Source organism: Diceros bicornis, chromosome 13 (assembly GCF_020826845.1).
Source record: "Diceros bicornis minor isolate mBicDic1 chromosome 13, mDicBic1.mat.cur, whole genome shotgun sequence".
Classification (NCBI taxonomy): Eukaryota; Metazoa; Chordata; class Mammalia; order Perissodactyla; family Rhinocerotidae; genus Diceros; species Diceros bicornis.
Window position 1 is genome coordinate 43,093,298 of NC_080752.1, and position 139,723 is coordinate 43,233,020.

Consider the following 139,723-nt stretch of genomic DNA (forward strand, 5'->3'; position numbering starts at 1 on the left):
ATAAATTAAAAATTAAAAAAAAAAGCCTGTTTTTAAAAAATAAAAAAAAAATGACTTTAATCGTGTATCTATTGATCTGTATTTTGTTTATAGCATGTCTTCCTCACTAGATCGGAAGTTCCACGAGGGCAAGGATCTTTTTGTTTTATTGACCACATGCACCTGGCAGGTTCCCTCACACATAGTAGGTGCTGAAAAAAAGATTTGTTGTATGAACAAGTAAATGAATGAATGAATGAACGAACGAATGAATGAATGAAGGCCTTGAATGCCATGAAAGGAATTGGACACTTAGCCTCCAGGGAATGGGGAGCCATGGAAAGTTCTTAAGGAAGGCAGTGTCAGAATTCAGCTTGTGTTAGAAAGCACACCCTGGGGGCTGTGTGGAAGATGGATTGGGGAGGGAAGTCAGGAGCCACTGGGGGAGATAAAGATACAGCATCTGGGGCCGAGCTTGGGAGCCCCCCTGCCTGCAGGGGCCTCGAGCCCCCTCCCTGTCCTTCCCCACCCCCGCCCAGGCCTGTTGTCTCCAAGCCCAGCGGCAGGCGGTGGGAAGAGCAGGGCTGGCAAAGCTGACACTCACTAATCACGGCCCTCACCCTGGAGCCGCACTGACTGTCTGGTCTCCATGGAGACACGGCAACCTCCGGCCACTTGTTAATGGCAGCTCAACAAGGCTGCAGCAATGGGGACGGGCCTGACCAGCGTGTCCCAGCCCTGCACCACCTGTCCCAGCCTGGGCCTCTGCAGCAAACCCCAGCGGCGCCTGAGTTGGGGGACAGGACTGGAGGTCTGGTGGCTGGGAGGCTCCCCCACCCCTCCGTGGCCCCGCCTCCCTTGGCACTGCCAAGCAGTGAGAGGGCAGAGGCAGCCTCTGCCCTGGCTGACTCCTCCACAGGGCTGCTGGGAAGCTGAGCTCACCCAGGCAGGGCCAAAGGGCTGGAGGGGGATGGTGAGAAGAGTGTGGGGGGAACCTGCCTGCATCCCACACACAAGAGGAATAGAGGAGAGGGCGCTTCGCCTGCCCTGACAACCCTCTGCTCTGCTAGCCTGAGGCAGGGACCCAATTGGGAACCATCTGTCCAGAACTTTTTCCCTAGTTCGCTGTCACTACATCTGAAATTTGAAATGCCACCATTAGCAATTAACTCCTTCGGGAGGCAGCATGGCATAGCACAAAAAACACTGGCTTTGCAGTCAGGCAGACCTGGGTATAAGGCCTGGCTCTGTCTCTCTACCTCTGAGTATTGATTTACCCATCTGTAAAATGGGATAGTAATTGCACCTGCAGACGGAGACACACATTCAAGCATGCATACTTCACCAGGCTTACTCTGACTTATTCTAGAAGCCTGAGCTCAATACTTGTGACTCCTCCTCTCAGAGGCCTCTCCTCACCCCCACAGGTGAGCTGGGTGCCTCCTCCATAGTCCCCAGGGCTGATCCCACAGCATTTAACACCCTCCGGTAACTGTCTGTCCCACATTTGTCCTCCCCACAGCCTGCCCTGTAGGGCAGGGCAGAGGGAGCATCAGGAGAGGTTTGTCAAATAAACAAAGGAGGTGGGTCCAGGAGAGCCTCCCTCTGCCTTTTGTCCTCCTTCCTCCTCACGGGGCTTTAGGCCCTAGAGCACTGGTTGAGGGCCTCTCTTCCCTTCTCTCCTTCATACCTTTGTTTGTCCATCTGTCTGTCCATTCATCCATCCTGCCAAAACTTTCTGAGTGGGACCTCAGAGAGGGCCCAGATGTGACCCCAGCCTACGGGTGAGGCAGGAGCCAGATTCCCCTGTTCCAGACACCTGAGGCACACCCACGGCCGGCCAGGGGCCTTGGTACAACTGCCTCCCCTCATCATGTTTCTTTTTGGTCACTCCCTAGGCAGCTGTCCAAGTTGAAAGGGCCCTTGGAAATCGTCTAGTCCAATCCACTGCAGCCAGATGAAGAAACCAAGGCCCAGAGAGGACTGAGGCTTGCCCAAGATCCCACAGCAGCTCTGTTTTTGAGCTGACAATGTACCAATTATGTGGGCCTGCCTGGGAGGCGGCGTTTGGCTCTCTTGGCCCTGCTGACAGCTGTGTTCCCAGTGGCAGCTGGAATGCTAGTGGGAGGCCTGTCTAGCCTTTGCACTGTGACTCCCCAGGGCAGAACCAGGTGGCTCTGGTGGGGCCCAGGCTAGGGGCTGGGGGGTCCTCAGAGGGACAGTCGAGATACCAGAGGGGGCATGGGATGGGATGACTAGAAGATGAGAGAGTCCACATTGATTTTAGAGACTAAATCAGAAGCCCTGAACTCCTGTCCCAGCTCTGCCACTCACTTGCTGGGTAACCTTGGGTACATCATTTAACCTATCTGAACCTTAGTTTTCTTATCTGTAAAATGGTGCTACTTCTGTAGAATGAAAACATTTTGTCAGTGGTGACAGCTGCACAGAGGTGAGGAATTTTCACTGTTGGACTGAAAGGCTAAGTCTCAAAGAGGGGAAGGGACTAGCCCCAGGCCACAGAGTGGACCCACGTCTCCCTCCTATGAGTTCTCTGCACTGAATTGGATAGAAGGTTTTAGAGCTGGAAGAAGCGTCCTTTCCAGACTGTTTACTTGCTGAAGGAGGAAACAGGACCAGAGAGGGGGAGCAAGTTGCCCAAGGTCACCCAGTGAGTCTGGGGCCAATGTGGGCCCAGAGCCCAGGCTGGGCACGAGGTCCCCTGCCCAGCTGCCTCGCTTGCTCATCCAGCCCCCTTGGTTTTGTCTCCCTCAGTGAGTGGGCGCAGAATGGGCCCAGCTTCCTTCCTGCCGCCCTGCCCGCCGTCTGCCACGTTGGCAGCCGCCCGCAGCCTTCTCGCCCCTACTGCTGCTGCTGCTGCTGATGCGGCATCAGCCGAGACAAACCCGTCGAGAGTTTGCCCAGAACAGCCAGGGCTGCGGGAGCCCAGGCTGGGCTGGCTGACTCTGCCAGACAGGAGGGAGCGAGCCAGCAGGTGGAGGGAGGGAACAAGGGCTGAGCCAGCCCCTAACCTTCCCAGCCCTTCCCCACCCTCCCTAGCCAAAGGAGGAAGGCAGGAGGCTGGGGTTAGGGGCCAGGGGGCTGGAGCATCTCTGTGTGAGGTTCAGACAGCTGGGTCTGTCTGCGGGGGGTGTGCACACTTATGTGTGCAGGGAAGAGCCTGTCGGGGGCGATTTGTGAGTCTGTGTTTGCCTCAGTGTGCACAGGTGATGCTGTGTGTGTGAGTTTGTGCTGGTTTGTGCATACACAGGGGGCCACTGTGTGTTTGTGTAGGCACAAGGGGAAGCTGTGTGTGTCCTGAGGTTTGAACACATGCCTGTTCAGAGAGATGCTGTGTCTAGCAGTGTGTGCACATGGAAACCGACTGTTAGTGACAAGGAATCTGTGTGTGCCCTAAAGGGTCAGTACGTGTGCCTGAGTTTGTGTATGTCGTGTCTGGGTGTGTTGGGGGCCCCTGTGAATTTGTTGTTGTGTACAAGACGATAACGACATAATTGTGAGTTTGAGCTCGGCTGTGATTGTGTGTGCAGCTGTGATTTTATGCATGTCTCCCTGCCCAGGAAGATACTGTATAACTGTGTGGGCTAGTCCAAATGTCCAGGGCGTGAGCACATAGTGTCTCTGTGCCCAGTGGACTTTGTAAGTTTAGTTATCTATGGGGGTGCAGGGGATCACCGTGTGTGACTATATATGTTTGGCTTTGTGTACAACGGAACAGGCGGCACAGGCGTTGTGTTCCTGTGGTTGCACCCGCACAGGGCAGTGGCGGCGGCGGCGGCGGTGGCGGTGGTGGTGGTGATGGCGGTGGTTGTGCTGTGCAGGCAGACAATATGCTAGGGGTTTTCACTTGTTTCTCTGCACAGCAAGGCCCTGCGTGTGACTACGTTTGTGCGTGTCTGTGAGCACTGTGTGCTGGAAACTGTGTGTGCTTCTGAGTATGTGGTAAGCTGAGTGTAGGAAGGGGGCCGTACATGGCTGTGTTTGTACTTGTCTGTGAGCCCGGGGTCAGACGCGCTCCATGCGCTACCTCCTGTGTGCACAGGTGGCTGCTGTGTCCAACCGTGTCTTTGTGTGTTTCGGATCATCTGAATGTGCACAGGAGGAGGATACGGAGGGGGGATTTGAGTGCGTGCCTGTGCAGGCCCCTTTAACGTGGCAAGTCTAAGAAATGTCGGCCTTCTTGGCAGCAAATCTGGGCTTGGTTCCACTGGGGGTGTCTGCAGAGAGGGGCTCTCAGAAGGGACGTGCTTGAGCGAGAGAGACAGGAAGGGAGGGGGGGCCAGCCCCAGCTTGGGGTTTCCAGGAGGGAAAGCCAGACATTGGAACTTGTCAACGCTACCTCCTTCCCCACCCCCACTTCCCTGACTGCTGCCTCCCCTCCTGGCGCCTGAAGGCTGCTGGCAACCAGACAGACAGACAGACAGTGCACACATAGACTGGCTCACCGGCACAGAGCCCGAATGTGAGCCCCCAAATACACAAGCCTGGATGCCAAAGGTCCAGAGAGGGCAAAGGACGTGGCTAATGCTTCAGGGAGCACACGTGTTTATATGTGTTGGGGGGCAGGGGGTGCTGTTGGCCTCTTGTGCTTCAATCTCGACTAGAACCCAGGCCTAGAAGGAGGAGGAGGGTGCAGGGGTGGTGGGGGGAGCTTGTCGGGAGGGGGCTCTGATTGCTCTAACCAGACTCCCAAGGCTCCCAGGCCTTCCCCCTGTTTAGACAACTGCTTCAATGTCTTTGAGAATCTCATTGCCTCAGAAATCACTGCCTGCAACACCCTCTTTGTACAGAAGCAGAAGAGAGACCCAGAGAGGGGCAGCAACTGATCCAGGGTAACACAGCAGAGCCAGGACTGGAAACCAGGGCTGCTTCTCCCTGCTGTGTCTGCTGTGCACACTGGCCAGTGGGCCAGTCAGTCCTATCCCTCCCTTGGTCCATTTAGGTCTCTCTCTCCCCAGTCTTCAGGATATGACAATGACCTCTTGCTTTTTGGTTTTTTTTTGGTCCCAAGTGATGTGTCTGTCTACTTGTTAGTCTGGCTGTTTGTCACAAGGGCTCCAATACCCTTTAGGGCAGCATAATCTGGAGGAGAAGAGAGTTTGGTTGCGGGCCAAGGGCTTACTGGGTAGGTAGCATGGGGAGATGGAGAGATAGAAGGAAAGGAACTCAGGAAGAGAGGAAACAGGAGGAGGAGAGCGAAGGGAGGAGGCTGGGAGGATCTGAGAAGCATGGACTCTCCTTTGCCTCCTCCTCCAGCCTGGGTACCCGGGGCAAACTGAGCTTAGAGGGCGTCCTGCTCCTTGGGGGCTGGGATGGGGACTCCAGGGTTTCTCTAAGGCCCGGACTCAACCCCCAAACCCTGGGGCATCAGGGTTGGAATCTTGGGGGCAGCTTTCTGGGTGCAGGTGTGGTGTGCAGTGACCACACTCAGCTCAGAAGAAAAGGAAGGAGGGGGCTGTGGGTGTAAACCTGGGTATGAATTGACTCAGGGTGAGTGTTCTCTTTGGAGCATGGGAGTTGAGTGTGTATGCAAAGTTGTGAGTGTGCTAGGGCCCTGTGTATACACCTGTGAGCCAACAGGCTTGGACTTCATTGGGAGGCGGGGAGGATTGCAGGAATGTGTGTATGTGTGTGTCTGTGATAGGCAGAGAGAGAAATTTCACCCTGAGGGAACAGGTGTGTGTGTGTGTGTGTGTGTGTGTGTGTGTGTGTAGGACTGTGTGAACCTGCTCTTGTGGAGGCTGTATTTTGTGTATGTAGGTAGGTAAATTGTATAGCTATGTACAGTGGGTGTGTGTATCATGTGTTCGAATTGAATGAGTACATGTGTAGTGTCTAACTGTCTATGTGTGCAGCTGTGTACACACATCTGATTGTTTTGAGGTACATGGTGGAATCTTCTGTATGAGTCTTGACTATAGGTTGCGTGTGCAGTTGTGTGTATTCGTGGGGCAGAGAATGTTAGGGAGCAGTTCACATGTGTGGTTGTATATTTTGGGGGATTGGGTTATATGTGTTGTTCTTGAAGCAATAGTATATTTATTTTTTGTTTATTGTTGATCTTCCCTACCAGAATGTAAACTTGATGAGGGCTGAAATTTTTGTCTGTTTGGCTCATGGTGTCCCTAGTGTTTAGAATAGCACCCAACACACAGTAGGCACTGACTCACATTTCTTGAATGAATGATAAATGAGTGTGTTCATGCTTGGCTAGGTGTGGGAAGTGTGTTATGTGTATGAATTGTGTGTGTCTGAGTGGATACATTTTGTGTGTGTTCAGGTGTGTGAGGTTTTAGGCATAAGCGGCATGTGAACCAAGTGTGTGCACAGGTGCGTGTGTGTGTCTAGGTGTGTGACTGTGTATCTGAAGCTGTGCCACTTATGTGAGCATTGGGAGTGTTGGGGGACGAGGCTGTGTGCGTGCACAGTTGTGTGTGCATGTGCACGGGGGCGGGAAGGCGCTGTCGGCTTCTCCCAGCCTTCAGCACTCACTCAGCTTCACCCCAGGTCGCCTGCTGCGAAATGTCAGTGGCAGAGAAGCTAAAAATATCCACTCTCCTCCTCCTGCTCACTGCTTGGGCTGATGGGGCTGTGGGGCCCCAGCAGGCCCTTTGGGCCCTGGGGGGAGGAGGAACTGCTGGATGAGGGGCGGAGTATGGGGTAAGAAAGGGAGGCCCTCCTCAGCACACTCCCTCCCCGCTTCCTCTTGGTCTCCAAAGCCAGGCACCAGGCTCACCTCTGCCGGGAAGCCCTTAAGAACCCCCGGGAGCTGCCACATGCTAGTGTGTGTATTTGTGTCTCTGTCTGTGGTGCCTGGGAGGGAGATATGGCCTCCATCAGACTGGGGCTCGTGTGGGCAGCACAATGCCTCTTATGTCAGTCCAGGCACTCCAGAGGACAGAGCTTCAAACAGGGGGCTCCTGGGGATGGGCTGTATCTTTCCCCTCAGTCTGAGGGCTCCCAGGGAAAGTCGGTGCTGTTTCCTCCCTAGAGCTCAGGGTCAGGGGTGCAGCCCAGGCCATGTGGGTTCATCTGATGCTGGAACCGGGGCCACTAGGGCCCTCTGACCCCAAGGCATATCTGCTGCTACTCAGGGTTTGTGGGCAGAGGAGTCTCAGCTCTGCCCACACCCTAGGCCGGCATGCATTTGTGCTACGGGTATTTGTGTGGGTGCGGGTAGGACATGTCAGGGCCCGTGGTCCTTCAGGGACCTGTGCCTCTTCACATGTTGGGCTCCTGGGTGTGTCCCTGCCTTGTCAGTGGTGTCAGCAACTACCTGGCCTTGAGCATTATGGGCAATCAATAAAAGTTTGGGGAGTTGTGTGTTTCTCTGTGTGCATGTGGGAGACTCCGTATGCGGGTCCCGGTTTCTCCCTTTCATAATGCAGACCTGCAAACTCTAGCTGGAATGAACCGTGTTCTTGTGAGAGTTGCTGGTGTTAACACGTGGGGGTTTCTGTGTGTCAGTGTGTTTGCATGTGTGTTTCTGTCAGATGGTCAGTGCCTGTTTGTCCTCTGTATCAAGAGGTCTGTGGGTGTTTCTGTGTGTCAGGATTTCAATCGCTTGAATATCGTGTTTCTGGGTGTTCGTTTGTCTGTCTGCCTGGATGTCATTATGTCAGTGGGCATCCCCGTGCCTGGGTGTGTGTGTCTATGTCAGTTTGATATTGTGGGTCTCCGTATGTCCATGTGTCCCTGGAAATGTTGGTGTTCTCTGTGTGGGTTGAAATCTGTGCACAAACTGGGCACCACCTTCCCCCAGCCCTTTCTCAGTCTCTCACCATTTCCGTGTTGAAAGCCTCAGGTTGTGTGTGAGCGTGTGTGTACATCAACTTTCCTCAGCCCCCAAGCTTCCAGCTCTGAGATCTGCCCTCCCACTCTCTCTCCTGCTGGACCGGAGGTGGGACCTGAAGCAAAGAGGGCAGGCAGGCACAGAGCCCACCACAGCCGGGGGCCGGGGCCTGGCTGCCACAAGAGCCCTGCCTCAGCTTTCCTCCAAGCAAGCGGTAAGCCAGAGCCTCGGTTACATGTAAACACCAGCTGTGTCAAGACGGCGCAGCTTCTTCTAGGTCAACAGACAGCTGTGGGGTTGCTAGGCAACCGCCTGGCTCCCCCCCGCCATTAGTTCTCCCTCCCACTGCCTCTACCTGAAAACCCTCTGCTGGCTCCCTCAACCCCAGGGTACTGCCACGCCCCTCCATGCCAATTAAAACACCCGGGCTGAGGGGGTAGGGGGTCAAGGCTGCGTGAAAGGGGGGCTCTGGGACTGGAATCAGGGTATTGGGAGGTGTTAACCCTTCCGGTGTCCGGCCCCCCCTGCCCCCAGTCCTCAGTGCATCTTCACACCCCCACCTCACCAGTCAGATTAGGGCAGAAGTGGAGTGAGGGTAACTGCTGCCCTCCTCCTCCGTAGGTCAAACCAGAACTGGAGAGGTGCTGGAAGCAGATGAAGGGAGAGCTAGTGGACTGTACTAGCAACTGGTCAAGTCCCCTCCTCCTCCCCAGCCAAGCCTCGGGAAAACAGACTGGAGGCCCCTCTGGCAACAAAAGGGTTAAGTTCCCCCTTAATTACCACCCCCCCCCCCGCCCCCAGGTTACCACCCCCATTTCTATGGCAGCACCTGCGCTCCCAGCTGCGGTGCCTGTTTGGTGTCCGTGCCCAGGCCAGGCCGCCCCCGCCGAGCCCCAGCCCCTCATCCCCGCCCGGCCCCAGCGCCGCCTTTTCCTGGCGTGGAAGGCCTTCTCTGGGACAGTGGGGGAGGCGAGGCTCCTGCAGCCCCGGGCCTCCCGACCGCCCTCCAGGCCCGAGGCAAGGGGCGCAGGCCCTCTGAGTGGGGTGCGCGGGCCAGGCCGCGGGCCGGGGGACTTCAGAGGAACTGGAGAAAGGAGTGGGAGGAGGGAGCCGGGCCGGCAGGGGGGCAGCGCCCGTGGCCACCCAATTAGTATGCGGCCGCGCTCGGCGTGCCATGGCAACCGCTCCCCTCGCGCCGCGCCAACCGGGCAGCCCCGGGCGCAGTGCGCACCTCTCCTCCCACAGGTGGCGGCGCGCACCGGCGGGCACGCACGCACAGGCACGCACACTCGGGGCGCCTGGGGGCGAGCCGTGGGCACCAGGTGCGCTGGGGCCGCCCTGGCCCCTCGCCTCCCGCCGCCCACAGGTGCTCCAGAGTGAGCCCCGAGGAGGGGCGTGTACCTGAGGATGTTCTGCCTGTGCTTGTGCGTGTCCCTCAGTGTGCCTGTTGTGCTTCTGTCTCTGGTTGTCCTTGAGGGTATTTGTCTGTGCTCATTTGCCTCCTTATTCCTGAATGTATGTGGCTCTGAGTGTGATTGCCACGGTGTAACTGAGTGTACCTGTGCCTTTGTATATCTGAGTGTGTGATTGTGTGTCTGTATGTGCCTGAAGCTGTGTGTAAGTTTGTGTCCCTTGTGTGCCCAAGGCCCTGGGTTTTCCTCTGGAAGAATGCCCCAGGTATGCCTGGATGAGTATTTGTCAGTGTGTGTGTGTGATCCCTTGGTACTGCATGTGCCCCTCTGTGTCTGGCATCCTTGTGTTTCTGGGCGCAGGTGTGTGTTGAATTGTATACCCGTGTGTATGGCCCCAAGAATGTCCCTGAGAACCCATCTCTTCATTTATGTCATGTATGTTCCTGTGAGCGCCCTGAATGTGTTCCTGGAGTGTGGCTGTGTGTCCAGGGGCTGCTGGCTCTGTGCCCTCCTCGGCTTCATTCCCTGCTGCCTGAGTGAGCTGACACCTGCTCCCTGAGCACTGGGCACCCTCCTCCCACCTGGCAAGGACAAGGAAGGACACGAAGACAGAGGCAGACATGGAGGCAGAGACAGAGACTTGGAAGGGGACACAGAGAGCCGAGTAGGTTGGAGAGGTGGCAACCCAGAGTCATGTGATCAGCCTCGGCGCCCAAGGCCCAGAGGAGAGAAACAGATGCCAAGATCCCAAGATCCGGACATTAGAGAGAGGGAGACCCAGAGTCACACAGAGACCCAGAGCACCAAGTCCGGAACTACTGAAACAGACCAGAGATCAAGGATGCGGCTCCCCAGCCGCCCTCCCTCTCCTCCCTCCCTTCCTCCCACTCTAGAATTTCCAGCCCCAGCTGTGCCTCCTCCACATACCCAAAGCAGAATTCTCCTGGCCCTGGGAGTCTGTGCCCTGGGACTGGAACGCAGCCTCCTCCTCACAGCAGCTGGCTGTGTGTGTGTGTGTGTGTGCATGACCATATGTATGATGTTCTGGGCTAGTGCCTACCTTGCACACAGCCCTCCCCCCTACACACACTGTTGCCCACATTTTCACAGGCCCAGATCATGCACACCTTTACACACATGCCACACAGCCAAGCACACTCATTCAAACCCAGAAACATGCCCTGGGTCTCCCTCTCTCAAACTCATCTGGACATAGGGCCAGAGGATCCACCATGCACACAGCCAACCAGCAAGTCTCACCTTCCTAAGCTTGTCCAGCCAGCCATTCACCCCTCAGCAAACCCCAAGGGGTTTCAAACCCATCACCCACAGGGAAAGACCTAAGACCAAATTTGTCAGTTCTATCAGACTATACACTCAAAGGCAGGGATTCCATCTGTCTTGTCACTCTTGTATCCCCAGGTGCCTGAGACAGTGCCTGGAATTTTGTAGGTGCTTAAGAAATATTTATTGAATGAATGTGTTCACACAGTGTCTATAACAGTCACTGAGAGAACCCATAGTAATTTACAGCCACTCAGAGTGAAAAACACTAATGGCTACCACAGTGTACACACAAGAAGGCATCTTAACCACACCTAGGACAACACATTAAATACAGCTGTGTGCACAAAGGTGTGTGCAAATGTGCTGCACAATAGCTAGATTAGAGGTTCTCAACTTTGGCTGCACATCAGAACCACCTGGGGGGCTTTTAAAAATCCCGATGGTGCCCAGGCCCTGCCCAGACCAATAAAATTAGAATCTCTGGGTTGAGAACCACTGATCTAGATGAATGGACTTGAAAATGTTGACATGGGGGTTATTACCATGGATGAGGGTAGAGTGGGTTTTCCCTTTTAACAGTACAATGAAGCAGACTCTTAGACAAGACTGCTTGGGTTTGAACCCTGGTGTCACTATATACTCATTGAATGGGCTTTGTAAATTACCTCTCTGCGCTTGAATTTTCTGTAAAATGGGCGTAATAATTGTTACAATAAAGCCTCACAGGATAGTTGTCGAGGCAGAATGAGTTTATACATATATATGTAAAGTGTTTAGAACGGTTATGTAATTATTTCCTTTTTTTATTTCTTTTAAAAATTTATTATAGAATGGATTAATTTTTAGATGAATTTTATAAGCAGGATTTTTTTCCCTTTAAGTTATTATGAACAAGCAAGGGCACAGAGGCAGACTCTGGACCAACCTACTCCTGCCACTTCCCATATGGTCTTGGACAAGTCACTTACTCCATGTCTCTGAACCTGTCTTATCTGTAAATGAGGTGAATATCTTTCACTACCTCAAGGATTCTTTTGAGGAATCAATACCTCAGGGAACTGTTTAATAAATAGTGGCAAAGCCCACTTATCTAGGAGCCACGTTGCCTTGATGCATTCTGGGATCAGGTGTGGAACTGTGGCTGTGGTAAAGCCCTGATTTCTGAAAAGAACAGATCAAAATAGGGTGGCCCCCATCCCTGCCCCACCCACCTGGGCAGGGGCTCTGCTGTCCTTCCCTCAAGAGGCCCCAGGGCCCAGAGAACCTTCCATCCCAAAGGCTGGGCCCTTGGCCCTGGCAGATCTCTTCTGAGTTTGCTCTTCAAAATACACCTCGGCCCTCCTCACCCCTTACTCAGCCACAGAACCCTAGGCTGAGACCCCTCGCCTCCCTGAGCTCCCACTCTCCATGAGCCCTCCCTTCACCTTTCAAGGAGCCCCAGTTCTCCTCACCATGCCTCCCTCCCATCCCGGAAACCACAAGGCCTTCTCTGGGTCCTCACCCCTCTTCTGGTGCCCCTCTTTGCAGTGAATCCCCATCCCTCCTATAAAGCCCTCTTCAAGTTAATGAGCCCCCTTGCTGGGCTATAATCACCTCCCTAAAGCCCCATTTCCTTCATGGCCCCCCCCCCCCAATTCCTAGGCACACAACCCTTCACTGCCCTTCCTCTCCACCTCCAGACCCTTCTCATGTAGAGCCCTAATCCTTTCCACTGAATAATCCCCCCACTGCCCCCTTCCCTCACGGAAACCTCCTCTGCACCCCATCCCCACTGAGCCCTCAGCCCCCTCACCGGGCCCCACCTGGATAGCCTCCCTGTCTCTTCCGCTTCCTCAGCAGCCGCTGAAGATACTCATTTTCTCCCTGCAGGCGATTCTTGGGGCTGCAAACAAGCTTCTCTGGGCATCCCCCACTGGTTCCTTCATGCCACCCACCGCCTCCAACCAGCCTCCACCCTGCCCCAGAGAGACCTTGCCAAAGCCCTCTCCCCTCTCCAAAAATACATAGCGTCTACTCCAAACAGACCTCGCTACGTGTGGCTTCCACCCTGTTACCCTCTTGTACACCAGACCTCTGCACAAGCTCTTTCCTCCTCTGGGAACCCCTCATTTTTCTGCCTAGCACTCCAGCCTTGGCTCTGTAAATGTTTTCTCCTCTGGGAAACTCTCCGGAGTCATACTGCTCCCTGGCCCCACTTGCAGTGCCACAGGGAATCTGGCTTGAGCACAGGGTTGATGCCTTTGCCCCACCATGCAGGAAGGCAGGGAGTGTCTTCATCTGGTCTTGGGCTGCATTGGAGGGGGCTTGGTAGGTGGATGAACCTGCACATCCAGCACAGATGCTGCAGTTCTAGGGACTGTTAGGGACTGTCTGAATCCTCCAGCCTCCTCTTTTGGACAGGGGTGCCCAGAAGGCAGGGGTCTATCTCTCCCTCAGATGGAGGGTTCCTCTGACTCTCCCAAAGCTGGGCCTTGCTGGTTGGGTCAGGGAGGGCAGGCCACATGGAGCTGTCTCCCTGAGCTTCAGCAGGGAGGGACACAGAGAAGCCACATTGGGCAGAGCTTTAACATAAAATGGGTCTATGGGAACAGCTGCTTGCTAAAGGTCAGGCAGCCCAAAGTGGGCATTACTTGGTCAAGGGCAGCCAAGAACTTCCCAAGGTCAGGGAGTGGGAAATAGCTCAGCCCTTCCAGGTCCATCCATCAGAATTAGGCACAGGATTAGGAGTTTTCTTTTTCTAAAGTTTACAAAAGCTAACAGGAAACACAAACCCAGCATTTGGGGTTCAGAGTGGAAAGAAAGGGGAAGCCAGAAATATTGGAGTTACTGGCAGTTTGCAAAGGCAGATGCAGGTGTGTTGGGGCAAAATGGGGGGCCTGGAGACAGAGGCGATCCAGGCCCTGGAGCAAATGGGAGACACACAGACAGGGGGTACTCCAGTCCTTGTGGGAAAGGGGGGTGTCCCACAAGGGTCTTAGGCCTTAGGATGGAATGAGTGTCTCAGAGAAGGTGTCTGTGAACTAGAGTAGAACTATGGGGCCCAAAGGCTAGGGAGACAGGACAAATGAAGGGGCAAGAGTCAGGGACCTGGGACCTAAGATAGAATGAGGGGGTCTAGAAGCAGGGGAGACCCAAGACCTGACTCATAATGGGGGTCCTTAGGGAGAGGAAACCTAGGACTTGGGGGAGTATAAGGGTCCTGGAGGCAGGCATCCACGCACTTTGGAAAGAATGTGTGATCCAGGGGCAGGGAGACCTGGGACTTGGGACAGAATAGAGGTCTCAGAACCAGGGGAGACCCAGGACCTAGGGCAAAATAAGACCTAAAAGGCAGAATCCCTGGACCTGGGACAGAACGCATGGAACATGGGCCAGGAAGCCCTATGGGGCAGACTGGGGAGCCCAGAGGCAGGGGGGACCCAGGGCCTAGGGTGTAAGTGGGGGGAGCCCAGATGCAAAGGTGACTCAGATCTCAGAGGCAGAGGACACGTGTGTATTTCAGCTCCTCTGGGGAACCAGTGGCTGGTGACAAAATTCAGATATGCTCCTTCCATTCCAGCCACCCTCACTCACCCCCTTTCACAAGACACGAGGTTTTTTTGTTTTGTTTTGTTTTTTTTTTTTTGCTTTTTTTTCATTTCTTTTTAATACAAACTTGGATCTTTGGGTGTGTCCTGCCAACAGAAAACAACAACAACAACAGAAGAGAAAACCCAAAAGAGTGAAAAATAAGAAAGAAAAAAAAAGCTCCCGCAAGAGGTTCTTCTCCCTCCCCCCCACCATGCGAATTTGCACACCACGGGACCACAGCAGGTTTACAGAATGCAATATACAATCCACGATTTATAATAAAACAGTATATACAATAAATAGGATATTGTTCATTTTTGTCAAACGACCTGTAGATAAATTTCTCAGTGCATACTTGCAGGGGCTCTGGACACCTTGGGGCCCCGCTTGCAACCTCTTGCACACGCTCTCTCTCTCTCTCTCTCTTTTTTGTCTTTTTCTAAAACTGTGTTTTGTTTTTAACTTTTGTACATTTTTAAAAAGTATTTACAATTGCTGGTTTTGTGCAGAAAGGGCTCACCTTCGGCTTCTGCGTGGAGGAGATGGGCAAGGGGGGGTGGGGGGAGATGGGGCCGCAGGGGGTGCAGGGGGAGGGGGACGAGAGGCAGAGGGGCAGGCGCTCCTGCCAGAGGACGATGTGGACGCTGGGAGGGGTCTTGGCGTTGGTTTTCTGAAAGCTACAAAGAAACAGAAGAGAAGAGGCAGAAGTCAGCAACAGGCACAGACACTGAGCTCTGAGAACAGGGAGGCTAAAAGCCGGACCCCCACCCAGTTCCTATCAGGATTCTGGGAGAAGCTAACCGCATTGTTCCTTCTCCCAGAAAACTCCAAATAGCCCCTCATGAGACTTTGGACTGCTTCTGGCCTTCTCTGAGCTCAGTTTCCCCATATGTAAAATAGGTGTGTGTTCAAGGCCCACAACATTGAGAGGTAAAAGAACATAAAGGGCAAGGAGTCGGGGTTTCAGGCAGTGCAATTTGTTAAAAACTTGGGCTCTCAAGTCAGACACGGCTGAGTTCAAATGCCACCGCCACCATTTAATAGCTCTATGACTTTGGGCAAGCTGGTGAATCTCTACGAGATTTTACTTTTTTACTTTACTCATCTGTAAAATGGAGATAACAGAACTATCCCATAGGTTTGTTGGGAGGATTCAGCAGTTTAAGGCAGAGTAAGCCTGGTACATAAATGAATAATCAATGATACTAATTACTCGTTATTATTTTCCTGGGGCCTGGGCTCTCCAGGTCTCAGTTTCCTCACGTAACAATGAGTTGAGAAATTCCTCCAACCTGAGCTGTTCTGAGGAATGACATAATGGAGAAGAAAGGCCTTAGCACAGCACAGGTGTGAAGCACTGCTTTAATTTCTTCTAAATCCAACCCTCCCTCAAGTCCCCACCAATGCCATTCTGTTCCTTCGAGAGGTGAGATGATGAGGAAGTCCGTCTGAATAAAGGAATAGAGAAACTGCCCAACACAATACCATCTGTGTTGGGCTGCACCCCTTGCCTTCCTGAAGATCAGAAACTCCCAAGTCCTGAAGTACCCCCTTTCCCTAGACAGTCCTAATCATGTTTGCAGGGCCCTGACTCCCCTATCCAGACCCCCAGCTTTGCTGGGGTGAGCAGTAAGGTGCCCAGAGGGACAGGGATGGGCTTGGTCATTCTTAAGACTTCCAGTCATTAGCCTGGCCCTTTTGGAGGTCTGTTCTCTTTTTTTTTTTTGTGAGGAAGATCAGCTCTGAGCTAACATCCGTGCCCGTCTTCCTCCACTTTATATGGGACACCGCCACAGCATGGCCTGACAAGTGGTGCGTCGGTGCGCGCCCAGGATCTGAACCAGGCCGCCAGCAGTGGAGCGCGTGCACCTAACCACTATGCCACGGGGCCGGTCCTTGTTCTCTTCTCTTTTTTTTTGGTGAGGGAGACCGGCCCTGAGCTAACATCTATTGCCAATCGTCCTCCTTTTTTTTTTTTTTTCTTTTTCCACTTTTTCTCCCCAAAGTCCCAGTAGATAGTTGTATGTCATAGTTGCACATTCTTCTAGTTGCTGTATGTGGGATGCGGCCTCAGCATGGCTGGACAAGTGATGCGTCGGTGCGCGCCCGGGATCCGAACTCGGGCCGCCAGTAGCGGAGAGCGCGCACTTAACCGCTACGCCACGGGGCCGGCCCCCCTGTTCTTAAGAGCCCTAAAATTCACTTCTCCCACTCCTGGCGTGAGACCATCCCTTCAGAATCAAGGGACAGGGATGGGGGTGCTGAAACCACCTTCTAAGACTCCTCAGCAGGTCCTTCCCCACCCCCGCAGGAACCAGGCAGCGACAGAAATGAAAGCCTTTTCCTCCCTTGTCCTCTTTCTTGGCTTCTCTTCCCAACAGGGCCACATTTAAATTCTGCTCAGCCTTGGCTGCTGTCTGCTGGGCAGTCAGCCCTGGGGAAGACTTTTGTCCTAAGGCTGGACTTGCCAGGACTCCCTCAAGAGCCAGGGGAACCAGGTGGGCTCCTGTAAGGCAGGGGCAGCACTCCATCCCAGCATCTCAGCCCAGGTGGCAGGCAGAGGCACGAGGGGGTGGGGAGGAGCTGCATCTTTGTTAAGCTGTCAGGTCTCCTGCAGGTGAGGGGAGGATGGAATATTAGCCGTAGGGCTAAGAGGTGTGCTTGTTAGGGAGACAGCTGTATTACAAGTGGGGTGATTGGCAGAAAAGCAGCTCTTGGGGTAAGGGGTGCTGCTGGGATGGATTCAGTTCTCCACAGTTAGGGTGATCAACAGGAACAGCTGTAGAGATAAGCGGGGTATCTATCAAGGGCCAGGACTATTGTATCTGGGGGGACAGGTTCAGCTGGAGGGCTGGGGGCATCTATCTGTAGGACAGCTTTATTGCAGTTGAAGAGCAGCTGCCAAGCTAAGAAACCTCTGTTGGGGTGACAGGTATGGTGTGTTGGGGTGACAAGTGAGGGGGAGATTTAGGACGGGCTGCCCCAAACCACTTAGCAAGCTGATTGTACCGAACCCCAGCCTCCCCTGCTACCCCTAAAGGCCTCAGGGCAGGCTGGGAGTCTCTGCACAAATCTCTGCCGCCCCCGCCCCCTCCAGCCCTTAGCCACTGCCAATGACCCTGTCCAAGCCAGGTCTCCATGGTGATCTCAGCCCAGCAGGCAGCTCCTGCCAGAACCATTCCCGTGGTGCCGGCGGCCAGGCAGCAGGGAGGATTTCTCACCCTCTGCTAAGCCATAGCTGTCTCACCTTCCTCCTCCCACCACCCTCCCCAGCTTTCATGACTTGGCCAGAATCTGGGGGATGGTGGGGGCTGGGGGATGGGGAGAGAATCAAGACCAGAGATTCCTGAGCTAGGGAGAAGGGAGCATGCTGGGGCCCTGTAGAACCCTGACCTCACTAGGTTCAACTCTCTGTGAAACAGAACTGATGCTGATCTGCCGGGGGGCCCAGTGCTGGGCACTGGAGACAAAGCAGGGACCAAGACAGATCTGGTCCCTGCCCTTGAGGGGCTCACAGAGCAGAAAGGGAAGCAAAGCAGAACCCAAACCAGGCAATTACCATGCAGAGAGGTGGGGGCTGTGCCAAGGGAAGCCCTAGGGGGCTCAGGGAGCACCTCACTCAGCCTTGGCGGGAGGAACCGTGGCTCTTCACCTCACTGCCGAGCATGGTGCCCAGCACACGCTGGGGTCAAGAACGCATGCTGACTGAATAACAGAGCAAAGACCGGTCTAAGTCCAATCAGCGTGTCAAGGTCCAGCTCAGGTCTTACACACCTCCGGGACGCCTCCTTAGACCACCCTGTTACCATAGCTACCAGTGCACTTGTCATTCCCTTCCATGCTCCTCCAGGGCAGAGACCTGTGTGCGGTACCTCTGTATCCCCAATGCCAGCATGTGCCTGGCGCCCCAGGACACCAGCCATTGTTCATGAGACTTAACCTTTTAGTGCCTCCATAATGAGTGACTGCAGAGCCACGTTCCACTGAGTCCTTGATCTCTAGCAGTTTTCCCGTCTGAGGTGCTCGGGCATTAAGTGGACTGCGCCTGTCAGTGGGGGCTGGCACTGGGGGCACTGAGGGATACCTGAGCAGGGATTCAAAGTGCTGCAGATCATGTATAAATCAGGTTGTCCAGAGAGACATGTTCTCCCCACAAAAGGAGCACACACATTCCTGCATTCATTTAAGCAACCAGCAGACATATATTCACACCCACTAATTGCCAGGCCATGAGCTAAGGTCTAACTCCCACCTTCCAGCCTCTGCCCTCCAGTCAAACAAGGCAGCGGAGCAGAAGGCAAAGAGAGTGCATGAGAACTGACAGACCTATTTGCTGTGTGGCCTAAAGCAAGTGCTTTCCTTCTCTGGGCTTTAGTTTCTATGTAAAATAAGGGGATTTGAACAGGTAATGGGAGAGCTCTTTGGGCACTGAGATAGTGTACCAAAGACAAGGGGTCAGAGGCAAACCACAGCTCCCCAGACGCTGATTCGCCCCCTCCAATATCTTCAGGCAAAGTCAGGCCTGCAAGTCCCTTCAATGTGGAGAGAACACTGCTTCTCTGAGGCCCAGACCACCCATGACAGATGGAGATACTCTCAGGTAGGCTGGATCTGGGGTGCACTGAGGGATGAAGCTTCCAGTTGGGGATGGGCAGGCTGTGGGGGTGTGTGTGTGCGTGTGTCTGTGTGGCTCTCCTCCCCACTCCAGAGTTTTTCAAAACCTGTGTCCACCAGTGACCAGAGGCATTCCTTAAACCCCAGCTCTGCCAGTCATTCCCTCCTTAGGGATCTTCCCCCACCTCCTCCATTGCTGGGCATAGAGGGGGTGCTAGTGGGACCAAAGGGGGTTCACATCCATCGTTGCCCACCAAGCTTGTGTGACCTTGTGCATGTCTCCCACCTCTCAGAGCCTCGCACTCCTTACCTGTCGTAGGAGGAGGCTATACACGCCCCCCAACACCCACACACTCTCCATCCTCCTGGTCAGAGATGGCTGTGTCAAGTCAGGTGCCACCGATGGGTATGTTTTGGGCATGTGACTAAAGTGGAGGCTGAGGGGGGCCAGCCCGGTGGCTCCAGCAGTTAAGTGTGCGCGCTCTGCCAAGGTGGCCCGGGGTTCGCTGGTTCAAATCCCGGGCGCACACCGACACACCCCTTGTCAGGCCATGCTGTGGTGGCATCCCATATAAAGTGGAGGAAGATGGGCGTGGATGTTAGCCCAGGGCCAGTCTTCCCCAGCAAAAAAAAAAAAAAAAGAGGAGGATTGGCAGATGTTAGCTCAGGGCCGATCTTCCTCACACACAAAAAAAATAAAGTGGAGGCTGAGGAAAGGGCAGGAACAGTGGAACTGGGTGATCCCCAAGGGCCCTTCCTGGCTCTACTAGTCTGTGCTTCCCTGCTTGGGTGGCTGTGTGTCTTTGGGCAAGTCCTTCGCCCTCTCTGTAAACTGGGAGGGGTTGTACTTGGAGAAGGCCAAAAGCCCAGTTAGCCTGGAGAGTCTGAATGGGTTTATTTACATACCCCTCCCCTGCCCCATTTTTAGGAGCATATCTGATGACAGTGGGGGTGAGAGAAATCTAATCATCCCCGCTCCCCAATGCTTAACTCTTCCTCTCACAATTCTCCGTAGTCCACATGCTCTTCTTTGACGCCAGGAAAAAAAAAAAAACCCTGACCCCTGAAACGTCCCAGGCATGATGAGACACTGGGGAGGGAGACGGGGACAGTGCACAGAGATGAGTAACCGGCCTAAAGGAGCTGACGGCGTGGTGAGGAGGACATTCCCAGGAAGGGCTGTCATGGACGCATAAAGGGCTGGAGATTAATTGCGCCTGGGAAGGATCCTAGAACGCTTCTTGGAGGAGGCGATGTCTGAGTGAAAGATAGGAACTGACAGGTGGGAGACGGATGGTGGGTAGGAAAGGACACCCAGGCCAGAGCAGCTAGAGCAAGGGCTCAGGGCACACTGGGGAAAGGGCCCCCGGAAAGCTCCCTCCTGATTCCTGAGTCCACAGTCTAGGGCTAGAAAGGGAGGGGGTGTGAGAAGGAGGTCAGGGCTCAAAAAGAAGCCTTGAATACCTGAATACCAGGGTAGGAAGCTGGGCCTTGATTTTGTAGGCAAGGAGGCTGAAGAGGGGAGGATGCAATCCAAAGTTGTTAAGCAATGGAGTCATGGGAGCAGATGTGTTTCAATTAATTCATCCAGTAAATATTTTGGGGGCTCCACACACCATGCATCCCCAAATGCTGAAGAATAAGCACTTGGGCGGCCACAGTTGGGGGAACGGACTCAGGGAAGGGGGGCAACTATTGGGGCAGAGACCTGGAAGGCCTGGTAACTGAGCTAGGGCTACAGCTTCTGAAGCCTCCAATTTGTTCAAGACCCATTTCCTGCCTCCAGGAAGCTCTTGCTGCCTGCCCTGCTCATGGTTCAAGAGGGTGGTCCCTGGTATTTCTGGTGGGAGCGTTTCAGTACCTTCCCTAGAGAGTGATGCCCTTAATGAACACCTGTTATAGGCTGCCAACTCTATAAGGACAGGACACTGTTTGTCTTGTTCAGTGGTACCCTCAGCACCAGATGCAATGCCTGGCCCAGGGCAGGTGGCTGGTTCATGTGCATTGAACACAGAATTAACCTATTTTCCCCTGCCCTCCAGCACAAACAGTGGGCACGATGGCAGCAAAAGTTACGATGACAAAGATGGCAAATCTGCCAGGGGAAAAATCATGACGTATTACAAAGATATAAGGAAATCTTTTTCAGATTATCTGTACCAAGAGGATTGGTGTGGATAACTGTGAACAGGGTTTCTAGCTGACTTGTCATTTAGGAGTCGGGGTCCCGTTGCCCTTCAGGCTTCAGGCCCCTTGGAGTAGGGCTTGTGACTTACCTTGTCTCTGGGCCCCCAGGGAGTACTCAGCCCAGCTGCTAAGGCAAAGAACTAGGTGGTATTTCACAGCCTCCTGCCAAAGGCCCCAGACCTACGCTAGAATACAAGATCCTTCCTAGGAGGGAAGCAGGGAGAGCAGGGAAGGAGGGCTGGCTATGGAGTCCTGAGCAAGGAAGAAAGCATCAGAGGCCCCAGAATTCAGTGTGAAGAGGTATTCATCCACTCATTTACCAACCACCGATTACGTGCTTACTATGTGGCAGTGACTGGACTAAGTGCTTTATAGGTAATGTCATTTAATTCTCACAAGAGACAGCGAGGTGATGTGACTCACCAGGTCACATAGCTGCTAAGGGATGGAATTGAGCTCCACACAGAGGCCTGCCTGCACCCACAGGCATGCTCCTCGCCACCAACCTCCAGTTTCAGGAGGGTGAACCCTCCCCTGGGTTCTTCTGGGTCCACAGGGATGTGGAAGACGGGAACGGCGGAGCGTGAAAGGGCATGCTCACGCAGAGATTATATTTCTAGGAAATGAGGGCTCAGAACAAGAAGGCCTGGCCTGAAAATGGCTGCAGGAGAGGCAAGAGATAGGACTGGAGGGAGGACAGCCTCAGAGAGTGGGAAGAGGCAGGGCAGGACTGGCTGACCCCTGATGTGAGGGCCTCTTGCTTAGAGCCAGAGGCAAGAGCAAGTGACCTCTTGAGGTTTCAAGACACAGAGAGACAAAGCCCAGAGCAGCCGGGCCTGGCCCAGGTCTGGGCATGCCTGCTGACCTTGGCTGGACGGTGGCCTTGGAAACTGCTTCCTGCTCTGGTCAGGCCCCAGCTGGTGTAACCTTGGAGGACCTGTGACATTTCTCTCGGCCTCAGGGCCAGGCCGGAGGGGGAATAGGGAGGAGAAGGGGACTCGAGATTCCTAAACACCCTGGAGGGTCTTTCCTATCCTCCTACCCTGTCCCCAGAGTCTGGTAGGGCAGATCTTCAGCCATAGGGGCCTGATGCGGAGCCAGTCTGTCTGGCTCTGCTTTCTATCTGAGAGACTAGAGAAGAGGTCTGCCTGGGCCCAAGTGCCCCCTGCCCCCCGCCCCCCGCCCCTTCCCTCTCTGTCCCATCAGCTCAGTTCTCAGACCAGCCAGGTCCTGCATTCCCCACTCTGGCTCCCCTGAGCTTTCCTCCTCTAATTCACACTGGGGTGTGACCTGCCCTTGCCCACAGTTCCCTCCGCCTGGAAGGAATGCCCAGTCTCCACGTGTCCAAATCTCGCCTATTCTTCAAGGTCAAACTCAAATGCAACTTCTTCCACAGACCCTCAAAATCCACTTAAAATGTCAGACCCAGAAAGAGTTGTAGGGAGCATCCGACCAATATGTCATCTTGTGGATGGGGAATCAGGGGTGCTAGGTGGAAGAGCAGTATGGCAGAGTACCAGGCTCGGGGGGGCCAGTGCTGGGCTCGAATCTTGGCTCCACCATTTACTAACTGTGGATCCCCTGGGCAAGGTTCACAGCTGCACCTGTTTCCTCAACTCCCTGATGGGGGAAGGGGGAGGCTGGGAAGGGTCAGTGAGGCAGTGTTGCACAAAGGGCCCAGGACAAATACGTGTCCCTTTTCTCACCAATGGGGTAGGGAGATGACTTCCGACCCCAACGCACACCTTCCTGGTACACAAGCTTTGTTTCTCCCTGCCTCTGGGCACCTGCCACTTCCCACCAGGTGTTTTCAGGTTCTTTGTGTACTTGTTTTAGCTTCCCGGGGTGGATGCTGAACTCCGAGGACTGGGGCCATGTCTCTGTCTCCCCTGTGCCTGGCACTGGGACGGGCATGGAGGGGCTCAAGATGTGAGGTCGAGCTGAATGACTGCTTCTCCAGTGCCTGATGTCCAAAGTGCTCATGGCCTGTTGGTGAATGAGCATGTCACTGTCCTCTCTGTGTAAGCCCTCTGTTGACAGTGACCCTCCCTCTCTCTCTCTCTTTTTTTTTTTTGGTGAGGAAGATTGGCCTGAGCTAACATCTATTGCCAATCTTCCTCTTTTTGCTGAGGAAGACTGGCTCTGAGCTAACATCTGTGCCCATCTGTCTCCATTTTGTATGTGGGACGCCTGCTATAGCATGGCTTGATGAGCAGTGCGTCGATCTGTACCTGGAATTCGAACCTGCAAACCTCAGGCTGCCAAAGCAGAGCACGCGAACTTAACCACTATGCCACCAGGCTGGCCCCCACCCTCCCTCTCTTAACTCTTCTTCCTCACCGTTCTCCTCTCTATACTTCCAACTCTTCCTCACTCTCACAATGATTCCCATCAGTCCCTGGCACAGAGGGTTGTCCCAGGTGAGGGAGGGAGCTGGTGTGTGCCATCTTAGATAAAGAAGGAAGACAGCCTACCACCGCCTGGGTCCACGCCACCAGCAATGCTTGCTTGGACTCCTGCAGCTGGTCTCCTTCCTGAAACACCTGCCTTGCTCTACTGTGACACACGGCATTCCAGCTGAGAACTCCTCAGTGGTTCCCCATTTGTCTTGGAATAAAGTTCAAACCTCCCAATGCCCTGCATGATCTGGCCCTGCCTGCCTTGCCCCTCACTCAGTGTTACTGTCTTCTTATCAACTCCTCAGGGCTGAGCTCCTGCCTGCCTCAGGGCTTTACTCGCTGCTGTTCTCTCTGCCCAGAATGCTCTTCCCACTCCCTGTCTGGCTGACGTCCCCCTCTTTTTTTGGCATTGGCTTCAGGATCTGGTCAGCTTGCTACAGGCTCTCATGGCCTCCCAGCTTTTCTTCTCTTGCACAGTCCTTTCTATGGTGATAATTACCAAATGCTCTGTGTCATTCTGTTTACTGTCTTTCTCTCTAAACTGGAATCCCCCTGAGGACTAGGACCTCTTCTGTGGTGTCCACTACGGTGCCCCCAATGCCTGGCATATAGTGGGTGCTGGACAGATGTCTCTGGAACAACCAAATGCATCGGTTTGAGGATAGTGCTGTCAACTCCCAGCTCTGAGTGGGGAGCGGGGCCAGAATGTGGGGCTGGATGGCATCCCAGTTCCTCCTGTGTTCAGGCCTCACTGGGTGGGTCCATTATGTATCTCACTGAGCTGTGACCTGCCCAAACACCCAGCCCCCACACCGGTTTATTTACCCACCCAGAGCCTGGGAGGAAAGGCTTTTGGATTATTTCACATTTCTGGATTATCCATGAGACATCTCCCCTCGAGTGAGAAGGATCAAGAGTTTGACATTTTAAACTCTAAGCAGCTTCTCCCTGGTCTGTCTCAGATCTACGGCTCTGCTGCTTGCAATGAGACGCATGGGGAATGGAAGGCCATTTTAATCTTGGCCTGGCTTCATTAGGAGGGAAAATATGCTGCCAAAAAAAAAAAAAGTTGGGCCCATTGTCTATGCCATACAGAGTTGCAAGAGCCTAAAATATTATCAAAGTCAATTTCCTTGAACAGATGGGGAAACAGAGGCGGGAGGGAGTAGGGGGCAAAAGCTTGGTCAAGGGCGTGTAGCAAGTTGATGGCCAACTGGGGAATGGTCCTCCCTCAGGCCTCCTGACTCCGATGTGTTGCCCTTTGCCACCTTCAGGCACCAAGGGAGCTGAGGTCACGCAGAGAGGGGTAATAAGTTTCCACTGACACGACTTCAGGACCCTGAGTCACCCTGGCCTTGAATGGCCTTCCCAGAGCAGGGACGGGGCTTTCCAGGAGCCCTGATATTCCTTCTCCAGGAAGAGCACTCCCAGGAGGCTGCAGTGGCAGCAGAGGTGGAGGGTGACAGGCTCAGCCAGGCCCCCGGCCCACTCCACTGCCAGCCACCACATCTGGGCCAATTTTGTGACAGGTCTGTTGTCCAAAAGTGGGATCTGATGGGCCAGCTGTGGCCATATTTCCGGAGCAGGTTGTTCGTCAAGAAAATGACTCCTCCAACCCTGTCTCCTTTTACCATTTTGGGGGCATTTTCTCCCTTTTATTTTCCTTTTCTTAAACACAAAACCTTGAGAATAACACTAAAACTGTGACTCCAACTAATGAGATCACAGTGCCTAATAAAAATAATATCTAAATATCTAGCAATATTTAACTGAACTCTTGGAAAAGCATTTGGCTTCAGGAAAAGGACTGGCTTTTTCTAGGCAGGAAACATCTTGCCTGAGGACAGACTCACCAGCTGCAGGTTCCCAGGTACAGTGGGATCCCAGCACCCCTCGCTACTCTGGATCCCTACCCCACGTGCCCCTGACCACTCTGAGCCTACCTCAGGCCAAAGATGTTGAAAAATAGCCTTTGGGGGTACCCTGGGGGTACCCTTGCAGATTGTGTGGCCAAGATATACCGGCCACCCTCTGCCTGGCCCTGCCCAGACTGCATCTTGGATTAAATGAAGCTCCTAGGGAAAACCAGAAGCCAGTGGAGTCAGTACCCTGGATGGGCCCCAGTGGATAATTACCCAACCTGCTTCTCCCTTTACTTGTCTCAGACACGGTGATGTGAATGCTTCCCTCACAAGAGGTAAAGTAACGAGTCTTTCCTGGGACCCAGGTGGTGCCTGCCCAAGACCTAGCATGGATGAGGGAAATAAATGCTTGATGAACCAAACTAGATGGCCCTATCCAATCTATGGTTCTTCAGCCATTTCAGTAATAGGGCCCCCTGAATGTCCAAGCCCCATGCTCGTCTCCCCACCCAAGCAATCCATCTCCTTCCTAAGACTGTTCCCAACGTCTAACCCCAGACTCGTTCCTGAATCCCAACTCCCTGTTGTCGGGTCCCCAGTCTTGTCCTTACATCCTTCCTGCTCATCACTATACCTTTTCCCCTTGCCCAAGCTTTAATGTCCTCATCCCTCCCACCTCCAGGCCTCTGCCCACTGCACCCACATCCCCAGACTCACCCAGGAACAAAACCTCGAGGTCCAGTCGGCACTTCAGTTGGCACTACAGGGAGGTGACGGTGAATGTGTCCTCAGGGTGAGGTTCCGCCATGGGCCCCAGGAAGCCGCTCTTGGGGCCCCCACCCAGGCCAGGATGCGCTTGTGGCATAAAGCCTGGATACCTGTAGGCAGTATCCTGCAGGGGCAGCAGCGAGTCCCTCGGCACGGGGGACAGGGTCAAGTCACTAAGGAGCGGGCAGCCATAGCCAGCAGTGGCTGCAGTGGGGCCACGAGGTGGGCCAGGTGGCCGGGCCATCTCCAATGGCTCCTTATCGGCCTTGGGCGTGGCCGGTGGGCTAGCCAGGTGTGGGGCACTGAGGCACGCGACCTCCGTCCTGCCCAGGAAGTCAGCCAGCAGCCCTGTACCCACCTTGCCTTCGTAGGGTGGGCTGCGGGCAGCTGAGCCTGGCGGGTACCAATATGCTGTGCCCTTGCAGCTGGGAGAGTCGTAGTGGGGCTGGCCCAGCGGCAGGTCCCGGCAGCTCAGGTGTGCCTGGGCTGCAGCCGCGTGGCCCAGGCTGGCCCCCTGGAGCCCATGCTTGAGGGGGTCACAGGCAGCCAGCTTTGTGGGTGGCGGCCGCAGCTCTTCCTTGAAGCCCAGTGTGGGTGAGCAAGTGGGTGAGTATGCCTTCTGCAGGCCAGCATCAAACACGGTGGGCGGGTGGGCCAGTGGCGGGAAATGCTTGCTGTCCAGTTCAGGGGCACCTAGGCTGGGCGAGTCGCAGTGGAAACCTTGGCCGAAGGTGCCGTCGGATGGCGTGGATGGGTTCATGGAGTAGGGTCCCATGAAGTCACAGGGGTCTCGCTCGCCCACACTGAAGGCCCTAGACTGTGAGGGCAGTGGTGACATGCTGCTGTCTCCGCTATAGTAGTCCAGGCCAAGGTCTGGGCTGTCCTGGAACAGCGGGTTGACCGGCTGTGGCTTGGGGATGAACTTGGCTTTGGCTGCCGCACCGCCCCGCTCCTTCTTGGCTGAGCAGGCCCCGCCGCCCCGTCCACCCCGTGGCTGCCGGGGCCCAGTGCTCCGTTTGGATGGGTAGCCTGAGGCAGTAGCCGAGGCGGATGATGGGAAGCCCAGATGAGAGGCCTCGAACAGGTCCACCTTCTTCCGCCGTCCACGGCCTGGCTTGGAGCTGCTCTGGAAGAGGACGCTCTGGTTCCAGTTGTAGCCGGGGGCGGAGGATGCCTCGTTCCAGTCCATCATCAGTTTCTCCAGGCTGGACAGGCTCGACTGGCCCTCACTGCTCGAGGCCTCGCTGTTGGCACGCCGGAAACCACCGCCAACTGGCTGATTGAACTGGGTGCTGTCGGAGGACGACTCGGAGAAGGTCTCAGACACGGCTGTCTGCTGCTTCACCTTCTGTGGTGTATAGTTGGAGATGTCCAGGATCACGTTGGGCTCGCTGACGTGGCAGTCAAAACCGGGATTGTAGAGCTGACTGAAGGCCTCTGAGGCCCAGTCCAGGCCTCCGTAGCCCTGCCGGAAAGGCCACTGAGAAGCCCCCACAAACTGCCGACAGTTCTCAGGCGAGGGCTGGAAGGAGGAGGAGGAGGAAGAGGCGGCAGAGGCAGCAGAGGTGGCAGAGGCTGTGGTGCCCTTGGGCACCATGTAGCCACCGGGCGAGACGGTGCTGGCCCGGCTGTCACAGCGCAGGGGTGTAGGGGCTGAACCAGAGAAGGTGGCCCCCTCAGAGCTGTTGAAGAAGGACGCCTTGCTTGGTGGCAGGCAGGGGCCACCAGTAGGTGGTGGGGCATAGCCAGCACTGTGGGCGCTGCTGGGCGAGGCAGGCAGGCTATTGCCACTGCCATAGGCGAAGCTGCAGTCCTTGCTATTAGCACAGTCCTGGCCTGTAAAGGGCTTAGCTGGCGCGAATACGCTTTGTCCAGCCCCATAGCCGCCATACTGGGGGGGGTAGGTGTTGGTGGGTGGGTGGGTGGTAGGTGAGCGGGCCACAGCTGAAGGCGGGGGAGCCAGCTTCGGGAAGGTCTCAGCTGCCCGGCAATCTGAAGTGTTTGGGGTTATCCCATAGCTTGCTGCACGGCCTGGTGGGAAGGTCTGGCGAGCGGGCAGGACAGGCTGGAAGGAGGGGTCTGCCCCAGTCCCACTGCTGCCCACTGCCACTGGGCTGGCCTTGGCTCCCCGGCTGGGGAAGGTGGCCAGGCCCCGCTGGGCAGGTAGGGCACTGGTGGGGGGTCCTGCATAGGTGCCTGATGCCTTCCGGGACTCAGGGCGAGAGGCTGAGAGGGCAAAGTCCAAGAGGTCGGAGGAGTCATCCGAATCCAGCAGTGAGCGAAAATAGCCAGTGAAGAGGTTCTGGCGCTCCTGGCTGAGCTCGGTCTGGCCTGCAGGCACGCCCGTGCTGTAGTAGCTGCCTCGGCCTGAAGCCCCACTCTCTAGCCCAGTGGAGGCAAAGGCCCGGGCCTCGGTCCCCTGGAACCCACAGTTTCGGCCAGTTTGCCCACCTGGGTGCCCATGGTGAGGGGCCCAGCCACCACCTTTGTCCCCAGCCCACTCAGCACCTGCCTCCCCAAAGCCTGGGCCACTGGGCACCTGCTCTGGGAACAGAGTCCCGTTCTTCCGGGACCGCCTCTTGCGCTTGGGCTTCCCAGTCACGGCGTCCACCTCCCCCCGGCCCCGTTTGCGTGGATGCCCCAACTCAGTGAGGCCGGGGCCCCCAACCCCAGCAGGTGCCACTGCTACCACCTTCTTTTTCTTGCCAATGCCCTCAAAGAAGTCACTGAAGGAGCAACGCGCTGCCTTGGCTGCATGGCCCCCACCCCGGCCACCAAAACCGCCTGCTTTGCCACCACGCCTTCGGAAGCCCTGCACACGATGCAGGAAGTGCGAGATGCTCTGGGTGTCAGGAGCCTGGTGCACTGACTCGGGCTCACTGGGTGTCCAGCAGCGGGGCGGTGAGCACCGCCCGGCGCACTGGCTCTGGCGGTTCAGGAAGGCTAGCTTGGCGAGGACGTCTGAGTACTCGGCTTTGCTGTCGTTGGCGTCTGCTGCGTAGGATGGCTGGGGAGATGCCAGCTTCTGCTTCCGCCGCCGCCGTTTCTTCACCTCCGGCATGGCCATGGTGGCTGCTGTCACGGTGGCTGCCTCGGCTGCCACCACTGCTGGCTCCTTGGGCTTGCCAGGACCCAGCAGCAGGTTCTTAGGAGGGCGGCCACGCTTACGCTTGAGAATAATGGGCATCTCGCCGGGTGGGAAGACCACCACCACGTTGCGTCCATTGTTCTTCATCTTTAGCAGTGGGGTGGGCTCTGCCGATACACGCAGGCCCAGTTCCTTCCCCTCCACACTTAGGCTGCTGCTCAAGGACGACACCTTGTACGTGGTCTTGTTCCGCCTCCCCAGTGATACAGGGATCTTGGCCATCTTCACCACCATGCGCCGCACGCCCCGGCACTTGCCTTTGCGGGTAGTGACCACCGGAGTCTGGGAAGATTCCAGCTCCAGCTCTGGGACTGGACCTGGGCCTGGCAGGGCAGGAGGTGGCGGAGGTGGTGGTGGCGGGGGCTCAGCCAGGGCAGCCACCAGCCCTGTGGGCATAGGCAGGGGCAGCAGGCGGCCCTCGGGCCCAGCATCTGCCTTGCGCCCCCGTCCAGCTTTCCGCCGGCGACACAGAATCTTTGGCCTATCAGTGCGCCGTAAGGCGTACTTGGGGTGACCCTCAGGCCCAGGGGGGCCGTGGGGTGAGCACAAATCCAGGCGCAAGGGCTCAGCCAGTGGGCAGGGCCCCAGGGGCTGCTGGGGCTCCAGGCGGTGGCCAGGGACATCAAGCAACTTGGGCAGGGGGTCAAGCGCCTGAGGGTCAAGCAGCTGTGACTCCAGGGAGTCGGGCAGGGTATCCAGGGCCTGTAGAGCCAGGCCTGGCAGCCCCAGAGGGTCAGCAAGAGGTTGCAGGGGCGGCAGCTCCAAAGCTTCCCCGAGTGGCTCTAGTGCCTGCGGGTCCAGGAAGCGGGGCTGGGGGTCCAAGAGTTGAGGCTCTGGCTCAGGCGATGGTGGCTCAAGGGCCTGGGCCTCCAGCAGCTGGGCCTCGGGGCAAGTAAGGGAGGCCAGCTCACTAAGGATGTCGGCATCAGCCAGTTCTGAGTAATCAGGGCCGTCGGGCTCAGGCTCCGGGGGCAGACCAGTGGCCGCAGCTGTGGCGCTGGGACTATGGCCTTGGCCGGGCTGGGGGCTGTCTCTAGGCTCAGTCTCAGGTTCGTAGAGGGGGTGGCTGGGCCGTTCGGACTTGGCATGGGGAGTGGCCCGCTCCTCAGGGCTGCGGATGCTGTTGGCCAGGCTGGGTGAGGAGAAGAAGCTATACTGAAGGTCACCAGGCGGTGGGGCGGGCGGGCGGCTGAGCCGGAGCCCACCGCAGTCCAGGTGCACACCGCTGTGCTGCAGGTCCTGGGAGAGCCGCGTCAGATCCTTCATGATGTCAATCAGCTGCACCACTGGATGCAGGTTCACCCGCCCGTTGTCCCAGCGACGTCGGGAGCTGCTGGCGTCTCCCGCGGGTGTAGGGCAGCGAGCCTGTGAGATGGGCCGAGCCGCCCTCGGGGGCAGCGGGTCGTCCCCTTTGGCAAGGACTGGTGGGCGCCGGGTGCTGGGGTCCCGGCGTGGGGGTGGGCGCGGGTTCTCGGAGAAGGTGTGGGCGAAGGCCTTGTCGGGCGGGCTGGCAGGGGGCCGGGTGGGAAGCAAGGGCCGGGGGGTGGGGGGGCCGCCGGGGTAGTACTTGGGCTCCCGGAGGTAGTCAGGAGAGCTGCACACGGCACTGGAAGTCACCACCAGGCCCTGGGGCTTCACACGCATCCTGACCTTGTCCTCCGCGGGCCGCCAGGCGGGGCCGGGGCTGACATGAGGGTGCGAGAAGCCGGGACCAGGACCTGCTGAGCAGGACAGGCAGGAGGTCCCTCACTGAAGATCCAAGTCCTCATCAGCTTTCCATATCTTCAGTGAGCCACCACACCCCGCCCTAAGTCCCCTCCCCAAGCCCAATCCCCTTGTTGACCCCCAATCTTTCCCAAACCACCACATGCACCTTGAACCCCTCACGGGCCCCAGTTCCACTTATTGACAGCTCACCCACTTCTAGACCCTGGCTATGGGCTCAGGGAGAACAGGACATCTGCCTTTGAGAGGGAAGCCTATCAGAAGGGTGGGGTGACCACACTAGATCAAACTTAAGGAGAGGGTCAGGCCCCTGCCAGAAGGCCAGGAAGTCCTATCGAGGGCATGGCCTCTTCTTTTTTTTTTTTAATAATTTTATTTTTTATTTAATCCCCCCCCACAAAGCCCCAGTAGACAGTTGTATGTCATAGTTGCACATCCTTCTAGTTGTTGTATGTGGGACGCGGCCTCAGCATGGCCGGAGAAGCAGTGCGTCGGTGCGCGCCCGGGATCCAAACCCGGGCCGCCAGCAGTGGAGTGCGCGCACTTAGCCACTAAGCCACGGGGCCGGCCCGGCATGGCCTCTTCCTTCTTGCCCCCACCCCAGGGCTCCAGGAGAACCCCAGACACTCACCCTCGGCTCTGCCGCCTGGGCTGTCACACTGGAGACCTCTGTGGGCAAAGACAGGCAACAGGAGATCTGAACAGTCTGGTGGCCACAGCCCAAACACTGCCCACCTGCCCACTGGCCCAGTCTCCTCCACATACCACCCCAGCTCCCTTGCTGCTCCCTGCAGTGCACACACCCTGCTGACCTGGTAGAGAGAGGGCCCCCGTGCCTGGGGGCTCTGCCAGTCGCTGGCTGTCAGCTGGGGGGTGCTGTGGAGCAACTTCGGCCTGAGCCCAGGCCTCGGGGTGTGGACAGCGCCTGGAAAGGACCATCGCAGCTCAGGTTTAGTGAGCACCTACTGCGCGTCAGGCACTGGGCTGGAAGCTGTCCAGGCATCGTTTCATTTAATTCTTCATACCAATCCTGTGAGGTAGGGGCTATTAATAACCCCATTTTGCACAAGAAGAAATGGAGGCTAAGAGATGAAGTAACATCATTCATTCAAATACTCGTTATTTATGGAGAGCCTACTTTGCACAAGGACTGCATAGACAAACAGTGATCAGATAATCATAAGTGATTTAATTATTAGTGGGATAAGAGCTGCAAAGAAAAAGTGACAAGTGCCTGAGGTCAGAGGTTTAACAATCACACCGGGAAATCGACAACAATAAAATACTTTGGGCACACTTTCTCTGTTGCCAAACACTGGGCTGAGCACATTATGTGGATTATCTCATCTAACCCCCCTGTAGACCCGAGATTCCCATTCTTACAGATGAGGAAACCATCCACTGGAAGGTGGCAAGCACCATGGAGGCAAGGGGTTCTGTCCTGTTCACTTCTGTGTGTATCTCCTAACACCCTGATCAGCATGTGGCCCACAAGTGTGCTTCAAAAAATATTTACTGAACTAATGAATGAAAGAATGAATGGGAGGCATTCAGAGCAACAAGCCCCACCTTTTCACATGAGGCTCTCTCTTTCCTCTTTAGGCACAAAAGTGGGACCCAAGAAGGATGCGGAGGGTGAGAGAAAGACAAGAGTGTGGAAAGGGACATTCTCTGAACCCTCTCCCACCTTTATCAGAAAGGCCCTCTCTGACCCCCCCATCCTACCTCTGGCCTAGGTCTGGCCCCTGCTACACACGCTCAGAGCTCTCTCTATTTCACCTTCACAGTATTTATCACGACTGCAATCAATTACTAGTATGACTGGCTATTCAGTGTGTCTCCCGCCTGAGTGTGGGCTCTTCAGGGGCAGGGACTGCGTTTGTCTTGTTTACTACTGTATCCCCTGACCCCAGGGCCTGGGCTATGGATGCTACATAAATATTTACCGACTGACTCCCTGAGCTGGTCAGGGCAGAGCTGGGATTTAGATCTAGGCAAATCTGACTCCCAAGGGAGCCTGCGGACTTGGGGCCCTGGCTGATCCCCAGGAGCTGGGATTTTGGGGCACAGGAGCTAAATGGGTCCTGACCATTGTGAGGATCTTAAAGCCAGACCCTGATCACTGACTAGTGTTTGGCCCTGACCTGATTCCCAAGGCCACGCCCACAGACACATGTAGACTCTCACCAGCTGCCATACTGCCCAGTGCTGTCACCCCACAGGAAGACCACAGAGCTGACTTGGGGAGAGTGTGGAAAGGGACACTCCTCTACTCCCCTTTGGTGGGCAGTGATTTGCAATCTACGAAGCACTTCCACATACATGACCCACTGAATCCTCACCCAGGAAGCCTGGCTTATTATCCCCATGTTACAGAGGAACAGGCTCAGAGCGGTTGTGTAACTTGCCAGAAGTCACATAGCTGCTAAGTGGCAGGATTCCTAATTCTGTCCTAAGTCCAAAGCTGCCTTCCACTCCCAGCTCCTGCAACTCTACTCAGCCACTCCTGAAAGTGCTCCTTCTAGAGCTGTGGTCTAATTTAAGGCTGGGAGGAACCTTAAAATCACCTCACCCGTTGGCTTCCAAACCCTGGGCCTGGGGGAGCCGTGTAACATTCCAGATACCCAGGCCCTAGTCCAGGGGAGTCTGACTCATAGATCTGAAGGGATATCTGGGAATCTGTATTTTTAATTGGCTTCCCCAGAGGGTACATGGTTCTAGTGCCACCTCATGTCCCTCCCATTTTACAGATGAGAAAGCTGAGACCCAAAGAGGAAAAGAGCCCAAGCCCACAAAATGTCATGGGAGGGCCCTTCTGTTACTCATCCAGGCAGAACATCCCTCTGTCTATTGTCCCTTCCTCTCTGCAGGTCCCAGGCCTCAGCTGTTCCTCATTGTCCTGCCTACTCGATCACTCAGGGTTCTGCTCTCTTCTGCGCCTGGCTGTAGACTGTGGACTGGCCCCTCCCAGGCTAGGCTCTCTCTGCTTCAAGAATCTCACCGTTGCTCTTGCAGGAAGGACTGTGGGTAACACCCTCACAAAGGAGGGAAGGGGCTCAGACTCTGGAATCTCCAAGTCCGATTTCCAACAGTATGGTTGACCCATGGCTCCTGATGCCCTCTTTGAGATGCCTACCAGAAGCCACCACCCTCCCTCACTGAGGGTGGGGCTCACCAACTCTCCCTGCTCTGCAGACCTCCCACTTGGGCCTGAGGGTGTGATCTTGGCAGAAGAGAAAAACCTCCTCTGCAGTGGTTGCTTCTGTTCCACCCACCCGTGAAGACCTCTGGGCACGTCCTCCCGCCAGACCTCCTGACTCTGTCCACTGCTCTCTTTTGCAGCCTCCAGGATCTGAGGGAAGCAGCTGGCTCCCCTCCCCACCACACCCAGGCAGCCATTTTCTTGGACCCCTCCCAAGGGCACCACCTATCCCATGTCTGTGAACAAAGTCGAAAGGGTCCCTCTGTCCGTCTGTCTGCTTCTGGGTCAGTGTGTCTGAGCCTGCCCATGGGGACACCAGCCGGCTGGGAGGGGGCTGGGGGCCCCAACCTGCTGTGCACAGTGCCGGGAAGCGCCAGCCCACATCCTTGAGTCCCCAGCCCCACCCTCCCCCGCTGCGGCTGTGACCACCCCACCCCTTCCCCAGCCCGCCTCCCCCTCCCCCACCCACAGCCTCCCCAGGGGAGCCAGGCTGCCAGCCCCAGCTCTCACTTCCGGCCTCATGACCCTCTCTCCAGCCTGCACACTCCTCCCCCCACACCATTTCCCTCCCAGCCTGGACTGAAGGCCCAGGGATGTCCTCGAATGGAAAATACCGCATCAAAGGGGCTATTACTGCTGCTGCAAGACCTCCCCCATCACCTCCCTTTGAGGCCTTTATCTCCCAGGACCTGCCGCTTCAGGAACTACACACCACCCCTCTCCATCTCCTTCTCTTCAGCCCCCTCCCACCTACCCAAGTGTACCTGAAGATCTTCCAACCTGACTTCTGCCCAAAATCATAACAAAAATAACGATGATGAAAATAATGATGGCAGCTGTCACTTCTTTGGCATTTAAATGGAGGCACAGAGAGGTTAAGTTATGCCCTTAAGGACAAACAGCCACGACACGGAAGAGCTGAAGTCTGAATTTAGGTTTGTTGGGCTTCTTTAAACCAAACTTCTTCACTGTCTAGAGAGTCAGCCCCCCTCCCCCGCATCCCCCCACAGCCTCCTCCAACTGTCCCAGTCCCAATCACCAGTTCTAATTTTTGACTTCTAATCTACCCCCTCCCACCTCAGTCACCCAGATGCACTACCCTCCCTCACCACTAGGTGTCCCCTTAGAGCCACTGATGCCCCCAAGGGGAACAAGCCCCGCCCCACCCCCTGGAGCCATCAGGGCCCCCCCACAGCACAGCACAGCACACCCCACCCTACTCTCAGCCACAGAGAGCTCCTTTGTGCAGCCCTCGCCCACCCCCCTTCCTGCCCGGAGCGGGGCACCTGGCAAGCAGGTCTGCCCTAGACCCGCCCCCTGCCAGCCCCCTGCCCTGGGTGCCAGGTGTGCAGGCACCACTGCCAGCTCTGGCTGAACCTGAGGGTCACCCTGCCCGGTGGCCCTCCCTTCCTCCCTCCGAGGTCACCCAGGGACTGTGATTCCCGCCCTGCTCCGCCCCCATCCCCTTCTGCCCTTGGCCCTTCCAGACTCCTGTCCTTGTCTTTCCTTCTGTCTCCAGGAGGACTCCCCTCCTCCAGCCCCACCAGGCCCTCCCCACAGCCTCTCACCCCCGCCCACCTCCTTCCCCTGAGAGCTCCTTGTTCCGCACCCCCTCCCCGCCCAGGTCTGATGAACTCCTCCTCCTGGAAAGTTGCTGCTGGAAAGGAAGTGACTTCAGCGATTTGGCCACAAGGCTGGGCACTGCTGAGCCCAGCTCAACCGAAGGCTTGCCCAGCCCACCTCCAAAGCACAAATGGAGCCACGTGCACACACCACCCCCAGTGTGCACCCAGAGCCCTGAACACACGCTTTCCCAGTGACACGTGGAGAGATCCCTGTGTACACACACCACACAGTCCCAGTGTACCCATATATCACCCCAGTGTGTTCAGCTTCTTGCCTATACACCTCTCCAGTGTACACCAGCACGCTGCACACATATACCATCGAGTGTGGCACACACAACACTCCAGTATTCCTACACCTGCCCAGTACATACTCTGAATCCCGCACACTCACCACTCCAATGTACCACATACACAGCCCTCGAATGTCCTCCAACTCAGTCCACTTATAATTCTTGTATACAGAACCCTGCGCACCTAAGGACAGAGCCCTACACACACCTGCTTGCACACAAGCCTGAATGCTTGCACACAAGATGCCCTGTACTTTTATAGTCCAGTGCACATAGCCCTGCATTCTCCCACAGTGGTACCTTCCCACCCTTACAATCCCAAGAGGCCCCACCCCCAGACCTCAGGCCCCAGGAATGCTCTTTTGGAAGGTGGGTGGGTCCCAAGGCAGGCTGGGCTCCAGGGAGCTTCCTGGAGCCTGGAGGCGTCATGTGTCAGTTCAGGGAGTTGTCTCTGAAGGGCAGGGCAGCCCCACCTGGCCTCTGTGGCTCTTGAGCCTGGGTGGGCCTCTGTGGCTCTTGAGCCTGGGTGGGCTAATCTGGGCCAGGAGTAGGAAGGGGGGTCCTGCCCCAGCCCCATCCCATCCTATGAGGGCAGCCTAGCATACCTGAGCTACCCAGCTCCTCTCAGCACCTCACCTTGGCCTCCCAGCTCTCTGCTTCCACAGACTCCAGCAGAAAGGGGTCCTGGGGGGGTCAGCTACACACATCAGGCACTCTGGTTTCCACCTCTGGTCATTGTCACAACCCCTTTCTCTTCCCAGTTCTCTCAGGTCATCAAGGAGAAGAGAAGAGACCCCAGACTAGGAGGCAGGACTCCAGGGGACTTGCTGTACATCCACGGGCCCCAGTTCCCCTTTCTGGATAATGGGGAGTTTGAGTAAGTTGGGTTAATATATTTTGATTTTATAAAGGGCCTCTTTTTGGCCTAAGCTGGGAGGGGGGATCCCTGCAAGGACTGGGAAGTAAGTCCTCCTGATCCCCACTTCCTGGGGGTGGCCCAGGCATAGACTCAACTTCCCTGTACACTCTTACCTGAGCAGGCTGTGCAGAGAGGCCCGGCTCAGCAGGAAAGGCCTGTCTTCGCCAGTGATTCCAGGGTGGTTTCCGCGGCGGCCTGAGAGCTGCCCCGAATCCGGGGCCCTCTGCACGCACTTAGCTGGGCGGGCTCTGGGGTCCAGGCCGATGGGTAGATAGGCAGGCAAGCTCCCATCTGTGCAAGAAACACAACACCCCAGGCATAAGCATGGACACAGGATGAGTCAGACATTGAGACCAGGAGGCTGTCCTAGACGGGGCCCGCTCTCGCACACAATGAAATCAGCTCCAACTGATTTCACTGGGGAGTTGTGAGCCTCTCTCTTGAAACCCCAGGTTCCTACTGGGAAGCAGTGTCTTTGCGTGTACAGGTACGTGCACACACGAACGTGAACACACACACTACGGTGGCCTTGGGAGTCAGACAGTCCTTGGCTCAACCCTCACTAACTGTGTGATCTTGGGCAAGTCAGTTAACTTCTCTGGCTCTCAGTCTTCTCAGCTATAAAATGGTGAGATCTTATGAATGGGGAGGAGTACTCTGGGGAAACTATAAATGCTAAGAGCTTATTTATAATGCAGGGGTGAGAGTTGTTGTTCAAAGTGATGGTGAATGCAGATTTCCATGAAGGGAGTATATGCAGCTGGCGCTCACCTTTCTCCATCAGCAACTGGTTATGTCTCTTGTTTTCTTTAATAACCATGGCCCTTCTCACCACCCCCTGCTTCCTACCCATTTGTCTATCCCTGAGGTCTGTACTGGAGCCAAGAGGGGCTCTGGGAATCAAGCCTCATGGACTGCTTACAGGTTCTAGTTGCCTGGGAATCTGTATGTGGGTTAGAGATCCTGCCTGTATAAATGCACGTCTGTGAATGTTCAGCTGTCTGGGTAAATACACCTGTACGTGGGTTCCTGGGTCTATTTAGCCTGCTGTGTGCTTCTCTGCATATTTCTGTATGTCTGTGTGGGAGATGTGTGTTTAAGAGCGTACATGTATGGTATTGTTGTCTTTGCTCATTGTGGTCTGTGATCAGCCAAGTGAGCGTGTGTATGTGAGGCTGATGTGTACCTGGGTTCAGTGTCTTCCGTTATACGTGTGGGTGTGTGCATCTGGGTCTATTCAGTTTTGTGTGTGCGTCCAGCTGAGCCTGTGTTTGCACGTCTGTGAGGACACAGAGGTGTAGGTGTGTGTGCCTATGTGAGACAAGGTGTGCCCAGCTGTGGTCGGGGTACGAGTGTGCCTGTGTGCGCACACACTCTACCTGGCTCTCTGCATCTCGCTGTGTCAGGAGGTGAAGCGGCTTCTGCCTGTCTCAGAGCTTTCTGGATGTGTGTGGGGGGTGGGGTGGGGGTGTGCGGCTGATCCTCTGCTGTCCCTGCAGGTTTCCAATCTCGAGGCCTGTGACTGCGGGCACTGGTGTCACTGTGGATCAGTGTTGCCTCCCTCCTACCTCTGCCTTTCTCTGGGTTTTCAGGGTCATGGTGTGATGGCATGACTGGTCACGGTATCTCTGTGGGTCTATTTCACTGTGGATCAGTATGTGCTGGTACATGTGTGTATTGTGTATCACTGTGTATCTGTGTATGTCAGTGGGTCCGTGTGCCATGTCATTGTATGTCTGTGCCAGTATAGCTGTGTGTCAGTATCAACATGTGTGAGAGGGGCTGTGTGCCATGGTGTGCCTGTCAGCACAACAGTGCCTCAGTGTTTGTGTGGCACCTTTGTGTAATTTGTCAGTGCATGTGTGTGTGTCTGTGTGTGCATGTGAGAGACCCTTTGTGAGACAGTGTGTGTCTGTGTCACGGTGTTTGTATGCCTGCTTCCCTCCTCCCTCCCTATCTCCTGCTCTCTCTCTCTCTCTCTGTAGGAGCCAGACAACTCCCCAAGCCTGGATTAGGGACAATTTATCCACAGGCAGAGAAGGAGAATTCCAACCTGCCAGAGCCTCCCTCCTCTGATCCATCCCCCCTTTCCTCGTGGTTGGGTGGGCACAGAAATGCAGCCCGGCAGCTCCCAAGCCCTCAGGGAGCCCCCACCTCTGCAGGTCCCCAGAGGCCCAGGAGGGCAGAAAAGATGGAAATCTGGGTGGCCCCAGAGCCCTCCAGCAGGGGTGGACTGGCTGCCCCTCATCCAGGCCCCCACAGCTCAGCTCATCTTGGCCCTGTTTTCCTACATATGGTGGTAGTGGGGGCGGAGGGGGGGGAGTCTGCATGGGGTCTGCCTGGCCCAGGGGGCTGGGGGGACCTCAGGAGCAAAGCTGCTCCCAGCCCCTCCACAACCTGATCCTCCCCAGCTGATAAACGTCAGCTCCCCCCACTCCCTGAAAAACAAATGACAGGGGAACTTGCTGTGCCCACACAGGCTGGGGGAGACGCTGGGAGGCGGGGGACAGTGTGGTGGGGGGAATGCGGCAAGGGGGGAGCAGGGGCTGAGCTGGGACTAAGGCTCCCTTCACGGTGCTCCAGGCGCAAGGCAGAATCACATGTTTCCCATTAGCTGCTCTGGCCTCCTTGTTCAGGGGGTGTTGGCTGGGGGAGATTTGTTCTGGTTGCAGACACCAGCCGAGACCACACAAGAGAGAGAGAGGAAAAGACAGAGAGAGAGAGAGAGAGAGAGAGAGAGAGAGTGAGATTAAGTGCCAGAGGGAGAGAGGAAAAGACAGAGAGAGGGAGAGCGAGAAAGATACACAGAGACACAGAGGGAGAGAAACAGAGACAGAGAGACAGACAGACAGTGACAGACGGAAACTGTGCAAGACAGGCACATACAAACACAAAAACAGAGAGAGTGGTGATGGGAGAGGCTAACAGAGAGACTGGGGGACAGGGACAGGGAGATGGAGACCCAGGTGCAGAGAGGCTGGTCAGAGGCTGAAGAGCCATGTCAAGGAGGCACAGAGTGCAAATCAGGCCAGGAGGGAAGGAGAGGGAGGGAGCCAGAGGGGAGAGTGGCGCTGGGGAAGCGAGCCTGACAGAGGGGGACCAGAGGGTGAGGGAGGGTGAACACGACTGCAGGGCCAGGGTGGGCCAGGGAGAAGGGCTGGGTGAGGGTGCCGTGTGGGTGGTAGCAGGGCCAGGAGGGCAGGGGGAGTGGGTGGGGATGCCAGGCAGACAGGCCGGAGATGGCAGTGTGTGGGCAGGGGGAGTGGATGCTCCGGAGCTGGCCGGGCGGGGGTGGCCAGTGAGCCCAGATCCTCCCGCCTCCTGACCCTCGAGCCTCGAGCCTCGGAGAGATAACAGGCCCGAATAGTGCTGACTTGCGGTTCAGAAATCCAATATCCTCCGCGGCGCACTAATCGACTACCTGAGCTCCCGGCCCGCGCTGAGCTGCCCCGATTAATCCTGCGGCTCCACAGCCTTAATTAGTTTAACAGTTTCAGGGGCAGAAGAGGCAGGGAATAGGGTCCCCCGGGCCTGTGGGGACACAGCCCCCCATGCGAACCCTGCCTGGTACCCCACCTCCCCAGTGACACCTGCCCCAGAGCCAGGGGCCCTTTCCACACCATCTGAAAATACACTGGGTCCTTTCTCCTGGGGAACAGTCTCAAGGGTCGGCACCTGGGTCAGAAGGTAGGTCATGTAGGACTGAGACCCCCCCCACCCGCCATTTGTGCCTGTGCTCTGGGCCTCCAGTGCTTCCTCTGGCCAGCTTTGGGGCCCTGTAGTCTGCATGGGAAGGCTCTCCCAACTGCAGCCCCATACCACGGGACAACATGTTGTCTCTTTAGGGTGAGAGACAAGCTCCCAAGTTACTGACAACCTCGCAACAGCATGAGATAATCACACGTCACTCCTCACAACAACATGAGATGGGCACATGGTGACATCTCACACATACCCAACAGTCAGAGAGACAGGCGTACAAGTCAGTGACCACCCTCCTAACAGGATGAGCTAAGCATATAACCTGTCACTTCCCCCAAAGCATGAGATGGGCACATGATATCCCCAGATAGTATGAGACAGGAACACAGGTTGTCACCCTCATTACTGTGTAACTAACATAAACCAGGCACCCCCACACCCACTAACGGGATGCAAAAGACACAAAGAACCTGTCTCTCCCTCTTTCTCACACACACACAGACAAGCCACACCTTCCAGGTGTGAGGAAGGTACAGACCCCCCACCAACCCCACCCCCCACAGTATAAGCCAGGGGCACAACTTTGCCCCTTCCCTATGAGTCCTCCCTCCAGACTGCGGGATGGGTACATGACATGTCACCCCGACTGCTTCAGACAGGTGACAGCCCACCCCCATCACTGCCAGCCTGGGTGGTGCTGTCCTCTGCCTGCAGAGGCGTCACAGCTCACAGGGCATGAATGTCACCCCAGCACTGCTAGAGCCGGGCACAGCCACACGTTGCCCCAGTGACAAACACTACTGGCCCCAGGAGGAGGTGGAGGTGCACAGAGACCTGGGCGTGACCTTGGTCCCTGGACACAAGGAGGGGAGGTGCCATGGCCTCCCTCCTGGGTCACCCGGAGGCCCAGGCACACAGACAACCAGGAAATACCACCTCTCCAAGCTCCCACCCCAACTCCACTTCTAATTGAATATAGTTGTTATCTAGGGAGGGGGCAAAATAAATGGTGGAAGGAGGGCTGTCGCTGAGGCCTGGGGAGCTGTTCCTCCACGACTTCTTAGAGATCACGGAGGGGAGGAGGGTTAGGGGTTGCTGTCACCACACCCTCAGGGCCCAGGACTGAAAAGGGAGTGGGATGAGAGCTTCACATCCCCACTGCTGCCACGGGAGCCCCTCTTCCTTACAAAGGCCCCCTCTCCAAATTCAGGCCACAGAGCCTGACAAGGAGGCTAAAGTCCAGGCGCATGACTCACCCAGGGAACAGGCCCAGCCTGCTGGCCAGAGTGAGGGAGGCCAGGAGCCAAGGGGCCTGGGTTCAAGTCTGAGCTCCTCCCAGGCCAAGCTGAGTGACCTTGGAGCAGCAGCTCAGTCTCTTTGGCTTTGGGGAGGGGGGGAGGGGCAGTAGTCAGGGAAATGCCAGGGTCAGAAAGAAGCTGAGGCTGGAGACCAGCAAGCAGAGCACTGGGGGGCCACGGGAAGGAGGACCCCGCCGTCCAACCCCTGGCTCCACCGCTTCCTCACAAGGAACCTCAGCTTTCCGTCCCTCAGGTTCCTCACCTGTAAAGCGGGGACGACACTGTCAGCCTCATAAGACAATGTGGTATAGAGTGGGCAGGTGCTCAAGAAACGGGAGCTTCTTAGGGAAGATGAGGAAATAGACTAAGAGAGGGCAGGAGAGTTGCCCAAGCCACAGGGCAAGTTAGTACCAGCTAACTCATCAGCCTCCACCTCCTGGCTTCCCACCTGGAGTTGTTTCTGTAGGACTCTTGGGGGGGGTGGGTGGGGGAGGAGAGTTGTTGGTTCCAGAGCTACCCTACTGTCCAGTGAAGACTAAGGAAACTGAAAGGAGTCTGTCATACAACCTGACCTCTACCCTAAACCTTACGTGGCCCACCTTCAAATGCAGGACCAGAGGGCCAACGCTGAGAGAGAGAGGCAGCCCGCATCCCAGGCCCCCATGACCAGTGCCAGCACCTGGTGCTTATAAGGACTGGGGGATCCGGGATGGCAGTGTCCAGGGCCTTCTCGTTGTACAGGAGCCCAGAGAGGGACAGGCCTGGCCTGAGGTCACACAGCATGACAGCAGTGGAGCCCAGAGCCCTGGCCAGGGACAGCCTCGGAGCAGAGTCCCTCTAGCCCCTGGGGGTGGCTGGAGATGGGGGGCCCTGGGGGACTGAGCAAAATGTGGCGACAGATGGCCTGCCGAGGCAGCGGCGATCTGGGCGGCTGGCAGGCATGCTCGCTCCCGCGCAAGGAAGCGGCTAATTTTAGCTGAGGCCTCGATGCCAGCTTTGTTCCCCCCACCCACCCGCTGAGGGGGCCCAGCATGCCTTGCGTGCAACCCGCCTCCCCCAGGCACCCCCTACTCCCCCGCCTGGCCCCTTGGTGAGTAGTGCCCGGACCCCAGGGTCCTAGCACGGTCTGCCTGACCAGGCCTCATCACACCCAGAGGCAAGGGCTGCGCTCTGGAGGCCTGGCACCCCCACCCCACGGTCTGTTTCCCATGACTCCAAGCTCATTCCTTAAACAGGGGTGGTGGGGAGGAGGGCTAGAGGCTACTGCCCAGACTGGGAGAGTTAGGGCGGGCCTGACAGCAGGGGCTGCCAGTCTTTGGTGGGGGGGAGGCGGGGCACTGTCCTCTACCAGATACTTAAGGAGACAGGACCCTTATTCTACCCCCGCCCTGAGACAAATTCTTCTGCGCTGGAGTCCCCCTGGTATTGGTGAGCAAGGGAGCAGGAGTCACTCTACTGTCTCTGTTCTTCATAACTTTGACTTTGCTCCAGGAACTCAAAAGTACTTTAAAGAACTCAGAGATAGAGGAAGGGTAGTACCCCAGTGCCACTGGGGGAAACTGAGGCACAGTCTGAGACAGCTATCATTGCAGCAGGGGAGGAGAGAAATCCCAGGAATCAGTGAGGCCTAGACATGCTCTTCTTTGAGTTCTTATAGTGAGGGGGCTTCTTGGGCCAGCTCAGCCCCTGGGACTACCCTCTGTCCCCACCTGGGCTGATAGAAGGTAGACTAGATGGATGGAGCCCATCCTCTGAAACCTTGGAAAGGGAGGCCTGGCACTCTTGGTTCCTGGTGCCCCACCCTCTGCAGGCTGTTTGACCTTAGAACCTCCTCTCCCCATTTCAGATTCAACTACACATGCCCAATGGGGTGCCAGGACATCTGGCCTCTACTTGAAAGGGGACTCCTTTGGGGTGACTCAGGGGGAAGTGACCAAGTGGGAAATAGAGGAAGAAGCCTTGAAAGAAATCTGTGTATTTAGAGGGAAAGAGTCAAACAGGAGGAAGGAGAAACCAAGGCAGAGAATCAGATTCAGGAAGAGAGACAGAAAGAGGAAGAATGTGGGGGCAAGAGAAACAGGACAGAATGAGGCTTCAAGAGAAAGAGATGAGGAGGTAAAGGATGAGAGAGAGAGAGAAAGCTAGAGTGAGGGAGAGAGAGAATGCTGAAGGAAGGAAAACAGCAAAAGAGACTCAGGAAGAGAGGGACAGAGGAGGAAGAAAAAGACAGAGACAGAGAGACAGGCAGGATGAGGCAGCGACAAAGAGAGAGAGAGAGAGCACAAGACACACACAGAGGGGAAGAAATGGAGAAGGAGCCTGCCACAGACAGCGCAAAGGCACAGAGCACTGAGGACACCACAGGGAGCTGGAGACAGACAGAGGGACTGACACACCCAGACACCACCAGAGACAGTCGGAGAGGGTGAGACACACAGAGAACGGGGCGGGAGGAAGGGGGAGACCCTAACTGATAGAGTGTGTGTTGGGGGGGACAGCAGGAGTAGACAGAGGCAAGGAGGGAGGGGGCATGAGGAGGAAGAGGAGGAGGGGGAGATGTCGTCGCCAGAGCTGGGGGGGACAGAGGACAGAAATGGAATGTGGGTCTGGGCATGAGGCTCACAGATGCATCGGCTCCAGTTTCAGCTGGGGCAGTTGGCTGCTGGTGGGGGGAGAGGAAGGAGCAGAGCTGGTGAGGGAGGGGGGCCTGTTGCCATGGCTGCGGGCACGGCAGGGGCACAGTCTGCTGGCACTTGGAGTTCTGGGCATGGTAGGGGGCTGACTGGGGAAAAGAAGGGGGCGATGAAGAAGCCTCGCTCTTGCCCTTGGGGCTCTACCAGGAAGAAAGTTTCCAGAGAGCAGATGGGAGATATTGGGGGCTGAGGAAGGCTCTGGGTCCTGCTGCACCCCATGGAGGCTGCCGGGGGGGGGGGTACCACTCTCCAGGTCGCTTGTGGGCATGCCAGGTTCCCACCTGTGCCTCAAGCTGGCCCCTGGGGACCCTCCTTTTCTGTCCCTCCAGTCTAGCTGAAGATCTCGCATGCTGCTGCTGCTGCTGCTTCTGCTTGCAGGGGAGCAGCAAGATTGTGAATTCAGGATCTGTAATCCTAACGCAGAGCCCAGGCCTACCGGGCTCCAGTTGCCAAGGCGACGGAGGGTCAGAGGGCAGCGCGGGGCGCCCGCTCCTCCAAGTCAGAATCCCAATTGTTAAAGCCCAAGAATAAACAGCTGAAGCGGCCGTGGGGGGGCCGGGAGGGGGGCTGAGGTCTGCATCGGCTCAGTGTGGTGTTGTCAAGCGAGATGTCACTAATTGTCTGAAGGAACAGGCTGAGGCAGCTCTTAACTGCTTCTGTGCCACCGGAGACACCTTGGCTGCCTGGCCCCATCCCCCGGGCCTCCCAGCATTCCACCGGGCCAGCTTGGTGGTGGTGGGGGTGCTGGCCCAGCATAATCCCTGCCTCCCTTGTATTGAACCCCCACATGCTTTAACTCCCAACACTCCTCTTCGCCCAACTTGGAACCTCCTACCTGCAAGCTAAACCCTTATGTCACCAGAACCAGTACGCCCCAATCACTGGGCCCCCAATACTCCTTGTGGTCCCAAACTGCCCCCTTGGCCTGCAAAACCCCTCCCAGCTCCCCCCACATCTCCACCACCTCCTCCTCCTCCTCCCCCCAGAAGTCAGAGGTTCTGGTACAAGATGTGTGGATTGTAGAGGAAGATAGTCTTCAGGTTCTTCTGAACTTTGTGGAGGAGGGGGAAGCAGGGAGGGCAGAGGGCCTCCTGAGGGGAAAGGGAAGGTCTATAGCATCTTTCTGTGCAACTCCCTACTCGTAGTCACATACTAGAACCAAGGCCCTGAATGGAGCCAGGAAATCTGGTTTCTAGCTTTGATTGCTCTACTGGCTGTGTGACTTTTGACAAGGTACTTTCCCTCCACGGGCCTGTCTCCTCATCCATCATCCATTCCAAACGTTCAGTAGTGCCTATTCTGAGCCAGGCTGTGTTGGGAACCCCTGCCCAGGGGAACTCCCAATCCAGTGGGTGAGAAAGTCTCACAAGACAAGGCAGAAAGCAATCAGAGATCTATCAGGTAAGATAGTCCATGAAAAACATGTAGCAGCCTGGTACCCAGTAAACTGTTCAGTGGGCAGCAGCTGGGGTTAGTAACAGTACTGGCATCCCCGTTATTACAGAGGGTCACTAAAAGGGTGTAGGTAATCAGAAAACAGATTGAAGAAGAGGTCAGTTCTGGAAGGCTTCCTGCAGAAAGTGGTACTTGGCAAGATTTGGACAGGTGGGCAGAAAGGTAGAGTGCTCCAGGAGAGATGAGGTCTTGTGAGGTTCTTCAAGGGGAACTGAGCTGTATGGTCTCAGGGTCGCCTGTTCAGCCCCTCCCAGAGCAGGAAGGGCGAGGCCTTCGACAGTCTCCCCGCCCCAGAGACCAGCCCTGCCTCCTCCTCCACCCACTGCCTGTCCAGACTGCAGGAGAGCAGTGCCTGGAAGGGGGCGGGCCGCCAGTGGGCAGGACTCCCGGAGATTGGTAGTACCTGGAGTGATGTCACAAGGGGCGGGGTCAGGGCTTCAGGCACGCCTCCTGCCCCAGACCCCTGCCCCACGCCCGAAAGGCGGGTCCCCAGGAGGGGGCGCTCAGGCCACCTCGCTGTCCCCTCAGGTGGCGGGCGGGGTCCGGGTGCTGTCCGTGGGCGGGGAGCTGGGCACGGAAACAGGGGATCCCCTAGAGAGGACCCAGCCCAGCCCGGGGCTGGACTCGTACAAAAGGCGACTTGTTCTTTCTTGGGATGCCTGCGCCTTCTCAAACATACCTACAGCCACACTCTGGGGACAGCTACACCCACACATGGCTCACAAAGCCAGCCGAGTGGGGAGTGGGGGTCTGTCGCCAGCTGCAGAGGTCGGTGTTAGGAAGAACCTCACCCCAACCAACCCTTGCCACAGACTCAACACCATTCACCTCACCCCATCCCACTCCAGTGACCTGGATACTGCCACAGCCTCATGCGCAGCCCTGGGGACACTGACCCAGTCACATTCTCCTAACTACCCTCTCCCTCAGACCATCTACAGGTCACCAACGCCTGCTATGGAGTCAGACTGCCAGCTTCAGTGTGGGCTCCACACTGTATGTGACCTGGGCACACAATGAGGCTCATTAGGGTTACTTTTTACTGAGTATTTATTCTATGCTAATCCTTACAATTACCTATTATGTTGAGTGCCATTAGTCCCATTTTGTGGTTGAGGAAACTGAGGCTTAGGTTAAATAGCTTGCCCAAGGCAGAAGCAAGGATCTGAACCCAGGTCAGGCTTGCAGACCCTGTGTTCTTCCGAGTATTATCTCTGCTTCCCATCACGCCATCTTACACTTGAACACCCCACCACACACACAACCACAGACAGCAAAGCCATCTCAGAGTCAAGGTGTAATTCTCCACCCCAAACACATCTCAATGTCACAGTCTAGCGTCAGGCAGTTTCTCTCACTAATCAGTGAGTGTGTTTGTCGTCAGGGAGGGGCGGGGGAGACTCTCCTAACTCTAAGCTCCCCCGCCTCCAATGTTGGCCCTCAGAGTCATTATAAATGAGGCACAGAGTGAGAGCAGGGCCAGAACAGGCTACCTCTAACCTTTCAGCAGGCTTACCTCCACCTCCCCAGACTCCAGGATGACAAAGCACGGCCTTACTTGCTGGGGCCAGGACCCTCCCCTAGCCCCCAACCCCTACTGAGAACAAGTCGAAACAAACTCCTTCCTGGGGATGTCAAAGCACCTTTCCTGGGGGAGGCGGCTCTGTGATCCCCTGAGCCTGGCTAGGGAGAAGGATCAGGTTACTCTTTCCCCAGCTGTGCCTGGACTCCTTGGGGCTGACCTTTCACCTCATCCAGGCCAGGACCCAAAGGGGGCCGGGAGTCCAGCCCTCACCTCCTGTTAACCCTCTGCATTCCTCATCTTTTTATTCTAGAGCCCCCCTGGCGGGTCTCAGGAAGCCCAACTGGGCGTGCCAACCTTTCCCCACCCTCCCATCCTGGGGTCCGGTTTCTCAGAGCGCTTTACAGAATGCTCCTCCCTGCCCCCTGCCCAAGCTGCCCTGCCCTGCCGGGATCAGATACCTCCGCCCAAGCAGCTGAAAATGACCTGAGCTATTTTCGCTCTGGGATCACGTTGCAAACTCCCCCTTGAGCTGGCAGCTTCCCACATCCCTCCAGACCATTGCCCCCTACTCCTCATCCCTCACCCAGAGCCAGTGACTAACAGGACAGGAGGGCTTTTAGAGACCACTGGCCTAAACTCATCAGATGGGGAGACTGAGGCCATGAGGAGTCACGCACAGGGCTGGGCAGAGAACCAGGCTTCCTGGGTCCCCGCCCATGTCTGATTCTACTGTCTAGCACGACCTGCTCTGTAGCCTAGATCTCAGAGCCTTTGACCCAGCCGACCTCCTCCAAGCACCAGAAAGTCACGCTGGAGGCTACCCACAAGTCTGTCTGCCACCCTGCATGTCAGAAACCACTTCTGCCACACTCTTCTCTGTTTAGAATTGGGACCAGGTCTGTACCTGTATCATAGCTACATGGACCATAGGAACGTTTGGGGGGGATACAAACTGGGAGGAAAGACAGGAAGACTGAGGCTCAGAGGATTGGGAGGTGGATTCAGGCTTCCTGAGGTTTATATTGCACAATACTTCCATGTTCGCAGCAGCCCCTAGCCCCAGCTTCTTGGTACCCCCCCTTCCATTCCTACAAACCCAGCCCCCTCCAGGCCCCTGCCCCTCCACCTCAAGCCCCAGCCCTCCTGGGCAGGAATGTGACTGGTCAGGTCTGAGCTGACCACAGGAGTGCCTATAAGATGACAGACCCCCCATCCTCCCAGCCTGGGGGAGCTCACATACCAAGGCAAAGTGGGGGGGGGAAGGGGGGAGCTGCTTTAACCCTTTGCAGCCAGGCTTTAGAGTGAAATAGAGGGGTACTCTACTACTAATGGCCACTCCCACATGAGTGCTGCCAGGTGGGGGAGTGCAGGCAGAATCTACTTCACCCAGGGGGTGGAATGGGGGTATCTGCCCTGCTAGTCCCTGTTAAGAAAAATTATCCTTTGCTACCCCAACTGTTTAATTTCATCTCCTGTGACATTTGGAAAAACAGTCATGAGCTGGTGCAGAGGGAAGAGAAGGAAAGGAGGCATTATGAACCCCAATCTCAGGAGCCCCTAGTCTGATGGGAGAAATACAACCCTGCCCTGGGGAGTCTGAGGGGGGGAGCCAGGCACAGAGGCTGGGACAAAGAGCTGAGAAGAGCATGGCGCTGCGCAGAAGTGGGAGGAAGCCAGGGCAGGAGCAGAACAAGCCAGGTGGGGTCAGATCGGGCAGGCTTCCCGGAGGCCCCTCGGCCCACACCCCTCCCCCCAGGCTCTGGAATCTCGGGGGTCAGGGTTGAGGGACAACCCCGCCCCCTGCTCCCCTCGGGCTCAGGAATTCCACCAGCCAAGTGGGGGGGGCTGCTTCGGCCTCAGTCCAAGTTGGCTCCCACTGGATCGGGAACTGCATCTCCTCCTTGGCCCCCTACCTCCACCCAAGCCCCTGGGCTGGCCCCTAGCCCCCTCCCCTCCCCCTCCCTGGCTGGCACAGTGTGTGCCAGGCGCTGACAGAAAACAAACCCGCCGGGGTGGGTTTGCAGGGAGCGGGGTAACCTTGACACAGTTGCGGCAGTCGCTAATGGCAGACACACACTCCGCCTGTTCTGGGGGGACTGTTGCTGTTGCTAGGAAACCGGCAGCCGCGTGAATGGAAATGGGTCAGTAAACCTGGGGAGAGATAGTGTGACACTCGAACCACTGCAGCTGCTCCAGCCCACACCGAAATCCCTCCTCTTCAATATTTATCACTCCCGCCTGGGCCCTCAGCTCCTGCCAGACCTTGCACCAGCCTGGCCCTCAGGCCCCCCCAAGGCTCGACAGGGGACGGGGAAAGAGGAGAGATGGGGGGTTGCTTATCCGCTCCTTGGGGGGGGGCCCCCAGGCGGGATGGAACTGGTTCTGGAGGAGATTGAACAGGAAACAGAGTCTAATCCTGCGGCGGGGAAGGGGTTAAAAGGTCAATTCACGCCTGTTCCTGATTTAGGCACCGTGGTAAAATTACTTCAAGTGTGAACGGGCTTGAGACGGCCTGCCTGCCTACCTGTGGAGGGACTGATTAAGACAGGAGACCTCCCTCCCAGTGCATAAGAGATGGAGTTGGGGGAGAGGCACCCGAAACATGGCCAGGATTCGATCAAAGCCTGAAAACATCCTCTCTTACAGCCTGGCAATCCCCCCAATATAGCCTGAGGCTTCCTAACAGCCAGAATCGATGTTCCTAGTACAATCTGATAGCACCTCAAATGGGGCAGCTGCCTAGTGCCTTACAATACTGTCCTGTACAGACACACCCCCCAAACAGCCAGACACTCACTGTTCAGAAAACTTGGACAACACCCCTACACAGACCCGCCCTCCCCAAGAAAACATGACAATTGCAATTCAGAACAGTGCAGTTCAGCTCAACACCTATAAACAAGCCGACAAACCTAGTCACAGACAAAACTGCCCTGTGTCAGACTGTGCTGAATCTTCTATCACTTCCCCGAAAGGCTGGAGCCTCCCCAAACAGCCTGCCCTAACCCAAAGCCTGGTTCTCTGGTTCAGCTATGTTTTTTCTCCCTCCCATTCCCAGCCTCCCTGTCTTGCACACACCCCAATATACTGCCCCTGCAATTGCTCTTCTGGACACACCATCCCACAAGCTAGCTGCCTCGTGCACCGCACCCCCGATTCCCTGGAGGCTGACTGGTCACTGACACACACGTTCCCTTCCCCTAGAACAAGCACTGTCTAACAGCCCCGCCTGACACAAGCTCTTGTTCTTGGGCACAGGCCTCTCTCCTGACACAGGGACCCTGGGAATCAGCAGTACTACTCACTCCGGTGATATGTCCCCTCCACCCACAACTTCAGCCAGTATCCCTGAAGGGTGTGTCTTGGGAAGGGAGGCACTCCAGCCTTCTGGAGTGGGGGATACCTCGACAGGAATCTCCCAGCTGACTTGGTTCTGTGTCCTCCCATCTCCTAGGATACATCAGTCAACACAGGCTCGGAGCCTGTCAGAGCTGGAAGGTGCCTTAGGGAGTCGCTAATCCAGCCTCCTCCGCTCAGCAGGAGAAAACCAGGGCCCAGAGAGGAGAAGCAGTCTGCCCAAAGTCACACAGCCCAAGTGCTGCTTCCGTCTCTTTCTCTTCTACCGTCCCTCACTAACAGCCCTCTATGGGTTGAAGAGAAACTAGGGTGGGGTGGGTTAGTCAGCCCAGGAAGGCTTCCCTGAGGTAGAGGAAGGTGGGACTGGATTAGCTGGGAGACGGAGAGTCTGTAGTCCTAGAGAGGAGTTTATGAGAAGTGCCCAGCAGTGCATTCAGAGACACAGGCCCCTGGCAGCCTGGAATCTGGGCCACATAACTTTGCTTGCATCTGGACTTTGCCAAAATGTTCTGATGGATACTCATCCCACCCCACTTCCTATCCCAGGGCCCGAGAGAGCTGCCTCCCCAAACCAAAGGTAAAGGAAGGTTTGCTCTGTTCCCCATACCTGGCCTTGAATGTAAATTCTAGGAAATCCCTGCCTTTTATTATTTAAATAGATCTCTGCCAGGAAGCCCCTGGGATGTGAATGAAAGAGGTTTTCTGCTAGGTAGTTTTTATTTCAACTCCATTTTGCAGAAAAGCAAATTGAGGCTCACAGAGGTGGGGTAGATTGCTCAAGTTCACACAGACAACAAATGGAGCCTTGAGTTCCTTCCAGTACACAAGGAAGGCCAATCCAACAGGAAACAGGGAGAACTGGGTGGGGGTGGGGGGTTGACACAGGCCCAGGCCCAACATCCTGGGCTGAGGGGGAGCCAATAGGCATTTGAATTTGAATCTGGGTATCTGGGTTCTACTCCCACCCACTCGAGCTGTGGTGGAGTGAAAGGTCAGCATGGAGACGGGAGGGAGAGGAAGTAGAATTCCATCAGCTCTCAGCCTGCCTGGGCCATACCCCAGGGAGCCAGGCCAGGGGCTGCCCCAACTTCCCCGGGGCCCAGAGCTCTCTGCCAGCCCCTGCCCCCACCTCCACCCCCACCAGAACAGGAGAAGGGGAGCTCTCAGCCAGCCACTGCCCCCACTATTACCTGAACAGCAGGAGTATTGTGAGGAGACCCGTCCCCCTCCCTGGGCCTCAGTTTCTCCATCTGTACTAAGAGCTAGCCTAGCAGGAAGGACTTGTAAGGGCCCTTCCAGGTTTAACATAGTGCAGTGCCCAGTCCTAGTTTTCAGTCCCCAGCACAAATTTAGAAGTCTCTCTCCCAGTCTGGAGCTAGCCGAGAACAACAACATTAAATATGTGTTTGATGAATAAATGAACACTCAATAAAACCAATGTCTTTCTGTTCTCCCCAGCCTGAGTGAGAGGCACTACTTAGTTTGGGAAGCCACATTTCGCAGCGTTGTTGGTGGGGAAGGGGATTCAAATACTCTGAGGGCTCTGAATGGGGCTGTATATTACACAGGTGCCCTTCACTTCCTGCCCTCACTACCTGTATACACTATGTTAATTGCTTTAACTGTTGTGCAACTTTAAGCCCCACAACAAGGCCATGACCTACCTACTATTATCTAATTTTTCAGATGAGGAAAGGGACTAAGGAGTGAAGGGACTTGCTCAAGGTCACACAGCCAGTGAGTGGCAGAGAAAGGATTCAAAGTGCATCTCTCCCCACTGCTTTTGTTTAACATGGTGAGGGTGTGCTGGGTTGGGGCAGGAAATGAAGCTGAACAGGGACCATTGGCAAGGGGAGAGGGGGTCCACCCCAGGACCCAGGGGAGGTGCCTGCTGAGTTGCCAAATGGTTCATCAGTTTGCAGAGCACCAAATGGTAGTGGAACTACCAAAGCTGTGGGACAGCATCCCTTCCCCTCCCCCACAAAGGGCAGGGTAGACCTCTTTCCCTCCCCCAACCCACAGTGCCCAGAGTGAGCCCTAAGGAGTCACTTACCTACTCCCCCGGATCTCAGGGCTCCTGTAAAAGGAAGCCCCTCCCTCCCGGCAGCCCTTTTCTGGACTTCGGGACCTGCAAGGTGCAAAGCCGCCCCCAAAGCAAGCTGCCGCCGCCGTCGGAAAAATTGTCCAGAATTTTTCCGGCGCGTCTGCCCCCCACGGGCTCAGCAGTTGCGGGGGTGGGGGTAAGGGGCTGTTGGGAGAAGACTGCCTCGCCTCCCCCCTAGAAGCCCTTAGGCGCCTCACGCTCGACCAGGAGGCTGTGGTCCACAGGCCCAGCCGTTCTCGGGCCCGAACGGTCCGCCCCCGAGTTTTCCCGCCGCCGCCTCCGGAGCTACCTGGCAGGCCACCCCCGCCCCCCTCCCAGATGAGGCCGCGGAGCTTCTAACTCCTGGAGGAGGTGACGGGCCGAGAGGGAAACCAGGCGGCTGGGGGAGGGGCGTTGCCTGCACCTGGCCCCTCTCCGCCGTCCAGGCCGGGAGGGGCGGGACTGGACCCCCGCCAGACCCGAAGAGAGCGGTGGGGGAGGGGAGGTGGGCCGCCCTCCTCTCCCGTAGTCTGGGGGCGGGTGGGGTCTCCCCCGACAACCCTCGCCGCCGAGGCGCCCCCTAGGGTCGGGCTGCGAGGCGCCCCTTCCCGAGCCGCACGCTCAGCCCGCTCCCCAGGCCGGCCGCGCTCTCCAGCTGCAGGAAATTCCAGAAGCTCTCCATCATCCCGGCGCAGCGCGCAGCCCGGGCTGCCAAGGCTCCCCGAAGGAGAGCCACATGCCGGCCGGCCGCGCGGCCCGCCCTCGCCCCCCCTTCCAACCCGGCCGGGCAGCCACGTCGGGCCGGGCGGGGGCCCGGCCAGCCGCCCCTTCCCGCGCCCCGGGCCCGGCGGAATGCGTGGCAGCCCCGGCCGGGGGCTATTTTGAGCGGGAGGGGAGCGGCCCAGCCTCGGTGTTTTCGGCTTTTTCCTGGCCCCCGGCCCGCCAGCCCGGGCCCTCGGCTGCCCGCGGAGGGGGGGGGGTCACGAGGCGGGGGGGGGGGAAGGGGAGGACCGCCGCGATCCGGCTCGGGCTCGGGCTCCGGCCCAGGCCCGGGAGGCGCCCGGCGGCGGTCCGGACCTGCGCTCTCGCCCGAGGCCGAGCGGCGGGATTATTAATAGCGCGCCTGGCTCGGGCTACGACTCCAGGGCGCCCGCTACCTGCACGCCCCTCCTCCGGTGAGCACAGGCGGCCGGGGCACTCCCTCCCCAGCGGCGGACTCGGGCCTCACTGGATAGCGCCACTGTGCACCAGTGGCCAATCACTGGCCTCGATTTCCTTACCTGTAAACTGGGGTAAATTGGGGATGAGCTGTCTGGCTTTATACGGTGGGTACCAAATAAAAGTTTTGCTTGCTGTGTGCCTCTCCTTGGGCAAAACGCCTTCCCTTTTGGGGGCCTCAGTTTTTCCATTTTATTAGAAAATGAGGGGGTCTGAAAGGACTCTTTCCAAGGGAAGAATCCCTTACATTTGAATAACGCATTTTTCACTTACAATCCATTTGAGCTGAGCGATCCCCCGGTGGTAACAGCCAACACTGAGCACTTGCCTTGCATGATTAGCATGCATTAACTCACTTGATTATAAGGTTCCCGTAAAGTAGGTAATATCTCCTTTTTGCTGATGAGGAAACTGAGGCTCAGGAAGGTTAAGTGACCTGCAAAAGGTCACACAATGGCAGAGGCCAGAGTCAGATAAAGTCTGGCTCCAGAGTCTAAGTTAACCATTGAACCATAGTGCCCTGAGACAAGCAGGACAAACACTGCCCCCTTTTTATAAAGGAGGAAACTGAGGCTCCAAGTGTGAGTTGCCCAAAGTTGCCTTTGGCCAGCTAGTGGCAGAGGCGAGCATTCAACACAGACCTCCCAACTCCTAGTCTAAGGCCCACAGCAGCCCTCTGAATCTGTTCAGCTCCTGCCCTGGGGCAGCTAGTGTGGCATCCGGGATAGGGTCCTAGAAATGGGCACAGAGGCACTACCCCTATGGGTACCAAGCTGTGTCCAGGGCCCTGGAGATTACCTTCTGCTCCCAAGGGTCAGACCCAGACTTCTGGGCCCCCAGGGTTCACTGATCCACCAAATTCTCGACTTAGCCCAACCTTAGAGCCATGGGGGTGGGGGCATCTGAGGATGAGGGGAGATGGCCTGCATGGGTAACAGCCTGGGACAGGGCCTGGAGTTGCTTCCTGCCCTCCCACCCCCCAGCAAGGAAGCACAAAGGCTGGCAGGCCCCCCCACTCCGCCCCGGAAACCTGGCAGTTTATTTCTGTCTCTGGGCCCCCTGTTTCCACAGAGTCAGTCCAGGAAGGCTGGCAGCAGCTGGCTTGGAGGGGTGGAGCTCCTGCTCCCTCCAGGGTCCAGCTGCTACCCTGCCCCACCCCCACCTGCCAGGCCACACCAGACTCCAGAGTCAGAGGTGACATTGGGATGAGGGAGGGAGGAGCTGAAGGCCAGTTGGTCAGGACTCCAAGGGAGGGAACCCCCCCACCTCCCAACCCAGAGCCTAGATGCTCTCCCTGGGTGAGCCAGTCTATACTCAGTTCAAGTCTGCTAGGAGCATAAACTCTGGTGTGTCCAACTCTATTTATTCCAGATCATTCTGGCTCATGACTCTTCTTGACGCTGGTCCCAAAGAAAAGCCTGCTTCTAAACCTGTGCTGCCCAATATGGTAGAAACTAGCTCTTGAGCACTGGGAATGTGGCTAATTGGAACTGAGATATGCTGTAAGTATAAAATATACACCAGATTTTGAAGTCTAAATATGAAAAAAAAAAAGTAAAATATCTCATTCATAATTTTTATAATGCTTATATGTTGAAATAACAATATTTTGAATATATTGGGTTAGATAAGATATATTAACATTAATTCACTTATTTCTTTTTTTTTTTTGTGAGGAAGATCAGCCCTGAGCTAACATCTATTGCCAATCCTCCTCCTTTTTTTCCCTTTTTCTCCCCAAAGCCCCAGTAGATAGTTGTATGTCATAGCTGCACATCCTTCTAGTTGCTGTATGTGGGACACCGCCTCAGCATGGCTGGACAAGCGGTGTGTCAGTGCACGCTGGGATCCGAACCCGGGCCGCCAGTAGTGGAGTGCGTGCACTTAACTGCTGAGCCACAGGGCCAGCCCCCTGACTTATTTCTTTTTACTTTGTTTAAGGTGGCTACTGGAAAATTTAGATTACATATGTGGCTCCCATTACATTCCTATTAGACAGTGCTGTTCTAGATCATATGGTGCTCTGGCTTAGGATCAAGACTTTGCCTGCTCTAGATCAATATCTGTGTGGCTTTAGCTCACCCACTTCCCCATATCCAGAACACAGCCTTATGTGTGGGTCTGACTCTGACCACCCCACATCACCCTGCCCCAGCTTTCTGTGAATCTAGGCTCAACCAGACTTTTTGGCTTAATCTCTTTTAAACCACTGTCTAGTACATTTGTTCACCATTTCCCAATATCTAGATCTCAGCAAGAGTGTGGCTCTAGATCACCTCCCATGTTATCTAGCCTGACACCCCAAGCTTGTTTGCTGATATCGCTGTCTAGTAAGATTTAAGATCTAGACACCTTCAGGAGGCATGAGGTTCTAGATCAAGTGTTGGCAAACTATGGCTCAAAGGCCAAATCTGGCCTCCTGTCTGTTTTTATAATTCAAGTTTGACTGGAACACAGCCATGCTCATTCATTTATGCATTGTCTATGACTACTTCCAAGGTACAATGGCAGAGTTGAGTACTCATGACAGAGACTGAATGGTCTACAAAGCCTAAAATTTTTACAATCTGACTCTTTACAGAAAGTTTGCCAACCCCTGTTCTAGATGACCAACAGTCCAACCCCCCATAAATCTAGATTCCAGCCTGAGACTATGGCCTAGTCTAATCTAGATCACCTCCTGCTAGATGGTACTGCTGCCCAGGATCTAAACCAGAGCCTAACATGTACCCCGTGCTGCTTGGGTTCCAGATTCCACTCAGATCTCAGGAGCTGAGCCCTAGGACTCTTCTCTGGGATGGAAAGGGTGTCTCCACTTCCAAACTCCCTTAGAGAGATCAAGGCCCATTGGCCCTTCTCAATGGCCTTGGGAAGGGGGAGGGAGAGTAGATTCCAGAGCCAGCACTGGAGGCTGAGTCAAAGAGTCAGGGGTAAGCCCTTCCCTGCCAAGGGGGCAGAATATAATCAGCCAAGAAGACAGAGCAGCCCCATACTCCACCCCTTCCCAGCAGCTGGGGTCAGTGTGGGACAGATACGAACCCCTGGAAGCTAGACCAGGGGGCTCCAAATGGCATGTTCTCCTCCAACCACCTGATGCCTGTCACCTCAGGGCTGAGCTGGCACCACTATCCCCCTTTCCCACAGTTCACCCAAGCTCTGCTTCTCGATGGCTTTCCTTGAAAATCCTCCACATCTGCCTTTCTCCCTGCCACATCTCATTCCTCCATCCTAGAATCCTAGCCTTAATCTTAGAGGTTAAGGTCTTGACTCTGGAGCTGACAAACCTAGACTTCAGAGACAAAGCTCTGACTTTGGGCAAGTCACCTCACCTCTCCAGCCTTCCTCAGTTTCCTCATCTGTAAAACAGAAATCATCATCATCATCATCATCATCATCATCATCATCATCATCACCATCACTATCATCATCATCATGGTATCTACCTCACAGGGTTCTTGTATGGACTTCACAAGATCATGACGTATATCACTTTCCCCAGCACCTGGCCCGTGATAAGCATTTGATGCTAGCTGCTATTTTTATTACTACTGATCATCTAGCTTGGTTCCATGGATGGACTCTGGCAGCTTTGTAAACCTCACAAAATTTTAACCCAAACTTGTTTTTGTATTTTTCTGAAGAGAAGGCCCATGGCTCTCATCATCTCAAAATGGATCCTTTGCCCAAGTGGTTAAAAAAGGGGGGGGGCTTTAGTTCAATCTAAATGGGGAAACAGAGGCACACAGAGGGGAAAGGACTAGCCCAGGGTCCCTCAGAAAATGTGAGGCAGAGCCAAGACTAGCACCCAGGAGTACCGTCTCCCAGGACCCACTCTTTCCACTAGTCCAGGCTGTCTCTCTAATCTGGCCTCATCGTTTCTCGCCTGCACAGCTATGACAGCCCGCAGTGGGCTCCCCACCTCCAAATGCCTCCACTGAATCTCCTCCACCTAGTGCCAGATTCATCTTCCTCAAATCTCATTCTCATGACACACCGTCCCTGCTCCAAAACCTTTAATAGCTCCCTACTGCTGATGACATCAAGGCCACGGTCTTTAGCCTGACATTCAAGAGCCTTCACAGCCAGCTCTGGCCCCTGCCATCCTCCTCGCTGTTCCCTCTTGTCTGGTCAGTGAAGCTGACATCTTCCTTTCCTCTCTCCCCGTCCCCACAGTCTCCATACCACCCACACACTCACTCAGTTCTGGACAGATGCTGCCCCTTTCCTCAATCACACAGTGTCTCAGGCCCAGCCTGTTACCCCCGTTCTGCCCTCAGGGTTGCCCCTGGGTCCAGCCACTCTCTGAACTCACCCTGATCAGGTGTGCTGACTGCAGCTCTGGCTCCAGCAAGCAGGCCTCTGCCCCTGCTCTCCAGCTCGGCTCCATCCCTGGACACTGACACACCTTAGCCACTGCCCATATCCTCTCCAATTAACCTCTCTCTCCTTCTGTCCTCTAGATTTGCAGGAACAACATTCCTCTCGTCATAGGGAGTCATAGGGAGTCAGCCGGTATAGCACTGTGCTCAGAGTCATGACTCCTGGGTCAGATTCTTCTCTTTGAGCCTCAATGTCCTCATCTATAAAATGGGCACAGCAATACCTCCACCTCACAGGATTCTCATGAAGGATAAATGCCCTATAAACTGGAAGGTACTTTTTCTACTAAAACCTGCTATACAAATAATACTAACAATAGCCTCCATTTATAAGTTTATTTAAAATTGCAACAACCCTGCAACCTTGGCGCTGCCCGAGCCCTTTCCTGGTTTCCTTTTTCTCCTTGAGCTTATCAGCATCTAACAAACCATACGCTTTACTTATTTTTGCGTTAACTGTCTGTTTTGCCCTCTAAATGGGCAGGGATTTTTATCTACTCTGTTCACTGCTGTGTGCCCCAGAAAAGTGCATGACACTAGGTGTGCACTTGGTAGTTGAGACATGAATGAATGAGTCAAGGGCTTACTATGTGCCAGACACTGGGCTGAGCGCTTCTCACAGGTCATCCCATCTCAGGAGACTTTCACTGCCCCTCATTCTGAAAATGAGACCTCAAGTGCCCTGCCCTGATCATACGGTAGGAAGCAGCCTGGCTGGGACTTGACTCCAGAGGCCACCCTCTTGATCACTGTGTTCTACTTCCCGTCCAGGTGGCGAGTTATTTCTATTTCTACATTAGTCAAGCCTTTTGAATCTGTCACCTTCCCTATCTCCCTGGGGCTGTCACTCTCCCTATGCCCCTGAGGCCACCACCCTCCCAACTCTCATTCTGACCTCTCTCAGCCATTTCCTCCCACTTCTCAGCCGCAAGCCACACTGCTCATTCTCACCTCAGGGCCTTTGCTGATGCTGTGTGCCCTGCCTGGAATGTGCTAGCTCCCTATCTCTTTCGACTTTGCCTGTTTCTCAAGACTCACCTCTTCCAGGAAGCCTTCCCTCCAGTCTTCACTGCCTCCCTTCCCTGAGCTCCTGCCTTGTTGTTTACTGCTGGGAAAACCCCCTGGGGGAGCATACGCTGACTTGGTCCATTCCTTCATTGTTTTCTGAATTTGGAGGCCTTGTCCACCTCTGTCCTTCTCCTGGACAGGTCTCTCCCTCCTTCCTCTGCTGGATCACTGCTCCCACCCCACGCCATCTCTTCATCAGGTTTAAAGCTTTGTGATCAACAGCCTGGCTTTTGAGTCTCTCAAACTCCAGCTCCACTCCCTACTAGCTGTATTTCTTTGGGCATGTCACTACACCTCTCTGAACCTGTTTCCTGTCTGCAAAATGGGGCTAATAAGAGCACCTGGCTCATGAGCTAATATGCCTGGCACATAGTAAACACTCAATAAGTATCAGCTTGCTATTACTTCTATAGCATTTTATCACGTCGCTCATCCCTGTTCTAAAGCTTCAGCCACCCCTTTCCTCCTCCCTGAACAGTGCCCCCTCCAGAATATGACTGATGATAATAATAAGATTACCATAATGTATTGATCGCTTATTATCTGTAGTGACTGGAAATATGTCTGGCACCCAGCTGGTGCTCAATATTGCTTATTGAATAAATGAATTGACTAGTTTAATCCTCACAACACCCTATGGGGGGGCTATTATTATACTCATTTTACAGACAGGGAAATCAAGGCCCAGAGAGGGTAAGCAACCCTTCATGGTTGGGGTTTAAACCCAAGCAGTCTGACTCCAAAGCTGAGACTCGCACTGCCCTCCTCATCCTCACCATTACCATCCGATCTGCTCCAACGCCAGCCCCAGGGGCGGGACCCTTTCTTGGTCCAGAGGTTGGACAGCAGCCTTAGATGGATGTTCACTGAGCCCCTGCTCCAGAGCTCAAACCCGTCATATTTTATCTCCTTTGAGCCTCACAAAACCCTGTGGAGTCAGTGCCATTATTATTTCCCCTTGACAGATGAGGAAACGGAGGCTCAGAGTGGCTTCAAGTAACTAAGGTCACACAAGATTCGAAGCACAAACTCTTTCAACTGCATCTTGTTTTGTGCGGTTTTCTCCCATTGTCTTAGACAACTGTCGATAACTTCACACACATCTGCCTTTTTTTTCCAGTCAGTCAGACGGCAAGCTCTCTGAGGGCACAGTGTGAGGCCAACCCTTCCATGTACCCCTCTCGTGGCCAGCACTACGGCAGCGTGGGCCCTGCTCCCCAGAGGCTTCCTAACTGCTGATCTGTGCTGCCCAGCCAGGCACACCCCGACACTCTGCCTGCTTCCCCCACAGTGCGGGTCTTGATTTGTGGGCTATGTCCGCCCTATCCAACTCGGGGTTGGCAAGGGTGGGGGCGTATCCCCCCTTCCATCTAGACTAGAGGCTCCCCAAAGATACCATATCTCCCGGGAATTCAAGGCTCCCATCTCCCACTTAGAGCATTAAGGGGGCAGGATAGTGTGGTGATTCAGAAGAAGGACTCTGGATCTCAGTGTTCCAAGTTCAAAGGCTGGCTCCACTAGGTACTGGCTGTGTGACCTTGGGCAAGTCACAAGGCTTAACCTTTCTCAGCCTCAGTTTTCTGATATGTAAAATAAGGAAGATAATAATAGGGCTGCTATGATGCTGACGTGAATATCTATTTATAAAGTTAGAAGAGTGTCTGGGACATGGTAAATGCTATGTAAGTGTTTATTAAATAAGTAAAAGTAGGGTTCCATCCAGCCCTGAAAGGGGCCCCCTATAGGGTACAGTGCAAGTGACAAAGCAAGCCCAAGTTCCAAACAATGAAGACACACAGGGAAAGGAAAACAGGTGGCAGAGACCTCACACCTTGGGAAGCCCCTTGTGGCAGAGACCCACTCCTTCTCCCCCCACATCCTCCAGAGCCAGAGGACCCCATTTCCTAGCCCTATCAGTCTTCGGATCTAATCCCCCTACCCTAATCCCCAAGCCACTTCCCCTCCCCTCCCTCCAACTGCTAACTTTTTCCAAGCAGCCAGACAGATTATGGCCAGAATCCAGGCCCTGCTTCTCTTAGTTGCTGTGTGACCTTGGGCAAGTCACATAGCCTCTCTGAGCCTCGCTTTGCTTCCTCATCTCCACAGGGGATAATCCACCCTGGAGGTCTGTCCTAGAGATTAACTAATAACTGAAATCATGCCCATAGATTTCTCCCCAGGTGCCTGGACATGCTAGTGTCCCACAGGCTTGACCGCATGGATGGGTGTGCTGTTTGAGCACTGCAGTGTGAAGGGGGCTGCCATTAAAAACTGACCCCCAGGGCCGGCCCCGTGGCTTAGAGGTTAGGTGCGTGCGCTCCGGTGCTGGCGGCCCAGGTTCGGATCCCGGGCGCGCACCGACGCACCGCTTCTCCGGCCATGCTGGGGCCGTGTCCCACGTACAGCAGCTAGAGGGATGTGCAGCTATGACATACAACTATCTACTGGGCTTTGGGGGAAAAAATAAATATATAAAATTATTATTAAAAAAAAAAAAACTGACCCCCATTTTAAAAGTTTCCCCAACAGCCCCTAAGCACCACTTAGATTGCAAGCCAAGCTCCCTGTCCTTTAAACCACTACCCTATGACATTCAAATACTGTTTATTAGAGGGTTGGCAGGAGCCGCATGTCAGGCCTCTCTTCACCAAGTTACTGCGTCTGAGGCCCTGAAGCAGACCCGGGGTGAGAAGAGGGAGGAGTAGGAGGGACCACAAGTGAGTGGGGAGGAGAGGGCCCCTTTGGAGGAGAACCAGGGAGAGTGGAGAAGACCCCTGGGTTGAGGGGGGGCAAAAGGGAAGAGGGACTTCCCCCTAAAGCCCTCCCTCTCCCCGACAGCTAACTCAGCAATCACCTGGCCTGGCCTTCCACCTCTCCGAAAAGGAAGAGGAGACAGCAGCAGCAAGTTACGATAGACGATTACCCGCCGTTAATTAATTAAAATAAACAGCAAATTAAATACAGCAAAATTAAAATAGCACAGGAAATTAATTCCCTACCAGCCCTACCTCACAGGTGAGAAGCTTAAACGGCTCCTTGCACCCAGGATCCAGGGCAGCATGGGGGTCACCAGAACCTGCCTTATACTATAAGTTCTGGCAACCCCAAATACCAGTAACAGAACCTAGCTACCCATGGGGCTTTACCCGGCTCTGCCACCCCAAGACTGGCCTCCCCGCTCCTTACTCCCAGGGGACTGCAAGCCCTGGGTCACATTCCTGAACCCAAGCCCTGCTCCCCCTCAGTGGGCAGGAAGGGTCCTGACACCCTCTCAGCCAGGGATTGGGCACTGTGCCCTCCTGGGCACATGGCCCACATCTACCACCACAAAGGTCAGGGCAGGGAGGAAGAGAGGCCTTGGCCTTCTCTTCTGGGTCCCCTCTGGGGCTTAGAGTCAGATCCTGGCAAAGACTTCTCCCTTCCATGCGGAGCTTCTAGCTCTTCATTCGGAGCACCCAAAATCTGTCTCTGGGGAACCCCTCACTTTACTCCTCTCTTTTGCTCAGAATGCTCAGGAAAAAAGCACTGCTGAGGCCCAGAATCTCTTGCCAGAAGACACCCAACAAAATCGGCTAGACCACCCTAGAGCATGATACCAGAATTCCCTCCTACACAAGACTAATCACCTCATTGCACGGATGGGGAAACTGAGGCCGAGGAGGGCCAAGCATTTGTTTGCAGTCACCCAATGACGTTGTGGCAGAGCCTGGAGCACAGTCTCAAATGGGCACATTCCATGTCACCACCAAAACATCAGATCTCTAGAGTGCAGCTCAGCTCCACGCTGACCTCGCTCTCAGCCTGGCCACCAAGGCCTCGCCTCCATAATCCCATCCCACGACTCCCCCTTCTTGTGTCCCATACAATAGCCGGATTAGACTCCTTGACCTGCCCTTGGGCTGGTTTTCACAGAGTTCCCTCTACCTGAAGTTCCTTCTGCCACTTCTGCCTGCCCCAAATCGACCAACTTCTGGCTGGCTCAATGCCAGCTCCTCTGTGAGCCACCCAGAGCCCTGACAGGTGCTGCCTCATCCTCCTTTAACCTCCTAGGGTGCTTTGCCCCCACTCCCATGCCTGGCTCTCTCTGTTGCCGTGTAAGCTGAGGTTATCAGGTACATGAGCTTCCTGGAGCCACAGATCACCTCACCTCTGGGCCCCAGCCCCCGGCACAGTACCCAGCACTCAGTAAATCTCCTCCTCATCTGATGTCCCCCCATGACCTACCGATAACTGACGATAATGACTATCATTTATTGAGCATTTACTACAATGATGGACCCAGCTCACAGAGGTCGTGTGACTTTCCTGAGGTCACACGGCTCTGGTACTGGAACCCCACTGGTCCTTGCTCCTAGATGAATCTCCTCTCCATCCCGCTCACCTCTTCTAGGCCAGATCACCATCATCTCCTACCTGTACCTGTACTACTCAAGCCTCTTGACTAGCTTCTCTGCCTCCAGTCTCTCCCCACCCTGTCCTGTCGCCAAAGACTTCCCATGAGTCTTTGTGGGCCACTAGACAAAATCCAAACCTCTGAGCATGGCATCTAAACTCTGTGACATCTAGCTTCTGCTCTCTTTGCAGCTTCTCCTCTAGTCTCTGAACATCACCGCATTTTCCCAGCATACCATACCTTGATTCACTTCCAGGTTTTGCATATGCTGTTCCCTATGCCTGGAACACCCTTCCCATATTTTTCCTCTTATGAATCCCTACACATCCCTCAACATCCAAGATCAAGAGTTACCTTATAAGCTAGTCAGACGAGACAAGCAACAAACAAACAAACTGGTCACAAAATTAAGAGTTCTATGAGGGAAAGACATGTGTCACCAGAGTATCCCCAATGCTTAACCCATAATCAATGCTCAGTCTGAAATGAATGCTCCGTATATAACTGCTGACTAAACAGAGAAATGACAAAAGGATACAAGGCCACAGTATGCAGGGCTGGAGGTGGAGGGGAAGAGACTGAGGCCAGGAAGGCCAAGGACACGGTGGAGCGCAGTGACAAATACTGTCAGGGATGCTCTGCAGCAGAGCTACACTCTTGGCAGAGGGAGTGTTTGTGAGAGACGGAGGAAGGAAAGTGATGGTGTGAGGGAGGCTCTGAAAGTGTGTGTGTGCGCACGTGTGTGAGAAAGTGGTGCAGATGTCTGTGAGGGAATATATGTGTGTGCTGCATTTGTGAATTAGTCTGAGAGCGAGAAGGTGAGGAAGAATGTAAGAGAGAGCATGTATGTGTGTGTAGGGGGGTCTGTGTGAGAAGGCGAGGGTGTATGTGAAGGAGAGCCTGTGTGCTATATTTGTGTGTGGGTCCTTGTGAGAGAAGGTGCAGGTGTACGCCACGAAGGTTGTGGGTATGTTAAGTGAGGCCGGCTGTGTACATGCTGTGTGTACGTGCTGTAGGTTGTACATGTCTGCTGTGGGGGGAGTGACTGGAAAGACAAGAACAAGGGGACACCTGAGGGGGCGCATGAGTGAGAAACTGTAAGTGTGGGGGTGTGGGGGTGTGAGCACGTGCAGGGGGAGATGGTGTGCCTGTGAGTGTGTCCAATGGGTAAGGTAAGAGATGTCAGGGCTCTGGCTCTGCTAAGGGTGTGGCTGCCATGGCCTTGGCCACAGGCCCGGTGCCAGAGGTGAGGGCTGGCCCTGGGCCCAGGGTGGGGGGCTCTGACTGAGCAGAAGATTCCTCGGAATTCTCCCTGGAGCCACAGGCGCCAGATTACCATGTCTCCAGGCAGGGAGGTCGAGGAGGAGGCCCAGATGTGTGCGCTTTACATCTGTCCACAGCAAAACCTCTGGGCATTTCTCTGTCTTTGTCTGTGTCCAGGTGTGCACGCCTGTGCTTGTGTGTGCACTGCCGGCTGTGTGTCTGTGCCTGTCTTTGTCTCTGGATGGATCTGGGCCTTTGTCTCCGTGTGTGTGGCTGTTGGTGTGTGCCTCTCCACATGACTATGTCTGGGTTGGTGTGTGTCTCAGTGTATCTGTGTCTGTGGGGCACAGTGTGTCCTCGATCTGTGCGTGTCTAAGTAGGGCTGCGAGCACCCCCTTGGACAGCCTGTTTGTAGCTGTTCTATGGGGCCTTGTGGGAGTGAGGGAATGTTGTGCTTTTGAGACCATGGGTCTAGGTCTCAGTGTGTCTGAGTGTGAGTGTCTGCTTGTATCTCTATATGTGACTTATGCTGTGTGTTGTAGTATGGAAATGCTTATCTGTGTCTGTGGGATGTGAGTTTGTGAGACCAAGGATGTGTGTGTCTCTGTGCCTTTGTGTGTGTGTGTGTGTGTGTGTGTGTGTGTGTGGGGTGTGAGGGGTTTGTCACAGACTGGTGAGCAAGTTAATCTCAGACTCCGTGACACGTGGAATAAAATCACGCTCCCATAATGGGATCATTCGTCTTCCTGTCCAAGGAGAGAACCAACTCTTCACCCTCCGCCCTGGGGGAGCCAGTGGGGCCAGGGCCAGGCACGAGCCACCATCCAAGCCCCTTTCTGGCCTTAGGACCCCACCCCTACCCCTCCTCTACCACACCAGGCCCATTCTGCCTCCAGAGTGCCCTGGTGCCCACTGCGGGCTGGGCTGGGCTCCAGGACATGTGACTGAGCCTTAGAAGCCTGTCCTGGGCCCCCCCAGCCCCACCCACTGCTGAGGAGGGCCCTGCCCCCAGATGGGAGGGGGGGTGCAGGAAGGAATCTTTGGGCCCCTCCTCCTCCCGGAGGGGAGGGATGAGCTGCAGGCCCGGCTGGGATTTTCCATCTCTCAGCAACAAGATTCCTGGTGAGCAGGCTGCAGGGTTTGGCAGGGCGCCTGCTGGAGACCCGCCCTCACCCGCCAGGACGCCTGGGTCCCCAGGGCCAGGCAGCAGCGGGTTCCCTGGGGAGCTAGGAGGGCCCCAGAACTACTGCCTGGGCTTGTGGGAAAGCCAGACTCTTCCAGGCTCCCGCTCCTCAACCAAAGATGGCTCCATAGCCCCCCAGGCAAACCAACACCCATCCTCTGGCCTCCCCCCAGCCTCAGCCTTTGCTTCAGAAAGCCATCGCAGGCTAGCCACCAAGCACCACCCACTCTCCGCCTGAACCTCAGCACAGGCCCAGCCTGGGTTCTAGAGCTCACCTCTGGGTTTGAGGGCTCCCAAGGCCAGGGCTGTGCTTCTCATCTCAGACTGGGGCTTCTGAGGACAGGGCCATGTGTCCTGCAGCTGCAAAATCCCTCTTGGTCTTAGCGTTCCTTCCTGACTAAGCGGACAGGCACCAGGAGAGTATTTCAAAACCAAGGCTGGGGAAACTAAGGCACTGAAGCCCTCTGCCCTACCTACCACTATGAATCAGAGGACAAATCCAGTAGTCTGGACACACACGGTCTTAATCCTCCCCAACAGCAGTAGCTGCAACTCTTTCTTCCCCATAGCGGGTTCAATTTCAGGAGGCGGGGAGCATCAGTTGGAAGGAGAGGGGAACGGGCAGGTGGACCCCTCAACCCCCAGCCTTGGATAAGCAGCTGGAGAGCAGGTTTGGTAAGGGATTAAGGTTGAGGAGGAGAACTGAGATGCTCCAAGATTTCTGAGCCTAATTCTTCTCCCTTAAATTCCCCTCCAAGCCCCCCAGCTCTAGCTTGGTCCACCCAGGGTCATGCTCTGGCCCCAGGCCAATGTCAAGGCCCCTCCATCAGCTGTTGCCAGGGAGTTTCCACCCCAACGGGTTCCAAAGGGAAGGGCTGAACTGACTCTAGGGACCCACATTGATCGGGGTAGGGGGCATGGCCCCAAAGAAGCAGCTAACAGCCCCCTGTACCCTCCCAGGAGCTGGGGGCTCACAACCTCCAGGAAAGAAGCTAAGCTGGTGAATGGGGCCCAGGAGGAGGTGGCCTCCCAGCCCTGTCACCACACCCAGCCCCGCCCTTTGAACAGGCCAGGAGACCTGGGATCCCATGGGGCCCTACAGCTCACAGGGTGTGTGACCTTGGGCGGTTGCTGCTCCTCTCCAGGTCTTAGCCTCCCCACCGCACAATGCAGGAAGTGGCTGAGCTATCCCAGGTGTCCCCCCTTCAGCTCAGCTCCCTTAGCACTAAGCCTTGCCCTCTCTCCAGTCTAGGGGTGTCACCCAGAATCTGAGCCAGATGGGGTGAGGCTGTGGCAGTTACCTGGGGGAGTCCCTGAAGCCACCCAAGTCAGAGCTGAAGAGCCTATGGTGATTCCCCCTCCACCACGCATCCATTTTCCAGAAGAGTGAAACTGAGGCCCTGAGAGAGGGTTTGGGTCTGCACCAAGACCTGAGTTTTACTGGTGGGGTGGTCAAGAGCACGGGCTCTGGGGACAGAAAGACCTGGATTAAAATCCCAGCCATACCAGAAACTGGTTCTATGAAGTCCCTTGCCTTCTCTCAGCCTCAGACTCCTCATCTGTAAAATGGGTAGCATCGCCTCCCTCCTACAACCACTGAGTTGAAATGAGAAAATGCATGTGAGGGGCTTGGCACAGCGTAGCAAGTGCTCGAACAATGGTAGCTATCGTGATTATGGGTGGTATTAACAGAAACCCAAGTGGCAGGGAGAAGGGAAGGAGGGGTCCCGACCTGGCTCATCGTCCAGCCAGGTCGGGACCCCAAGGCCTTAGCCCAGGAGGGCCAGCCAAATTCCTCAAAGCCCCTTAGCTGTCTCCCCTATTCGTTAAAGGCCTCTCATTAGTGAGCCTGGGCACCTGCCCCTCCACCCATAATAAGGCTCATTAGTATCTTAGCCCCAAGCTCTGAGCCCAGAGTCTATGCATGTGCACACACATGAGGGTGGGGGGCTGCAACCGGCCACCAGCCAGGAGACAGCATCCTCGCCAACCACACCCCCTGCCAGTCATCAGCGGGGCCCGTCACCACCCAGCCTGTCACCTGCCTGCCTCGCACCCGCACCACCTGTCACCCACCCAGCTCGTCACCCACCCAGCCCATCACCTGCACCACCTGTCACCCACCCAGCCTGTCACCAGAGCCGCCTGACAGGCATCTGGGTGGGGGACAGGAGATGGGGAGGAGAAGACCACAGGGGTGTGGAGCTGGGGGCCCCAGAGACCCTGTAGGACCCCCACTTCAGCTCGGCATCCTGCAGCATCGCCATGGCAACCTCTCAGCCGCAACCACTTTCCCAAACATCCCCCGCCCCCCCCCAGGCCCTGCTCTTAGCTGAGCTGAGGCTGACAAGAGCCTGAGTGACAGCAGAATGGGGCAGGAAGGAGGGGATTCATCAGCTGGCTGGCCTTGGCCATCCTTCCCTCTCTGGACTCGGTTACTCCATCTGCAAAATGGAGGGGCCCAAATGGGTGAGACCCCTGTAGGCAGGCCATTCCTCTTCAGCCTGGATTGGCTGAGCCAGCTGCCAGTGAACCTGTGAGGGCTGGGGGTGGGACAATAGGACAGGGGTTTCTGGGTTATTCCACACTCCTTTGCCCCTGGCCCAGCCCAGAGAGGCTGGGCCTCTGGCCTAAGCTCACACAGCAAAGGAAGAAGAGCAGGCTGGAAGGGAGGGGGATCTGCCAAAGGACTGCCAGCTGGAGACACCACACTGAGTGACCCAAGGTGACCGGGGGCTGAGTTGGCCCCCACCTCCGAGCTGCATTATTTATAAAACCCAGAGCTCAGAGCTGAGCAACAGCTGCGGCGCTGCCCCTCCAGGGGGCACATGCCACAGTGGAATGGAGAAAACAAGGTGCCTCCTCAGGGAAGGCCCTTGGGGTCCCTGGCTCCCTCCACAGCTGGCTGGGGCAGGGGCTGAGGTGGAAAGGGGCAGCAGCTCCATCCTTCCCTCCCCGCCCCCTCTCCTCTCCACTCCTCCAGGCAGGCAGCGATAGGATTACTTCTGCATGACTGCCCGCTCCACGGGGTTCCAGAGACCCTCCTGCCTGCAGCAATCTTTAAAATTCCTCCAGCCCAACCTCGCTCCCTTCTTCCCCACAGTGAATGCTCCAGTGTCTACCGCAGTGTGACTGCCACTGCCGCCACCACCACCAAGCGGGCTGGGGCCCAGGTCCCTGGCGCCCACGGGCAAAGGTGGACCCATCCTCAGGGTATAGCCCAATGTCCCTCAGAACCCTCCGAGGCCCGGGCCCTGGCCCATCCCCTCTGGCCCCTGGGGCAGGTCCAACCCTACAGAGTATGGCTCCAGCTGGGGTCAGACATGCCAGTTGCACCAAGGCGGATGGGCACAAATGTGCAAACACCTGGTGGATCTTGGCATGCCTGCCCATGTCCTCTGCTGCCAGAACCTGGCTGCCCCCACCTCTGCTCTGACCACCCCCCACCTCACCAATCCCTGCTACCCCTGGGGTGGGCAGACAGCTGGGCCAGGCCAGCGCCTGTGGCTCCCCAGGGCACAAGAGGCAGGCGGGAGATCGATCCACTGAATTTTTTAAGGCTCTAATGGAGCCTGCATCCCAGGACTTAGGGCCTGGGACACAGGCGATGTCTCAGGGACCCCTCCCTCAGCATTGCAGTTGCTTCCTCTTTCGGATCTTGGGGGTCAAGGGAACCTTTCTACAAGCCTTCCCTTAGCAAGAGAGGAGACATGAGGGGCCCCTGGGAAAAAGAGGGGATTGGGGGGCTGTGAGCAATACCCAGAGGCCTCCCCAATCTCCCCAGCCCTAACACAGGCAGAAGCAGCTCAGCCTCTAAATCACTCCCCTCATGCTGCCCTCTGAGGCGGATTCTGTGCATCTGTAATTAGGGGGTGGAACAGATGGTGGAGATTCCGTTTAAAATCATGCATCTAGTAAAGTAACCTTCACTGTCGGAACTGACTCCCAGGGAGACCAAGCCCTGAAGCCTGTATCTGTGGGGGGCGGGGCGGGGAGCATGTCAAGCCAGCACCTTCCCCATCATTTTCCCTGAGGCCCCAGGCCCAATGTCCCTCTCAGGTGAGCCAAGGAGGAGGGGGATCTGGCAAGCACCTGAGAAAGCACAGGCTGGGGGTAACACCCCCTGCTCCCCCATACATGCCAGAGCCAGGGCAGGGCTGGGTACTCAGAGTTCTTGGCTGAGAGACCAGGGTGACCAGGTGCCAAGAGCCCCCAAAGAGGCCCCAAACCCCCAAAGCCCAGGCCAGGGTGCCCAGAGCACAGGGTCTTGAGCGGGGCAGCTTTGAACCAGATGTACAGCCTTACTGTCCAGGAATGAAAGGCCTGGGGCAGTGAGAGGGGTAGAGATGCCTCCCCAGGCAGAGGAGGCGCTGGGCAGTGGGGGCGGACTGGGCAGCTGAGAAAGAGAGAACACAAGAGTGAGCAAGTGTGCGTGCAAGGCTGAGGCTGTCTGGGCAGGCAACTGGGGGAGGGGGACTCGGGAGAACAAGGTGGGGTGGGGGAGCTGTGATGGAGAGTGCTATGGAGGGAGGGTGTGCTGGAATGTGTGCTGGTGGGAGTGAGGGCTGCAGATGAATTGAGGCGGGGTATGTGACAGGGTGAGGTGGGGGCGCAGGCAGAGCAGGGAAGAGCAGCAGAGCTCCAAGGGGTGAATGGCTGCAGGGCTGTGACTGAGCTGAGTCTGTATCTGTGTGTGAGTGCCGGTGGTCGGTGTTTGGAGAAGTGTGGGGTCTTGTTCTGCGTCCTTAGATGGCTGAGGAAAGTACTGGAGCTGGAGCTTGTTGGGGACATACAGAGGACTGCCTGTTTGAGGAGGTGTTGGGTCTATGGGGGAATGTGTGTGTGTGCCTGTGTGTGCATGTGCGCACATGCACGTGCATGCCTGGGGAGGTATGAGAAGCTGTGGGGGACATTATCTGTTTATAGATATACCAGAACTGAAGCTATGTCTGTGTGTTTGAGGTAAGTGGTGTGGCTACAGGGGTGTTCTTGTTTGAGTGGGTGTGAGGCAGTGTGTGTATGTGCATGTGGCGGGGAGCTGAGTGTTTGGAAAGGTGGACGGGGCTGTTATCGGTGTGTTTGGGGAAGCACTGGGCTGCAGCTGGAGGAAATGCTGGGGCTGTAGGGAGAGCTGGTGTGTGTGTGTGGCGAGGTCCTGGGCCTCTGAGTCTGAGGTTGTGGAAGGCATGTGGAAGGTGTGTGGAGGCTGCAGCAGGGTCCTGAGTGGACCTGAGGAGGTACTGGGGATAGAGAGACAGTTGATGTGTTTGAGGATGTGGTAGAAGCTGTGTGTGTGTGTATGCTGGGGTGTTTGGAGGTATATTGGGGATCATAAAAATCTGGGTTTTGGTTAAGCACTAGGTCTGTAAATGTGTGTTCATGTGGGTAGGCATGTGGTGGTTGTGTGTTAGGGGGAGTGTCCGGACTAGGTGTGTATATGGGGCAGCTGGATGTCAGGAAGTGTTTGTATGTGGAGAGGTTGCATGTTTGTGGAGATGCTGGGGCTGTGTGTTTGTAGATGAAGCAGTTGTGTGTTTAGGAGTGTTGGAGCTGTGAGGGTATGGGGGGCAGTTGTATATTTAGGAGGTGTTAGGGGCTGTAGTTGAGTCCCTGTGCCTAGAAAGGTGATGGGGCTGCAGGTGAGCATGGGTGTCCCTCTGGGGAGATGAAGGGCAGAGTCCTAGCCTTTGCTCAGGGACCCAACTGGGGGGGCTGCCCACTAGAACCCCTCTGCTGGGGGGTGCCTGCCCAACCCCAGATCCTGTGCAGGGGGTGTCAAGACAGTCAGTCCATCTGTCTCAGCCTGTGCCCAGGCCCGAGAAGCAAAGCCTCCTCCTCACTCCCTGGGGGGCGGCAGCGCATCCCAGCCCACCCATCTGTCTTCAGATGGTCGAGGCAGGGGCCTCCACAAAGCTGCCTGGAGGGCATCACTGTGTTTGAAGAGGCACGGGCTGGGGGTGGGGGGGAGGAATGCACAGCAAATAGTCCTCATGGAGGCTCCTTTGAAAACCACTGACGCCAGGAGAGAGGAAGAGGGAGGCCCAGGGCGGGTCTGTCTGTCCTTGTGCATCTGTGTGGGTCAGTGCCCAACTATGAGCCTTAGAGCCCTTCGCATGCGTTTGTGCGGATGGCCTCCGTTCAAGCAGCATCCTGGCCTTGGAAAACAGCCCTCCAACCCAGGCTACAAGCTCACAGCCTCACACAGGCAGCTACCCCCTCCTACATGCACACTGCCAACACTCACACACAAACACCCGCACTCTTTCACATCTGCATAACTGCACCCTCACACACGTGCAGCTCACCTCACCCCCAGGGCCCTATACCCTCACATATGTACACCCATTACACACAGTCCCACACTCTGCAAAACCAGGTACAGTCACACACACACCTGTCACATATACATGCATCCACACACACATACCTGACAAGTAGCTATCACACGTACACCCACACACCGTGGATCTCCCTGTCACACCCATATCCCATCTCACATGCACCAGTCTCTCTTTCACACACACAACAGACACTCACCATCCTTTATATCTGTACATACATGTACATGTTTGTACGTGCACAACACACACACCCCCCCTCACCAACTCGCAGCTCTTTCATACCACCCAACCCATCAGCCAATTTATGTGTGTCCACGCCAGGCCCTGCAACTTCCCAAGAGGGCTCCCACCAGCTGAGACGGCCTCCTGCCAGCTGGGTCGGAGTTGGGGGGCATACCACCTCCACCAGCCTCACCCTAGACACCACTGCTCCCTGGGAACCCTGATCTTCAGCTCCAGAGAGAAGAGCCCTCTCTGCTCTGGTGTGACTGCCACTGTATACATGTGAGAGTGTGACTGCGTGTGTGAACATGTCCTGAGACCCCATGACGAGGTCTGTGTGTCACTGCCTGTGTAGCTAAGGAAGCATAGGGATGCGTTCACCAGTTATGTTTGTGAGATGCAGGATGAGTGTGAGGGTGGAGATCTGTATATGACAAAATGTGTGTGTGTTTGTCAGTGTCTGTGAGACAAGGCCAATGTGGACAGGTGTGAGTCGGGGGTGCATTTATCCAAGGAGACATACACCCGGTGAGTGTGACAGGATATTTTCTGAGAGTAGGGGTCAGGGCTAGGAGAGCCACTCTCAGCGACTCCCTCCCGGACAAAAAGAGCAGGGAGGAGGGGTCTCTGGGACGCTTCTCTCTCTCTCTTTCTCTCTGACCTCTTTAGCAGCTGGAAACTGAGCCGGGGGTGGAAGGAATGGAGACTTGGCTGGCCTGGGGGTTTGGGGAGGGAAGCAGAAGAAAACACCTTCCAGATTCTCATCAAATCCCTGTTTGTGGTTTGTAGCCTCAAGTCTCTCCTCTCTCTTTCTCTCTGTCTGGGTTTCCCCCTTTCTTTATCTCTTCCTGTCTCTCACTCTCTCTCCCCATCTCTGTCACCTTGTCTCTCTTCTTGGATCTCCCTGTCTCCAAGCCTCTGCCTGTCTGTTTCTCTCTCCCCAGGCCTTTCCATTTTTCTGACTCCTCCTCTCTCTGCCAGCACCTCTGTCTGTCCGTCTCTCCCTGTCCTGGTCCATCTGTCCGTCTCTCTCTGTCTGCCTGTGCGTGGGTGTCCCTGTCCATCTGTTCCACCACCCATCTGTCTGGTTGTCTGTGCTAGTCCTTCTAAGGGTGCCCACTCGCTCCCCAAGGCACCCTCCCCCAGGTCAGCAAAGGCCTCTGCTGGCTCAGGGGGTGGGGAGGGGGTGCAGAGCTGCAGCTTCTGGAAGCTTCAGTAGCAGCTGGGCTGAGCTGGGAGTTCGGGGCCAGCCAGCTGCAGAAGCGGCCCCTCCCCTGGGCTCCCAGGCCAAGGACCCCAGAGCAGAAAGAGGATAGAAAGCAGGGCCTCACTGCAGCTGAGTTTGTGTATGTGTGCATAAGGGGGGGACTAGGGGGCCTCACTTTACCCCACTTCACCATTCCTCCCAAAGCCAGGCCCTGCAGGAAAGGGATCCTCAGTGCCCACCTTCCTTACCCTCTAGCCAATGGAGGAGACGCTGGCAATTCAGGAGGGAGGGGCGGGGGGGATGCCAGGCCTTGGGGGAAGGAGGGGGTGGGAACCATAGCTTCCTGTCAGCTGAGTGGGAGCGGGGGCTCCTTCCCTCCTCCCTTCCAGGCAGTCCCTTGGGATCCCTGCAGTTGTGGTCCCAGATCCAGGCATGAGGGGCCACACAGGCAGTTCTTGCCAGCTCCCACAGGGGCCATTCCCACCTCCCAGCTTCCCCAGAGCCTCTGACCCATAGGGATATGGGGGGGTGGGGATCACACAAGTGTTTCCCCCCTCCCCAAGTGGAGGTTGGTTCAGGACATGTGGGGACTTTGGCCCTGTCTAGGCACTGACCATCCTGAGAGGCCCCAGGTAGCCCACCTACTATCGCCAGACCAGCACCTCACACACAGACACACACACACAGAGCACCTCAGCACTCACGGCCCACCACCCCTACTCCCCCGCCCAGCACCTCATAAGGTTCAACAGGGAGCCCTGCTCCCAGAGACCTGCACCCTATCCTGCACCGGTGGCAGGTTCTAACAGTGCCCCCAGCACAAAGCCAGCAGCTAGAGACGGCATCCCTCAACACCCTCCCAGGCTGTTCTGTTCCCCTCACTCCCTCTCCAAGAGTAGCTCACAGCCCAAATCCCACAATTGATGGGGAAACTGAGGAAGAGATGGAAAGACACAGTCATCCCTCCTGAGACCCTGGAGTGGGATCATAAATGAGGAATAGGGAAAGAAAGGGACTCTGCAGGGGCAGAATCTGGCTCCTTCCTGACCTACCATGGGCAAAGTCCATATTGGCTGCACCCTCCCCACAGCCCTACCACTGGGCCGGGGCCAGAGGCTGGCTTCGTCCCTCTAGAGCTCTCCTTGCCCCTGGCTGGGCCCCCTCCCTCTCCTCGCTTCTGAGCAGCCCTTCCTGCCCTCTCCCTCCCTGCTCTGGCTCTCTCATCCTCAGCTCTTGGAAGCCTGACTCACTGTTTCCCCTCCTCTCTCCCCTCCCTCCCTCTCTCTCCCGGCAGCGGCGCCTCCCCCTCCCCTGGGGGGACTCTGGCCACCAGGGTGCCCGCCTGCTCCTCTCCCCAGGCTCTGGCCCTGCTCAGCACCCAGGAGGCCCCCTGCAGCTGTTCCAATTCTGTAACTACAGAGAGGTGGGTGAAAAGAGCCTAGGTCCCAGGCCTGCCTCTGCCAAGTGTCTGTGACCCTGGGCAAGTGGCTCCCCTCTTTAGACTTGGTTTCCTGCTGTCAAACAAGGGGGGTGGGGATCCAACTGGATGATGCCCCTGGCATCTCTTGGACTCTAACGTTCCCACTTTTAAAACCCCGGTGCCTCTTGGCACAGAGCACCTACAACCTGTGGGGCACTGTACCTGCCTCAGGCCCCGCCCCCAGGTCCAAAGAAGAGCTGGCTCTGTTCCCAGACATTTGGAGAAGGCAGCGGGGAGACACTGCCCCGGGGGCAGGAGCATTAGTCAAGTGACCCCTGGAATCCCCCTGTCTCCCCATTCTCCCTCCTCTTGTGGGAGTCTTTCCCTCTCTCTCTCCCCCACCTGTCCTCCTCCCTCTTCCCAGAGACATTTGCTTGTCTCTCCTCCAAAAACAATCCCAGCATTTGATCTTGGTGAGAGGCCCATAGTGCTCGCTAGGGCTGTGGGGTGAGGAGTGGCACATGCCTAAGCCTTCTTGGTCCCCTGGACCCCACCTCCAGGGGCTGTGATCCTGGCTCTTCTCTTCGCCTGTTTTCTCTCTCACCGCCTCATCACTGGCTTCTGTCACCATCTTCCCTCTCTCCACCTCACATGTGGCTGTCTGGGTCTCTCTCCTCCCCACCTCCTCCATTCTCCCCCCAGCTCTCTCCCTGGGGGGGCCCATCTGCTGGCATTAGCAACAATGTTACCCTTGCTCCCCCTTGCAGTCCCCAGCTCCACCCTATCCTGGCTTCCTCTCCCTGCTCTGTCCCAAGAGACCCAGGAGACCCAGAGACAGAACTGGGCTCCATCCCATAATAGCGAGTCTGTTTGACCTCACTCAACCAGACCAGAAGGGCCTGGGCATCTGGTACGAAGGCATGGCACCCCTTGGTCTTGGGTGGCTGGCATGAGACACAGAGCTCTGTATTCCACAAAGAAAAAAAAAGAAGTTGACCTGGGGGTGGGACAGAGGGGGAAGAGGGGAAATGAGGGAGATCAGGTTTGCCTGGAGGAAGCCCTGGTCCAAAGGGGAACAGAAGCAAGAGGAGAGAGTGGCTCAAAGTCAATGCTCCAGGCTGATCTGAGAACAAGCCGTGTCCCTCTGGGGCTCTGCCAGTCCAGAGCAAGCACCCCCCCCCCCAAAAAAAAAACAGTCTTCTGCCAGGGACAGTTTGCCCCTCAAGCCTCCAGCACAGCCACAACAATCAGGTGGAGAGGCCATCCTTTAATCTCCTTTAGGATCCAAGTCCAACCTCTGCAAAGCACACCTTCACTTAGCTCAGTAGGAGGTTCCAGAAGCCTCCGTGCCATCAAGATCTAAGCAGGTGGAATGGAGGGAACAAAACCCCCCAACTCCCAAGCCCCCTCACCAAAGACCCCGTCAAGGGCTGGGAAGCAACACAAAATAATGCTAGAATCTTCATACCCCTAAACTGAGAAGCTATACTGTCCATCCACAGCACCTGTGGATGCAGGGGCTCCCTGCCCCCACGACCCTCTTCCAGACCCCCCAGCCTAGCAACCATAATAAACAGCAAGATCTTTTGCTTTATGACACAAAATTTCTCCAAGCCCAACAGCTCCTTCCATCACTTCCTCAGCCATAGATCACATTAAAAACTCACAGAGGGCAACTTAAACACATCACATTTGTTTCTCTCTATATTATTTCAAAAGTAACGGCATTAAAAATGGATTTTACTACAGAAAATAAATATCAGCACGTGGGCTGGAAGCCCAGGCAGAGGGAGAGAGCCCACCAGGAGACTGTCCCTGAGGGCTTGGGCACAGCTTAGGCACTGACCAAGGAGGTGGCTGAGAGGCCAGACTACACCCTGGGATGTGGGGGGATGCCTGGGGAGGGGGCAATGCTTGCCCACTTGGGTACCTGCCCCAATGCCAGACCAAGAGGGACAAGAGTCACTGGTTTGGACTGGTGCCCACTGGTCCCCCACAAGCTCATGCCCTCACTGATCTTTGCAACCTCTGAAAGGTGGGAGCTCTGGGGCAAGAAGTTCACCAGTCTCTGGGGGTTATTCCAACTATTGACACAGCAGGAGAAAAAAATGAATTCAACTTACTATCCAGTTTGATTTTCCATTACTATAAAAATAAATATACATCTGCTCAAAGGAGGGAGATGGCAAGCAGCATGCACATGCCACCTGGGGGGTCCCCCCACAGCTCACCACCACAACCCAGCCTGCCCCCCCAAGCGGTGGCGGGGTACGGGGGTTGGACAGACTGGTAATCTTTCACTTACAGCCCTAGCTCACACAGCTATATACACCGGGCCACACGGAACAGGAACAAGCCAACAATAGAAACACCCCAAATGCTCCTAGCAGGACTCTGTCCAGGCCCAGGCACATGCCCCCGCCCCGCCGGCGGCAGCAGCAGCAGCGGATAAAATGTGGCCACCCTGACCCGGAGGCAAAGCTTGTCCTCACACCCTGAGCTCTGCCCAGGGAGCTGGGGCCAAGTCCCGCCTGACACCAACTGGTCCGGCGGGAAACGCCTGCCCAGCCAGACAAGCACAGGCCCCCCAAGGGTCCCTCCTTGTGCTCAGGGACCAGGCTGGTGCAGCCCAGCCCTGCCTCCCAGGGTGACGCCTGGGCCCAAATTCAGCTGGCCCTGCCAGTCAGGCACTGGTGCAGAACGGAGGGCACCAGGCTCAGCCCCTCCCAGCCCAGCCCCAGGGCCCCCAAGCTGGGAGGGAGGGGGGGACTCCCCACCCCTCCACATCTGGCCCTGGCCCCCAGGGTCTGCGGTAGAGAATTCCCGCCCCCGCTTCTCTCTCTCTCTCCCTCCTCCCTCTCTGTGCCCGCTGCCCGCCTCAGGGACAGCCCCAGCTCCCGCCTCCGGCCAGCAAGGCCCACATCCTTCCTCCCTCAGCTGGCCCCTTTGCCTGGCAGGAGGCTGGGGGGTCAGGCTGCTGGGGAACCCCTCCAGCTCCCATCAGTCCTCGTCCCCAGCCCCCAAACTCTGGGTTGCTGTCCCTTTTCCTGTAGAACAGGAAACAAGGTTATTTCCTAGACTCAGAGCCAGTCCCCTGCCCCTCTGGCTCTGCCCGGGGACCAGGACCCAGCAGGGGAAGGCACCCTCAGCCAGAAAGCAGAAGATTCAGCAATTCACCCCCAGCTACCGGCCCAGGGGGCTGACAGCTGTCACTCAGCACCCCACCCCCTGGGGAAGAGGGGGCCGATTCAATCAGATCCCCAAAGGAAACGCATTGATAGGCGATTATTTATTTATTTATGCAAAAGTGAGCCGACTTTGTTCGCCAGGTAACTGGGCACGCGGCCCAACGCCTCCGGCCCCGACCGCCCCCAAATCCCTCCTCCGCCCCACATCCCCTCCGGGTCATTAGGTCCCCGCCCCTCAAATCCCGGAGCACCAGCGGAACCTTGGGATTTGGGGGTTGGAGAGGAGGGGCTCCTCCCTCCGCAGTCTCCCCCTTTCCCAGTGCCGTTCCTAAAATCCAGCCTTGTTCTCCGCTCCCACGGTCCCCCCCTTCACCCCTCCCCTCACATTCTCAGCAAGCTGGAGAGCAAATTGCAGTTTTAAATCCAAAGACGGAGGGAGGGGGAAGGAGGAGGGGGCGCGCGGCAGCGCTGGGCGCGCACCTCGCCCCCGAGCCGGGGGAGCCGCGGGGCAGCCAGGAAACCCGAGAACCCCCCCTCCCCGCCCCCCCTTCTCGTCCACCTCCCCCTCCCCCTTCCCGGCGCTGCTTGCCAGGCTTCGAGCCGAGCCCAGCCGAGCCGCGGGCCCCGGTGGAAACAAAGACCGATCGCACCGCGGGCACCGCAGCCACCGGGTCCGGCGGACCGGACCGGGGCGCGCGGAGGGGGCGCGGGGCCCCCCCGGTGCGCTGCACAAAAGAGCCCGGCCGGACGGTCCCCAGCGGGGGTCTAGGGCTGGGGAGGAGGCGCCACTCACCGGAGTGCTGGGCTGCCGGCTCCGTGGGTCCGAGCCAGGCGAGGGGTTTTGGGGGGCGTCTGTCTTCCGGCGGCGGCAGCGACGCGGGCGCCTGGCTGCTGGGGAGAGGAGTCGTGGAGGAGCCCTGAGCCGCCCGCCGTTGCTGACAGCATGGCTCGCGCCTCGGCTCACATTCTCCGCCGCTAACTCTGCTGGACACGGCCCCCCGCTCCCGCGGCGCCCCCCCACCTCGATCACTCCTTCGCTCTCTCTGCGCCCCCCTCGCTCCCCCCGCCGCGCACACACTCTCACAGCCCTGGACACCCCCGCCCCCACCCCCCCAATTGCAAACCTGGGAGGGAACGCGCCCCGCGTAGTCCTCCTCCTGCTCCTCCTCCTCCGCCCTCCTCCCTCCCGCTCTCTCTGGCAGTCTGTCTGTCTCTCTGACTGTGTCTATCTCTCGCTCTCTCTGCCTTTCTCTGCTCTCAGAGCTGGGTGGGAAAAGGAAATGAGGACAGAAAGCAGACGCTGGCTTTGGGTGGTGGTAGCTGGATTCCCTCTCTCCCTCCCTCCTCCTCCTCCCCTCCCTCCTCCTGCCTTCTGCTCTCTCCGCTGCGAGCTGGGCTGAGCGCAGCCTGGCGGGTGGCTCGCTCTGCCCGCCCGCCCGCCTGTCTGTCTGTCTGGTCTGCCTCGCTCGCTCCCTCCCTCCGTCTCTCGCCCTCGCCCTGCCTGCCTGCCTCTCTCCGTCTCCGCCGCCGCCGCCGCTGCCTCTGCGAGCTCGCCTTACCTTCGCCGCTCACCATCCGGAACCCCAGGGGGGAGCGAGCGCGCCGCACGCCGGGACTTGTAGTCCCCGCCCCGGCCGCTCAGCGCGCGGGGCGGGCGGGGCCGCGCTGATTGCTCCGACGGCGCGGCCCGGAGCCCGCGGGGACGCTGCGCCCGGGCTCCTCTGGCGGGGGCGTGTCCTCGTTTACCAAGGGGTGCTGGTTCTCCCCAAGGATTGAGAATGTTTCCCACGTCCCTTGTCCTCCGCGGGGGGCTCTGGCTCGAGCGGAGGTTGCGGGTGGGAGCGAAGGGGCGGGGTCTGAGAATGGAATCAGAGTCGAATAGGGAATCAAGGAATTAGCCAAAGGGCCTGCAACTTTCTGGGGCGTCCCAATTAAATGGGAGAGGAAGAGGAGAGAGGGGAGGACCGGCTCTCTCAATTTGGGGACGTTCTCCCTCTCTGAAAAGGTTTCCTACTGAGTAAAGCGCAAGGGCTTATCGGCCGGAGGGCTGCTCCAGAAACCTCAAAGCCCCACCAGCGCCTCCTCCTCACTCGGTAACCCCGACTCATGCCCTGAGCTCTGGGTTTAGCCCCGCCCCCTCTTCGCCTAGTTTTCCTAGAAGTCCAAGGGCGCAGGGCACAAAAGTCCTGGGTAAATCCACAGATAGCACACACACACACACACCACCCCCTTCCTGAATTCGGCTGAGCCTTTTCATGGTGTCAGGAAGCAAGATTCAGCTTCAACAGTTCAGAGCTCCTGCTGCGGCCCAGGGGCTGGGCTCAGCACTTTCGCCTACCTCCTCTTCAGGTCACATCTGTTATCCAGCCCCTAGCTCTGGGCCCCCTGCCTGGCCTATCCCCACAGATGGAAATGTGCACTGCCAGGGGAGGTAGCCCAGGATGCACAACTGCTGCTGCAGCCATTTACTGGACACCATGGGCCCCCTGAGTCCTGCAAAGACCCGTGAAATGGTACTGTTATCATTTCCATTTTAGTGATGAGGGCGCAGAGGCCCAGGCCCCCCAATTAAGAAGTAGTAGAACCCAGCTGGACCAGGGTCTGGCTGATTCCAAAGCTCACTGCTTAACCTTTGGGCCATGGCAGGAGTTGTGACTCCCCAGGGCTCTGTCTGACCTTCTCTCCCAGTGTCTGTGTCTCCTCCCTTGGCACTTCAGTTCGACAAAGGTTAACTGAGGTATGCAGGGCTCACAGGGGACACGGAGATGAATAATGCATGGTTGCTGTCCTGTCCTCCGTGTCTATCAACACCGGCCCTGACTGGTCCTGCACTAGTCCCACTTCTGACATTCCTTTGCCCTATGTCTGCTGGCTTTGTCTGTCTTGCCCCATGTCTGAAGTTCCTCCAACAGTGCCTTTGTCCTTGGCCCACCTGTTTCTGACTCCTCCTTTGGCCATGGAGGGTGATGGCCAGCATGTGACAAAGGCAGGTGGTGACATTTTGCCAATTGCAGCTCCCTGTCACCACCTTCCCTACACCTCCACCCCTCCCAAACCCCTTGTCTAGGACAGTCTGGAACTCCCAGAGGGCAAAAGAGGAGATCTGGGGGGACACTCTCTATTGGACTTTTTTTGGGGGGGAGGGCAGCAGCAATGGGAGAGGTCTAGGGCCCTAGGTAGTACACCTATTGATCTGGCATCATGGGGCTGGCATGGCCAGCTGGAGAGGCCCCCATTTGGGAGCAGCTTCTTGCAGGCAAGCCTTGGGTTCAAAGATTTATTCATTGAATGGGAAGTATTGTAAGGTCAGATATTAATGAAAGCAGTGGTTAAGGTCATCAGGGGCCCTTTGCATCTCCAAAGCCTGGAGTCTAAAGTTATCACAAATAGATGAGGCTTTGGCATCTTGCCCTAGCTGGTCCCCATGGGAGGGAGAGACCTTAGCATTGAGGAGGGTGGGAGAGGCCCAGGTTCCCCTTTCTTTCACCCCCCAGCCCCCAACACACACACCCTTACCGGTTAGGCTCTGCCCCAGGGCGTGAAGACCCCACCCCCTTCTGAATCAAGTTTTGAGAGGGATTTGGGTGGGCTAATACAGGAGGAGACAGAGAGCGCCAGATACATGGGGCAGAAGAGGAGTTTGGGAAAGGCATGAGAGGGGAGAGGTTAAGTGACGAGGTGCAGAGGGAAAGGTTAGTAGGGCCCATGGCTCCACTGGTGATACGAGAATAAGAGGTAATTTTCCAAGCATGCCCCTCCCACCCCAGGCTGCTTCAGCTGCCCCCTCCCCAGAGAGGGTGGGTGCTATTAGCCTCCAAGGTGTTGGGCATTGCTGGAAACCAAGCATTACAGGATTTCCCAGTCATTTGGGGGCTGGTCTTTCTCTTGGAATCTCTCCAAATTGTGTTGGGTGGGGGTCTCCCCACACAAACGCACCCGGAGTCTTCTTGTGGGCTCCTGCTGCCACCTAGTGTCCAATCTCTATATCTGCTTCGGCAGCAATAGTCTAAGATGGGGCTACCCAGTGTTTAAAAATAGTGTCCAGGTCACCGCAGGCTGGGCAGGGTAGCGGTAGGTTCCCTGAGAAAGCAGACTTGAAAAGGGGGACCTAGGGTGTGGAAGAGCCTGCATCAGCCTTTTCTGGGCTCAGCTCACTCCGAACACTTTTGTGTCAATGTAAGTAGAAGGTGGTCTAGCTAGACCCTAGGAAATAGAGGGGAGAGCCTAGAAATCAAATTGTGGGGCCTAAGGGTTTGGAGGCCATGTGGAATAGGAGTTAGACAGACTTGCTCCTGATTCTGCTTTTATGTGTGTGTCCTTAACCTCTCTGAGTCTCAGTTTCCACGAGTGTAAGATGGAGTCACCCCATCCCTGCGTTACAGACGGGGCTGCTGAGAGGATGTAATGAGCACACGGTTGTGAAAGCACTTTGAAAGCCGGCAAGGGCGTGCTGAGGGGTTATTGAGCCATGATCCTTGTAACGGTGATAACTGAGAGGTCACAGCAGTGTGAGCTGGGCGCCTGGGGCTCATGGAAAGGGCAGAGTGAAGCGAGCCTTGCGGACGGGCAGGCGCTGTCCTCCCTGAAGTTCCGGGGCTGGCCCCACTCTTGGAGCTCCCCTAGGAAAGGTGTGGATTGCTAGAGAGAGGTTCAGCGCAGTCCACAGAAGGAGAAACTGAGGCCGAGAGAGTTTGAGGGCCTGTCCTCGGCCACTGAGCTACAGATCCAGGAACAAGAAGCCCATTGGACTGGAGGCGTTATAGCCTTGGTTTTCCTCTCCTCTGGATGGGAACAGCTTAGAGCTGGGGCCCAAGAGACCATGGAAGCAGGAAGCCCCCCTCATTGTGGTACAATGAGAACTAAGGCCCCCAGGCCCCCATTATCCCTCCTCCTGTGCCGGCCCCTCTCCACTCCCCCCTCCCTGCAAGTCCTCCCACATTCCTCCAGGCAACAGGAAACCCCAGCTGCAGCCCAGACTTCAAACAGCTCCTCCCTCTGGGCAGGGGGTGTGGGAGGAGAGGCCAGAGGCCAGAGGGCAAAGGTCAGCTTTGTTCCTGCCGGAGGTGGTGAGGGACCCAGAGGAGACCCTGGAGGGGGGCAGGGTAGGGCCCTTGACAGCCACACTGCGTGTGTGTGAATTCCTGTGTCCATCAGGGTGTGCGTGGTTCTCACTGTCAGCCTGTATCTGAGGGTAATGTGCGTCCTCGGTTTCCTTTCGGCTCAGGGACCTGAGTTCTGTGTCTGAAAGTACGTGTTTATTTGTCTGTGGGTGCTCAGCCTGGGTTCTCACCCACAGACATGTCTGTAGGTGTCATCATGTGTATTATATGTCTGGTTCACAGGCCTGCTCAATGTGTCCTCCTGTGGGTGTGACCTGGTGTGGTTCTTTGTGTCCAAGAGGGGTGTCCCTCTCCTGCCTCTTTCCTTCTCATCCTTCCACATTGGTCACCAGAGTTTTCGTTCTGGAAAGTGAATCTGACAGTTACTCCCCCGCTCAAAACCTTTCAGTGGCTTCCCATGGCCCAAGGCTTAGAATCCTAGCCCGAATGCATGGCAGACAAGACCCATGCCTACCTTGCCATCTTCATCTTTAGCTACCAACTCCCCGTAAATTTTTCACTCCAGTCACACCTACCTAATTGTAACTCCCTGCACAGTCCCATTTCCTGCCTCTGAGCTTACTTAATTCTGTCAAGTCTGAAATGCCCTTCTCTTGCTTCTTTATCAAGCAAACTTTTACTCCTTTTTCAAGTCTCTGGTGAATGAACACCTCCACTGAGAAGCCTTTCAGACTTCCCCCTGCCCAATTGAGTTAGGACCCTCCCTTGTTCTCCCATATTTTCTGCCTGTGTCTGTCCCCTCCACTCTCATCATCATTAAACTGTGAGCTCTCTGAGAGCAGGAACTATGCTTTATCTCCCATCTTGTGTGATGGGAAGGTTCTGAAGGGATCTAAGTCCTCCCATCCTAGAGGAAAGTTTCCAGCAGTTTTGGATGTAGTACCCAGAGTGACCACTAGAGAGAGTATGGCTATCATTGCAGGACCATCCAAGCTGCCGGATGTGTGAGTGTGTGTGTGTGTGTGTGTGTGTGTGTGTGTCTGTGTCATGGATGAGGCGGTTGGGTGGGAGGAAGGCTTTGATAATGTACCTGGGAGAGAACTGCTGGAGTAGATAGTGGGTCCACTCAGCTCAGTACTGGAGCAGTGGGATCCAGGATAGACTCACACCCAATAAGTCCTGGGCCGTCCAGATTTCTTCTCTCTGACTTTTCTTTTTTTTTTAAGATTTAATTAATTTATTCCCCCCCCTCCCCCCGACAAAGCCCCAGTAGATAGCTGTATGTCACAGCTGCACATCCTTCTAGTTGCTGTATGTGGGACGTGGCCTCAGCATGGCCGGAGAAGCGGCGTGTGGGTGTGCGCCTGGGATCCGAACCCGGGCCGCCAGCAGCGGAGCTCGCGCACCTAACCGCTAAGCCACGGGGCTGGCCCTCTCTGACTTTTCTCCACAACTCAGGGGCCATTCCTCTTGGTTTTCCGACCCTCCTACCTCTTGCCTCTGACCTTCCAACCTTCTTCTTCCATGCCTCATCTGCACCCTCAACCCTCCCATACATAGTTATTTGGACTTGTCTGACTTGGCCACCTTGCTCAACCATACCTCTGGGCCTTTAAACATGCTGTTGCCTCAGTGGGAGATGATTTCAGCCTCTGGCTGCTTCATCAGGCAGACTTTTCTTTCATATCCTCCAAGAAGTCTTCCTTGGCCTCCAGACTGACCTTTCCCCTAAGTGTTGTAATTGTTTACTATTTTGCCTCCTGGAGAGGACAGGCGCTCTTAGTCTAAGAGTCTACAGGAGACATCAGTAAATGTGTGTGAAATTAATAAATGACTTGGTTCTTTTATGATTACAATCCTCAGCCCATATGGGGCTACCCCAGACCGCTAGCTGCACCATGCCCTCCCTGGGCTGAATCTTGGTTAGTTTTATGCTTTCCCATGCTTCTCCATCAAATAAGGGAATGCGACACAGTGGGATGCATGAGACTTTGAAGTCACACAAACCTGGGTTCAAATCCTGACTCTACTATCCAGCTGCATGACCTTGGGTAAGCGTTGTAGCCTCTCAGAGTCTTGTTTCCTCTTTTGTAAAACGGGAATAATCACACTTCTGCACCGCCTCCCGGTGAGGATCAAATTAGATAATGCCTGTGAAACACCCAGCATTAGTCAGTTGTCCTCCTCCCCCACCATGAACTTGAAAATAAAATTGCCCTCTGAGTTTTAAGCCAGTAAAATCCACGCATCATGGAGGAGAAGAGCCAGGTGGGGGAGTGAATGAGGCGAGAGATGGTTTTGTAAACGACTGAAGAGTTTTGTGTACGGTGGAAACCACAATCAAGGTGACCCGCCTATAATCTTAGGGAAGCAGGGCAAGGATGTGATTGAAATTGAAAAAACAGAGGCCTAATCAATTGCATTGTGCTCTATCTGAAGGGAACAGAAGGATGCACAGAAAAGCGGGTGCAAGGGAGACTTCATTCGGCTGCACCAGAGGGAGGCACAGGGAACCAGTAGATAGAGAGATTCCAGGCTCAGGTGGCTCTGGTCTCTGCCAAGGAGCAGTGAGGGCCTGGTGAACTCCAGGTGGTTCATGGCTCTGCTGGGCCTTCATTTAAACTAAATGGGCGGCTAGGTATCAGGCAGAGCCCCGACAGGCAGGCAAGAATATTCTGGTCCTGGGAAAAGACTATAGAGACTAAGAGCACTGACTTTGGAGTCAGAGGATCTGGTTCAAGCCTCTGCTCTGTCACTTATGTCCTATCACCTATTTACTTCATTGTGCCTCAGTTTCCTTATGAGTAAAATGAAGAGACAATAGCCTTCTCCTCACAGGATTCTTGGAGGGTTAAAGGGCAGCATGCATTTAGTAGGATGCCTGGCACAGAGTAAATAACTTGTAAATGGGAGTGACAAAGAGACCTAATATGTCTTGAGCATTTTGTACCATTTCACAGATGAGGAAACTGAGGCTTGGAGAGATTAATAACTTGCACAGAATTACACAGCTAGCGAGTGGCAGAGGCAAGATTTACACCAGGCACTACAGCTCCAGAGCTGTGCTCTTATCTGCTTACTCCATGGCAGGTGGAAACAATGGGCCTCTGGCTTATACATCAGGCTCTTGTGAGTTTAGTGGGCCAGAGATGGTGGCCCTTGGGAAACCATAGCCCCTGGGAGTTTGAGTGTGTAGAGCTAAGGCTCCCACTCCTGTGACTACCTCTCTAAGCAGCCACTTGGCCCCTATCCATCTTGTTGCTCCCATTCAGCAATCCCCAGCACAGGGATGATCACAGGAAACTCTCAACCTGCACTTGCCACCTTGTCCCCTTTTCTTTAGGTCACTCAACTTGGGGGGCTTTCCAGAGAATCTTCCTACCAATATCTAGAGGAGGGAAGATCCTCCAAACCTCCACCTGGGGCAGATATGATCTCTTCCCAAAGCCCAGAGGCAGTGAGGTCTAGTAGAAAAATCATGGGCCTTGGTGTGAGATCTGAGTTCAAATCCTAGCTCTGTCACATACATCTGAGTGTCCTTAGTATGTCACGCAACCCCTGAGCCTCAGTGTCCTCATCTGGAAATGGGGGCTAATCATAGAACCAGATTCAGGACTGGTTTAAGTGAAAAGATGGATGCAAACACAGCCGGCATTCAGTAGACAATAAATGAGTTATTATTACTATTATTTCTCCCCAGCCTGACTGTGAACTCCTGCAGGACAGGGACAGGTCTTGTTTGTATTTGTGTCCCGGGTCCTGTGTGGTCCTTCACAGAGCTAATGCCTAGTAATTGTTTGCCAGTTTCAGCAGTGATTCCCAGCTCCCGGACTCTTTCCCTGTCCATTCCCTTAGTAGGGAAGGGGTCAACAACTTCCTGACGGGAGAGGTGGGAATCCTTATTCCTTGTTCCTCTTGTTTCCACACGGAGGCACATCAGCCTCCAGAGTCTCTCAAAGGGGGAGCCAGGGGGTGGGACAATTCTTCATCACACAGGTGCATGGTAGGCTGTTTAGAACCCCTAGTCCCTGCCCACTACACGCCATTAGGAGCCCCCAGTCCTTGCGACAAACAAAACTGCCTCCAAACCTCTCCAAAAGCCCCCTAGGGGGCAGAGTTGTCCAAGTGAAACCCAATGAGCTGGACTAACTCTCAGACCTCTCCCCTCCCCTACTTCTGTCCTCTTTTGGGGAGCTGCAGAGGGTCCACTGGGGTCTTCCCTCTGCCCCTGTCGGGGGAGGCCTAAGTTTCTGCTGTTGAGCCTGTGATGAATGGTGAATCTGGTGAAATCAAGAACCCACAAACCCACTGCTCACAGATTAAAAGCCGCATCAGGAATGAAGGGGACACTTTGACCTTCAGTTGCCTGTCTTCTGTATCCATCTCTCAACTCATCCTAAAATCACATGGGGACAACCGTCAGGATTTTTGAGTGTCCTAAAACACACCTTGGGTGCCCTGTGCTTAGCAGGCATTAGGGCACTCTCTCACCTCCCCCGTGTTCCAACAGCCAAAGCAGCCCCCCTCACCTCCCAATGACCACCAGCCCTCCAAGAAAGGGATTTTCATGGCTCAAGAATTCATATTGTCATTTTTCTTATTCACAAAATCCATAAACACACACACGATTTGAGAGGTTGGGAGCTCTCAGCAACCCTCTCCCTCACCCTGGGCTTGGACCCCAGTCCTGGACTACAGCGTCCACCCAGCAGGAAAGGCATCCAGCAGAGACTTTCCCTGTCTTTGTAACTTACGGATATGAAGGAACTGAGTAGGAGGTGAATTCTGAGTAGGAGGTGAATTCTGGGGGCCTGGACCAGGGTGGGATGACAGGGTCGGAAAGCAGGGATAGGAGATAAGTGAGGGAAAGGATATACAGTTTTATAAATAACTAGACAAGGTCTGAGCATTTCTCTTTTGGGGGTGGGGGGAGGAACAGGGAGCCTAGAGGCATGTAGGGCCTAGGTGGGAAGGGGAGAAATAGTGCTTGGGGCCAGAGCGGGTGAGGGATGATCTCTGAGCCTTGATTTGCCCCATCTTTAAAATGAGTGAGTTGCCCTAGATGGTGTCAGGGCAACCTGCTTGCTCTGACATGCTAGGACTCTCTAGGGTTCTAAGCGAGGGGCTTGGGACCAGGGCCCTGTGGATTGGAAGGGGCTGGTGGGCACCCCCAGAGAGGTGGTTGATGCCCAAATGGGCTATGTCTGATCCCCAGGCTGGTACTGGGGTTCTGTGGAGGTGAAGTAGTCCTCCAGGAAGGACTGCAGGTACTCGAAGGTAGGCCTCTCCTCCGGGTCCAAACGCCAAGTCTGCTCCATGGCCTCGTACAGGGATGCTGGGCAGCCTGGGGGGCACGGCATGTGGTAGCCATGCTCCACGTGTTCCAACACTTCCCGGTTATTCATGCCTGGAGGGTGGGGCTCCATCAGTCAGGGGGCCGAGCCCCTCCCAAAGAGGCAACCTGGAAGAAGTCCTTCCCCATGACCACCCTCCACCTCCTCACCCCCCAGCCAACCTGGGTAGGGGACTCGGCCCTTGCTGATGAGTTCAGTGAGCAGGATCCCAAAGGACCACACATCTGACTTGATGGTAAATCTGCCAAAGAGGGCAGCCTCTGGGGCTGTCCACTTGATGGGAAACTTGGTCCCTGGAGAGATTGGGGGAGAAGGGAAAGTTAATGAGGGGGTCCCTGGGAACAGCTGGATTAAGAGAATGGCATCTTTAGGACTGGGGACTCTGAGCACAGAGGTCTCTGGGCATGACAGAAAGGACCTGGGATCTAGCCAGCACTTACTGTGTGTCTAGTATAGTGCTGGACACTTTACAAACGTTGTAATAATTCTCATAATAATAACAGCTAACACTTGTATAGGCTTTACCACATGCCAGGCACTGTTTTAAGTGATTTACATAATTAACTCATTTAACCTTCACAAAAACCCCATGAGGTAGATACTATTTTTATATCCCCATTGTACAGATAAGGAAAAGGAGACACTGAGAAGTTAAGTAATTTGCCCAGATCACACAGCTTCTAAGTGGCTAGGATTCCTACCCAGGCATTTTGGCTACAGAGTTCATGCTATTACAGTCTATTGTCTTTCACTTGAGAATTACAGCAGCGCCTGGCACTTAATGGGCACTTGATAAATATCTGTTGACTTACTGTTCTCTGAATATTTTCATTTTACAGATGAGAAAAGACAGCTCAGAGAGGTTAGGTGACTTGGCCAAGGCCACAAGGCTGGTAAGTGGAGGAGCTAGGACTTGAACCCAGAGTCGCCTCTTACACTACATCAGGATGAGGTGTCCCAGATGGTCTGGGGATAGGGTGAAGGGTTCCTGAGGATGTGGGGTCCCATGGCAGCCCCTTGGTGCACTGGGGGCTCTTGGAAGGTGGGGTGAGGCAGGGCACCTTGCTGGGGGTTGTACTCATCATCCTTAATGAGGCGGGCCAGTCCAAAGTCAGCAATCTTGCACACCAGCCGCTCCCCTACGAGGATGTTGGCTGCCCTCAGGTCGCGGTGGATGTAGTTCATGCGTTCCATGTAGGCCATGCCCTCAGCTACCTGAGGAGACAAGGTATGAAGAGATGGGAACACCATGGCTGGTGTGAGAAATCATTTGAAAAACCCACTTTCCAGATGAGGAGACTGAGGCTCAGAGCGGGCAGTGCCCTGCCTCAGGTCGCACAGATGATCCAGTGAATAGGGCTGCACTTCTAGGGGTAGGCTAGGTGTTTGAGGGCACAGGGATTTGTGGAAGGTTAATAGAAGGGGCATCTGAGAGATAAAGGCTGCTGTCCCAGTTTACCTGGGCTGCCATGTCCACCAACTGGGGCAGCTTCAAATCCTGGCCCTGCCGGTTCTTGAGGAACTCCAGCAAGCTCCCTGGGGAGAGGAACCCAGAAAATCAGCAGCAAGACCCTACCCGCAGCTCCAGGGCCCGCCTTCTCCCGCTTGGCCCCGCCTCTATCAGGAATCCATTTCAAATAGCTTGGCCCCGCCCCCTGCTCCCAGCCCGCTCACCTAGATCTGCCCCCACTCAGGACCCCACCAGGTGCCTCAGCCCCTCACAGATCTCGCCCAGACCCGGCTTCCACAGACACTCTGACCCTGCCCACATCTCGTTTCTTCTCTTCCTCGGTCCCCCTAGACACGCCCCACTCAGACTCCGCCCCAGATCCTTCCTCATCACAGATCCCACCTTCGCTCGCCCAAGCCCCACCCACCAGCTGACCACCACGCCCGGGCTCCGCCCCCAGACCCCGCCTTGTCTAGCTTGGCCCCGCCCCCACTCCCAGCACTCACGTGGCTTCACCCATTCCTCCCCTCACTCGGACTCTGCCCATTGACCCTCGTCCCATCAGAGATCGCCACCCAGGTCCCTCCTCCAGAGACACCCACCTTAACTTCACCCCAAATCCCGCCTTCCGGACTCCGCCCCCTGACCGCGCCCCTCACCGTGGCACATGAACTCCGTCACGATGTAGATGGGCTCCTCCGACACCACTGCGTACAGCTGCACCAGCTTGTCGTGCCGCAGCAGCTTCATGATCTGCGCCTCCGCCAGGAAGGCCTTCGGGGACATGGTGCCCGGCTTCAGCGTCTTCACTGCCACCTTCGTGCTGCCGTTCCACGTGCCTGCCGGGCGGCCGCGGCTCGTCAGGACCGACTTCCCGCCAGCCCAAGCCCTCGCCCCTGCCCCCGCCCCGGGACCTCCGTACCCAGCCACACGTCCCCGAAGCAGCCGGTGCCCAGCCGGCGCTCCAGCGCGATGGAGCTGCGGCTGATCTCCCAGGCATCCTTGGCCAGGCCCAGCGTCTGTGGCTTCATGGTGGTGCAGGCCGCCGTGAGCAGGTGGCACAGTCCGTCGTTCACCTCTGGGGAGGGGTCCGGAGGTCACAGGCAGGCCAGGACACCCCACACATTCCTCATCTCACCCCAGCCCCCAAGATCAGTTATAAGGAACTAGGCCACAAGTGAGATCACAGGCCAGGGAAGAAGGCAACCTGGCCCACTGGGTAAGTCCACATGTTGGTGCCCAGGGTAGGAGGTGGCACCAAGAGGGAGAAATGATGCCTGCAAGGATTGGGGGACTTCTCATAGGAGGTGGCTTCCAGCTGGGCTTCCAAGGATAAGGTGGGGTTCTGACAGGTGGAAACGGAGTTGGGGATTCCCGATAGAGGAATGGACATGAGGCCCTCACCCTTCCATGGACCTCATCCTCGGCCTAACCAACCAAAGCAGAAACCTGGGCATTGCTTCCCACCTTCCCCTCAACCCCACAACCCATTCTCCAAGTCAGGCCTATGCAGCCTCCTACCCAGCTCAGACATTAGGGGGCTCCATTTGGCCATGGACAGCCTCACACCTGTTTCCTCTGGAATCCTACAGAGCAGGGTCCTGGCTGGGGGCCAGACTCTTGGGTTCTAGTTCTGTCCCGGCCACTCCAGCTTTGGGAGACCCTTCCCTTCTCTGGGTCTCAGTCTCAGCAGGTTGGCTCAGGGACCTGAAGCACACAGCAGCCTTGAGGGCCCGTCCTCACCAATGTAGTGCTGTACCAGCTCCTGCACAGTGTTGAACTGGGTCCGCGTGGTGATGTAGTAGCCACCCGTGTCCAGCTTGCGGATCTTGTAATGCTTCACGTGATCACCTCTGGCCTCATCCCAATCTCGGATGGACAGGGAGTAGGCGCCTGTGGGCAAGGGTCACCTTCAGGCCTACTTTCCTCCTTGTCCCCGGTCTGGGAGCCCGGAGAGGCCCAAAAGGCTGGGGACTCTGAAGTTGGATGGCCACATCCCTTGAACCCAGTCCCAGTCTTAGCTCTGCCCCTCCAACCCTGTCCCAGTCTTGGCCCTGACCCAAGCCCCACCCCACTACTCCTAGACCCACCCTAATGGGCTTCCCAGTTGCCCCTTCCCAGGCTGTGGTGCAGCCCCTACCTTTGGTGGTCTCGCTTTCTCGAATGAGAAAGGCCCCCCGGGGATTGCCGGGGGAAAGCAGCTGCCTCTCCGCATCCTTCCGCCCCATCTTTCCAAAGTACCACCTGTTGGGAAGGGCCCGCAAGAATTAGGCACACCTGGTTCAACGCCCCCAGCCTCCTGGGAAAAGTCACCTCACTAGCCAAGATTCACTTTCCTCACCCGTGAAATGGGGCTCATAAACCTGCTTACAGCCTGGTGACGAGGATCACAGAGAAGGAGACTGTAGAATGCCTGGCATACAGTAGGTGCCCAATAAAGGTTAGGCTTCTCGTCTCCACTCTCTGGGTTTCTCTTGAATTAAAATGGCTAGGACCCCAGTCACCAGTGACTTTATCAGGGTGCCACTGGCGTTGGTCCCTCTCACTACCGCCCTCCATGGGCTCGTTTTACAGATGAGGAACTTGAGGCTCAGAGAGGGGAAGTGACCTGTCCACAGGCCGGCTGATGAGCTCCACCTGAAACCCTTTGTCACCCACTCTACTGCTTTTCCTACCACCCCAGGCAATGCCTCAGACCCTCTCCCCACACGCTCCTCAAACCTTTTCCTCCAGAATGACACCCTTTCCTGCTTCTCTTCCCCTCTTTCCAACTGCTCCTGCTGGGCTCTGACTGCTGCGTTTCCTCCACTCTCTGAAATTTGCATGTTGTTCTAAGCCTCAACTTCAACCTCAGGCCTCAAGCATTCCTGCTGTCTCTTGAATATTCTTCCTGGGACTGAATGGAGCTTTAAACCAACTGTGAAAGTACACGGCGGAGTTGAAGTGACACAGATGCCACAGAAGACTCAGATGTCATTTGATCACTAAATTGGCCTGTGACCATCTTGGGCTGAATTCAAAGGAGCATAGTTTTCAAATCAAGGGAGGTGGCAGTCTCAGTGAACTCTGGGATTGTCAATCCACACCTGGGTACTCGGCATAGTTTGAAGAACAAGGGAAGGCATTGGCAAGTGGAGTATCAGGGAAGAAGGAACTGTTGAAGGGCTGTAGAGACAGGATACTTTCCCAAGTTTTTTCAAAGCCCTGCCCCCACCCACACCCATGACATTAGCTACTTCCTTAGTAATTAATATAATAATAACAGCACTAATTTTGTATCAGGCTCTGCTTTAATACAGTAAATGAATATATGTATTCATTCAATTCTTGTAACAACGCTGTAAGGTAAGTACTATTATTAACCCCATTAGACAGATGAGGAAATTAAGATACCTACTGGTTAAGCAACTTGCCTAAGGCCACAAGGCTCATAAGCTGTGTTGCCAGAATAGGAACCCAAGCTGTCCGCTCTAGGGCCTGCATTCTCAACCACGACACTCTCTTAACCACAACACTGCACTGAGTGCTTCTCAGAGCTTCGTGACACTGCCCCCAAGATGTGGACACAAGCATGAACCTCCCAAACCTCCCACCTTCTGCATTACCACCTGTCCTCTCCTCCATGCCTCCTATACCCTCCCCAGATGAAGGCCTCATCTCGCCTGAGCTCTGGACCCCACCCACCAGCCCCCATCTGCAGCCTCTCCATCCTACCAACCTCTACATAGGCCCACATTTCTTCCTTACCCAAAGGAAACTGTTCTAAGCCCTAGCTTGCCATCAACAGTCTGCTGTATCTCTCACCTTCCTTTCACTTGAAAAAGCACTTCACACTTGGCTCTCCACTTCCTCACCTCCTACTCCGTCCCAAGCTCTGCTGTCTGGCCTCCACCCATACTTCACACAGAGATATCTCTCACCAAGGTCACCCTCATTGCCAAATCCAGAGGCAGCCTCGGACACTCCCTCTCTCGTTTCCTGAAACCTCTCCTCCGCCCACTTGCCTGTTCCAAATCGGCCTGGGCTGGTTTGCCTACAGCTCCCTCTCCTTCAAGGGCAGCTTTCCCCAAAGTCGGGTCCTCGGGCCAATCTCTTTCTCTCTCTCCTCCCTCTTTCTTCATCCTCCTGTGCAGCTTTAATTATCAACTCCACTCTGAAGAGTCCCAAATTTCCATCCCTGCCCAGATGTGCCCTCTGCAAGAGCCACAGCAAACAAACTAAAGAGACTTAGTGCCAATTAGGAAAAGGTGCCCCTTCCTCTGGCCTAATTCGGCGGCATGGCTTGGCATGGGCTGGGCACTTCTCATATAAAACACAACCTAATCTAACTGCTGGCATCTCCTCCACCTGGGTGTTCCTCTCCATGAACCTCAACCCAGCAAGTCCCTCCCAGGACCCAACCTGCTCCTGTGTGCCCCACTTTAGCAAATGGCACCATCACCCACTCAGTTCCTCAGGAAGACTCTGGGTCACACTTGATTCCTCCCACTCCCCATAGCCCAATGGCAAGTCAGTCACCAAGTCCTGGGGACTCCCACTCTGCAGCCCCTCCAATCCTTTCTTTTCCCGTACATGTATGTATGTGTGAGGGTAGAGAAAAAAGCTTTCATGAGCCTCAGTTTCCTCATCTATAAAATGAGGACAATAATAATATCGATGGTGTTATTGTGAGAATTAAATGAACCAAGATAGATAAAGTACATGTCATAGTATCTCAAGTATGTACCAGTATTCCATGAATGATAATTCTCTGCCTCCTTGATAGAATTAAATCTAAGTAATGCCCCTGTGGATTTATTTAGCACTTTACAATTTTTTAAAGCTCATACACTGTTGTTACCACTCAGAGGCAATATCTGTAACGCTTAGCAAATGCAGCCAGACTATCTAGGTTCAAACAGCAGCTCCACCTACTTGTTAGCCATGTGAAGTTGGGCAGGATATTTAATTTCTCTGTGCCTCAGTTTCCTCATTCATAAAACAGGATAATAATAGTTTCTAACTCTGTTAATACACAGAGAGCACTTTGAATAGTGCCCAGAACATAGTACGTGCTAGATAAGTATTATCTACGATTTATTATCATCATTATTTTCTTCTTTTATTCTCATAATGACCTTACAAAAATATAGATAAGGGGACAGACTCAGAGTGGAGCTGTGACTTGCCCAAGTGGTGACCTTGAGTCTGGACTCCACGGTGCTGTCCGCAGGGCTGGCATCCCCTCAACCCCTACTCACTCTTCAGCCTGGATGGAGTCCACAGGGGCCACGTAGTTGCTGGGAATGTAGCCAGTTTGTCCGGAGCTGAGGGACCGAGCCTCCCACCAGTCACCCTCACTGTAGGCACAGAACAGGGGGTGTCAGCGGCATCTCAGCCTCTGGGGCGCCCTGGGGCCAGGCAGGGCCAGCCACACGGAGGATCAGATGGAGACTGGCCCCGCCCACCTCACCTTGGACACACACACATGAAGGCTTTTGTCTGTTCTGCCCCCAGCCACTGCAGCTGCCCCAGGAGGACTTTTCTCTGCTGAAGGAAAATGTCTGGGGATATGTGGGCCTCCTGGCTTCCTCCTCTGGCTCCTCAGCTGGGCTGGGGTTCAGGTGGACAGCTCACTAGATCATTTCCTCACTGAAACCCCCCAATGGCTACATATTTCCTTCTGGATAAAATCCAGACTCCTCAGCATGGCTTAAAAAGCCCACAGAATCTGCTCCCGTCCATGTGTCCAGCTTCTGCTCTCTCTGTTTGGCACCTCATACCTTATGATCCAGCTAGACCGAACCACTTGGTGGTTTCCAGAAGTCATCATTTATTCTCATTCTCTCTCACTCTTCCTCTTTTCTCACCTCTTCCTTCAATGTCTATTCATTTTTTATAGTCTCAGCTTAGAAATCACCTTCTCCAGGAAGCCCGCCCTGACCACCACTACCCTGGGGACCATGTTTGATGTTCTTTCTGTGCCCGTAGTTCCTCATGTTTCCCCCACATAGTAGCAATCACCCAGGGTTGTTATTGTCATGTATCTGTGTCCCTAACTAGGCTGGAGCTTTCTGAAGATAGGCAGCAGGTAGGATTCCTCTCTGGGTCCTGCTCCTAGCCCAGGCTATGCCCTGAGCTGGGTGGCCTGGTCACTTACCTGTTGTTTAGGATGTGTAACTTCTCGCCCTTGGTGAAAGTGAGGTCATCCTCTGTCCGGGCCTCATAGTCATACAGGGCGATGAACAGGGTCACCCCAGTGCCTGCAGAAGCAGGGCTACTTAGCAGAGTAGGGGATGGGACAGGAGGTACATGGGGGCTGAGGCCTCCAGGACCCCCCAAGTCCTGATCCCTAGCCAGGTGCTGTGCCTCCCCACTGCTGCAGTGTCTGGTTCCCAAAGGCCTTTGGAGTCCAATGGGTTTCTGATTTGGGCTTTACAGCTTGGCCCCCCGGGGATTCAGGACACATACCTTCAAGCCCATCCCTCCCACCCTGGGGTGTCCCCAGGTCACCCACTCCTCCTCTTCCACTTGCATCTGTCATTAGGGTCCCTCTCTCAGACTGGGAACAGAGCCACATCTCCCCCTCAGACTGGGGCTTTTGGGGGTGGGGCTGTACATAGTCCCTCAGACTGAGTGCTGAAAGCAGGGCTGTGTCTCCCTCGTCATACTGGAGGCTCCTAGGGACAAGTCCAGGTCTCCCCTTCCCCCAGATTCTCCCAGGGTCCAGGCAGTGCCTGCCTCCAGCCCACTGGACTCACCTGAGATGCCCCTGATGGTGCCCCCATCAAGGAAGGCGGGGCTGGCGGGCTGAGGGGAGAAGTTGTTGTAGTTGGGGATACAGGCAAAGGAGGACGCAGGCCGGCCCTGAGTAGGGTCAGGGCCATAGTGGTCCGCGGCCCCGTAGCCCCTAAAGTCCCCTTCCAGGCCAACATCCTCCTTTGGCCCTGGCTCCGACTTCTTGCAGAACACACAGCCCATTCCAGGTGCCCTGCTACAGAATGGGGGCATGCCTCACTCGGGGGCCCCTGCCAGATATGCCACCCTATACACACATGCATGCACATGTGCATGCACACACACACACTCACACAGGCATGCAGCTTCCCCTCTCAGGCCCAGAGTTGGGCGTCCTCCTTAGTGAGGGATAAAGGCAGGGCAGGGCCACCACTGGGTCTACCTCCCAGCTGCCTTAGTGTGTTCAGAGAAAGTATGGGTATCCTCAAAGGGGCTGGTTTTCTGCTTCGGGATGTTGCTGTGTTTATTTATATATTTTTCCTCCTATTGCTTCAATATCTTGTATTTCTGTGACTCCTTCAGAGTGCTTGTTTGTGTGTGTCCTTTGTGTGTCTCTAAGTATTTGTGTTTGCTTGTGGATGTGTGTCTGCATGGGTGTGTGTATATGCAGCCCTTTATGAATGTCTGTATGTCTGCATGTGTATATGAATGTGTGTACATGTCTCTGTGCATGTGATGGCTCTGTGTGTATTCATGTCTGTATGAGTGTGTACGCAGTTCTGTGCGAACGTGCCTCTGTGTGTATCTTCATGCATGTCCGTCTGTGTGAGTAGGTCTCTCTGTGTCTGTGTGTCATGACTGTGTGCATAGCCCTGTGTGGGAGTGTATGTGTCCATCTGTGTGTGTGTATCTGTGTGTGCAGGTCTGTGTAAATATGTGTGATGTGTCTATGTGTATGTGTGCGTCTCTCTCTGTGTATGTGCACGTCTATGTATTGATGCGTGAGTGTGTGCGGGCTGTGTGCCTGCACCTGGAGATTCCCTGCAGAGGGAGATCAAGGCCATTTCCTGTCTTGGGTCCAGCCTCTGGCCTCTCAGGCTGCCTCATTCTGGCTCCCCCATCTGTTACCTAGCAACAGGGCCCTTGTAGGAGAAGGGGGGTGTGAGGAGTTGTGGGACCCAGGAAGGCCACCCCCATCCCGTTTCCTGACCCTGAAAGCCCTCAGTCCCCACTTCCATCACTCACCCCTCAGGCCCCTACTCCTGGGTCAGTGAGGCTGCAGCATGGTCCATGGGAGGGGCCGGAGACCTGAGGGCGAGACAGAAGGACATGGAAGATGAAGCCTCTGCCAATGTTCCTGCAAGCCAGCTGCCAGCTCCTGCCCTCTTCAGGAAGCCAGACGGCCTGGGCTCTGCCCCAGCATGACTTCTGCCTTCGTTTTCCTTCCCACAACCCCTGGCACACTTACAAATCCACCCTCACACAGGACACACCACCCATACCAACTTTCTCACTCACATATCCGCCTGACACACCTACACACCAACACATTAACACATACACACCAGCACATAGTCACACACCAACACTCACAGCATACAGTTGCATGAGTGTGCTTGCCAACACCACTGCACACCAACACAAACGAACTCTCGCATGAGCCCAAGCTCTGATGCACAGTAGCACAGATATGCGCACATAGGCTGCCTCTCAGGTTAACAGACTCGCACACTCAGACACTCTTACTTTTGTGTTAGACCATCTCTCTGATTGGATTTCTATCAAGCCATGCTCAGCTCATTTATAGGCCCCCAGTCACTGTCTCCTAAAAACAAGCCCTTCCTCCGGACGCTCCCTCTGCCCCCAGCCTGGGCTGGGTAAACTCCAGCAGCCCCAGGGCTACGTCTGGTGGCAGAGCGAAGTGAACACCTACCTCCAGAGCTTGCTCCTATTCCTGCATCAGGGGAAGGCCCAGGTCAGAAGCCAGGGCCACCGGGATCCCTTGGGGAGCCCCCCAAATGAGCCAACCTTTTCCTGGCAGCTGTGTCCTCTGAGCAACAGGGCAGGCAGGTCATTGAGCAAGGGCTCCCCACGCCCTGCCAGAAACTCTGCCATTGCAACACCCAGAGAGGAACTGCTGGGGAGAGGGCCCGGTTTCCTAAGATGTGAGAGGAATGGAGAGTTGTAGGGTGGGGTTGATCCAGTGAACCCTGATTTTCCTCAGAGTGGCCTGAGGGCCCTTGGGACAGGGGCCCCCACCTTGCCTTTCTCGACTCCCAAGTCCAGTTCCTCTTGTGGATATCTTCCTTCTCCTCTTCTCCCTGGGTCCTGCCCCTCCTAGCCAGAACCACTCACCTCTTCCAGGAAGCCTTCCTGGATGCACCAGGTCTAGTTGCCTAGCCGATGGCTCTGTCACATCAGTACCCTCTAGCCCTACCAGTCCTTCTCACCCTTCACTGCAGCTATTCTCTGGTGTGTACGTGTGGGGGGGTGGGAGTGGAGGGGGCGACACCCGTGTGGTGAACTGTGAGGCAGGCTGTGGTGACAGCCCTAAAATAGCCCCTGTTCACCAAGCCATTGCTGAGATCTTCACCTCAGGACTCTCCCCTGGGGTGAAACTACTGTGTGTGAAAGGCTCCCAGATGCTGCAGGGCTGGTCAGGGCCAGGGAGAGGATAGCGGTGTGTGTGTGAGGCATCCAGGGCCCAGGGCCTCCCCTGGCACTGAGGGACAGGATGAAGGCTGTCCTCAGTGATGAAAACAAGGGTTACAGGGTGAGAATGGAGGTCTTCTCACAGGAAGACACGTGTGCACATCTCAAATGGTACACAAGGCTACACACAGCCCTCTCAATATATTCTCGGACACACACATTACCTCAGCTACACACAGCACCTCATACAGAAACTCTGAGCTCCTCTACAAATTCACAGACATACATATTCAAGGATACCCACACTCCCATATACACACACCTCTGGCCCTCCGCCATCTACACATACCCACACACCTGCACACACGCACACACACACACACACAGCCTCTCCACAAGAATAGCACACACAGAATTTATACCACTTCCTATGTGCCAGCCACTGCATTAAACACTTTATATATATCACCTCATTTTATTCTCATAACAACCCTATGAGGTATTATTATTATTATTGATAAGGCAACCGAGGCAGAGAGGTTTAGAAACTTGCCCAAGGTCACACAGATGATGTATCCTGGCATTAGGCTCCAGAATCAGAGCCACTTCTCTTCATTGTCTGTCACAGACATGGATAATTACAGCCCTTCCTGAAAGCCCACAGGGACACAGGGATACACATAGCCCTCCCCCAAGTCACAGACCCCCACACAGCTCTCCTCTATAAGAGACACAAACTTATACAGCCTCTTGGGTCTCCGCATAGATACACTGTTGCCACTTCTAACAATACCCAGGTACATATTGCCACAATGTTTTAAAATCAGCCTAAGGGGAGCCCCGAATTCTGCATGCCTGGGATGGGGTGGGGGTTCAGAAACTGTCAGCCTCTGAAAGGGAGATGGAGAGCTCTGTGGGCTGAGGAAGGGCCCGGGCAGGGCTGACAGTGTGGCAGAAGGCAGCGTGGAACAGCTCACAGGGCTTTGCACTCCCAAGCCTGGCGGGGACCAGAGCCCCGGGCCAGGCCTAGCTCTCTGGGCACCAGTATGCTGAGGGGGTGGAGGATGTGAGGTAAGGGTGTAGGGCATAGGGTCTGGCATCTGCATAGCCCAAGGCAGTGAGGAGGCCACACTGAATGTGACCATGCTCAGGTGGCTTTGTCAGAGGAGAGAAAGAGATGGAGAGAGCCAGAAAAAGAAAAGGCAGAGACAGACAGAGACTGAGAGATACAGACAGACATAAAGACAGAGAGACAAAAGGAAGAGATAGAGACAAAGAGAAACATTGTGATGCGCTGGTGTACTGACTCCTAAAAGAAAGAAAAAAGAAGGCCCTGATCTGTAGCATTTGCTGATTTCCGTGGTGTAAGTATTCCCACCATGGCCGATTTCAAGTTACCGAAGTGACTTCCTGAACGCTGAGCTGGAAAGAGACTGTCAGACTCAGCTCCCCAGAGCCAGTCCTAGCTGGCTCCAGCACATCGCTGCCAGAAAGAAACAAAAAGAGAGAGACAGAGACAGACATGGGAAGTAGAGACACAGAGCAACAGAGAGACAGAGACAGAAAATGAGACAGGCAGAGATGAAGAGAATGCCAGAGACAGATCGAGAACTAAAGAGACAGAAAGAGGGAGCAGGTTGGGTCCACTCTGTTCAAGCACCTGCCTGAAAATAGCCACCAAGACTCTTCCTCCTCACCTAGCTCGGATCACAACTAGTGCCAGTAATTCTTCAGAGAGCAATTTGACTTCCTAGAAAACTAGGTGGCAGTAACTATTAGTTTAAAAATGCTAATTTATTAAGCATCTACTCAGTGCCTGGCATTGTGCCAAGCAATTCCCTTACATGATCTCATTTAGCGACCCTATGAGCTAAGTTTTATGATTACCCCTATTTTACAGATAAGGAAACAGAGTCGCAGAGATGTTAAGTAATTTCCCCAAGACTACATAGTGAGTCAGGGAAACCTAAAAGGCAACCCCCACCAATTTGGCTCCAAAGCCCACCATAAGCACTGTTCTATTTTGTCGTCCTGGTAGAAGCAAGATGTGTGTCTCTTAATGAGCACTACAGTGTGCCAAGCCCTGTGCTACATGCTCTAAGTCCTCATTACAGCCCAGAGAGGGGAAGTGACCTGCCCAGGTTCTCTCAGGCAACCACTGATTATCATAGCCCTCAAATCTGAATCCAGGTCTTTTTTCTCAGTGCTGAACTTGGCTGCCTGCTAACGCCAGAAAGGAGGCAGCTCCAAGAGTGGCCACAGGCATCCTTGTCACTGTAGGCACTCAGGTCTGTTTATGACTATGCCTCTTAAACATCCGGCTGATAGGAGTCAACTTCCAGAGCCTCAGCTGGGTCAAAATCAGGTTGTGGGTGTCAGAGCTGAGGTCCAACGCTGGACCATGGTGCTCCTGCCTTCGACTTCTCCCTCTGTGTGGCCCTACCGAGCTCTATAGTATTAGCTCTGGGACTTTGGATGAATGACATAAGCCCTCCGAGCCTCAGTTTTGGCATCTGTACCTTCTGTGCAGTTGTTGGGAAGATTTGAAGAGACGTGGCTCTTGCCCAGGGTGCAGTGGCCGAGTGAGGCTGAGAACCACAAGCAGCAAAGCTAGACTGGCCCCCAGGGACCACTTATCAGTCCATCCTCTTCTTGCGTATAGGGGGAACTGGCTTGCTCCAGGTCAAATAGCCAGACAGGGGACTCAAAGCCAGGACTATTAACTCAGGTCCAGAGTTCTGTTCCTGGCACTGTGGCTGTGTTCCCCACAGCCTGAGCAGGAGGTCATGCTGTCCCTGACTGGTGAACGTCATATTTCCTACTCAGTCCCTGACCAAGTGAACATACCACTCCTGCCATATGGCAGCGGGCCACTCAGCAGGTAGCCTGCCTCCTGCACACCCCTACTCCTGGACACAGGATCCCCAGGCCCACCCATCCTTTCTTGAGGTCCACACTTCCCAAAGCCATGTCAGGGCTTTGATGTACACACAGGATGTCTTGTTCCCTGCAACCCCTGCCAAATATCTGTGGGATCTGGAGATTTAGGCTCAAATTCTACCTGGCCTGACAACTAGCTTGAGACATTGGGCAAATGAGTTCACCTCTCTGAGCTGTAGTTCCTTTGCCTAGAAAATAAGAATATAAATCTCTACCTCATAGGGTTGCTTCTGAGTATCTAACGCGGTCAAGCCCCTGAAAGCACCTGGCATAGAGTAGGTGCTCAGTGAACTTTCAGTTCTGCTCCTTTCCCTTGAGGAAGGCCCCTCCAAGGCCAAGGGAGGGGGAGTGGCAGGGCTGAGAAGAAAGAGAAGTTCCCAGGGTGAGGTGGGAGGGCTGAGCTGGCCCAGCCACCTGGGGGATTTCACCAAAAGGGAACTGGGACTTTGGGCAGTGGCAGGAAACCACCATCCTGCAAGAGTTCCGGCTTCTCCTCAGGGCTCTGGGCTGGCCAGGGGCAGGGCACAAGTCTCAGCCCAATTGCACCCATCCCTCACCAAGACCTGACTTTCCTGACTGAAGGCTTCCATCCCTCACTCTCAGAGACTCTGCACCTCACTGAACTCCAGTGCCCTTACTGAGCCCTCATCTCCTTCACTGAAGCCCCTACTTCTCACTGAACCTCCAATCATCGCACACCATCCTTTCTTGAAGCCTTCCAACCTCCTACCCCTGAACACCCAGGGGCTAAGAAGACATACCCCAGTCTGACTCTACCACACTGGTGGGGCCAGGTGTGTTGAGGGCAGAGGGGAGGAAGAAAGGGGGGGAGAGGTGGCCTATCCATGCCACACTGGCTTTACCTTCCACATGGTCTGGGAGTGTCAGCTGAATTTTCTCCACTTCTTATAGGTAAAAGTGGTTTCTCATCTGTTGCTGAAAACTCACCCACCAGCCTCTAAAACAGAGGTCTTTAGGGATTCAAGACTCTTGGGAGATGGGAGCCATGGGTGGTCCAGGGAGAGCTGAGAGAACAGGAGTCTAGATTCCACAGTGTGGCCAGACAGGAAGCCCCCTCCCCGGGGCCCATCATAGGCCAGCCTGGTCTGCTCTGTGCAGAAAGGGCTCTGTCTCCTTCTTCCCCAGCTCTGGGGTCCCCCTACCAAGCCTCTCAAGGTCTGGCCACTTCCTTTGCTACATCAGCCCCAGGTGGCTGCAGAGAACACCTGAACACCCACACATATGCTCACACGCTCATGCTCCTTCACTCAAAGCCCGAACCATACTCACAAACACTCACACCCTCACTCACAGCTCCATGCCCACCATGGAGCAGGAGCCAGCATGAAGCCCATGACATGAACTCCATACCTTCTCTCTCACTCTCTCCCCTCCCAGAGAGCTACAAGGGGTTTGGTAGGGATGAGGAGAGAACTAAGGCCTCAGCTCTGGCTACCTTCCTCACCACATCACGGACAAGATGCCCTGGACTCCAAGTCCCTACTGCCTGCCCTGTCAGTGACTCTCCATCTTCCCATCTGTGAAGTGGGAACAGAGCTCTGCTCTCCCACCACCACCACAGAGGGAAGGATGCCAAAAGACTCAGGGATCACTGGGTGTGGCACCGTGGGGGCTGGGGACAGATCTAAAACCTGCTGACTTTCCCAGGATGGGCCCTCAATATATCCACAAACATTTATTTATTTATTAGATATCAACTGTGCACTGGTCCCAGGAGGTCCTGTCAGGCTTTGTGGTGCCCCTACCTGCTTTCCGGAAGGTGAAGGAGAGGCTCCCTGGTCAGTGAGAACACTTTACCCCTCCAGGACACTCGGCAAAAACTGCTTTCTGCCTGATTCTCCTGACTAGGGATGGGGTGGGGCGTGGGGGCTGGGCAGGGGCAGAGATCATTTCCCCCCATGATTCAAATGGGGAAAATGAGGCCCAGAGAAGCCCCATACTTGCCTAAACTCACACAGCAATCAAGGCGCCAGTCTGGCTAAGTCCCTGAGATTGCATATTCCCCACCCCAGGATCCCTGAACACTGAGCATCATCGCCTTATTTTTCTGTGGGGCAGCCGCCCCCAACAAAGGACCGCAAATGGGGGCGGGGTTGGGACCCAAATGGGTTGCGCCGGCAATGCGCCCAACTGCAGCCAAGCGCGGGGTTCTGCCTCTCCGCCCTCTTGTTGCCATGGAGACAGCCCCTCCCGGCAATCGCGGTCAAAGGCAGGATTTCCGTCGGGGCGGCCAGCAATTCCCGGATCCCGAGGGGAACGTGGACCGAGACCGCCACCGCGGGCGGAGAGGGGGCACCCAGAGAGGCCCATCCCTGCTGAGGGCGGGGTCTTCCCCAGGAAGCGGGGAACCATGCCTTTAGCGCCTTGAAGGAGTCCCCTCGCCATCCGGGACCAGCCCACCAGTGAGGGGGCGGGAGGGTCTAGGGAGCTGCATCCCCGCTACTGGCTTCACCCCTGATTTCTGCCGATTTGGGATAGGGAGACTTCCAGGACCCCCAGAATCGCGCCCCACGTTCTGCATCGTCCAGAAATGGTTCTCCTTGACTCCCTTTGGGAGACCTCCTCACCTGACCCTCCTAGTCCCCCCACCTAGTTACCCTCTTCCAGAGCCCTCAGTTTCTCCCCAAATCCTCACTTTCAACGTCCCCTCAATTTCTCCTCCAACCCCTTTGGGGGGGGTCCCCTTAGTCTCTCTCCCCCGACTCAGCCCCCTTCCCAAATTCTATCAATCTTACTCTACAGGTTTCCCTCCGTTTTCCCCACCAGAGCTTTTTGGGGGATCCCTTTAGTCTGCTTTCCCCATGTTCCCTCAGCCCCCTCCCCAAATTTTACCAGTCTCACTCTGCAGGTCTTCTCAGTTTTCCTCCTTAGGTCCTTTTAGGGATGAGGCCGCTTTGACCCTCGACTCCCTCAGCTCTCCCCGCCAAGTTCAGACTGACTCCCCCCAGCCCTCCCCCAGGGGCCGCGGGCGGGCCGGGGGCGGGGCACCGCGCGGCTCCTCCAGCCCACCTGACGGCCGCCTACCTGGTCCCAGGGCAGGCCGCTCCTGATGGATCCCAGGACGAGCCAGCCGGGGCTCCCAGCAGCCACGAGTGGCGACGTGGGGTGGGGGGAAGTGGGGTGCTGCCCGCCTCTGACCGCCGCCCCCTCAGGGCAGGGAGGAGGAAGCCGCCTTGGACTTCTCTTATTGCAGCCGCAGTAGCGGCGGTGGCGGCGGCGGCGGCGGCGGCGGCGGCGGCGGTGGGGAGAACTCGCAGTCACGCCCCAGCCCCAAGCCAGCTGCCTGCGGCGGGGAGGGGCCCTCAAATTCCAGGCCCTCCCGCCCCCACTTCCCGCCTCCCCCGGGTTACTGGGGGTCGGCTCTCCCAGCCCTCTCCCTGCACCCCAGCTCCACCCCCCAGACCTCAACCCCCAGCACAGCCTTCTCAAAGGCCCCCAACAAGGGGGCAAGTTCCTCACTCTCAAAAGCACCTTCTCATTTAGAATCATTGCATTTGAGGTTAAGAGGGGCTTTTCTTTATTGCTGAAGCCCACTCCCCCCTTTTGCAGCTGGGAAAACTGAGGACCAGATGGGGACAAGCCTTACCCAAGTTCTCACAGTTGGTTGACCCCAGACTCTTGTCACCAGAGCCACTGCAGATCCAGTCACCAAGCCTTGCCATCCGCAGGGGCTGGGCACTGGGGACAGGGCATGATGGACAGTGGGGAGCAGCAGGAGACCCCTCTCTTAGGAAACTGCTTTTCAGAGGAATCAGCCCTCAGGCCACACTGAAGGAGGGGGAGGGTGTCAGCCTCCCACACACACCCAAGTTTTAGAAAAACTGAGTATCATCCTCTATCACAGTTCCAGCCTTTCCAACTAGCAGGGATCCCTGACCCCCCTCAACCTGGCATTCAACACCCCCTCCCGCCATTGTTACTGCTTCTGCCTTAAACCAAGGACCAGGAAAATTCCTCCTGTCTGGGGAGGAAGAGATGCGTGTGCAAGGGCTGTTTGGTGGAGAAGTATGTGTGTTGGAATACGGCAGGGAGGCATGGAGAGTGTGTAAGCACAGACGTGTGTGTGTGTGTGTGATTGTAGGCAATGAACTCGATGACTGCAATTTTGGAATCAACAACTGGGACACATTGTGCAGGCTCAAGTGTTTCTATGTATGAGCAGGGATGTGTGTGAATGCCTGTGTGTGTGCTCAGGTGTGTCCCAATGTGATTGTGGGATGGCAGAGAACGGTGGGATGCAGATAAGAACGCTTTTCGCTTAGAAAAATGGGAGGAGGGATGGGGAGGAAGACACAGGGGGTGAGGCGGAGGAGCAAGGACTTGGGAAGTGTGGTCTCCCTCTGGCTGGGCACCAGCACCTCCACCATCAGGCAGCCCTTGAGCGGCCGTTGGTCTGCATGTTCAACTGACAAACAAACATTTGTCACTGCCAGTCAGGCGCCAGGCTTAGGGAACACAGATATGAAAGAGACTGGTGCCTGCCCCTGGGGGACCCCTCAATCTATCAGTTTCTTTCTGTCATCCTTCAAGGTCTGGCTCTTCAGGAAGCCTTCCCTGATTGGCACCGCCATCCCCAGCAGAGCACTCAGCACCTTCTTCCTGGTTCCTGGGGTGTGGGCGTGTGAGATACATTTTCCTCAATGGCAAGAACTAGGTCTGGTTCTTGTCAATGCCCCCAGTGCCCACACAGTGTCTGGCACAGAGAAGCTGGTTCTCTGGGCATAGGAATGCATGAATCCATCAAGGAACAAAGGAATTAACAGGTGAACAGATGAAAGCCCAATGAAAAAATAAATAATTGAAGGTAAGAATTAAAGAATGAATGAAGACATTCAAGAATCAATGACTGAATAAGCAAATGAATGAAAGAACAACACTGCTTCTGCTTTTAAAATACAAATTGGACCACATAAATTCCTTGCTTAAAACTGTCTATTGGCTCACCTCCCATTTCACTTGGAATAATAAAAATAAATAAAATAAGATAATAATAGGGAAGAATAAAATCCAAATGCCTTGTCATGGCATCCCAGGCCTTGTGTGCCTGGCCCCTGCCCACCTCTCCAGTCCTATCTGGGGCTATCTTCCTCTTCACCTGCACTGGAATCTTTTTCAGTTCCTAGAAGACACTGAGTTTTTGTCTCATAGTCTTCTCACGCACTCTTCTCTCTTCCTATGATGCTCTTCTCATTACTCTTCACAGTACTGGCTCCTTTCTTCTTTTACCTAAAGTGCTGCCTCCTCAGAGAAGCCTTCCCTGACAACCCCATCAAAGGAAGTCCCCTCAATCTTGGTCTCAGCACCCAGTTTGTCTCCTTCATGGCAGTTGTCACAATCTAGAATTGTGTATTTCTCAGTTCATTGTTTGTTGTCTCTGGATCTCTCTTGACCAGATCAGGGGTCTGACCTCAAGAGACACCTGGCGTCACTCAGGACAAAGAGTCTATGACTCTCACTTACCCATTCTGAATAATCTGGTGGTTAGGAACAGACTCTGGGCCTAGACTGCCTGGTTTGTAGACCTCTTCCTAGCTCCGTCACCTTGGACAAACTATTTTACCTTTCTGTGCCTCAGTTTTCTCATCTGTAAAATGGGGATAATAGTAGACCCCCCCCCTCCCCCCACCCCACAGGAGTCTTGGGAGAAATCAATGAGCTGTTAGACTAGTGCTTGGCACATGGTAAGTGCCACATAAGTTTGATTTTGTTCATTCAATCAAACCTTGAGCCTTCCCTGTCACTACTCTGTGTCAGGCTGGGTGCCGGGGGCTCAGAAAGGAATCAGGTCTAGTCCTTGCCCTCTACGTGGCAGTTGCTCCCTATGTGGCACTTGCTCTTACAGGAGACTGGTGGGCACAGGGCAAAGAGGCCACGGAGGGGCCTGTTGAAATCCCCCGCTATCCTTCCAGCCTCCGTGCTCCCGTGCTCCTTTAAATCAATTCTGATAACTGATACCCAAACCAAAAATCAAAGCCCAGCAAGCCTGCTGAGGCCTCCCATCCACTTCCAATCTAACCATCACTCTCCTCCTGCTCTCACTTCTGTTTTCCACCCGCTTAGATTCTGTTGTCAGTCCTCATAGTTCTCCTTTGCAAAGACCCTGCACTGCCTTGCCTCCCTCTCCCTCCACTGTACTTGCCTGGAAAGCCCCAGGCCCATAACAATCCAGCCATCACCTTCTCTGGGTGTGGAGGAGAAAACCACCTGCCATGCAGACAGGGTCACAACTCCCAGCCTCAAAGGGACACTAACCAGGCCCAGCAGTCCTCCAGTGCGTTTCTTAGTAAGCTGGTGCTGTATGTCTGCCCAGAGGACAGTTCACATCCTTTCTTCTGTTCTCCAACTTCCCACCCCGTCTCCTCCTTCCCCACCTACATTCTAAATCCTCTCACCTTCTGTAACCTGCTCCCCTGCACCATCCATCTCTCCCTCTCCACAGAGTTATCCTCTCAGCATACAAACAGGTTCTAGAATTTCCTATTTAAAAAGAAAAAACAAAAACATTCCCTTAGGGGCCGGCCCTGTGGCTTGGTGGTTAAGTGCGCGCGCTCCGATGCTGGTGGCCCGGGTTCGGATCCCGGGTGCGCATCGAGGCACCACTTCTCCGTCCATCCTGAGGCTGAGTCCCACATACAGCAACTAGAAGGATGTGCAGCTATGACATACAACTATCTACTGGGGCTTTGGGGGGAAAAAATAAAATAAAATAAAATAAAACAAAAAAAAAACATTCCCTTAGAGAATTAAGCATGTATCCTGCCTTTTTAGGAGGAACTGCAGTTCATTCCTAGTTGATGAAGGAAAGTCTTTTCTTTGTAGAAAAATGCCAGCTAATACACTAGAAGAAATGTGAGAACTAGAAAAACTCCATTTTGCAGCCCCAATTAGATAATCGATTTAGGCAAGAATTATCAATGGTGTTGTATTAATCAGCTCAGGCAGCCATAACAAAATACCATAGACCGGGTGACTTAGACAACAAACATTTATTTCTTGCAATTCTGGAGGCTAGAAGTCCCAGATCAAAATCTGGCAGGGTTGGTTTCTGATGAGGACTCTCTTCCTGGCTTGCAGGCGGTCGCCTTCTCCATGCATTCTCACACAGCAGAGAGAGAATGAACTCTTTGGCGTCTATTTTTGTAAGGACACCAGTCCCATGGGACACCAGTCCCATGGCATTAGAGCTCCACTCTTATGACCTCATTTAAACTTAATGACTTCCTTAAAGGCCCTATCTCCAAATACAGTCACATTGGGGGTTAGGGCTTCAACATATGAATTTTGGGGGGACATAATTCAGTCCATAGCAGATGCCAAAACCACTAGATGAAAGGTTTTAAAGAACAGAATGTTCACACAGTGGTGAAGGAGCATTGCATAGCTGGTCTGGTATTTGCAAAGAGGATCTCTCCTTTTCAGTGGAGAGAGCTGGTGGATACCCCGTAACCGGGGCTAAGCTGGGCAGCATGTTCCTCCTCATGTCATGATTATTAAGTATACACCGTCACTGTGAAGAAGTCTTGCTACAGATGCTTAACCAAAATCCAATCATGGGGTCAGCAAATTCTGGTCAATATGGCCCTCTATCTGTTTTTTTTTACAGCCCATAAGCTAAGAATAGTTTTTACATTTTTAAATGGTTCAAAAAATCAAAGGAAGAATAATATTGCGAGACATATGAAAATTATGTTAAATCCAAATTTCAACATCCATAAGTAAAGTTGTATGGACACACAGCCACACTCCACTTACGTATTGTGTTTGGCTGCTTTCATGCTACAATGACAAAGCTGAGTAGTTGCAACAGAGACCATATGATCTGCAAAGCCAAAAATATCTACTTTCTGGCCCTTTACAGAAAAAGTTTGCCAACTCCTGCTCTTGACCTAACTTCCAGTTACAAGAGATATAGGGTTTAGAGGAATAAGGCAAATGACACTCTAAGGGACCCATCAGACTCATCTACAATGTGGAACATTCTAGAAGACAACTGGCTTGGTCACTTTAAAAAGTTGTTGTCATTAAAGAAAAAGAAAAGTTAGGATAGGGGTGACTGTTCTATATGTAAAGAGACCAAAGAGACATCACCGCCAAATGAAATGTGTAAACCTTGGCTAGATGTTTTTCGGGAAAAACCCAGCTGTTATTGTGTGTTAGTTGATGTGTTTTTCTCTCTCCCTCCTAGACTTTCAGCTCCATCAGGGCAGAGGTTTTGTCACTTATTCTACCCAGCACCTTGCAAGTGCCTGGCACCTAGTAGGTACTTGATGGACGCTGGTTGAAAACAAGAATGAAAGAAGGAATAAACTTTGCCTAGGGGACGGGGATGACTTCCCAGAGGGCGGAGTATCTGAGTGGGTTCTGAAGGATAAGTAAGAGCTTGCCCACAAGTGAGACTTCTGACAGAACTCCCCCCCGCGCCCCCATGTAGCTTTGGGGCCAGGGATGACACTCATTGTGGGGGCCCCAGACAGCAGAACTCTGACCAGCAGGTAGAGGCCCCAGCAGGCAGAATTTCAGTTCAGGAGCAGGAAGAACTACAATCCTTAGAACAGCATGTTTGGTCTCAGGAGGCACCAGGGTGAGCAAGCACAGGGGATCCACATGGACTGGCCTCATGGGCAGGGTATGGGCCTCCATGGTGGTGCACACCACACATCCCACCACCCAGCCTGTGCCGAGAGGTCCCCCATCTAGTGGCCTCTCTTTCATTTTTTGGCCAGGCTCATCCATCTAGGCAGGTGGTATTTTCTCCCTTCTCTGAACCTTGAGCGCTTCTTATCTCCACTGCTAGGAGGCCTTTGGCATGCTTTGCCTTTTGTGGGCCGGCAAGTCTTCACCTGGGTAAGAGGCAAGGTCTCTGACGGGCTGTGTGACCTTGAGCATGTGTCTGTCCATCTCTGGGCCTCTGTTTCCTGATCTGTACAAGGACAGGATGGGACAAGATGCCCAATGAGGTCCGTTCAACCTCCAGATGTCTTGCTTGGAGTCTGGTCCTCTTGTCTTCTATAGGACTGGGGACTCCTGGAGGACAGAGTTGGTACTGGCTGAGGCCCCCTGCCAGGATCCCCGCGAACAGACCTGGTTCATCTCCCCACAGCACAGCACAAGAGCTGGGAGTGGGCGCTGTGGTGATGCTCTCACCTTGTCAAAGGCAGCATGGTTCCAACTTAGGCCCCACAATTTACTAGCTGTGTTGTCTTAGGCAAGTGACTTAACAACTCTAGACTTTAGTTTCCACATCAATAAAACCAGAACAGTAATATTTATCTCCCAGGATGAGGAGTAAAGGAAATGAAGGCTTTGAAAGCACTTCATACATAGTAGATGTACAAAAGGCTGTCAGAAGCTGGGGAGGGAGGTCTGATCAGGAGTTTTAGAATCTTTCCCATCACCACTCCACACCCTTCATCCTCAAAAGCTGATTGATCCAGGGAGAAATAACAAATACTTTATGTCTATGTCTAAAGCAGGCCTAGCACATAGTAGGCACTCAGTAAATACTTGTTAAATGAAAAATTCATTCTATAACCACTATCTCACTTGAGCCTTGAAGCAACTGGAAAGGGGCAAGATAAGGGTTATTATCTCTGTTTCAAAGGGGAAGCCCCTGCAGCTCAGAGAGGGAAAGTGCTTTGCCTAAAGTAACACAGCAGAGCTGGGCTTGGAACCTGGTTCCTTCTGCTTGCAGTACCCATAATTAAGATCTCCTTCCATGCAGCCACCTTGGGGTCAGGGACTCGCTACACTCTGCCTACACTCACTCTCACATAAGGGTGATCTGGCTGGTGGCACTTGAATAAGCACAAAGCAGGGCAGGTAGGGCCCCCCCAAACTGTCCCAGGGGCCCCAGCTCTGCTCCCTGATGACCCAAAGGCCCAGCTGGGTCACTGTGTTCCTTGGACAGAGGGAGCTTGGCCTTGGCCTGGCTGCCTTTTTATCAGCAGACCCCTGGAGCCACAAGACAGGTGTCTCGGAACAGCACAGCGGGGAAGCTGGCCAGGTGCTAGGGCTGAGAGAGCCTGTGGGACTGCCTCTGGGCGGCTGACCCAGCTAGGGGGCTCACGAGAAGTCGACCTGGCAGGTCAGAGGTGCACCATCCCCCAGGTCCTGGGTGCCCCCAATCTTTGGGGACCACTGCCATGTTTCTGGCTAGTGGGACTCTTATCCTGGGGGTGCAAGGAAGTTTCTAGAGGGGGACTCTGCTTGGCTGGGAGCACTGGGAGGAAGCCAGTGGGGTCATCTCACAGCCTCCTTCCACCAGGGTGTTGACACTCCCCTACGCTGATGTCCAGGAGCTGGATCAAGTACTACCACTTGGTCAGAATGTTCCGGGTAGGCCCTGGAGTCCATCCGTCCCTTGGGGCAGGACAGAGCTTTAGAGAGGTGCTGGGGTCTCCAAGTGGGGCTGGAGTGTTACTGACGGGGCTGGAGGATTTTCATTGGGGGTGGAGAGCTATGGTGGGAGTGAGGGCTACAGTATTAACGTGGGGTGCAGAGTATTATGGGTGTTGGCATATTTCAGGGGGCCTGGAGTATTAGAGTGGGAGCATACATTCTAAAGTGGAGCTGGGATTTCACAGTGGAGCAGAGTTTCCCACAGGAGCTGGAGTCCTTCAGAGACGACTGGAGTATTGTACAGTGAGGACTAGAGAATTTCACGGAGAGCTGGGATATTTCAGAAGGTGCTAGAGTATTATGGGGAGTGAGGAGGATCTAGAGTATTTCAGAGGGAGGTTGGACTATCACAGAGAAGGTTGAAATCTTTGAGGGGGATGCTGGATTATTTCAGAGGGAACAGGAATACTTCAGAGGGGGCTGGAGTCTTTTACAGGGTGGGCTGGAATATTTCAGAGGTGAGTGGGAATGGTGGTGGGGATGGCGAATGGCCTTGAGGCTGCCCAGAGAGCCCCCTTCAGCCATGAGTCTGCAGTCCAAGGATTCTGGAGGGTCCTGGGAGTCCACTCTCGTGCTCTCTCCTGCCCCCCAGGGCAGGTGATCACCCTCCAGTTCAGCCACAGGCAATCCTTCAGTGTGGGTTACAAGAGATGTTGGTGACATTATCCCCTTGGGGGATAACGTCCATTGTTGCCTCCAAGTCAATGGCACCAAGGAGAAGCCATCCTGGTGCAGCATTCCGCCTGAGCCCTGGGGCTTCTAGAGAAGATTTGGGTCAACTTGGCCATCCCTCTGCCTCTGGGCAGGACTCCCTTCCCTTCGTCAGCAGCTCTCTCCTGAGAGTGGGACTTCCAGTTGAAGCGAGGAGCATCGCTGGGCACAGAGCCCTCTGCTCCCAGGAGGCTCTTTGCAGTCTACCTGCAGTCCCTCCTGTTTTGGTGGGGGGCTTGCTTATTTCCTGAGTATGGGAGCCCTGTTGGGGTGGAGGAGCCTTCTTTGCCTCAGTGGTCCCTTGTATCTCCTGCAGCCTCTGAGATCTGAGGCCCTTGGGGGCCAGGAGTGCTCAGTGCTAGAGAGGATGTCAGTAGGTGGTGGGCGGAAGAGAGTGTGCCAACTCTGGGTGGCCTCAGCCCCCCAGGGGACAATTCCTGTTTGCTCCACCATGCGCAGCTTTAGTTACCTACTGGGCTGTCACTTCGACAAGTACCAGCTGGACTCTGCCAACTTCTCCAGCTGCTGTCCACACAACATGATCCACCTGCCTCGGGGTGAGTGACCCCGGCAGCTCACTCAGTACAGGACAGAGCCCCAGACACCCTTCCTGCCAGAGCACCAACCCCCTGCCTCCTGTGTCCACACCCCAGCCACACGCCCTGTGCAATGAGATGGCACAATGCTGTGGTTTCCCACCCAGTGTCAGGCGTGGGGCCGGTATCTCCCTTTGCTGACTGGGCTCTATCTCCATCAGACTGGAGACTATCCCCCCGCCCCCCAGCAGACTGAGGCTCCCAGGGAGTGGAGAGACCCCGGGGGGAGGGGTAGCAACTCCCCAGGCCTTATCAGTATGGGAGGAAGGAACACAAGTATTGTCTCTGAGACAGCTAAGTCAGCCAGGCGGGACACTTGCCCAAGCGTAGGGTGTCTCCCAGAGGAGGTAAAGAAGGAAGGGAGGAAGGAACACCCTTTACTTCAGAGCACCTTCTGTATGTCGGGCCCTCTTCTAGACATTCTACATGCATTACCTTGCTGCGAAGTACAGTCACTCTTCCTGGTATGGATAGGGAAACTGAGGCCAGAGAGCTCCAGAGACTTGCTCAAGGTCACACAGCTAGTAAATCAGTGAAAAATCTGGGGTTTGGATTGGGATCTACCCGAACTAACACTGTCTTCCCTCCATAACCCTGATATGGGCCTTTGGACAAATCCTGACCCCTCCATCTGCTGTCTGGGTGACCTTTAACAGGTTGCTTACTCCTTAAGCCTCAGTCTTCTCATCTGTAAAATGGGTATATTAGTAAAATCTATATGATGTGATGAACTGAGATGATGCATGTGAAGTGCCTGCTGTATTGTACTATTGTGCATAGTAAATGTTAGATATACCGACATTTGGAACGTGTGGAAGAGACACAGCCTTACCCCCAGTCTGAAGGAGATACTAAGCAATGTGGCAGAAATCACCCCAATAATAAGTTTATCAGGGCCAGAAGGGAGAGGGCCTTAAGGAATTTGGGAAGACTCTCTGGTAAGGTCAATCTCATTGTCCCTATTTTACAGATGGGGAAACCGAGGCCCGGGGAAGCTGAGTTACTTATCCAAGAATGTAGTGACTCAATTACTGAGCTGGGCCATCCAGTCCCCTCTGGCCCAGGGTGGGAGCGGATGTGATATGCCAGGGTGCCCATGCCACCGGCATGGAAGGAGCTACAGAAGCAAGGAGGACCGTCCAGCTTCCAGCTCCAGATCCTTCTTGCTGGAGAAGAAATTCCTCTACAACCTCAGGTGGGCTGGGGCAGCACTGCTCCCACACAAGGGCTCAGCACCTCGAGTTTGCCACCTGTCCTCTTCTTGCATCCTCACAACCACCCTGCCACCTAAAGTGATGATCCCCACTGTTCAGAGGAGGAAACTGAGGTTCAGAGTGGGAGAGGGCTCACCCAAGGTCACACTGAGAAGACTTGGCAGAGGCGAGATGGGAAGGCAGGGCCTGCTGGCTCAACTCCAAAGTCCTTACTCCTGCCCCGCCTTATTTATTTATTTATTTATTTATTTATTTATTTATTTATTTATGAGGAAGATCAGCCCTGAGCTAACATCCATGCCAATCCTCCTCTTTTTGCTGAAGAAGACTGGCCCTGGGCTAACATCCATGCCCATCTTCCTCCACTTTATGTGAGCGGGCACCACAGCATGGCCTGACAGACGGTGCGTCAGTAGGCGCCCGGGATCTGAAGCCGGGCCACCAGCAGCAGAGGGCGCGCACTTAGCCGCTACCCCACGTGCCCCGCCTTATTTTTAGGCATCAGTTCCCATCCTAACTCCTGTCTTCTCCCCGGCGGGACCAGAGAGAGTGTGCCTTCCCCAAGGTCACCCAGCACAGCACCGGGCAGCTGGGCTCCCAGCCACACCTTGCCCCCAAGTACCCTGTTGCTTGGACTTTATTTTATAAATATCTGTTTCTATATCAGCCTTTCCCACTGGACCCTTGAGAGCCTGGCCCAGAGCTGGCATCTCTCAGTGTTGATTAAACTGAAAAACATGTTTATTGAGTATTTACAATGAGCCATGTATTATGCTAAGGGCTTTATGTACATTAGCTCATTTAATCTCTACAACGACCATATAAGTAGGGTACTATTATCCTCATTTTACAGACAGGGAAAGTGAGGTTAGAGAAAATGAGAGCTGAGTGTCTGGCACACACTAGGTGCTCCTGACTTTTACTCTGAAAAGCTGACTGAATGGATGGATGAATTAAGAAGGGGAAGATGGGAATGAGGGGGTCAAGGTCACAGGTGTCAATCTCTCCCCTCATCCAAGTTCATTAACCACCACAACCGTGCTCACCACACCTTGTACCTGGCCGCTGACCACCTGATGGACCACAGTCCTGGAGAGCTGGCAGCTCTGTGGGGTCTGCTGAGATCCTTTGAACTGAATAAAGGAGAAATCTTTCTTGCCAAGCATCTGGCCAGTGTGGCTCTGCCTGAGAGCCTGAACTGGAGACTCCATGGTGAGGACCCACCCCCAAATCCCCCAAGACAACCAACAAAGATTACAGGGAGAAAATCTGCCCCGCTGCTCTCTCAGAGGTCGTAGGTCCTCATTCTTCATTGTAGCAAGAATGACTTCAGTTAGACTGCAGAAGGGACTTACTGAGAGAGAGGTGGAACAAGCCTGGAATTCCTTACCAGAGTCAGGAAATGACACAGTGGTTCTGTGGGTAGCTCCACAGGCTGAGCCCTGGGAAAGGAGGGAGCCGGAGGGAAGCCAAACCACAGTTCCCACAGTTCTGCACAGGGCAACCATTGTCTAATGGAGGAGACATGTCACCCCCCCGGGTCAACAGCTGAACGTAAAGGCCACTTGGAGAGGAGAGAGTAGAGTTGGGAGAGAAAGGGGCCCTGAGAGAAGGACCCCATATGGTGGCGTGGGAGGTATTCCTGGGGGCAGGGGGATAAGAAGAGTGTGAAGATGTCCAAGGGAAGGGAAGGGAAGAGAATAATAGGGAACCTTCTACTGTGCACCAGGTACCACGCTAAGCACTTTACATACGATGTCTCATTTCATCCATTCATTCAACAAATATTTATCGAATGTGCCAGGCTCTGTGCTAGGGACTAAGGATGCAGCTGTGAACAAGACAGACACAGCCTTTCCCCTCTTAGAACTTAGAAGCAGGGGGAGACAGTCAACAGATAAGTAACATCAGGGGTGATACACGATTTGAAGAAAAGTTAAGGCAGGGAAGGGATAGAGCATGGTGGCAATTGGGAGTCAGGGCTACTTTTTTTTTTTTTTAGGTGAGAGACGGCCTCTCTGCAGAGATAACATTCGACAGAGACCTGAATGAAGTGAGGGAACAGCCAGTGCAAAGGCCCTGAGGTGGAAGTGTGCCTCACAGGTTCTAGCAAGGCCGCCTGAGGCTTCTGAGTCTGTGCTCTTAATCACTAATTCTGCTCCTACTCAGTAAGATTATGAATATATATATAATTCCCCACCTTTTCCTACAAAAGGTGGAATATCATATATGCTGTTCTGCACCTTGCTTTTTAAACTTAATATCCCTTACAGAACTTTCCCTGTCAGAACACACAGAGCTCCTCCATTCTTTTTCATAGTTGCATAGTATTCCTTTTAATGGATTGACTGACCTAACCTAACGCCTTACTAATGGATGGTTGCATTGTTTCCAGTCTTTTGCTATTGCAAACAGTGCTGCAGAGAATAACTTCATACATACATCTATTTCTCACCAGTACAAGCAATTGGGTCTATTTCTGGACATTCTATTCCAGTCCATCAGTCTGTTTGTCTCTTCCCGCACCCAAATCAAGTAGTTTTAATTATTGAGGCTTTAAATATTATTATCTATAGTAGTAAGGTTAATGTTGCCTTTGCTTTTTCCTAGTTTCCTGGTATTCTTTTCTCTTTCTCTCTCTCTCTCTTTTTTTTTTTTCTGAGAGGTGGGGTACCTCAGGAGATCTCATGGGACTTATACCCCTGTAGGAGAATAGACAATAAACAAATAATTACATGTCACTTGGTAGTGCCAAGAGAAAAATAATAAAGCAGAAGGCAAGTAAGGGGTAGTATTTAGATGGGCGGCCAGGGAAGGCCCCTGGGCCAGGTGGAGACACCTGTGTGAAGGGAGGGAGGCCACATGGATCCCTGGGAAGACATTCCTAGCAGGACCAAGGACAAATGCAAAGGCTTGAGGCACGAGCATGCCTGGCATGTGGAAAAACATCAAGGCAGCCAGTGCAGCTGGAATGGAGTGTTCAGAGGGGAGAGTGGGAAGCAATGAGGTAGATCATGCAGGCCTTACAGGTCATAGCAAGGACGCTGGCTTTTTCTCTGAGACGGGGAGCCACGGGAGGGGGCTGAGCAGAAGAATGACACGTTCTGACCTCCCTTGTAACAGGATGGCTCAGGCTGCAGTGCGGACAGCAGACTGTACGGGTGAGAGCAGCGGCAGGGAGGGCAATAGGATTTGGGATGGGTGAATGAATGGTGACCTGGTTTCCTTGTCTGCCTCCCCCACCAAACTGTGAGCTTTGCAAGGACAGGCCCTGAGCTTATTCAGTGATATATGTACAGAGTAGGCACAGACAAACATTTGTGGGAGGAAGAGGGGACAGACGGGAGGAGGCAGAGTCCCCGGGGGAATGGCCCTGCAAGGCCAGACAGTAGAGGGAGCACTGTGATGAGAGAGCCAGCTCCCCAGCAGGGACAGAGGCCGAAAGGGGCTGACACTGGGGAAGCTGGGCCCCCCAACCTGCCTCCCACCCAACCCAGGATCTGTGACCCCTTCAAGGACCAGGCTATGCGCAGTTTATGCTGGAGTTTTGCCCCAGTAGGGACCCTGGGAGGGCTCTGTTCCTCAAGGTCAGAAGGTTCAAGGGTGAGGCGGCCTGGGAGAGAAAGCAACTTTCCTGAACTCTGGCACACTGACACCCTGGGAGGGATAATTTATCCTCTTTACAGATGATAAATTGAGGCTCCAAGAAGGAAAGGAACCCACCCAAGGTCACACAGCAATTAAGTGGCCCAGGCTGGTTTCAGGGGCTTGGTGTCTATAAGACAGCTCCTTGGCCACTGCCTAATTTTGGTCTGGGTCCCTCAGCAGTTTTGGGCAGTGACGAAGTGCAGAAGGAAGGGATGACTCCTGGCGTTTGGGCAGCCCTTAGCTGCCGCCCAGGCACAGCTGCTGAGGCCCCAGTGGGGGTGGGACCCCACTGTGGGAACAGGAGCCACAGGACCCTTTAGGATCTCACGATGCTTCGGGAAGAATGGGGCTGGGAGCAGGGTAGGTAGACAAGAGGCACCAAGCGGAGGCACAGAGGAGAGAGGTTGGGCTTTGAAGTTCAGCCTGGCTTTGCCACTATCTCACTGTGTGACCTTAGGTAAATAGCATCCATCCAGAAACCTCAGTTTGGGCATCTGTAAAAGGGAACAGCATCTCCTGCCTCACAGGGCTGGCATGGGGATTGAATCAGGCAATAGGAGTCCAGTGCTATCTGAAAGAGCTTCCTTCCTGGCCTCCTCCACCCAGACTAGGTTGTCGGTGTCCCTGTCCCCAGCAGAGGCTGATCAGCTGCTCCTAGGTGAAAGCGAACATGAGCTGTGACGGTGTCTCAAGTCCCAGGCCTAGAAGTGGATACCGGCTGTGGGGAATCTTGGTCTCTGCTGATGCCTATGGGCCCTATCACGTCTAGGTGAGCCTGCATGAGCCCTCAGGACAGGCAGGAGGACCCTGGCTCTGCACCAAGTATCTCAATGTACTTGCCCACTCTAGGCTTCAGTTCCAAGGAATCTTTTTTTTCAGGAAGCTTGGCCCTGTGCTAACATCTGTTGCCAATCTTCCTCTTTTTCCTTTTTTTCCTCCCCAAAGCCCCAGTACATAGTTGTGTATCATAATTGTAGAGTTGTAGCTCTTTTATGTGGGACGCCGCCTCAGCATGGCTTGATGAGCAGTGAGTAGGTCCACGTCCAGGATCCAAACCACCAAAGCAGAACGCTCCTGGTTAACGGCTATGCCATCGGGCCGCCCCCCACCCAGGGAATCTCTTGAGCATTGGTTGGGGGTGGGCAGGAATTGGAGGCCTTCTAATGGACAGATGGAGTAGGGTGCTTCAAAAGTAGTGAGCTCCCTGCCTCTCAGGTATGTAAGCAGAGACTGGACAAGCACTGGGCAAGGATTCACTCACTCACTCACTCAATAGATATTAAATAGTGGCAAGAAAGTGTGTACTTGATACGGTAGGGGCTGGTCAATGAACTCCTTCCCCCTCTCCCTGGGAGGAAGTGACTTCTAAACTGAGATTTGAAGGACAACTATAAATAAGTAGGGAAAATAAGAGTGTTTAGGTCTGAGGGAACAGCAGGTGCAAAAGCCGAGGGGCAAGAGAGAGCCCTGAATTTTCAAGGAGCTGCAAGTTCAGCATGGCTGGAGGGCAGGAAGTAAGAAGTGTGGTGGCTGAGCTGGGTGAGGTCGGGAGTCACTCACCAGTCCTCAACTGAACAAGGACCCATCTTAGGGGTCAGGATCCACCCCCTCCCACGATGGTCAGGGATGAGGTGTTAGCCAGGTGAAAGAGGATGGGGCAGGGAGGGATTTGTCTGTGCAAACACCAGGAGGGGAGGAGAGAGAGCTGAAAGCAGCTCAGTCTGGCTAGAGCCTGCCTGAGAGAGAGGGGAGGGGGCTCAGCTGAGGCTAGAAAGCCAGGCTTGGCCTTGTGGGTCTTACTGAGAGGCCTGAGGGCCATAGGGAGCCATGAAACAGTTTTACACAGGGGAGTGACCCAACCTTGAAAGAACCATTGAAGAAGGTTGTCTGGGAAGCCCTTTAAGATCCCTGCAAACCCTAAGACCTCGCAGAATCCCTGGGGAACCCAGCCCTCTTAAGCAAAACCTCATTAGAGCCATCTCCAGGAGGATGAGGAAGCCGTTTGTCACAGGAACCTCAAAGAAGTCAGGTGACACCAGAAGGTGGGGTCTGGTCTCAGCTCATCATTGATTCAGTGACTCAAGAAGTCTTAGCTCCCAGAACCTCTGAGCTGGAAGCACAATTCTCTCATTCTAGAATGGGGAAGTGAGCCCCCAGAAGTTAAGTGAAATTGCTCCAGGCCACAGAGCCACTCAGTGGCAGCGTCAGGATCAGGGAGAAAGAAACCAGTACCTACTGAGCGTCTAGTATGTGCCAGTCCAGCGCTGGGCACTTTATACATCACATCATTTAATGCAGGTGCCAATTCAGTTTGCAGATGAGCAGACTGAGGTCCAGAAGGCATGACTCTTGTCCTGGGTCACACAGAGCTGGGCTAGAATCCAGGTCTGCAGACTCCTGGTCCCGCAGTTTTTTGGGTCAGAGTTCGGGGTGGAGGGAAGAGGCAGAGCGTGTCCAGGAGAGTGAGGGGGAGGGTGGGGCTGGGCTTCTGGGACTTTCCTCGCTGAGGTCAGAGGCCCGAAATAGCCACGCTCGGGTGAGCGCCCCGAGCCTTGGTCACACTCTGTCCCACCGCTGCGGGGAGCGGTCCAGCCGCAGCGCGCGTCCCCTCCGCTGTCCCATCTTCTCGTAGAACAGTGTGAACCTAGCCAAACGCTCGGCGATACGTGAACGCGCCCCCGAGGGACCCCGACGCACTGAAGCCTGCGAGGGGGCGCAACAGCCTCGCCGCCGCCTACGGGGACGCCCCCCGCCCTCCTCCACCTTGTACTCCCACGGCGTCTACTCCGACCGCAGTGGCGGGGCGTGTGACCGCCGTCGTCCGCGCCCGCCAATCAGGGAGCAGAGGCTGACTCCGGGCACGCCTCCTTCTGTGACGTCAAGAAACCGGCCCCGGAAGCCCCGCCCAGTGGCCTTGCCTGGGAAAGGCCATGGGGTGCGGGTGGGTAGGGGGTACTCGAAGGGTGAAAATAACGCCCATGTGAATCGCGCACATTATAACTGCCCTGAGAAATAAAGGCAGGGTGACTAGGTTCACAATTTTAAAATGTATTTTATTCACTCAATCACTTCTCATCCACCCATCCGTCTGTCTGTCCATCCATCTGTCCATCTATCCATCCACTCAACCAAAGCTATTGGGCGCCTCCTGTGTGCCAGGCGCTGAGTGCTCGCGGTAAGTAGCGACGAACCCTGTGCTAGTGCACAGCGAGCTCAGAGTCTAGTGAGGAAGTCTGACAGTAACAAATGCTTACACCAATCATGCTTTTATTACAATTGTGATCAATTCTAGGAACACAAGGTACAGGCTGCTGGAATAAACAGTGTTTAATTTACACTGGGGGCTCAGATCTCTGGAGAAGTTACATTCGAGCTGACTCTGAAACAACAGAAATGTTGCAAGCAGAGAGAAGGGCTTGTGGAAAGGCATCGAGGTTAGCCCACACCTAGAGGGTTCTGGGAAGGAGAGGAGGGTTCTGGCTGGAAAAGAGTTGGGGGACGGGAAGCAAGGTGAGATAAGACTCTGGAAGTTTCGAGGAGCAGATTATTCAAGACCTTGAAGTCCCTAGTAAGGAAGTAGAATTTTATTCTACTTATTTAAGTATGACAGGCAGCCATTGGTGGCGTTAAGGGGGGGAGGGATGGGACGTGGTCACTTGATCTACTTTGTTTTAAGATCTTCCTGGCTCTGTGTGGAGAATAGACAAGAGTGGACACAGGGAGACCCATTAGAAGGAATTTGTAGGTGTCCTCCAGGCCTGAGGGTAGTGAACTAGAGAGAGGGGCCATGTGAGTGGAGAGTCATGAACAGACTCAAGAAACAATTAGAAGATAGAATCTAGAGGCTAGCTGGTTGCTGGATTGAATGTGGGGGATGAGTGAAGCAGAGGGAGATTAAGGTCCTTTATTGGACAATTATTTATAGAGTCTCCTCTGGGTGCCAGACACTGTTCTAGAGAGACTGTCTGAGTTCAAATTCCGGCCCTGTCACTTGCTAGCTGTTTACCATAGGGAAGTTATTTAACCTCTCTCTGCTTTGATTTCTTCATCTGTAAAGTGAGGATCCTAATAACACTCAAGAAGATTGTTGTAAGGATTAAATGAGGTAATATACACAACACCGGGGCCGGCCCCATGGCTTAGCGGTTAAGTGTGTGTGCTCTGCTACTGGCGGCCCAGGGTCGGGTCCGGGCACGCACTGACGCACAGCTTCTCTGGCCATGCTGAGGCCGAGTCCCACATACAGCAACTAGAAGGATGTGCAACTATGACATACAACTATCTACTGGGGCTTTGGGGACAAAAAGGAAGAGGATTGGCAATAGATGTTAGCTCAGAGCTGGTCTTCCTCAGCAAAAAGAGGAGGATTGGCATGGATATTAGCTCAGGGCTGATCTTCCTCACACACACACATACAAAATATGTATATATATACACACATAACACCTTGGATCTGGGTGTTTGGGACTGGGTTCTGAGGCTGAGTACTTGGACTTGGGTACTTGGGGCTGGGTGCTTGGGCCTGCTTCTTGGAGTAACCAAGGCTCCCTTTCTTTACTGGCCTTAGACAGAAGAAACGGGTCATGTGCTAGTGCAGTGGTTCCCACGCTTGTCTGCACATTAGAGTCACCTGGAGATTTTTTTAAATTCCAAAGCCCAGGCTGCACCCCAGACCACTTAAATCACAATCTCTGTGGGTGAGACACAGGTATCAGTATGTTTTGAAGTCCCCAGGTAATTCCCACGTGCAGATAAGTTTGGGAACCACTGTAGTAGAGAGGAACAAGGAGGCTGCTTTAAAGTAGGTGATCAGGGGGCCGGCCCCGTGGCTTAGTGGTTAAGTGCGTGCGCTCTGCCGCTGGCGGCCCGGGTTGGGATCCCTCGCGCGCACCGACGCACCGCTTCTCCAGCCATGCTGAGGCCGTGTTCCACATACAGCAACTAGAAGGATATGCAGCTATGACATACAACTATCTACTGGGGCTTTGGGGGGAAAATAAATAAAATTATAAAAAAATAAAGTAGGTCATCAGGGAGGGCTTCTCCGAGTAGGTGACATCTGAGTGGAGACCAAAGAGTGAAGGAGCCCTCCTTGGAAGGTCAGCGGGGAAAGCCTTTGGGCAATTGTCTGGCCTAGGTACCCGCATGCCTGGAGGTGACTTTGCCCAAGGTGGGGAGGATTGAGGGAGGAATAGGCTTGAGTTCTTGAGTTGATGTGTTCCAAGAGAAAGCGTGAGAAATCATGGCTGAGTGCAGATGTTCTGCCCCTTCCCCAGATCAGCACCTGGAGCAGCTGAACCAATCTGTGCTCCCGGTAGGCTATGGGTATGAGGAGGTAAGCCCTTTTGGCTCATCAAGAACTCGTGCTTGCTACCAGTGGCTACATCCTCATATCCACTAAGAACAAAACCTGTGGTGTCACCACCACTGCCGCCTACCCCATCTTGCTGTGACCTGTAGCCGAGCAGCCTCTGTTCTCAGAGATACCCCTGTTCTCTGCTGAGACTTCCTATCCTCCTCCTCACACGCACCCCTTGAGAGAGGCAGACAAAGGACTGTCCGCTGGCCGGACAGAGGTGAAGCAGAGGCCCAAAGAGAGTCATGCAGCAATGCTAAAGGGTTGTGGGCCCCAAACCAAGCCCCCGCCTCTCTGCCTCCTCTGGTTTCAGGAAGCCTCCCTGGCCCTGACCACCTGCTTCTGACTCTACTGGGGGCATTTAGTTCTCCATTGAATGCGGGTGTGGGTGAGTGGGGGCTGGGTACCACCCTGGACAAGCAAATGTATGCAAATAGAACAAAAGCAGTAAAACTGCACCAATTTGGGTTTTGTGACTATTTGTCATGGCTGGGCTGGCATTTCCTTAGTGCTGGCTACAGGGGAAGAGTCAGTCCAGTAAATACATCTAGGGAGAATGATTAAGGACAAGCTCTCCATGACAAGCCATGCCCCCATATAGCTAAAGAGCCCCTGGGCCTCTGCCAGCCTCTGCCTGGCACTGGATGCCCCACTGGGAGCTGGTGCTTGGAGCAGGGAACTTAGGGCGGATATTTGAGGCTAAGTACTTGGGGCTGCGTTTCTGGGTCTGGGTTCAGAGGATGGGTACTTGGACTTGAGTGCTTGGAGCTAAGTGGTTGGACTTGCTTCTTGGAGTAACCAAGGCTCCATTCCTTTCTGTTTTTTTTTTGTGAGGAAGATTAGCCCTGAGCTAACATCTGTTGACAATCCTCCTCTTTTTTTGCTGAGGAAGACTGGCCCTGGGCTGACATCCGTGCCCATCTTCCTCATTTTGTATGTGGGACGCCGCGACAGCGTGGCTTGACAAGCGGTGCCTCAGTCTGCACACGGGGTCTGAATCTGTGAACCCCAGGCCGCCGAAGAGCAGTGCGCTAACTTAACCGCTATGCCAGGCTGGCCCCAAGGCTCCATTTCTTTACTGGCCTTATACAAATGAGCATGCCCCTAGCCTAACTCCCCTCTCTGTGGCTTCACAGCACAGGGGAAGGGTGTGACCCTGCCTGTCTGCACTGTCTGCTCCATGGAGACCCCAGAGGGAAGGGAAATGGAAGGCTGCTCTGAGCCTCTTCATGGGGCCTTCTGGGGGCCCCCGTCCTTTCCCCCTAAGCCAGGAAGCCCAAGCTCCCTAATCTTCTGCCCCTCCCCCACAGCCACCTGCTTAAAGGAAGTGGCTCTTCAGTTCTTCACAGGAAGCCACAGGCCTCCTCTGCCTCAGCTCGCTCCGGCTACTGCTGGCCCAGGCCCCCTTTAAGGCTGGGTCTAGGGATGCCCTGTTCCTGCCATCACCTTCTGCTGCCCAACCAAGAAGCGTGTGTGTGAAGTGCTCCTCTCACATCCTTTAAATCCCTGTGGCTCAGGTATGGGAGCACAGGCTGTGGGCCTGGAGGTGAGACTTGTTTGCAGAGGGTCCTGAATGCTGTGCTCAGGAGTTTGGAGATCTCGGCATTGCAGGGCTGAGCTCCAGGAAGGGAGAGGAGGGGCCAGGCCCTGCAGGGATCCTGAGGATTGAGCTCTCTCGTGAGCTTCAGGAGCTCTTGCTGCAGAGCCGTGGGCAGGATCTGAGCATCCATCCGTAGTGGGGCCTGCCCCAGGGAGGGCTGTTGGTAATTGTGGAGCTGTTCGAGGATGATGCAGGCTGATCAAGAGTCCAGGATGGGACTGTACTGCCACCTGGTGGCCACACTGGCACATAGCACCACATAATTGTGGGAGGGCTGCCCGGAGAGGGAGTGAGCGGACTTTCAAGGGCTGAGGGCCAAAGAGGCCCTTAAAGAATGAAAGAAATCCCCAGTTAAAGGGATTTTATTCAAGAGTAAGACACCTCTAACTTGAGCACTTGGGAAGGACATTCTAGGTCTAGGTGAGAGTCCAACACCTCCCCTCCTCCATTTTATAGAGTAGGACACTAACGTCCAGTGAGGTGATGAGGACAGAGGACCTCAACGTTGTTTTCCATCGTCAGCCACACAGATGGGATCTATTTTTGGACTTGTCTTAGGGTGTGGTCCCGGAGTGAGGAACTGCCCTGCTAGTTTCTAGTTACCCTCATTTGTGACCAAACATGGCATCTCTCAGCACCATCACCCACCTTAGTCACCAAAGTTGGCACCACAAGGCGGCTTTTGGCAGCTTCCAAAAATAAAACCCACTCTCGGAGGGCCGGGATCTGACAGGAATGAGGGGATTCAGATGCATGTGCTTCAGGCTCAGCAGTTTTAGGGCAGGAGGCGCCCTGGAGACAATGGTATCCACCCCCCCTGGTTTTAAAAACGAGGAAGCTGGGACTCAGAGAGGGCAAGTAACCTGCCTGAGGAGCCCCACCCTGGAGCTGGGCCAGGGCTCGGCTTTGTGTCTGAAGGCCATTGCCAAGGAGGAGTTTAAAAGCGCATTAGTGTCTCCTGAGTTGTTGCGTTAGTGAATTCTGGTCTGTGTTCATCATTCTGCCTCATACTTTGTAGACAGGATGATTGTGGTCCGTGAAGGCTGACAAGGGCCAAGACGGGTGAAAGGAGATGGGGGTGAGGAGGTGGTGACAGAAAGGGAGAAGGGGGGTCATGAGTGTTTTGGGGGCCCTGTGGGCTCCAGGTAGGTGGGAACTGGGTCTCTTCCACTGGGGTGTCCTCAGCACCTGGCACAGTGCCTGACACAGACTGAGCCCCTGGTCAGTGCCTGCAGAGTGAAAGCATGGAGTCACCTGCACAAGCCCCAGGGGACCTTTTCAGGTCATTTTCAGTGTCATTCAGCCTGAGAACTGCTGAGGCCTCAGATCTAAAACCCTGGGGGCAGAGCTGTCTATCTCTCTCTGGCCTTGATGCTGTGCAAGGGGGTAAGTGGAGGGTGTATGCTTCTGGGGCCAGGGTGCCCACCCTTGGAAGAAAGGAAGAACAGAGTCTGTGAGCCCCAGAAAGTAAATCCTGACTCCAAAGTTAGATTATCTAATTCCTGGTTGTTATTTGGCTATTTCCTCTCTGCTTTATGCAAGTCCTTAATCATAATAATTTACTGAGTGCTTACTATGGGCCAGGGTCCATGCTACACTCTTTCCATTCATTATTTCATCTCATCTCTCTCTTTTTTTTAAGAAATCAGTATTTTATTTTATTATTAATATATATGTGTTTTTTTTTTGCAGGGAAGGAGTCTCCCTAAGCTAACATCTGTTGCCAATCTTCCTTTTTTATTTTTTCTCCCCAAAGCCCCAGTGCATGTTGTATATCCTAGTTGTAAGTCCTTCTAGTTCTTCTGTGTGAGCCACCACCACAGCACGGCAACTGACAGATGGGTGGTGTGGTTCCACGACTGGGAAACGAACTTGGGCTGCCAAAGTGGTGAGAGCACTGAACTTTAACCACGAGGCCATCAGGGCTGGCTCTCATCTCATCCCTTAACAAAACCCCATGAGGTAGATGCTATTATCATTTCAGTTTGCAGAGGAGGAAACTGAGTCACAGAGAAGTGAAGGAACTTATGCCAGGGTGCACAGGTAGGAGAGGGCAGGTCTGTAGGACTCCAGAGGAACATTCCTACCTACTATGCTCCACGGCCTTATTTGAAAACCCCAGCCTCGTCTGTGCTAGAGAATATTGAGTAAAAGTCTAGGGGCCTGTGTTTACTTGGATTACACATTAAAGGAGGCTCAGGCTCCCCTCCCCCAAGCCTGCACGGTGGTGACAAGTGGGTATTATCAAGGGTAACCCAGGAAAAGAACAAGAGGTCCAGTCACTCCTTCCCATTGAAGACTGGGGAAGGTGAAGGGTAAATGGGAGGAGACTGACCTCAGGTTCAATTACCCACATATATTGAGCAACTACTGTGTGCCAGGCCTGTGCCGGGCACTGGGAAGAAGAGGTAAATTAGATACAATGCCCTCCCTGAGGGGGCTGAGCGACACACACCTAGGTCTCTGCGATGTCAACCCTATAGACAAACTGGGGTGCAATTTACAGGCCTCAGTAGAGTGTGATGCTTGAGACCCTGCCTCCCTCTGTGGGCAGAATTCCACTCTATCTGCCCCTCCGTGGATGGCCCTAGCCAAGGCGGGACTCTGCCAAGGCCCTATGGTGAGTGTCAGGTCAGGGGACTCAGTCCACCTTCTGCTCTTGTACACAAGCCACGGTGACAGTGTTTGAGATGCAGATGGTGCCTCTACCCCCTGTGCACCTCTTCCACAGACAGTGCTTCTCTGGGTGCCTGGGGCAAGCTAGCAGAGGCAAACACCTGCAGAGGTGGCACTGGACCTGGGGCAGGAGCGGGCAGGATGGGACCTCTTACCTACCCACCCACATCTGTAATCAAAGAATTTCTAGGGCCGGCCCCGTGGCTTAGTGGTTAAGTGCGTGCACTCCGCTGCTGGAGGCCTGGGTTCGGATCCCGGGCGTGCACCGACGCACCGCTTCTCTGGCCATGCTGAGGCCGCGTCCCACATATAGCAACTGGAAGGATGTGCAACTATGACATACAACTATCTACTGGGGCTTTGGGGGAAAAACAAATAAATAAATAAATAAAAAAAAAGAATTTCTAGATTATAAGTGGGGCTGGGTGGGGGAGGCCTGAGGAGAGCTGGCTTGGCCTTTTTGTGACCAGCTTTTGTGGTTCACACTTGGCCACTTCCCAGGGGTGCAGATCTCCCCGGGAGGCTGGGCTAGCATTGAGGCTGGCGTGCCCACTCATGACTAGAACCACAGCATTCGCTCTCTTTCCACTAGTGCTGGAACCAGCCCTACCTTCCCTGCCATTTGATTTCCAGGGCCTCTTTGCCCTTCCCCTGCCTAGGTCTGGGCACCCTGGTTCATCTGGGCAGGTCTCCCAAACTTCCAGTCTCCCCAAGGCCTGGGGTTGGCCTTCCCTTCCCATTCAGAAGGCATACAGGCTCCATGTGCAAACTGTCCACTCTATCCCCAGAGTTCTCTGAGAGAAGGGAGGCTTTGCTGAGCCCTCAAAAAGCTGCTGGTACACCTTTTCCCCAAGGCAAAGATCTGGCCTTATATTCTCCATCTGACGCAGACCACTCTAGTGCTCCCTCAGAGAATGGAGATCTGGCTTCCCCATCTCCACCTACCTGGAGAAGTAGCTGAAAGCTTCTCTCACTGAGAACAAACTGGGCTCTGCCTCCCCAGGCACCCTGTGAAATCGAGCCTGAACGTTCACGCTGTGCCAGTGGTAGAAGGAGGCTCTGCTGGGAAGGCATCCCAGAGGAGGGCATGTCTGAGCCTGGTGAGGAGCTTCAGAAAGACATTCTAGGCAGAGAGAACAGCATGTGCTAAGGCCCAGAGACTAAATCAGCTGGTTGAGTTCCAGGAGCTGTGGTTGGCTTTAGGGGGAAATGGGGTGTGTGTGTGTGGGTGAGGCACACCAGAGCCAGATCTTATTGGGCTTCTCATAGCAAGGGCAACACACAGAAGGACAAAGTGTTTTCTGAGAGAAGTTTATTCTGTGTTTTGACCTAGGTCATTGACAAGTATAACACAGAAAGCTCTAGACTTCAACTGGAAGAAGGAGGGCAAGGAGGAAGGAGGGAGTTCCTGGGAGCTTCTGGTTACTCCTCCTCCTCCTCCTCCTCCTGGTTGCTGAGTTGCCTGTGGACAGTGTAGCCCAGAAAGGCACCAACCTTGGCCATGAGGCCGCTGCCACCGGTAGCCCCTGTAAAGCAAATACAGCCGGGTCACTCGGGGCCCAGGCACCAGGCCTGGGAACCCAAATGTCTGGAAACCATTGGTCAAGTCCAACCGCTTCATTTCCAGATGAAGAAACAGAAGTCCTGAGAGGGGACGGGACTTCTGCAAAGTGAATCCTATTTCCCCCCTGACTTGCCATCTCAAATCAGAGATGTGTTTTAGAGAAGAAAAAGACAAAAATAACGGCTCATTCTCCTCATGTCTGCGATGAACACACCATGTTATTAATAATGTTAATGACAGCCACCTTTGTGGAGACCTCCTTGTGGGTGCTTGGGGTTTGAAAGTAAGAAGGATGATATTTCATCCCTGTTACAGCCCTGTGACATGTGAGAGGACAACCATCTTATAGCACAGGACTGTTCCTAGCCTTTCCCACACCTGTCACTTCCCACTGCTGGGGTGTGGCCTGGTCCCTGTCTTTCCATCTGCCCCCTTTGACAAGGGCTCTGTTTTTTTGGGCTGGTTCTTTGGGCTTTTGTCATCCAGAATTGAGAGAGGCTGGAGGGCTCAGAAAGGCAGAGGGGACAGATTGTCGAGGCAGAGGGAGCGTTTTTTTCTGTAGGATTTTGGAGGCCTCAGAAAGAGAGAGAGGGAAAGAGAGAAAGAAAAGGAAAGAGATAGAGGAGAGAGAGAAGTGAATGTGCATTTTTGAGAAGGGTCATTCTGAGCCCTTTTCCTTCCCCTTCATGGTGTTTAAGAAATGCAAGAGCAGAGTTGGTGTGAGATTGAATTGGGTGGCTCCCCCATGGTTCTTTGCCATTCTGTTTCTCTGAGGCTAAGCAGATTCATAAAATGTTAAATTGACGATGATTGTCCCCGTTAACAGATGAGGAAACTGAGGCTTGTTGCGACTTGGCCAAAGCATCAGCAAGACACCTGGCCTTCGATGCTAAAAGCGAGGAATCAGACTGAGTTGGAATCCTAGCTCTGGTGCTAACTAGCTGGGAGAACTTGAGTACATTACTTAATCCCTAGGTTCCTCAATTTCCCCACTGCATGATGGAGATTATAAGAATACCCGCCTCACAGAGGTGAGTTAGCCTGTGAAAAGGGCCCAGAACAGTAAAGAAGGCCGCCTAGCCCTGGAGTCCCCGCCCGAGGGCCCGGCCCCACTCACCGAGGCTCTGCAGCGTGGCCACCAGGCCCCCGGCGGGCACGCCGCCCCCGTTCGCCACGGCCGACCAGCTCATCAGCGAGGCGGCCATCGAGTTGGCGGCGATGCCGGCGCTCGTGAAGCCCAGGGCGGGCAGCCCCACGGCCATGAGCCCTGCAGAAGGAGGAGCCGGTGAGGGAGCGCCCGCAGCAGGCGCCCGCCCCGCCTTCCCGAGCCCCCTGCCCTCCAGACTCACCTCCTCCGACCGCCATGTAGGTCAGCGTGCTCAACCACCCGGAGCCGCTCTCCTCTGAGCTCTCGGAGCGTCTTCTTTTGCCTGTCGGCAGAGCGGACAAAGCAGAGTGGGGAGCAGGGTCCCCTACTCTGTGCCTGAGGCTCAGGACCATCCCCAAAGTGGGGGCCACCATCCTCCCATTTCGGAGAGCCTCATTGAAGGGAAGAGACTTTTCCTAAGGCGCCGTGCTTAGCACATAACTGGCATGGAATAAATTTCGGTAGAATGGAGGAATTGACAGAGTAGGGAATCGAATAGGGAACTCTGGCTACAGCGACTCTGCGCTGTCCATTGTAATAGCTTCTCTCGTTCAGACGCACGCCTGGGTCTCTAAACCAGGAATCCTGAAACTCTACTCAGGGATCCTGAAACTCCGCTTCTTTGTCCCACAGTCCCCCCATGCCCCAGGATGCTTACCTGCCTCCACCCCGCAGGTGAAGAGTAGCAGGTAGCACAAAAAGAGCGATACCACATTCTGCCGCATGGTGGCGCCGCACGCAAGCTTTGTCACTGAACCTGACGGTGGGAGAGAGGGAGGAGGTGGTACCCAGAGCCCTTTTCGAGCCATACCTGCTGGATTGTTTTCCCCATAAAAAGCAGCGAGGTGCTCTGGACTAAGCCCAGGACCCCTCTAAGGAGCTTCCCATTTCCTCGCGGCAACAACGGCGGTGATGTTCCTGCCTCCCCAGTGATCGTGAGAATTCATGAGGCAATCCTCCTTGGTGTGGTGCCTGGCACGTGGTGCGCTCTCGATAGACGTCAGCTAGAATCATTCCTGTGGTTTCTGTTCTAGATTTTGGCTGTGTGACCTTGGGCGGGACCTTGTCTGGTTTACTTATCTCTCAGTTTACTTATCCCTAAGATGGGGTTATTAATAGGGCCTATTTCAGAGGGTGGCTATGCATTTCGAAACTGTTTACCACTATATCCCTAGCATTTAGAACAGTGCCTGTCACATAGAATTTTCTAAAAAATGGTTGTTGATAAACTTATTGTTACAAGGCATTGAGTATTTACAGGTACCAAACATTGACCTCACATCAGCTTCATTTTTGAGAAAGAGAGCGTAGAGGGGTAAAGGAGTGTGTTTAAGGTCACATAGCAAGTTGTGCAGCCTAGACACACACTCAAGACCGTTAGAATTCAAAATCTATACTCTTTCCATTATACCACAAAATAGCAAAATACATGTGCCCCCAAACTCACTCTAATGTGATCTTTGTCAGCTCAATGCATTTTCCTTGAATTAAAAACAAACAAACAATCAACCTCCCATGTATCGAGCACTTAGCACTTTATGGCACAAGGTCACTTATACCCATAACAAGCCCATGAAGTAGGTACCATTGTTCTCAGCCATGTGTTAGAGAGAAGGAAACTGAAGTTCGGAGAGGTTAAGTAATTTTCCCAAGCCTGCCCAGCCAGGAAATGGCAAAGTCAGGACTTAAACCCACAATTGATTGATGCCCAAACCCACAGTTTTAACAACCACTTCAGATCCCTTCATCTGTCTTCAAAGATGAACTCACTGTCATATTAGATCCTACAATAAAGGGGTCTCAGAAATCATCCAGTCCTTTGGGCAGGTAAGGTAGCTTGATCTCCACCTTACAGATGAGGAACTGAAGCCCAAAGAGGTGAAGTGACAGGGTTAAGGCCACAGATTGGTGATGTGGCACCTATGAGCTAAGTTGCATGCCTCTTGGGGTTTTGCACCCCAACCTGCTAAAAGCCCCAACCCATCCCCTCAGACCAGTCTTATCCCTAGGCACTAAAAGGGACTCGGGGGTATGGCCTCCCTGAGGAGTGGGCATCCCGGCTCTCAGGGCATGAGGCTCACAGGCAGGCAGCCTGGCAGAGATTGGCATCTTGACATGCATATCTCCTCGCTTCTGGGTTTACCTTAGAGAACAGAAGAGAAAGAATCTTCCTGCCCGGATCCTGGTGACAGATGGGAGCAGCAGTGAAATCACAGCTCTCAGGCTGAAGTCTGGCTTTTTATAATCACATTAGGATTGCCTCCCCCACTCCCCAGGGCAGCCAATCCCTGTCAGAGTTTCGCTTTCCTGCACTCTGTCTGCAGTTTCGTTTCTCCACTCCTCTAGCTCTGCTCAGTGGAGGCGTCTCTGCACAGGCTACTGGTAGAAAAATGTAATTCAAATCAGGGACTTTCTAAACAGCTAACAGTATTCAAAGCAGGTCACACTAGAGTGGGATCCACTGCCCTGCTGGGCTCAGAGAAGCCCGACTAGCAGCTCCTCTTGGGGCACAGAGGCCTTTCACAATTCAGTTCAATTAATAACAATGCCTACCATTTATTGAGCACTCTCTGCATGCCAGGGCCTGTGCAAAGTGTTGTATGTACGTGATCTTTTCCCAATCCCAGAACAGTCTTGTGAAGTACCGTATACTCTTTATAATCCTCCTTTTGCAGAGGAGGAAATTAAAGCTTGTGGAAATGAAGTCATTCCTTTCCATTGTCCTCTTGGGCTGGCTGCTTCCCGGTGATGGGCATATGGTAAGACCAGCAAAGCCTATGTTCATGAGGCCATCGTTGCATATCTTTTGCCCTCAAATGGGTCCTCTGGCCCCAGGTCATGCAGTGAGCATTCTTTAGGCCTTTGGATGGTGATGCTTGTAGAAATTCTATGGGTAAGAAATGCAAACCAGGGCCGGCCCCGTGGCTTAGCGGTTGAGTGTGTGCGCTCCGCTGCCGGTGGCCCGGGTTCGGATCCCGGGCATGCACCGACGCACTGCTTCTCTGGCCATGCTGAGGTCGTGTCCCACATACAGCAACTAGAAGGTTGTGCAGCTATGACGTACAACTATCTACTGGGGCTTTGGGGGTAAAAATAAATAAATAAAATTATAAAAAAAGAAATGCAAACCATATTTGGAGTCCATAACAATTCCAGTAAGGATGAATCATTGCCTTCTCCAACGTGGAAGGGAGCTGATATGAATGACCTGCCTCCAGGTGGCTGGCTGCTCTGTGACCAGTGTTGTTCTACTGCTGCCTGCTGCTGGCTGGTTGGCTATTTGTTGGCAATTGCTAAGCAGTCTTGGTGAGAGGGAACCCAAGTTGTTGAGTCCATTCATAGCCTCCATCTTGCCACCATGGCCAGTTTTTTTTATTGATGTCATAATAGTTTAAAACATGGTGAAATTTTAGTTGTACATTATTGTTTGTCAGTCACCGTATACATGCACCCCTTCCTCCCTTGTGCCCACCCCCCAACCCCCTTACCCCTGGTAACCACCAAACTGTTCTCTCTGTCCGTGTGTTAGTTTAGCTTCCACTTATGAGTGAAATCATGTGGTGTTTGTCTTTCTCTCTCTGGCTTATTTCACTTAACATAATACCCTCCAGTTTCATCGATGTTGTTGCAAATGAGACAATTTTGTCTTTTTTTATGGCTGAGTAGTAGTCCATTGTATAAATATACCACATCTTCTTTATCCAATCATCAGTCGAGGGCCACTTGGTTGCTTCCATGTCTTGGCTATAATGAATAATGCTGCAGTGAACATAGGGGTGCATAGGCGTCTTTGGATTGTCGATTTCAGGTTTGTTGGATAGATACCCAGTAGTGGGAGAGCTGGATCATAAGGTATTTCTATTTTTAATTTTTTGAGGAATCTCCATACTGCTTTCCTTAGAGGCTGCACCACTTTGCATTCCCACCAGCAGTGAACCAGGGTTCCTGTTTCTCTACAACCTCTCCAACATTTGTTGTTTTTTTGTCTTGGTGATCATAGCACCATGGCTACTTTTTAATGGATCTTTTGGAAAGTAATAGGGTGGCTAAGTTTAGAGTTTTGCTGACATCTGCAGGACGAGACATCTGACCATCTGGCTGGAGAGCTTCCACTGCAGTGGATGGTGTCTGGTGAGCAAAAATGTGAGACACAAAGATCTGCATGCTTTGTGCCCACTCCTAGAGCTCTAGCCATATGCCCCCTACCCAGACCTGCTTATCTTTGAAATCCCAATTTTGCTCTTTCTATGCCCTTGACCAACTAGCCAAGCCATCTGCCACTTCTCAGGGATTAATGTATGTCTGCACCTCAGTCCATTTCTTCCTCCATACAAAGGGCATGACAAAGTATATGGCTCATAGTTCTGCCCCATGGGAGGATTTATCACTGACCTTCAGGGCTGCCCTCAGCTGGGGTAGTAATAACACAGTCCATTTCCAGCTGGTGCCAAAATAGCACAGCGACCTATCTGTGAAGTGGGTTCAACCGTTTTCCTCCTTTTTCAGTTGGCTGCAGGGAACCCTCCAGGAGGCCATACGTATGGGTTAAAGGAGAGGTGTCAGATCAATGGAGTTAGGTGCTGCAGGAGTCTCAGCTGGCTGTTCATTCGATTTACTCGTGACCTCTGGACTCTTTGAGCCCAGCTATGAATGTACCACTTCCATCATATTGAATTGATGTTGTGCCATCTAATAACATCTAGCTTAAGACATATAGCCACCTGGCATCCAGTGGTCAGATGCTCAGTCGCTACTGGGGACCCGTGACATATCAGGACCTTTTTGTTCAAATGGACCGTGGTGAGTATGGCCTTCCTCCAGAATCCTAGAGGTCTTCACTGCAACTCTCCTATTTAGGCTCTCAGAGACTCCCTACAGGATCCAGAATGGATTCCTCCAGCAACATTGTATCTGCAGGATCCTAGAATCCAAAGTGGCAGCATAGCCCGTTCTACGATCTGAACCTTGCTGTATAGCCCTCTCTTGCTCTGGGCACCACTCACAATTGGCAGCCTTTCGGGTCACCCAATAAAAGGTTGGAGAAGTAGTTCTAAGTGTGTATATTCTGCTTCCAAAATCCAAAGAGGTCCACCAAGCACTATGTCTCTTTCTAAAAGATAATGAGGTGAGATAACTTGTCCTGGCACTGAACTACTGAACTAAAATGTTCCCAATGTGGCAGGACCACAAATCTTCATGTAAGTTATCTTCCACTCTCTGGCAAGCATGGTGCTTACCACTCTTCCTGTTCATGTCGAGTGAGCATGATGTCACCGACAGAATGGACGAGTATGATTCTGTGGAATGTCAAGGTGATCGTGGTCCCTGAAGACTACGCTATAACAGAGAGCTGGAAAGTTCACACAGCCATGAGGGGAGAGAGTGAAGGTGCTATCATTGTGACATTGTGATGTAAAAGCAAACTGCCTTTGACCATCCCTTCTCATGGGAATTGAAAAGAAAGCATTTGCTAAATCAATAACTATACACAAGTGCTAGGGGTTGTGCTGATTTGCCCCAGAAAAGCTACCACATCCAGTAGAGCAGCTCTGATTGGGGCTATCATGAGGTTAAGTTTACAGTAGTCTATCCATCAATGCACCATGATCCATCTGTTTCCCTGGAAGCCAGACAGGTGAATTAAATGTGGATATGATGGGGAACACAACCTCAGCCAAAGTATTAGATCAGAAATAATACTGCAGAAATCAGCTGTGAGGCAGTGTGATGGTTAATTTTATGTGTTAGATTGGCTAAGCCATGGTGATACCAGCTCAAGACAAAGTTGACATAAGGGAAGCTATATTGTAGAAAAGAAACCCTATTGTAACTTTGAATGACCTCTGACTAACTAACCCAACTGAATATGTACCTTCCAGGAGATCTAACTTGCTCTGTAGATTTTACAACCCCTGTTTGTGCATGTACCTCCCAGCTACAATAAGATGATAACTTTGTTCTTTTGAGTTCCTTAGGAATGTGATGACCCCTGAACAGAGATTCTATGCTGATAGCCATTATCAATGAAAACGGAAAGATCTGGTGTGGTGACTCCCAGTATGTAACACCCGAGGGCCAACATTCCTAACCCCCTCCCCTATAACCCACCAGCCTATGTGACTGCTGTAAGTTTTTGTGCCCTCTTAATTTGGTTCTTTGAGACATTAGTTGGCCATCTTCCCTCTTGCTAGCAAGCTGTAATAAACTGCCCTTTCTTTTCCAGCATCTTGCCTCTTGACAATTGGCTTTTGTCTCTCGACGAGCAGATCATGCCCTTTGGGAAATAACAGAAATCTGGTGACTCTGGTGGGATGTTAAGTCCTGCTCGTGGCCAGCCGACCTTGGACAGGCAACCTGTCAGGTAAGTCCCTATCGGCTGCCGAGGCTCTGTTTGTCTTGGGGATCTGCCCTTCCTGTTCTCTTGTGCTGACGCCGGTTGCCTCTCAATACCCCCTATGGTGGTAAGAGAAACGGCTGCTTCTGGTGGGTTGACGGGCTCACATCTGGAGTAGGACCTCAGGGGTCCACCACCAAGAACTTTCCTTACCCTCCATCTGGGGTCCCCTTTTTGAGAAGGGGGACCATTTGGTAAATAGGGTGACCTGCCAGAGTGGGAAGAGTAATAGGGCTTCACCCAGAATCTAGGAACCAGTGTCTAGTTTGTCTGTGTCTGTGTCTGTAAAGACCTCTAGGATCAGAAGTCTTTTGGATTTGGGTGAGTGACATTGTTAAAATGTGCCTGTACCTAAAATTGTTTAATATCTCACCAGGATAGTAGGTTAGAGGCCCCACTGACAAGATTTGGTTGCTGGGTTCAAGTCCCAAGGCTAGGATTGTGGGAGACAATATAAAGGTTACAGCTGCTGGGGCACTCAGAAGGATTGAGTTAGAGTCCTGAGCTCTGGGTTAGAGTCCCAGAGTATTGGATTTTGGTGTCTTTTCACATTGGTCTATGTCTGACTGTTTTATTTGTTAAAATTGGCTGTTTGGGGACTGAGTTTCTTGGTGATTGTAACAAACTCCCTTTAGAAGTTACCTTGTTTGTTACGGCCACCTTGGGAAAAGCCCCCTAAAATGGACATAACCGTAAATAGCTGGCAAGATAACCTGAGATAATTTAAAATGACAGTGGCCATTTTGGGCTCTTTTTGAGACTCTAAACCAAGGAACAAGGAAAAATCTTTAATCTTTAAAGAGTCAAGAGCTCCACCTTTTGATTGAAAGTTTCCAGAAGCTATAAATGTTTGCAGAGAACAGCAAAGTCTTACCAAGCTTGTTTTGTGTCCTGAGGGCTTGGCTTGATAATTGTCAGGTTGGGGGGTTGGTCCCAAAATACATTCAGACGAAAATATGGTTGCACCTCATTTTGTGGTCAGAGATAGTCAGACAGAAATACAGGTTGCACTCCTGTTTGTGGCTAAGAGTCCTACCAAACTGCCATCAGCCTCAGGGGAATTACATTAGCCATTAGAAGAAAGCTTTGGCTGGGCCTTCATTGTAAGGGTCTTGATTTCAGGGATGCTTGCAATTTTCATGATCTGATTCTAGCTGCAGCATAAATATACTTTTGACCAGTGGTGTCTAAATTCTGAAAACAATAGAAATGCTAATTTAATCCCCTTAGAATTCTCCTGAATTGGGCAACTTTCAGCTACAAGTAAATAGTATGAACTACTGAGTACTCATTGGTTTATTGATCCTTATCTTCCCAGAGATGGTCACTGTTTTTCCTTGTCTCTGTATTTTCTGTCATTTGTCATAAAGGAAAACCCATAGAGCAAGATGCAGGCAGATATCTCCATAAACCTGTTGTTTGGGCGG

The 139,723-nt window shown here is 54.4% G+C and overlaps 3 protein-coding genes across 17 annotated transcripts; all 3 read right to left on the minus strand.

Annotated features, from left to right (window-relative positions):
- Positions 1-12,457: 12,457 nt before the first annotated feature.
- On the minus strand, positions 12,458-80,141 carry AHDC1 (AT-hook DNA binding motif containing 1). Of its 6 annotated transcripts, none has more exons than XM_058553368.1 (7): positions 79,923-80,141; positions 79,592-79,686; positions 36,917-37,094; positions 31,577-31,689; positions 31,396-31,433; positions 25,841-30,757; positions 12,458-14,738 (listed from the first exon to the last, which is right to left on the minus strand). In XM_058553368.1, exon 6 carries the CDS (start codon positions 30,681-30,683, stop codon positions 25,884-25,886), a length of 4,800 nt encoding a protein of 1,599 aa, XP_058409351.1. In that variant the 5' UTR covers positions 30,684-30,757; positions 31,396-31,433; positions 31,577-31,689; positions 36,917-37,094; positions 79,592-79,686; positions 79,923-80,141; the 3' UTR covers positions 12,458-14,738; positions 25,841-25,883. The 6 variants fall into 6 exon arrangements, with proteins under 6 accessions (XP_058409351.1, XP_058409352.1, XP_058409356.1 ...); XM_058553369.1 differs by having other exon boundaries at positions 79,592-79,689; XM_058553373.1 differs by lacking the exons at positions 79,592-79,686; positions 79,923-80,141 and adding exons at positions 52,887-52,961; positions 53,341-53,965.
- Positions 80,142-88,437: 8,296 nt separating this feature from the next.
- On the minus strand, positions 88,438-106,199 carry FGR (FGR proto-oncogene, Src family tyrosine kinase). Of its 10 annotated transcripts, none has more exons than XM_058553379.1 (13): positions 106,017-106,198; positions 98,625-98,687; positions 97,403-97,632; positions 96,802-96,904; positions 95,903-96,001; positions 92,803-92,906; positions 92,406-92,555; positions 91,585-91,740; positions 91,322-91,501; positions 90,672-90,748; positions 90,274-90,427; positions 89,374-89,505; positions 88,438-89,265 (listed from the first exon to the last, which is right to left on the minus strand). In XM_058553379.1, the coding sequence occupies exons 3-13, from the start codon at positions 97,620-97,622 to the stop codon at positions 89,057-89,059; spliced, it is 1,584 nt and encodes a 527-aa protein (XP_058409362.1). In that variant the 5' UTR covers positions 97,623-97,632; positions 98,625-98,687; positions 106,017-106,198; the 3' UTR covers positions 88,438-89,056. The 10 variants fall into 10 exon arrangements, with proteins under 10 accessions (XP_058409362.1, XP_058409357.1, XP_058409359.1 ...); XM_058553374.1 differs by having other exon boundaries at positions 97,403-97,635; positions 106,017-106,197; XM_058553376.1 differs by lacking the exon at positions 106,017-106,198 and adding an exon at positions 105,825-105,918 and having other exon boundaries at positions 97,403-97,635.
- A 24,287-nt stretch (positions 106,200-130,486) lies between these two features.
- Positions 130,487-134,138, minus strand: IFI6 (interferon alpha inducible protein 6). The gene is made up of 5 exons (XM_058553385.1): positions 134,046-134,138; positions 132,561-132,659; positions 132,105-132,185; positions 131,873-132,022; positions 130,487-130,717 (listed from the first exon to the last, which is right to left on the minus strand). Exons 2-5 carry the CDS (start codon positions 132,625-132,627, stop codon positions 130,614-130,616), a joined length of 402 nt encoding a protein of 133 aa, XP_058409368.1. The 5' UTR covers positions 132,628-132,659; positions 134,046-134,138; the 3' UTR covers positions 130,487-130,613.
- Positions 134,139-139,723: the final 5,585 nt, after the last annotated feature.

What these genes read in the sequence shown, in the direction of transcription:
- AHDC1 (XM_058553368.1), bottom strand. Translation starts at nt 30,683, where the DNA reads ATGCGTGTGAAGCCCCAGGGCCTGGTGGTGACTTCCAGTGCCGTGTGC.
- FGR (XM_058553379.1), bottom strand. Translation starts at nt 97,622, where the DNA reads ATGGGCTGTGTGTTCTGCAAGAAGTCGGAGCCAGGGCCAAAGGAGGAT. An exon ending in GACTCCATCCAGGCTGAAGA is followed by an intron (nt 92,907 to 95,902) that starts GTGAGTAGGGGT and finishes CCTTCCCAACAG; the next exon opens with GTGGTACTTTGGAAAGATGG. An exon ending in GACGGAGTTCATGTGCCACG is followed by an intron (nt 90,749 to 91,321) that starts GTGAGGGGCGCG and finishes TCCTCTCCCCAG; the next exon opens with GGAGCTTGCTGGAGTTCCTC.
- IFI6 (XM_058553385.1), bottom strand. Translation starts at nt 132,627, where the DNA reads ATGCGGCAGAATGTGGTATCGCTCTTTTTGTGCTACCTGCTACTCTTC. An exon ending in CTACATGGCGGTCGGAGGAG is followed by an intron (nt 132,023 to 132,104) that starts GTGAGTCTGGAG and finishes CTCCTTCTGCAG; the next exon opens with GGCTCATGGCCGTGGGGCTG. An exon ending in GGCCACGCTGCAGAGCCTCG is followed by an intron (nt 130,718 to 131,872) that starts GTGAGTGGGGCC and finishes TTTGCTTTACAG; the next exon opens with GGGCTACCGGTGGCAGCGGC.